Raw genomic sequence first — 144179 nt, forward strand, 5'->3', positions numbered from 1 at the left:
TCACGATCCTTAGCTGCTCAGCAGTACTCAACAATAGTAATTGTTATCTTCTGGACACTCTTCCTTGACTTCAAAAAATGTTTTATCAACTAGACTCTAGTCTTATTCCCACCTAGTGTGCCCTCCCTGCTTGTCACTATGAACTTTCTTTTTTTTTTTGTCTTCGAGACGGAGTCTCGCTCTGTCGCCCAGACTGAAGTGCAGTGGCCCGATCTCGGCTCACTACGAGCTCCACCTCCTGGGTTCACGCCATTCTCCTGCCTCAGCCTCCCGAGTAGCTGGGACTGCAGGCACCCACCATCACGCCTGGCTAAAAAACAGTTCAGCATGGTACTTTCTACGATATTGAGAAGGTCCTATACCTTTAAGGTCCAATATAGTAGCAACTAGAAACACGTGACCACTGAGGACATACTATGTGGTTAGTGCAACAAAGAAACTGAAGTGTTAACTGTATTTAATTTCAATTAATGCTAATTTAAATGGCCACATGTAGCTAGTGGCTACAATATTAGACAAGCTAGTTCTAAAATATATGTTACTTTTTTATGGCTGCCCATTGCCAAAAAGTTCTCAAACTTTAACATGCCTAAGGATTATGTGAATAACTTGTTTAAAATGTCTATTTCAGGGTGTTAGCCTATCTATCTATCTATCTATCTATCTATCTATCTATCTATCTAATCTATCATCTTTCTATCATCTATCATCCATCTATTTACTTTAAAAGCCAACAGCCTATTGAACTAATAGTCATTTTTCTCCCCAGATACTGAAGGTGAGAGGGATAGATGAGGTGATCGTTATTCTTCTTTAGATATGGACAGAGTCAATATAAAATTGTAATAGCCTTGACCTAGGCTCAGATGACTGGTTGATACATGACATACCCAGCTCCAATCACCCTCAAATTTAAAAATTTATTGACATTATGCTTTAAACACTGTTCTAAGCACTATCCTTTTCCCAAGTTTCAAGGTATTAAAACCCAGATCTAGGAATGAAACAACTTCCCTACTATTAATTTCAAGGGCAGAAGTCAACATGACACAAATTAGAAACATAATCAACTTTATTGCATTAGAAAAATTAATGTAAACCAGATGAGTACATCACATCTCTATGGTTAGGGTCCCGGAGTATAAATTCTCAATCTCAGGTGAATCTAATGAATACTGTAGCCTAAAATTTAAAATACAAATTCCCTACCAAGTTCTAGGAAAACCTTTCATGACTTTCCAGCTTCATCTTATTTATTACCACCACATTTTTCCTACCATCCTTTATCATTTTCACCAAGTCATGGTATATGTGTGTGTGTGTATATATAGCATATAGTGTGTATATATATGTGTATATGTATACACACATACACATACTACTTTATATATATATAATATTGCTATTAATTTAAAGTATTGCTATTAATTGAAAATTAACTATGTGTTAAGTATCCATCATACATTTGATCATTTAATTTTTATACAGTTTCATGAAGTGGACACATCATCCATGATTTTATTAATAAGTTGAGCCTTTCTTTAAGTAACTTATCCCTCATTATATAATCAACAATTAGTATGCCAGTAGAAATTGTATGCAGGAGCAATGGATTAGATATGTATAAAGCAGCATAGGTAGATCTAACTCTTTTTTTTTTTTTTTTTGACACAGAGCCTTGCTCTGTCACCCAGACTGGAGTGCAGAGGTATGATCTCAGCTCACTGCAATCTCTGCCTCCCAGGTTCAAGCAATTATCTTGCCTCAGTCTTCACAGTAACTGGGATTACAGGCATGCATCATCATGCCTGGCTAATTTTTGTATTTTCAGTGGAGACAGGGTTTCACCATGTTGGCCAGGCTGGTCTAGAACTCCTGACCTCCAGTGATCTGCCTGCCTAGGCCTCCCAAAGTGCTGGGATTAGAGGCGTGAGCCACTGCGTTCAGCCAGATTGATCTAAAATATTGTTCTGAGTAGAAAAAATAGGTGATTCAATATGCAATATCATTGACCAAAATTTAAAACTATATGCAAAAATTCAATAAGATATTTGATAAAATGTATCCAAAGATGATTGAGTGAGAAAGAATGGGAATATGGTGTGTGGATAAAAGAAAATAAATGAATAGAAAAAACAAGAGAGGGGCTTTGTTTAAACCAAGTATAATATACTACAACCTGGAGAGAGAAAGAAAGAGAACTCTTACTAGCATTACAATATGTTGATAAGAGTAATTGTGAATTGCCCTCTGAGGTTTTTAAATATAAACCTACAACACTTCGTGTGCATTACTGAATGAAGGCACTAGGTGTTGAAAGCTGAGACTTTAGCAATATCCCCTTTTTACTCACAAATGTACTTATGTTTCACTAAGGAAGCTGAGAGAGCGGTTAATTTTGTCAGTTTATGGCTTGTTCAATGCTTATTTTCCAGTTGTCTTAGTCATTCACTACATGCTTGTTTTAAGCATTGTTTCTCTTAGAATCAAAATATCTTTTTGAAAAGAAAAGAAAAAGCTGTTATGTACTTCATTTGCTTGGTATATCCCTAATTTATTCATTCAACAAAAGCATATATTTATCTGTCTTCTAGATACAAGTGCCAGGAACTATGCTAAGTTCTTTAATGAATGTAAAGTGTTTGTGATGATTATGAAGTATGAAGTAGATGGCCTCCCAAAGTCGGATCATTTACCATCAAAGCTTATCACGGTTAGTATTAAATTTAATCCTTATGTCTAGAACAATCAAATTTATGCTAGCACATGCAGGTTGTTTTAATTATATAATCCCAACCCTTCATTCCAGAAAAGAAAAAACACACACACACACACAATCAAAGACACATTAAACTGTAGCCTTGAATTGCAGAAAGTGATAGTGGAAAGATCTTATATGTAAGGTATTTGATCCATATTAAGTTACTCTTCAATATATTTGTCAACAGTTTACTTTCCTTGTTGTTCATCTGTATATATATATATTTCTCACCGGAATGACTGGCATAGGGAGAATATTTAAAAAGTGTTATCTAGTCTAAAAAATGAAAAATTTAACATTCCGTGTTGTTGTTGACCGACTAAATCTGGTTCTAATACTGAGTGGAATTTCCAAACATGACCCTGGGGCAAGCAGAAAGCAAACATCAACATATTTCCCAAGGTATTAAAACTATCAGAAGGAAGTACTAGTATTTCCTTAAACATACACAACACAAAATGAATCAAGAGATGATGTCATGCTTTATCGAAGTATTTATTTTCATTACAATTCACACAGTTCTTCAAGGTCAAAGTGACACTAGTCTTACTAGAAAATATGAGATTTGAGTTGCATAAATCATTCTCTACTGTTTAGAAAACAATCCGTGAACTTTCATGAATTTGGGAAACAACTCTAGGAACTGGATGGTATCAAAATTCAAAGATAAGTGGCAATATTTCTTATTTCTTTTTTAAAGCTTTCATTGGAAAAAAAAAAAAAAAGTTAACTTTTGTGGTTATGTTGAAAAAAAAAAATGCAAAGACCAGTACAGCCTATCCTTTTTTCTTTTAGAAGTTGTGGAGGCCTTTTTTTCAGCAGTGTGATTCCCTGACATCCCCCTACCCTGCCATTCTACTAAATTTCCTCTCACATCTTCTATACAGCCCCCTCCCACATACACAGGACAGAAGTGGAACAAGTGGAGAAGAAAATGATGAGAGTAATGCCGAGGGAAGACAGCAGTGTGTTTAACATCACAAGATCAGAGGGAGCCCAGAAGCAGAACCTAGAAAAATCCTTTCACAGCATGCAATATAGAACAAAAATCCCCAGAAAACTCAAATACTACTATTATCATGTTTCAAAACAAGAAAGCTAAGAAAGGTGACAAAAGGACCCAAGAAAAGATAGCACATACTTTCAGCCACCTGTGTGTCGAGTGGAAAGTTTTCATCAGAACCCTTTAATTCTTTCTTTTGATGTATAAGCCCAATCAAGACAATAATATGTCCTTGAACCAAAATGAATCCTCTATGATAGACTATCACTCTGGGTGATAAACAAAGCTTTTAAAGACATAAACTAGCTCTGTAGGTGGCCTTCACTCACTCCAAGAAAGCCTTTGATTAAAATAAAAATGTATGTAGGAACAAACTTGAATGAAGGCATACAAAAGTTTCATTCCATTTGGGAGAAATAAACATGAAAATGAGACCTTTTCAATACCCCTACAAGGAAAGACAAATTGATCAAACCAGACAGTAAAGAAAAAGGAGAAAAAACAAATGCCCTTCAACTGCCTCGAGATTTTTAGGGAAATAAACATCAAGGGTTGAACTACCCTAAATAATTTTTTTCTACAGTATTCCTTAACTTGCTCAACAACAAATATGAACATCTGTTCAATTGGCTTACCTCAGAGTGCTGAAAAGCAAACAAAAGTTAAAGGAAGCTTGTGACTTCTGACCTAATGACAATCTGAGGCAGCCCTCTTAGATGAAGAGATGAATACTGGTGCAAACCAAGTGAAAGAAATCAAAAGGCAAGTGAGAAATGAAAGAGCAATGGGAAACAAAGGGACGAAATTGGAGCTCAGCTGGATTTTCGTATTAAGAACAGAACTCCTAATGGACAAACATTTCTTCTGATTTATAACTATGGATGGCTATAATTAATAATGGAATCCCTTTCTGCCTAGTAAAAACATGTGCAAACATAAGTTATTAGGTAATTCACGAAGAAAAGCAATTATAATTATTGTACATTTAATCACCTAGGAGAGTATCCTGTTGGATGTTGAATATAACATAAACAAAACTTTCTAAAGACAGTTCTCATAAAGTGAATTCATAGCACAATCACTAGAAGCACAACCATTTTTCAGAATCTCAAGCGGATAAGAGAAATTCAGAATTGAGGGTACTGTTAGTAAACTCACCATTCGATGTCTCAAAGAACACTGGAGTACTCAAAAATGACAGAGGTCAGTGGCAAACCATTCACTTTAAGTTCTCTAAAAGTACATCAAAAAAAAAATACCTATAAGCTTTTTGGGGAAGAGAAGTTGAATTTGGCTATTGGTTGATATGGCTAGGTATTGTTTTTCTAGGAAAACCAAAAGAAATAAAAACTGTACATGAACAGACATTTTTTAAGCTATCACAAGTTCTGCTGACAGATTTGATGGTTCATAGAGCAAAGATGTTGCAATCTGACCTTACCGTAGAGAAAATACAAAGTAGAATTTTAATTTTTTATTGCTTCATTTTAGCATATTTTAAAATTTTAAAATACATGGAAATGCTGAAATGCTATCATATAAATAAGATAGAACTTTAAATTAATTTAAATGTTCCCTTCTCATTTATTACCTCACACTGAAATAAAAGTGAATAAATAAAAACACAATAAGTTAAATACTAATTCTTCCACAATTCAAATTTTTTTGGCCAATTCCTAAAATCATGTGTGATGAGATATTAGCAATTCTTGGTTTGTCTTAATATTAGGGTACTCGTAAGACAAGAATAATTTAAATCAATATTTATTACCCAAACTTATTTAAACTAATATTTTTTTCCTTTTAGCTCATCAAATATTTCTTATTTTAAAAATCAGAATTACTAATAATCAAAGACAGTTATTAATACACTGACAACTGGGGCTCTGTGTTTTTTTTAAGTTACATATAATATATTTTTTTTTGAAAAAGTACAAAATGCTTGGAGGAAGCATCAAAAATAACTATTAATTATTGATATCCATAAGGAAACCATATATAAATGCATTTAAGCACTCTTAACTGTTTTACTGAAATAATTACAAAGATTCAGAATGACTGGTTTTTGGCTTTGCATAGTAAAGAATACTAATATAGATAAATTATCAATTTAATAATAATGTTTAAACTGCCTGAAATACTTGGTCTCAGCAATTTATTTTTTTTTTTTCTGGCATGCTGTTTAGAAATCTGGGAAACACAGATCACAGAAAGAAGAACAAAAATCACTAAAAGTATTCAAATCTCACCAATTAGAGGCAACCACTATTAAGCATTAGCATATTTTTCTAAAAGAGTGAAAGTGCTAGAAAGAAAATTTTATGAAATTAGGGATTTACTATTTTTTTTTTTTGAAAAAGCATTGTATTCTTACATGAAGGATATCAATACCTTGTGTTCCCAGTTAGCCATTTTGCCTAATAATTTTGTTTCTGTGAAATTCATGAAGTGAATCATCTTCCTGAAGTGTAATCTTTTGGAAGCAGGGACTTTGTTTCAACATTATGTCTTTTCTCCATTGCTTTCAAACCTAAAAAGTCACTAAATATTTACATAAAAGGTAATGGTGGTTTGATCAGAGCAGTTTTTTGGGGCAGCAATTTTCAAACATTTAATTTCAGGTTCCCATTACACTTGGTTATATCTGTCTATAGTTTCCATATTAGAAATTAAAACTAAGATATTTTGTGAAACTATATTTTTAAACTCATTCTATACAAATATCATGTTTTTGTGAAAAATAACAATATTTTCCAAAATGAAAATATTTATGAAGAAAAGTTTCATTGTTTTTACACACTTGCAAAACTCTTTCATGTCTGTCTTAATAGACAAGAACTGGAGTCTAATATCTGTTTTTGTATTCAGTCTATTGCAATATGGTGCTTTGGTTAAAGTAGGGGAAGAAAACTCCAGTTTCACACAGATATGTTGATATAAAAAGAAAGAATATTATGATAGTCTTTTAAAATAATTGTAGGTATTCTTCTTTGATGGTCCTTACACACAAAATATTGCATATTTAATTGCACACACACTAGTTTCTTAAAGGTTAATTGCAACTAGAAATCTGGAACCATGTCAATAAACTTTTTGTACTGTTGCATTAAAATCTATTGACCTGCGTTGCACTTTGAATGGTCTTTCACCCTCACACAATCCTATAACATCATTCATTTATCTTTGGGAAATTTGGTTCCCTTAGTTACGCAGAGCTTCCAAATACTAACTTTCATTATATTTCATTATCAAATGTTTTCAAATTGTACTTATTGTTATTATCATTGATTTTATTTAAAAAAAAAATTCTGAGTAATGGATACAAATTTTCAAAAATTCAAATTTTCACTTGAAAGTTCAAATTTTATTATTCACAATAAATGCTGACCGTTGTTTCCCTTGAGGTGACAGATTTACTTCATCCATGTTTGAGATAAGCCTGCCAAATACCATACCAGCCTGAAAAACTGTAGGTTGTCTATTAGTAATTGTTTCAAGTAAAAATGATTCACCATGAAAGTGGCTTGTTTAGCTCATGATTGAAACACACAACTGTTTTTCCTCAATATAGTCATTTGATTACAGCATGCAGAAGTATTCTTCCAATTTTATCAAGCTGAATACTTAGAAAATCTTGTGCCTAAGGGTCAAGATTGCATGCAACTAGTAGGTATTATTGCTCCATCAAAGATATTCTTAAGGGAAAATGGCAGCTTCTTTTAATATCAGCTTGTGCTGACAGAGGAGACAATGATTAATTTTGCAGTTTGGTGCCAATGTCATGCTTTGTGTTAAAGATCAGTTTTACTCACCAATGCTTTTGCACCATAAGTATACAAATCTTGACGTGATGAAAAACATCAACTAGTATCTTCCTGTTACTATGAAAATAGTTTTAATCTTGAAGACCCACTGCAAGGTTCTCATGGGCTCCCAGGAGTACGCAGACTACATTTTGAGAACCTCTACTTTGGATAATTTTTCTGACAGGATTCCTGGGGAATGCATATGATTTATCCAGTCCTATTGCTCATTTTTAGAATAATAGTTTGTCTTATTTAATATATAACATTAATCCAAAGAATCTTTAAAAATCAGATTGGCAAGCATCCTCCTCCCATCCCCAGCCAACCACCACTCCCGAATAACCTGTCTGCGACTACCCAAGATTGCCAAGGTCATAAAAAATAAGGAAAGACTGAGAAACTGTCACAGACCAGAGGAGACAGGGGAGCCAAGTCAACTTAAAGCAATGCAACACCCTGGACTGAACTGTACAACACAAGGATATTAATGGAGAAACAGATTAAATCTAAATGAAGTCTGAGATGTGGTGAATAGTAATGTAGCAATGTTGGTTGTTAATTTTGAAAAATATGATGTAAGGTATTACTAATGGGGGAAACTGGATGATAACAATATAAGAACTCTCATTGCTGTCTTTGCAACTGCTCAACAAATCAAAAGATTCTTCTAAAATTTAAAAACAATAAGTTTTTGAGGGAGAAAAATCTTAAGGCAGATCATGGACCCACACAGAGCTCAAAATTACTCCTCTGCTCAAAATTCATTTGTTAACTATTTTGTACAAAGTTAGAGCCAAAGTGCTTAGCATCCCTATATAATCTGGCCACCCACCAACTTTCTAGTATTTTTCTTAGGTGGTCTTTCCCTAGCTCACTTTGCTTCAGCCATGCAGGACGCTGGGCAGTTCCTCTAACATCTTAAGCGTGTGTCTGTCTCAGGGACTTTGCTCTTGCTTTTACCTCTGCCAGGAACATTCTTCTCCCAGATAATGGAAAGATTTATTCCCTCACTTCCTTCAGGCCTCTGCACAAATTTCACCTTATTGGAGAGGTCTCCTTCATCTATTCTATATGATGTAATAAGCACCCCATCCCACTTTGTCACTCCTTATTCCATTTACTCTGCTTTATTTTTCTCCATCTGCTATAACATCACCAGCTAACATATATTGTTTATTGTCTCTTCTTCCTGAAGTGTAATCTTTTGAAGTCAGGAACTTTATTTCAACTTGATGTCTTATTCCAACATTATATCTCTGATTAATTTTGTGTGTGTTTAAAAAGTATTTTGATCATATGAACTAAAATTAGCAGTTTTTTAAAACAATGTATTTTCGTAACAAAACAAAAGAGTTGAAAATCCTGTTTATTCTTAAAACTGTTTCTGGAATTGTTACTGGTTAAGTTTGATTTTAAATTTCTGCATACTATAAGGTTCTAGGGAGATTCAGGGGGAAATATAGACTGAATATCCAAATGAGACAACATTTTAATGGTCACCATGATTAATTTAAATATTGCTAGTATAAAATAGCAACATGAATATTATAGCTTCTAAAATCTTATAAATCTGGTAACTTCTCTAAGAAATTTCAGGTAGAAAAACCTCTCAATAAATCTTATCTTCTGAAGGGTATTACACAAAAATGAACTGGGAAACAATTTAGGTCATTTTTCTAAGATAAAGATTTAGTTGAGAGATGTGTTTTTGATATTTACCTAATTTTTCCACACTGAATATGTAGGTATGCTGTGTGTATATATATATATGTTCCTTATTTTAATTCTTATTGCTAGATAAGTGACAATCCAAGTAAAAAGTGCACAATATTAGAAAAGAAAGTCCTTCAAGGTCTGATTGCATTGTCCTTCACTAATTGTGCCTAACAATTTATTCAAACTTTGAAACCTTTTTAAAAATTATATTTTACACCATTTATAAATAACAGCAGAAAATTAAATGCTACAGTGTTGTATTTTGAGTTACCGTATTTCTTAAAAGACAAATGGTTTTCTTTCTACATTTGTAGAATTCTAAGTGATAAAAAGCTTTTGCTGAATTCTGAGCTATATTCAAATGTCATTTCTTACTTTTGGAATTTTTAGATTTGAGATACAAAGACGGTTATGATTGGCCCAAAAATAGTGTTCATTTTTAAATATTGACAAACCTTATATATTTTTAAACTGAGCATATTAATTCCTTATTACTCCTGTGCCGATACCCTCTTCTGTCCCTGCCTCCCAGGACATCTGTGTCTGGATTCTGGGTAATTATAACTTGGTAGAACTTACAGAAATATTTAATATATGGCAAATATATAAGTGTTTTAAAGTCATCAAATTATTAGGGCAGAAAGAAAGTTCTGAGATTGGAAATAAAATCAATAGTTTCAACAAAACTATAAATTTGTTCTCCAAATATCTATATAGATATATATTATCTATGTCTCTCTCTATATATAGATAGATCCTATATATAGGAAAAGAGAGAGAGATTTTATCTCAAAACAAGCTAGATGGTGGATCTGTAGAACAGACTGAAACAGGTACATGAAGTCATAAACGAAGCCGAGGCTGTGGCCCCACTGAGCTCTGGACCCACACACAGGTCAAGATAGCAGAAAGTTCTTTTACTGTGATGTAATGAAGACCCCACACAAAGTGGGGAATCTACACCGAGCTTAGTTCTTGACACAAGTATCTGGGAAGTTGTTTCCTGTTCCCTGCCTTCTGCTCCCACTGTTCTTTGAAAAGAGTATGAAAATAGGTGCTTTAAATTACTTGGGATCATAGTTTATAGGATAACATATGTTTTGAGAGGCAGGAAGAAGGGCATTCAGACTTGAAGCAAACTCAAAATCCAACTCAGATACTGGGTGTCTCACATTTCTGCGTGAATAACAAGAATGTTTGTAAAATGAACATCCTTGGGAGATAGAGTTAGCATCTCCCTCTGAAGCCCTGGTCATGTTTGCTTATTCTTCAGTGTAATAAATATAACATATTTCTCTAGGACAAAAGTAAAACACATTTGCTTTATGTGTTTTAGATTAGAAAACATGTGAGTTATCTAATCTTGGGTAACCCAGTCTTCTTCATGTACAGGCATTGCCTGTCCCTCTTTGTTTTATCCTGTGGGAATTGGAGCTCATAAACCTGGTGCAAATAATGTTATTTTGGATATTGCTACTTCTGTTAGTAATTATGCTCTTTGTCTTTAGCCCAGGAATCTCGTGTCTTCTGACAGCATCTATGAAACTGTGGCAGGCTGATTTTTAACTTGCAGATAGAGTAAGCTCTCAGACTCTTCGCAGTTGTAGGCATTGTTAAAGGATTGAGGTAAGTCTCCATCAAACGATGTGGAAAGATCTCCAAGACATATTGCTAAGGAAAAAGAATCTCAAAACTACATATGCATATATTAATACATACACATGATATATATATAATCATACGTACATATATAGATGCATGATCACATATGATATACACACACTATAAACCCATTCTTGAACTCAACACACACAAATAAGTATGTAAATATTCAAAGAAAGTTCCAGAAGAATGTGCACCAAATAATTACAGATGATTATTTATCTACCAGAAGAGAAATGTGATTGGGCATTTGGGTTGGAGGTGAGTGGGGCAATAAATCAGGTATTGAGGAGAAAAGAGTTTAAGCAGTTGGCTCAGGATATGTTCAGCCTCTTTGCCAATGGGGAGGACCTCTGGTTTCAAGAAAATAAGGAAAAGTGATTTGATCTAATCTCCTTGTCAGCTGGACTTCCATGCAAATAGACTGATAATATTAGCTAGGAGAAAGAGACCTTATTCACAGAAATCTCTTAGCAGGATGTCCCTGAGGAAAGGATTATTTATAATAATTATAATCCATATATAATAAATACATCCAAGTAAACCTATGGATTTATGAGGCATGACTTCTAAGAGAATGTCCCATAAATTATAGAATTTTCTTGGGTAAAAAAAAAAAAAAAAAGAATTGAAAAAAAAAAGGAAATGTCGTATCATTTAAATGCTTCTGACTGTATCAAGTGACGCTGCACGACCTTTCTTGGATGTCTCATATGACTCTGGGCCAAAGATAATATGCGTAATCGAAAAAGAAGGACCCAAGGAGTCACATAGAAGTCCCAGAACTTTCTGCTTCTAGATTGAGGATATCTTTAAAATTATTTGTAAAGTTTAATACTGGGTGTGATGTCAGATTTGTGTGAGACTGTTTTGATAATTCAATACTACATTCACCAACACACTACTTCCCTGACCACCTCTACACAGCCCATACATTTTGATTATTCTTGACAAAGTCATCAAAAATGCAATAAGCCCTTTTCTGTACACTTTATATATTTGCCTAATTAAAATTATATTTGCAATTTTTTCTTGAATTCTATGATACTCTTTCTTTATGGGTATTTTTCCACCTTCTAACAATTCTACATACTTTTTTTTCTTTTGAGATAGAGTCTCACTCTGTTGCCCAGGCTGGAGTGCAGTGGCGCAATCTTGGCTCACTGCAAGCTCCGTCTCCTGGGTTCACGCCATTCTCCTGCCTCAGTCTCCCAAGTAGCTGGGACTACAGCACTGCCACCATGCCCAGCTAATTTTGTTTTTGTATTTTGGTTTCACCGGGTTAGCCAGGATGGTCTCGATCCCCGGACCTTGTGATCCACTCGCCTCAGCCTCCCAAAGTGCTGGGATTACAGGCGTGAGCCACTGCACCTGGCCTAATGAGCATTTACTTTATTCTTGGTACTTAGCCTGTATTTCCTATTTTGTGCTCACAACACCCCCATAATATGTGTTATTATCTCCATTTTATCTCTCCTACAGAGGAGCATAATGAGGCTCAGAGAATGCAGTCATGTGCTCAAATGTACACAGGCAGTGGATTATAGAGCCCAGATCAAGCCCAATTCTTTATGCTTCCAAAGCCTGGGCGCTTACTTCTTTCCTTATTTTCTGTCTGACTCTTAAAAGTTTTCCTAAAATTTCTTTTCTTACACTTCTATGCCTGCTCCAAATTTGTATTCTTAAGCTATTCTGGATCAACAGCCACTTTGAAAGCTTGAAGAAAATGATGGACTTATTTCCCAGAAAAGTGCATCTAGAAATAAATACAAACCCATTTCATACTTTCTATGACTTTCCAGTGAAATCTGGCCATGACAAGAGGTGCCCATCTATGTATTTATTCTAGTGATCTTAAGCCTAGTAGCTTCAACAAGCACCTGTTTGTGGTTGCCTTTTATAGCAAACGCATCTAATGCCGTGACTCACCATTAAGCACTCTAAGTGTGCTACCTCTGTTTCAGCTGTGGATAGCATCAATAGTCCCCTGAGGGCTTGCCAATAAAATCTAGCATCAAGTAACCCCTTACTAATGTTCTGCCTCAAGAGTTCTAGCTCAGACCACCGTGGAATCCAGTCTGGCCAGAGTAAGTGCAGCTTGGCAATGTGGGATCTTGCCACTGGGAGCAATGTCAGACAATGGAGTAGGAGTTTCCAGATTAATGTCCCTACTTCCTATCCTTTAGGTGCACATTTCTGGGAAACATTGTGTGTCTTCTCAGCGGTGGAATGGAGCCCCACTACCCACAGTGACAACCTCAGTGACACTCAACCTGGCTTTTCCTCCTTATCTGTCTCACTCTTCCTGCTCTCTCATTCCTGCTCTTGGGATCACCTCCCAAATAAACTAAATATAAATTCTTGCTTCAGACTCCTCTTTCAGGCCAACCCTATCCAAGCTAAAACAACTCTCAAATTCTCAAATTCACTTTTCTACTACTGACCTCTCTTTTGAGGTATCATCCAACATGTCAAACTGCATGAATAATTTAACTTTCGTGTTGTATGAGGCCTTCATTCTTAGCACATTCCATTTCATCTAATGTCCCTTATCTTGGTTAGTGACATCATTATAAGGAAGTTCTTCAAGACTAAAACAAAACAAAACAAAACAAAAAACAACTTTGGTGTCATCCTTGACTCTTTCTCATTCTGTTTGACCATCAATTATCTCCCAAATGTCTCATTTCACCCACCTTCCTCCTTTCCCCACTGCCCTAGTCTTAGCGTTGAGTTCGAGACAACCACTTACCTGTCTATACTAACAGCCTCAAAATCTGGTCTCACTTTCTCCCTTGCCTCTCCCTCATTTCCAGTATCTTGCACTCTATTTGCCTAATGATCTCTCTAAAACACAAATCTGAAACTGCACTTCTGGCTTTAAATTATTGCAGAGAGAACAAAATATGAGTTACTTGGCATTGTATAAAAATTTTAAAACCTTCACAATGTAGCCACAGTTTATTTTCAGTTTCATCTTCCACTTTGTCCTTACTGTAGAAGTTGTTTTTCAGTCACATTGAACATACCCTGGTCTTAAAACAAGTCTGTGCTCTTCACTACTTCATCTATTCGTTGTAGCTGCTATTCCTTCTGCCTGAACAATCCTCTCTCGTGTCTGCCTGAAATCATTTTTCAAGAACTAACTCAAATAACATTTCCATCAAAATTCTTGCTCCTCCCAAGCTTTGGTCTTCTGCAATCCCATATGATTTTCACATTTCTCTGTCTTCTCACAATGTATTTGAACATTTGTTCACTTCGTTATTTTCCTGAGTCTACTGTGTGCTCCATAAATGCTGCAATGTTGATTATCTTGTCTTCTCAGTACCTAGAAGAAAATGACTGCTTAAAAACTATGTGCCAAACTCAATTGAAAGGTATGGAGAATGTCAAGAGGGAAGTCGATGTTGAAGAAAGGCACAGGGAAAGAATGATCAACTGAGGAGACCTTATTTATGAACAGACAGCTTGGGAGGAGTAAAGAGTTGTGAATGCAAATGGAGCTCAAATATAAAAGGAAAGCCAGAAGTCATACGAAAAATGTCCACACCCGGAATGCAAAGAGTAATATACATGGCACAGACAAATGCTCAGGTCCAGAGGTGTTGCCGTAATTTAAAAACAAAACTTGTCCTGCAGGTGATTAATGCTAAATTTCTAAAGTATTGCTGCTATTTATACAAACTGCTATATTCTTAGGGTTAATCTAGCCTAATACTTCAAATTATTCTTTTTTTTTTTTCTTTTTTTTTTTTGAGACGGAGTCTGGCTCTGTCGCCCAGGCTGGAGTGCAGTGGCCGGATCTCAGCTCACTGCAAGCTCCGCCTCCCGGGTTCACGCCATTCTCCTGCCTCAGCCTCCCGAGTAGGTGGGACTACAAGCGTCCGCCACCTCGCCCGGCTAGTTTTTTGTATTTTTTAGTAGAGACGGGGTTTCACCGTGTTAGCCAGGATGGTCTTGATCTCCTGACCTCGTGATCCGCCCGTCTCGGCCTCCCAAAGTGCTGGGATTACAGGCTTGAGCCACCGCACCCGGCCCAAATTATTCTTTAAAAATTATTGTGCACATAAAGGCATTATATTTGCAATAATATTAAGTGATTGGAATGTTATTTCCTATTTTGAAATGTTTTATAAATTGCAATTTCTCTTTTAGGAAACTTGGTGCTCCAGGCTTGTGTGTCAGAAAGAATGTTGAACATCAGTTTCTGAGCTTCTCATATTTTACCTGATTTAAAAGCCAGAGGTGGAACTCCAGGAGTAGTGGTATTAGGCTACAAAAAGTCTCTGAAACTTTCACAAATAAAAAACTCAACATGCTTTATTGTGTAAGTAACTTTAGAAGAAACCGTTTTGGTTTTGATTTATGGGGTTAATTCTCCTTGCCAGACTATAGTACGCAAATAGATAAGATCTGAAATCTTTTTTTGATTTCAATATAGAAGATATGTTGGAGAGATGCCAAATTTATTGTGATGTCCCTACATTCTGAATTCATATGAAAAAGGATTTTCCAGAGTTCCAATAAAAGTAATATTTCCCTAAGAGTGCAGTGATCCTTTTCTGTTGTTCTGCAGTGACGCGATAGTCTATTGTGTCACAATTTGATGTTCTACAAATCCTTTGGCTTAAACACTGTCAATCGTCTCTGTTAATGTTTTCTTAGTATGTTATAATTGTATTTATCTGTTCTCTACCTGTCCATGTTTTCTGTTAATCTGGGCTATTTTTCCATGGGTTCCCCCTCTTGGGAGGAGACAACTTTATTCCTCATGCCTATATTATATTCAGATTTTGCTACAGTAGTGTCAACGAATTTCCTCCGTATCAGATATTCAGAATGTTCTTCCAGGATATAGGTGGTTACATCATACAGGGAGGTGAGCTAGATAGATGACAGATGATAGATAGATAGGTAGATAGATAGGTAGATAGATAGATAGATAGATAGATAGATAGATAGATAGATAGATCTCCTGTATCCTAATTATGTGTGCATGTATGTCTTTGTATCAGTACACCATTAAAAGTTTATTATTTTCTGGAATCTCTTTATATTTAGCTCACCAGAATATAACAAAAATCAGTACTTCTAGCTGAGTTGGAAGCAACCAGAAGATACAAAAGGCAAACTGGAAAATGACATAAACCTAATTTTTAGACCAAGAGAATATTGTTGACGTCTTGTACATATAAACACAAAAAGTGATTGTATGATTTTTTATTATTCTCCTTTGATGAGGTTCAATATAGGATATTAATTTTTCTTTTGCTAGAGTTTTTCTACATACGTATATATACACCAGTTTCTCCCATTACCTTGTAAGAGTTCCTGGACCATAAACTATCCCTGAGAATTGATTCCACACTCCCCCAGATACGACTTTTCATAAGCCAAGTCCTTTAAAAATACATTTCATATATTTCTCAGACTACATGTCAAATCAGTATCATGCAAACATAATACTTTTACTACTTTCTTAGAGCATGGTGTTGAGAGGAAAGAATTTAATATATCTGTGCGACATCTACATTAATGCAATGGTGCAATATTGAAACTGCTTTTATCTGCCACATTTCTCAAATGAAAGTGGCAGCTAAATGTTATGGTAGTTAAACTGTGAACCTTGCTCACAATCTTGCCTATGTGGATGTGGCCCTTTGGTATTATTAAGGCAGTAGTCTTTATTCTGCATCTTAGACTTTAAAAGTTTCTATGGATATAAGAAGTCTATCATGTGGTCATGTCTACACCGTAAAATCTTTCCAAAGTGTGCAGCAAATTCTTGATAGAATTCACAGGTCTTTCAAGAAATTAGAGTAAAATTTCATCTGGCATTGCCACAGTGCGCTGCAGAGGAGACTGTGATCTAGCAAGGCTCCCAGGGACCCTGGAAATGAATGTGTCACTACTTCCTGTTTGAGTTTGGACCGATCTGCCTGTTGTTTGCCTCTCCTGCTGTGTCCCTTGTAATAACCTTGTACTTCACACACGGAAAGTGTACCTTCCACTATTTGAACAAAAAAAAAGGTTGTAATTTGGTATTTTGAGGTAAATATATCCTTTAGTAGTTATGAAGCTAATTCTTTCAGAGAAGTATACCATTAGCAGAAAAATGGGCTACAGACAAGCAACTTCCCATGCGAATATGTTTAAGTGGCTTGGAAAGGGATTATGTTTTAAATATCCTTATACGTTTATGCAAATTGAGTATGCTAGAATCCTTGCTGTGATGCTGATAAACTCCTTGCCTCACCCACAGTCAACAATATCTTTTCTTTAGCTGTTCTGATTAAATGAGTGACATTCACTGTTGGTAAATCCCCCACAGAGTAACTGGAGCTCGCATGTGCCTAGCCACAATACCAGTAATGACATGATTCTGAGGGGATTTGAAACCCTACCTCAACAAATTTATTTCTGTTTTTCAACATATATTCAAAGCAATACTTTGGCATTGTAATGTGATTCTTGACAGGGCTAAGGTAAATTCATCATGCTAAACTGAAATGTTTCTGGCAGATGTCTACTCCATAACAATCAAATTGTGTGTACTGTAATATATGACAACCACAGAGTTACTTCTGCTTGTAAAACTTACAAGTATAATACTTTGTTAATGCAAACCTGGAATGTAATTATGCAATACGTTATCACGCCACATTTTCTCATTTGGAAAAAACTTCTTGAAGACAGTCTGCCAACTTATAAATAATGTGAATTTTTAAATGAATATAGAAAGGATATAACTTTTTTATCACAAAGATATTCTGGCATTTTGATACTTTTCAAAATTGTATATTTGTTGAAATTTAAGAGAGTGGAAAAGTGAAATGTTTTCTCTTATTAAATATTAACTTTGGTCCCCCTGGAAATGGTTATTTGTCAGAGATGGATGCTCTTCTTTGAAGAAGAAATAATTAAAATGCTGGCACTAAGTATTGAAATATTTTAAAAATAGATAGATTTTGTGATAACCTCTGCCTAAATATCTGCATTATCTATGTATTTAGTACAATTCATCATATTTTAGGACTAAGGGCCTAAAAATATTTGCTTGAGAGAAAATCTAATCCAAATAAATGGCAACCTTTTGACTTCACTACAAATGGAAAGCCTCAACCCATTATTCCTTTTAGTCTATGTCATTCACTCAACACAAAAACACTCATGGAATCAGAATATAAAACCTTTCAAGATTCTGGTAAATTTAAGATTTTATATTATGGTTAGGATTCCCATTGCCTTGTCTCCCATGCTTTCAACAATTACTTCAAAATAAATATTTGCAAGAACAGATAAAAGCTCTTTATTCCTATTTGATGATCTAATTGCCAGATGAAAATTGAACATCTGCCTGGGAAGCTGCCTTGTGATTTCCTTTAAGTATCATCCTCTACCACTAGAGACAAAAATAATCCACGTGGCTTGCTTTTGCCCTGGTGGTGCCTCTTCTCTCTTGTTTTTCTTAGTAAGCACCTGTATTTTAAAGACCTTGAAATTTCACTTGTATTTCCAATGCAAATTTAAATATTTACATTTTAGCATAATTATTTTTGAAAAAAAAAAACACAAATTTTCATTCCATGACCCTTTTGTAATTTATTGTGAAAATAAAATTGTTAAAGCAAGTTTGGATTATTTTATTCGGACCAAGAAAACAAAATGTGTGATGCACATAAATTATGACAAATTAGGCAATCTCTTGGGGCCAGTAAACACCTCCCAGACTAACAAAATTGAGAACATGCCCATCTGAGAATTTGAATCAGGTGGTGTAAAAAGACAAAGGCTGGCAAAAATATAATTTTGGATTTACTCACTAATTGCAGGGCTGCTAGAGGCCAACCAAAGAGATTTGGACCATACAATACCTAAGACTTATGACGGGAACTGAACTTCATTAAGCAAGTTAAAAATCAGTTAGCAACCAGTTGATTTAGTTAAAAATGGTCAAGTCAGTGTGTGCATATAGGTTGGTGGAAAATTTTTCTCTTTCAATTATTATGCTTGCAATTGTCATGCAGTATGCATCTTAGGGCTACATATTCAATTGTTCACATTATTTAGGTTATTCATACTATAATATGCATATATATTTACCCATTCATTCACTTAAAAAACAACAAATATATAATTGTACATCTCTTATATGCCAGGTACTCTGGATATGCCTTGTCCATCTCTCCTTGGCTTCTTGTGTTTCTCCCACTTCTGCCTACCACACCCTCTGGCTAATATACAACATTGGCATACTAGGGAACTGGAAGATTTTACTCTGGCACTTATTTTACTAGTTCACCCACCTGAGTACCACATATGCTACCATTGCCATCATGTAAACCCTAATAGGAATTATGATGAAAGTTCCTAATGTTGGTGAAACTGCCTATGAATCACTTTCAAATCCATTGCGTTGCTTAAGGAAAATATAACATTTGTGACCTGAAACATGAATGTACTTTATAACTTCTATGAACTTGACTTTTATTTAACATTCATATAGTCAGTTTGTATGCAAACACTGGGCATGTTTAATATGTTTATTCACCTAGGGATAGTCTTTCAATATCTTTCCAGAAAGATATTACTTCAGTTCCCTCTCACCCATCCGTCCCTACAGCCAATGGGTTAGTTCAGGTCCTCACCATCTTTTGTGTTTGTAAATGAATGGAAAACCTTTCAACTGCCTATCCAAGTTCATTCTTCATCTCCCTGAGTTCATCATCCATACTGCTTCCCCCATAAAAATGTGATCAAAATATAAATTTGATCTCACCATTTCCTTGATTCAAATCTTCAGAAAGCTTCGTATCACCTACAAGACAAAATTGGGAGCCTTCAGCAAGACATTTAAGGTGCTGCCTCGCTGGACTCAGTTCTGCTTCTTCCTATGGCTCCCTACTCTCCATCCTGCTGCAACATAACTGTAAATGCACAATGTATGGATAAATAATGCATGGATGAAAACTTCTCCAAATCCAAGTATGAATGCTTCCTCTTCTGAGAAAATTTACTGATTCTCCTAAGGAGACTTAGTCACTCTCACTTCTCAATTCTCATTGCAATTATACTTGCTTCTATTCCAGTCATGTAATGCTATTGAATTAACATGCATTGTCTCTCTTTAGGCCAGGCACAGTGGCTCACACCTGTAATCCCAGCACTTTGGGAAGTCGAGGTGGGCGGATCACTTGAGGTCAGGAGTTCGAGACAAGTCTGGTCAACATACTGAAACCCTGTCTCTACTAAAAGTACAAAAAATAGCCAGATGTGGTGGCACACACCTGTAATTCCAGCTACCCAGGAGGCTGAGGCAGGAGAATCGCTTGAACCCGGGAGATGGAGGCTGCAGTAAGCTGAGATTGCACCACTGCACTCCAGTCTGGTGACAAAGCGAGACTCCATCGCAAAAAAAAAAAAAAAAAAGAAGAAGAAAAAAGAGAAAGTAGCAAGTTTTCTAACTTAAGATTGAACCAGGTGTTTAAGATCTGATAACAGACCTACCTTAGTTTACAAATGTTTGGTGCCAAAGGCATATAGATACCATATTAACTTGTAACCATTGGGTACATTTATATAGAATCCCTAAATATGGCATTTCTGGGTGGATCTGTAATCTGTAAGCTAAGATTTCTCCAATGGGTATGTTTATGCTGATAATGATACTGAGCCATTTTAGGTTGTGGGGAATAAAGGAAAATTTCATCACCTTTGGGGATCCTAAAGGCTTATAATTCAACCATAAGCTTTGTATCATTCATGGTATCAATACCCTCTTTCTTTCCCTGTCCCCCATCCCCAGATTGTTACAGTGTCAAAAGTTAGCAGGGAGGATATGTAGGCATTGAACCAAAACTGTTGAGTAAGTTTCTGGAGTGTCTAGTGCAGTTCTTGTATTATTGTATTATTATATTTGAGTAACTGTCAATGTTAAATAGACACAAACATCCAAGATACCCCAGGATTTATATTTTCTTAAATCTTAGAAATACATGATAACGAGATTGAACTCAGACATGTGCATCTGCACACAAACAAGCTCACTTTTTCTTACTACCTCATTATTCAGAGTACTGGCAGGAAACAGATGGCTCTCTCATAGGGTTTAATTGAAGGGAGATTAATAAAAGGGACTGTTAGCAGAGAAACAATCAGTTGTAAGAAGACCAACAAAGGAGTTTGAAGTTCCAGGAACTAACAGCATTGGGAAACCTCTACTTCTCCGAGCCTGCAGAGGTACCAGGAGAGAGCTATAGCTATGGGAGAGGGGCCGTTGCACGGGAACCCGTAATGTGGTTCCTACTATCAAACCACTGTCTGGAAGGAACAGGGGTAAGGGTGGGGTGGGAATTGATACTTTGACTTCTCTCCCATCTTTTGATTTCCCACCAGTGCCTACCATCAGTCAAAGCCAACTGGAAACCAGAAAGCAAGATATCCTGGCACAAAATCAGGCAGAAAGAAAAAACTGATCTGACGGTGGTAAATGGAAAATGACTGACACCTAATATTATGAAGAACATCTAACTCTTGAGTCTTCATCCACCTAAAAACAATGGACATCACTGATAAGTAGGCACAGAACAGTAACGCATTGTGAGTTCATTGACTTTTGGGTCAAGGTATGCCATGAAAGATAAGTAGTACAGTAGCTATGAATTTTATTCGCCCTTAGAGCCCAAGTCACGAAACCCACTCAAGGTAGGAAAGATGGGAGACAAGAAACAAGACAGGCAAGACTTCAGATCCGCATGTTTCCATCCTAGCTTCAAGCAAAGCTGTTTTGATTGAATCTATTTATTATATGTGGTAATATGCAAAATTACATAAGAAATATACCCGTCTAATGGAAAGATCCAGAAATAGAAATTAGGTTTCCTAGGTCTATCAGTAACTGACAATGTTACTTTAAAAAGTAAACTTAAGCAATCTGTCCCAGTTTTTTCATCTGTAAAATGGAAGTTATAACGTCTATCCTAAAAGAATCATAGTTTTATGAAGATCAAATGAGAAAACGGATACGGTTTTCTTCTGAAAAGTTAAACAAGTTCTACAAATGTCAGCCCTATCACTTTTGCTATCTCCTAAAGCTGTCCCTGAGTATAAGCTGCCAATCACCATATCCTCTTTTTTGGGCTATCTTTCCTCTACACATGGAGCACTTCACTCAACTCCAACTTAAACATCACACACAAAGGAAAGATAAGCAGCAAGAAAATCCAAATGCATTGGCAATACCACTGCATGTTAAAAAGAAAGAACTAGATTCACGTTGAACTTCGTTTTCGTGGTGCATAACTCTCCTTTCCATAGGTCCTATTAACTTCAAAGGGAGCTCCGTGCATGTAAATGATTATATTTATTGGATGCGCCAACTCTTTCTTATCCTCCGGGCACAATTAGAAATATCATAGAAAAATGAACGTCAGAGACTTGGATCCATATTTGATATTCTATGGGAAATTCCCCATAGTTACAGATGTTAAAAATCCTGCCCAATGGTCCAGTTATAAATTTATAGTATTTCCTTTTCTATATCCTTGGAATTATTTTTCTCTGATTTCCTTTTTACATTAAAGGAAAAATATTCCCTTTAGGTCCAGATAAATTAGTGATAAAACCTTGGCTTGTTGTACAGCTTGATATAGTAATACAAATTTAGACTGTGTAACCCCTCTCTTTCAAGGAACTGTTAATGCTTCCTTGAGATTATCCCGTTAATAGTTACAGGAACTCTTCCTACTTCAAGTTCACTCTGGGAACTGCTCTTAGAGTCAGTGTCTAGGAACTCAATTCATGGATGTTCAGCTTAATATCATATCCACTAAACCACACTGTAATTTCAGTGTTCCTTGTAAATTCAGGCCATTATCAATATTTTTGTTAGGTGGCTAATAAACTTAGCGTTCTGTAGCTGAAGTCGCCACAATAAATTAAATTTGCATGGAGCCCTGTGCTTTTCACACCACTTTGGTGTTTGTTCACTTTAAATTTAGTAGTTTCATGGCTCACAGTGGAAGCGTCCCTAGTACTGACTCTGACAAAATAATGCCCTCATTCGGTGCTATCAGTGAATATAAAGACCTTGAAAATGTTATAGACATGGCTCCTCAGCCATATTACGTATTATATATTTTATATATAATCTAAGGGTAGGTTAACTCTTTAGCTGCATATTTTTTAAAGTGACAAAAAAGGAGAAAAATAGAAGAAATCTTTCAAATTAAATATTTAGAGCTACTATAAAAGAGAACATGCTACTATTAAATGATGAAAAACATTGCTGGAAATGTACCCACATCTGATGATGATTGGCAAAGATACAAAGGCTTTTTAAAATAATGTTTTGATAAGCAATAGGACTTATGAAAGATTCATTTTAACTAGCCTTAGAGACAAATAAACCGTATCATATTAATTTGAACCCATTTTTAATTATTTGTAAAAAATAAGTAAGCAAGGGCAGTCTAATTGTTGTAAATATTTATAGAGCAAAACAATCCAAACTAAATATAACAATCAACTTTCTAGTGAAAATGTGTGTAAGTAGGTTTATTTTGAAAGGAAAAGTCCTACTCCCAGTGTCATAACCAATTAAATTCTCCAGGTAATGACCCCATTTGCATAGCGAGCGGAACCCACAAGTGGGAATTTTAATGGGTACACCACCTGAGTACAGTAATTGAGAGTGACACAACTTGAACTAGTTTTGTGCTTACCCCACTGAAAATTCTACTCATATTATTTTTAATGTCAAGCTACAAGTCAAATTTCAAGATGATGGATTTGTTCTTTTTTAAGCACTGAGTTTGAATAAAAGAAATGCTTTAATTCTGTTATGCACTGCATATCTTTGCTTTAACTAATCTGTACTTCTGATTCTCACCATTGCTTCATTTTCTTCAGTGATTGGAATTTAATTTTATTCATTAATTTGTGAATAATTAGATAAAAAAATAATGTCCTCAGCAGCTAAATTGCTTTTGGATTGCGATTTAATGTACTTTTACCAGAATATGTATTATAGTTAAGCTGGCCTAACAGTTTACTAAAATGTAATTGTGTAAATATGCCCAGTTATTCTTTTTGATGATCTAACAAAATCTAATATAATATGTATTCATGGGTATTTTACTCCTCCTTCACCTCAGCACCAATAAAACACAGTTTCTGCAGAGCTGATCAGAGACACCTTGTCATCTAAAGATGTTACTTTTAAAAGATAGTCTCCTTATCTCTCAGGCACTATTCATGTCCTTGAAAGAATTGTGCATTCTGATTGAGGGATCATATGACGTCCACATGAAATTATATAATAAAGGTGATTTCAAGACTCTAAAAGTCAAACACACACGATGAACTAGGTTTTGAGGTGACATTCTAAAACTTCTTTTGTTTCACTCTAAGATTGCTTGCGATCTAACTATTTGTAGGTGTTTGACACCACTCTGCCACATCTGTAATTGGCATAGCATCCAGCAGACAGGCTCTGTACATCTTTACACTGCAACCTACCAAGTTAAGAAATGTATTGGTTCAATATAAAACAGCAGGCTGTTTTTAGACATAGTTACTAGTGCACAAGCTTTAATATGGCTTGGCTTCATCCTATAATGAGATCTTTTGGTTCCCTGCTCAACAGGCTTTTATTCCTTTGCAAAAGGCTATGAACTATGTCAAGTGGATCAGCTGCTTTTGTACACCCTCTTTCTTGGCTTTGGAGCATAATTCCTTTGCTTCTACCCCTTTATGCATCAGACAGAACTTAAGAACCTTTTCCATTTTTCAAGCTAAACTTAGAATTTGTTTGAATTTGCTTTTCACCATTTTCCTAATAATTACATTCTCAACTAAACCTCACACAAAGACCTGCCTGGAAGTGAACACCTAATTGCAGAGCTATACTTTGTCTTTAACACACATATCTATACCCCATGTTGGTAATGTGTCAAAGGATGGTTATCTGAAATGATTTCTTCACGGTCACCTCACAGCTAAATTAATGCTTCCTTTTCAGTGAGCACTAAATGGGATGTGGTAAGGAATTGAGCGCATAAATAGACAAACAAACAATGGAAGTAGAACTACTAGCCACAGTTCAGTCAGAAGGCAGGAAGCTACTTAACTTGACATCTGGCTGCTTAAGAGTTATAGTTGAGGCTCTAGTGGAAAGTGTCATGCTATTGTGACAGTTTGGTGAAGAATGGGTGGTGCAGATTCTGTTTGCATAGAGACACTGCTTTCCAGGTGGGGCTCGGCTGTGGTTTTATTTCATTTCCAGATTGTCTATTGTCTTCATTAAAATTTGGTCATAAATATGATATTTTGAGTTATAGTGCTTTAAAAGGAGCAGTCGTGGTCCACCGAGAATTTTGCAAAGTATGTAGAAGATTTAGTCATCAATGATAGCTTTTGTAACACCCACCCTCCATGTTAGGGCTGCATTACAATAGTATCCCCTCTCCACAACTTCTTCCATTTTAAGCAAACTCTAAAAGCAATCTTAAATAAGGAAGTAAACACTGGCAGGTTCACTGTTGAAACTGTTTTCTCACGGGAGGTGCCAAACTTCTTCCCGGGGTTGAAACTTCTTAAGGGTTATGTGACTTTCTTGAGGTGCCTAGTACCAATCCAAGCACAAAGAAAACACTCATCGCAGTTTATTGTGTGGGCATATTGGAGATGAAGGGTTGAAAGGATTTTGTTTTAATACCCAATGCTTGATTACAAAAACTATAAATAGTAAGTGTGGAACAAACCCTATTAATATATTACCCATTGTTTAAAACAAAAATGATATGTTCTGCTGTATTAGTGTAAAAGAAAACAAACTGGATATTATGGTATTTGATGAAATTTTCTGTCACCAGTCAGATTAGATATAACAATCCTACAGACCTACAAATCACAAGTAATTGGAAGGGGCATAAAGGTCTTGAATAATTTGAAAAATAGTCTTATGAATAAATAACTTGGTTAATTAGGCAGTTAGGTAAATCTAAACATTTAAGTATCATTCAAGAAGGCAAGATATAGAGTCTCTGGGCTCAAGTCTTATTTATGTTAGGCAGTGATGTTTGACTCTTATAACATTAGAATCTAGGGCACTGACAGAGTTTGTATGGATAAAGAATGGAAAGTTATTACATAAGGTTGCCTTGGTTACTCCTTGAACTGCTCAGATAACATTGACTACCCAGGTGAGGAAAATGGATACAGTTGATACACTGTAAAAATGAAAAAATAACTTTCTAAATAAAAAGTCTTCTCCTAAATAAAGTCATACTGTACTGTTTTAGTTAGATGCTAACTGCAAAGCATTTACAAAAATTGTGCCACTATATGCCCTACATGGAAATTCTTCTGATTTATTTTTGAGTGAAATTCATTAAATCTAAGACTCAATTTCATAGATGTTCGAGCATTTTTGCATTGGTTTTTAATCTCGGCACATATTGTAAAATTACCTTAGTTTTTCTAAGTGGAAATATAGTTCCAAAGTAAATAAATGAAATTAATTTACTAAAACGATGTAAAAAACTTGTATTTTGACATATTATAAAATTTTAAAAGAACACTATGTTTTGAAATCACATGTCAATGATCATTTACACCATAAACTGATCGATATTTTTCATAGTTCATTTATGGACACGAGTCATGTGATTTACATAAGAAGACTCGGAAATCTTCAGACAGGGATGAAACAGGATAAAGACAACCTACAGGTTTTAACTTATGGTTGAATTCTTTCAAATATTAGTCAATATGTCAATTAGATATAAACATATGGTAAAGCAAAATAAAGAACTCATTTTAAAAAATTTTCGAAATAGTGTATTCAGGATAATACAAGTCCAGTTTTAAAACATTTTAAAAGCCTTTCCACATTGAAAAGGACACTGCCTATAACTATAAATTCTAGCACTTAGTCATGATAGCCATACAGTTCAACAAAACATTTTACATTAAGAAATCATAAGATATATTGAAACTATTTTCACATTTGCCTACTTTTCCTTTTTCTGTCTTCCTTTTAATTATACAAGATACTTTATGGAATGACTGTCTGGACTAGACAAGAGGAAACGTACTATGAACATAAATACAAAAATAAAATTCTGGTATCCATTAACATTCTCTGTTATGGAGAAACAGTATTTCAAATGTGCTAATATTTTCATCACAAATTGTAGCAGTATATGTTTAAATATTAGACTAATCACTTGTTGAAAAACTGCATATAAAAAGCCAAATATTCTAACAATTCCAGGTAATTAGGAGGTTTCATGTGTCCATAAACAGATGATATTCTCACATCCTAACATATAAGCATAAGTTAATTTTGGGTATATGTAAATATTTAGATTGTGGCTACTGTAAAATAGTACAAAGATTTCCTTATATTTTATGTAACAAATGAATTAAGTTCTTTAGAGGAGAAAAATGAAGACAGTTATTTACCAGAATTATATTCAGATCCCCAAATTTAAAGGTTTTGTATGTGTGTATGTACGTATAAGTAGCAATAAAAGAAAGATTCAAAAGTTTGCTAAGTTTTTTCTTTTTTAAGCCCTTTAAGTAATGAGATAACTAGAAACTAGGTTTCATCTCAAAGGAAAAACCACAGGTGATATTCTCATACTTCAGGTTAAAAACCTCTCTTAAAAGGCTAGGTTTGCGAAAGGCTTCCTAAAATTATGCTTCTGTTGTTACTATCAATGTGATATTCAGCCAGAAAAATTAAAAATAATTATTAATCCCAAAGCATACTTTCAAAATTTCTACAAAGAAGTATATTAAATCAAACCAAACTACAATTTTAGAGAGATCAAACTGAGTAGGAGAGTGCATGGTACGAAAATTTACTCTCCCTTTCATCTAAGCCACACAGTCTCTACGTCTCAATAACTATATAATTAGTCTTGTAATTGACTGATTTCTTTGCACTTAAGGATCATTATAACCTGCCATATTAGTTTAATTTAACATAAAGTTGTAATACAGGAATTTGGTCACAGTAGTGGATGTCTAGATTTCTTCTGCTTTGAAAAGAATGGTTTCCATTTATCTGTGTTTACAAAAAATAGCAATGCTTAAGAAACAAACCAAAGTAAACAACTAAAATGCTTTCATCCCAAAAAGACCTAAAGCTCTCAAATAAAAGAGAGCCTTTGAATAACTCAGAACACTGGGATTTTAATATTAAAAATTTCCCAATTTAAATGAAATGTGTCAGAGTACTCAATCTTCTTTATTAAATAGAGCTATTTTACTAAGGCATTATGTTTTCATCAAAAAAAGTATGATAACATTTAAATTATGTGTAAGAAAATGCATACTTTTATTAATTTAAACTTTATAGCTTTTTTAAAAAGCTGTATTACTGCAACTAATAACAAAGGATGCTGAAGGCACTGTTCTTTTAACTGGTTAAGTGCTGACACGATTTAGGGTGTCCATCTAAAACTTTGTCAAAAATTGAAATAATTCATTTAAATACCAGATGAATCACTCATTCTAAGAGCGTCTTCAAATGCCACATTCTCCCTGAAGCCTTCCTGAATATTCTGGTAGCAATTTTCTGCGTATTCCAACAGCCTTTTGAGTATATGTCTCTTATAATCCTCACTTCAGTATGCCTTGTGGTATGGTTCATTCTTTACACACCTGCTTAGTCTGCTAAATCTCATGTTCCTGTGGACAGGAGTGGAACTGTATCTATCTCCACAGTCTGAGGAAAAGAGTCTACACAGTAGGCATTCAGCATCTGTTAAACAAGCGGAGAAGGTAAGGGAGAGAGATCAGCACTGGTTCCCAACTATTATGTGGATTTGTTTCCTAAAGTTTCTTTTAAAATAAAGGCTGGTTTATTTATTTACATATTTATTTATTTATTTAGAGATGAAGTCTCGCTCTGTCACCCAGGCTGGAGTACAGTGGCACAATCTCAGCTCACTGCAACCTTCAACTCTTGGTTCAAGCAATTCTCCTGCCTCAGCCTCCCAAGTAGCTGGGATTACAGGCACCTGCCACCACACCTGGCTAATTTTTTGTATTTTAGTAGAGACGGGGTTTCACCATGTTGCCCTCGCTAGTCTCGAACTCTGAGCTCAGGCAGTCTGCACACCTTGGCCTCCCAAAGTGCCAGGATTACAGGCGTGAGCCACTATGCCTGGCCAAGACTGCTTTCTTTTAATCACGAATAGATACATATCAAATAAACTGCCAGGTTTAAATACTCACTGAAAAATAATATATTTGGAGCAAAGGGCTCCTGAGAATGGTTAGAAATAGAAATACCAGTAAAAAGGAGAAGACATTTAACATTTGGGGAGGGGGGTGTCAAAATGTCCCTAAGTTATTGTAACATATTAAGAAGTTTATAAAACTAGTTAAAGTAGTTAAAATTTCACATATTAAACCATGTAGATTCAGTTAAAGTAAAAAGGCTTTCAGAGATTATTACAATAATGAGTTAACAGTGCAAATTCCATGTTGTTTCATGAGAATCTTACAATGTGCTTTTCTTCCCCCTAAAAGTAAATTTTTAAACACTCTCCAGTTTTAACACAAACAAAAGATAAATATTTATGAAGGAAAACAAATTCCACAGCATTCCATACAGATTTCCAAGCAGTCTGATGATTCACAACAGGCATCCATGATGCCACAGTCCATATCACAAGGGCAGTTACAGTCATCCCCCATCTCATCTCCACAGCAACAGCAGCAGGCTTCTGAGGTGCAGATGCCACAAGACGCTTGTCCCAGGACAATATTGCAAAGGGTCAGGAATTCGCAGAACAAGCAAGCCAGGATACAGTGGACGCAACAATCTTCATTTTCAGTGGTAAGGAGACCATGTAGTGAGAAAAAGGAGGAACACAACATGGTTATCAATAGATTCAGTAAGAATTGAGCAAAATAGTTAAGTCATCCACAACCCAAATGAAGTTTGCTTTGTGAGCTGGAAGCTCAAAAAGGAGCTTAAGTTAAACTCTAGATGAGTGATCTTTAGAAGTAGATACTTAGTTCGAAAAAAAAAAAAAAAAAAAGTATTGTGTGTATGCACATGTGTTCACATGTGTTAATTACTCTCACAAACTGTGCAATGGCTCTTGGTCCTAGATACCACTTCTCTATGCTTCTTATCCATCTTTCTATATGCTATTGCTCTTTATAACACTGGGCTAAAACAATTGCATTTTAGTTATTAAAGTCCTTCAGAAATAGAAATTTCCTTCAATTGCTCCACCCCACCTGCTCTAAAATTGAAAAAGAACAAATTTACATATGAAATATTTGATGTATTATTGAAAAATTAATTCAATAGTTAAACCAGAATCCATTAAGACTTCACTTTCCAATACAAATGATTCAATTTCATGGTTTTAGGCCTTTTATTTCACAAATATTAAATAAAAACAGTGAGACTCTCTGGTTGGGTCCAACTATTGTTTCTAGAAGGGTTCTTCTGCCTACTTCTAACAAAGGAATTTATACCTTAGCAAATGTGAATAATGACACAGTAACATTGCTTTCCCACTTCCTTTGGTGGCAAAGAACTTTAACATCTCTGTTACCTCCTGACACATCTCTAATAATGCCTCTCTAAACAACAATGTTCACTAAACTTCATAAACTGATAAAGTTGAGAAATCAAACAGATTACAATTTAATAAATTTACATTCTAATGTTCTAATGTCCATTTCTTTATAATTCTGGGGCAAGTGAAAGGAGTAATGGAAGGAAATTTCTATTTCTAGATAACTTTAACACATGTAATAACATCATTTAAAACCAATGTTATAAGACAATTGCCTCATATCAGAAATAGTTGTGAATTTTTACCAGAATTAATTCTGGGTTATTTTGTGTGGGTTCCTTGTTTTTTGTTTTTGTATTTTGTATAATATAAGTTTTAATAAGAAGATTCCACTTCCTACAATAGCGATAAGGCACAACCACCCCACCCTCTTCCCATTGTCACATGTCCTTTGTGTTTCTGTATTTGGCATTAAAATTAAGTGCCTTTGATGGAGTGTCAGCAAACTGTGAAAACCAAAGATGAAGGAAAGAAAACCAGCTTGTTGCATGGCATCCATGCTATAATACAAAATCATGCACTTCCCTATAGAATGCCATATAACTGCAAGTAGATGTGAATTGACAGAATTCCTCTACTACAGATTCCTCGGCTACAAATGCTTCAGGTAAGGAAAAACAAACACCGGCGTACCTACGGCAGTCTCTTAACTCTACAGGCCTATACCTAAGCATCCCATCATAAACTCCCTAACTCCTTGAACACCCCTCTGTTTCTCTGCAGATTCTAAATTTGTAGAGAATTCAGAGGATGAAAGGAGAAAATGTGGAAACACAGTCATACACTCCACCTGCCAGATGGTGAAAAGGAGGAAGGGGCAGAGAGAACTCAAAAGGGAATTTCCAGAGTTGTGTTTGCAGAATTAAAGGCTAAAAGGACACACTGTTCTTTCCTTTTTTTTTAGTGCCAAGCCCACTTTTACATATGATGGTCCATGCAGCAATTGGAAAAACAAAAACAGAGTTGTGAGAGTTTTCAGGTTTCTCCATCTTCCCCTAATATTGATTTCTGGTAGTAACAAATCATTTCAGGGGAACTCTAAAATCAACCTACATGAATAAAGGCCCACGACCTTACAATGTTCTGGATTTCTAGACAGTGTCCGTGGTTTCCCTTTATCAACACTATTTCCATACTTTCATCTCAGCATCTGTCTTATATGACTCAATTCAGTTGAGTTTTTCCAGAATTACATTATCATCATGATTTGTAAAATATTTGAAATGTTATAAACAGCTAGCTTCATTATGACTTAGAAGATATTGTTTAACTGGCATCAAGCCAGTTTTATTCAATGTACCTTCAAGTGAATATCCATATTATCTAATTCCAATAATACCTCACTGAGACCTTAACTTTCTATTCCACCATGCAATGCTTAAATATCAAGATTGAGAGAGGGACTCAACAAAAACCCACTTGACATTGAAGAACCTTTAACAGAATGTTTTTAAAAGCCTAAGAGTCGTTATTGATTATGTAAATTATTTATATACTAGTCATAAAATTTATCAGACATAGAACTACATATAATGGGTCTATCCATTTTAAAGGGGAAAGAATGTCTTGTCCAGTCTTAGAAATAGATGGTTACAATATTTTTGAAGCCTCCTTTAGTCCCTTCCTGAATCCATTTTCCTCTCCATAGAAGTAACCACTGTCTTAAATATTAAATATTAAATGATCTTTCCCTTGCTCTTTATTGTATTTTTCACAGCAGTACATGTGTACACACCCCTAAAAAATATACCAGAATGGAAAGTATACTTTACAAATTGCTGTGAGTAGCATCTTCTGCTCAACATCCTGCATATGAGATTTATCTATGTTGATTCGTGTAGCTGTAGTTCACTCATTTTCCAGGTGCATAGTATTCCACTGAATTAATAGCCAATGATTGATTTATCCATTCTATTATTTTTTATTTTTATTTTTTGAGACAGAGTCTCACTGTGTCACCCAGGCTGGAGTACAGTGGCACAATCTTGGCTCATTGCAACCTCTGCCTCCCAGATTCAAGCGATTTTCCTGCCTCAGTCTCCCCAGTAGCTGGGACTACAGGTGCCCACCACTATGCCTGGTTAATTTTTTGTATTTTTAGTACAGACAGGGTTTTACCATGTTGGACAGGCTTGTCTCAGACTCTTGACCTCAGGTGATCCACCCGCCTTGGCCTCCCAAAGTGTTGGGATTACAGGCGTGAGCCATTGTGCCCAGCCTCATTCTACTATTTATGGATATTTTGGTCATCACCAGTGTTGTTGCTGTTCCTAACATGGCTGTTCTTAACATTGCTGTTTGAAACAATCTTATCCAGGTCTCCTAACATACATGTTACGTAGCCAGCAGTAGGATGGTTGGGTCACAGGCTTGCTCATCTTTAATCTTATTAGATAATGCCAAATTTGTTCCCAAGATTGTTGCTCCAAAATTTAGTCCCACAAACTAAGTATGAGAGTGCTGATTCTCCACATTCTCACCAATCTTTGAAACCATCACAATTTAACATGTGCAAGTTGTGTGTGAAATGGTATCTCATGGTGGTTTTATTTTGCCTTTCCTTGTTTCCTAATAGGTTTGGACATTTTTTCATGTTCATCGGCCATTCATGTTTTCTCTTCTTTGAAGTGGGTGTTCAGCATGTTCATGTTTTTCCCTAACTTTTATATTGGGTTGCCTCCTTTTTCTTACTAATTTGTAAAGGTTTTTCAGATATTCAAGATACTGGTCCTTTGTTAAATATGACTGTCTTCTATCAGAATGTGACTTAATTACAATAAACTAACAAAAGGGAGATAAGTTAACTTTTGAACTCAGAGAGTTTAAGGTGAGGAAGGGAAAGCCAAATTAAATCTTGTTTGATAACACTGGATATGGGATTACATGGCTGAGGAAGTTAAGTGGCAAAGAGAAAAATCTGATAGCTGATCAGCAAAAAGGAGGAGAGGTGTTAGTAAGATTTGATAGCAGAATGAAACAAAAAAGTTTTAGTGTCTGATTCAAAACAAGGAACTCAGCTATGCCAATGACAGAAAGTGGGAAGAAACCAATAAGCAATCAGAAGAGAGAGATTGGATGTGATTGGTGTGAGATCAATAGCCTTGAGGATGAAGAGAGATGGGCGTGACATTCCAAACTAAACCACTAGTTGCCTCCCATAGGATATATTCATTTGAGAATTAATATTTCTTCCAGATTTTACACTATAATGACACGTCATGAAGATTTTAAAAGTCTTAAGCCAAGAAATGAATCTCTTATAACTCCTACTTTAGTAAACAAGATTTACAAATTAATTTGCCTGTTAAAATATCATTTTATTTTTAGTAGACAAAGAATTTTTTTTAAGTTCTTAGGTCTAAATAGATCAAACACTCCTTTGCTAACTTCTCTTCTTCAACAAAACCTGTTTTCTATAACTGATTGGTGTAAGTGGTTACTTTACTAGAATGGGAGCTCTAGCTTTAATGCAGGAGAAGTATTTACTTGCTGTTTTCAAAATTGAGAAACATATTATCTTAAAAGTAGAGATGTTTTCATCAATTTTTCATTTTTTTTTAAAAAAATGGAAACTTACTTTGTACTAAAGTCCCTTTTAAGGTCTTTATAAATATTGATTAATTTTACTCTAATAATACTCCTAAGAAGTCATACCAGTATTATGCGTATTTTACCAACACAGAGACTGATTCACAGAAAATTTAGGAAATTTTCCCAAGGTCATAGAGGGAGTGAGTAGCAGAAACAGGATCAGGACCCAGACAGTTAACCTCCTGAGACCATGCTCTCAGTCAGCAAGCTATGCTGCTGTTACAGGAGTGGGTCACTTCTGACACTTGGATAATGCTCCTTGGAGGAAGATCAGTTACAAATCCAAAATTTTCTGCTGATTTGTTTTGTTCATCTATCTGTTTTTAGCCTTGGTTCATGTTCCTTTTCTTTTTTAAAAATTATTCTGAATTTTAGTTTTAACAAAAAGTTGAAAGTAAATGTTACCCTTCAATATGTAAGAACAAAGTCATCACTAAGTTGAAGAATTAATAAACTGCCAGTTGCATTGTTAAAATAGACATAAGAGAGAAGGCAGTGTGGAGAGAGATGATGTCTCAATCAAAAGAAACAAATCTATAAATTTAAAACATAAATTTAAGGACTGTAGCTACATGATCAAGAGCTCCATATGCAGTAGCTCTTCATGTAAATATTAAAACTTACAAAATGGAGACACTGTTTTAAAACATAAGTCCTTTATAATTTACTAGAAAAGTACTCTGGGTTACTCTGAAAAACCAAATCTATTAACAGGCATCTAAAGAAGCCGCAAACCAAAATGCATTTACAAGCTCATAGAGATGTTAAACAAGATGTAGCTACAGAAGTATCTACCAGAAACACATTCATATTCTTATTTTTTAAATAGAGAAATATCTAGAAATTACAACAAAAATTAGCCAAAAAAAGTTCCTTAAATCCTACCAAATCTTTAAATGATCTGATTGTTATTCCTTGCCAAAAATCTTTTTTTTTTTTTTTTTTTTTTTTTTTTTTTTTGGTCTTTTTTTTATACCCTTTTTTTTTTTTTTTTTTTTTTTTTTTTTTTTCTCCAAAAAATTATTTTCCAGTTTTTTTTTTCTTTTTTTTTTTGGTGGGTCTCTTTATAAAACCCTTCTATTTGTAACCTTCTATTTCTGTCATAGTTTGACTGTGACTCAGGGTAATGAAAAGGTTAAAATAAACTAAGAAAAAACAGTTGTTATAGTTTCTATCCCTGCCACTGCCAACAGGAATCAAGAATCATAAAAGGCATGATAATGATGGTTTTATTTGAGGCAAAGAGAAGATCATAAGAATGATCAAACTTAAGAAGGCTTGAATAGAGAAACAAACTTTTTTAAAAAAAAATGGGTCCTCTGCATCCATGTGGCTTGCAGTCAGGAATCATCTTTTCCCCGTTCTTGAGATTTCAGTTTTTATGGTTTTATTCAGTCAGTATTTACAGTTTTTGCCAAAACTGTTTAACCTCTGAGAAGTCCACTGGGTTCTGGGAAAGGTGCCTGTCCAAAACTGGGCCAAGCAAGAATTGCACAATTCAGTGTACTTAGAGGAGAACTCAGCACAAGACTGGCAGCTACTGTAAATTTAGGAAAACAAAGTAACACTTCAGAAGCCAAGTAGCTAAAAGGAGAGCATAAAAGGAAATCTTTACCATGTTTGATTTAAAAAGCAAAACAAAACCACAAAAGCTGTGATGAATTACTGAAGACACAACCCCAAACAAAATCTTTGAGTGCTACAAAAGGTCATCAGTGTTATGCTCAGGCAGCTGGCCTATTATCTGGAGAGCTCCTAGCTCCTCAACAGCATTAAAGTAACAATTGGAACTGACTTCAACAGCATCTTAGAAGTCTGGTGACAATGTCTGTGACTGATCCCAGGAACTCTGTGCTGCTTAAAATGAGAGTGAAGACTAGCTTTTGTAAAAAACAAGTAAGTTGATAATGAAATTATCCCAATTGATACTGATACCTGATCAATATGTGGCCAAATTACACCAGGGAATATGAAGAATGCAGTTTATCAAAGTGAAAGGAACCCTGATTGAGTCACCAGAAAACTACACAATAAACTCAGCTCTCCTCTAAACAAGCCTCTTTTATCTCTTTCATTTCCTCCTTTTAAGATGTGGTATGACAGGTGCTCTGAATTTCTTGGAACAGAGATACCAAACAGCTACAGTGGAGTACAGGAAAGGACAGACAGCAGAGAATTCGGAGAATAACCCACAACCCATTTTTAAGAGAATACAGATTGAATGGGTCTTATCTTATTTCTAATAAAGTTTCCTATGAAGTAAGATGCTTGAAAGTACTTTCTTAATCAAATCCCCATCATGTAAGTTACATGCTGAGAAACAATGGTTTATTAGCATTTATCAGGCCAATAATATGCCAAACAAAGACCGCGGATTAGAACATGAGCAATAAGAGTTACGTGTATTTAATAATTTAGGAAATTGCTTTGAGGTCAAACCTGACTCTGTAGCTTTAAGATCAATGCCACAGAGCACCCCCAGTTGTTCCCCATTCTTTAGCTGCTATGACTATCATCTGCCCAGTGGTGGTATAACAGGACTCTGTGCAAAAGTCTGACTAGGTGAAGGCTTTCCTCTTCCTAGATACTGCTTTACTGCGACTGTTCTTTCCCAATAGGAAAATCAAAAAGCAAGCTAGAAGCGGGCTGTGGTTATCCTGAATCACAGCCGAGATGGCTAAGTGAGCATCTAGCCTCTGTAAAAACCCAGCTGCGAGGGACCAGACACAGACATCTCTGGGGAGTTCTGCTCCTCAAGTGTGTGTGGGGGTGGGAAATGTTTACTAATACCACACGGTAGCTCAGCTCCAAGTAGCTCTGTGTCTCCAAGACAGAGGACGCACAGCACTTCTGGCCAACAGCCCTAGCCTGACCTGCTGCCTGAATAAATTGGCCTAAAGTGAGCCTCCTACACAGAACGCTCTGGCACAAAACTCTCCCGAGAGGCCACACATCTTAGCCAGAATCCAGTCAACATTTTCCTAGTGGGGAACAAAGTGAGCTGGGTCAGGAGGTAAAAAGAAAGTTAGAGAAAAGCTACGTTTTCCACTGCAGGACAAAGAAAACCATACTTTGGGAAATTGAACAATAATCTTTACTATTATCTTTCCTCTCAACAAAGTCAAAAAGAAACTAGGAAAAAACACAGCACTGCTCTCCCACACCCCACAAAGTGACTCCTCAATTAGTTACCTACCACATGTGCAAATCCTAGAATCCATCTCCATCCTATGGGAGGTGCTTTTGTATTTTAAATGACAGCAAGTGGATAGCACAGATTTTTTTCCTTCTATATGTTTACCTTGTTGCCTGATCTGTGGTTGATTCCTTAAATATTCCAAACTCTCAGAGAGATCGAATCCAGTAATTGTTGGTCATGACTTAACTCTAGCACTGGTTAAGTAGTCCTTTCTAAAGAGATGCATTTTACAAAGTCTAGGAAGCTAGACTGGGGGGAGGTAGTTCACGCCTGGAATCCCGAGGTGGGCAGAATCCCAAGGCGGGCAGATCCCTTGAGCCCAGGAGTTTGACTACCCTGGGCAACAAGACAAAACTGTTTCTACCAAAAAAAAAGAAAAAAAAATAGCTGAGTATGGTGGCGAGTATCTGTAGTCTCAGCTATTTTGGGGAGCGGGTAGGGATGGCGGGGGGTGGGGTGCTAAGGTAGGAAGATCACCTGAGCCCCAGGAGGTCGAGGCTGTAGTGAGTCATAATCATGCCACTGCACTCCAGCCTGGTGTCAGAATGAGACCCTATCTCAAAAGCAAAACAAAGTCCAGGAAATATGTATATACACACATACACTAGATAGATAGGTAGATCTCAGAAAATATTTTAATTCTTAGAAGCTTAACACAGAAATCTGAAGAGAGGTAAAAGTTTAGTTATTGGAAGTGCTTATTTAAATTCTTTTACCTAGAAAGTCAGTTTTTGGGCAGAAAGGAGGGAAACAAAGACTAGAAAATATCAATGGTGCAAATAATATTTACATTCACTTACTGAATCTCTACATTTTAAGATCACAAGGTTAATAGCTGGTAATAACATTACTGTCCTCATAGGGTTATGATGAAGATTAAAAGAGATAATGCACATTAAGTACTTAATAAAGGATTTAACATGCAAGTGCTTACTAAATATTATTACTGTGACAGCTGTGAAGTTGATAGCAAAATATTTATTCCAGGAAAACCACACCTCTCCACCTACCTATGTTCCATTTACTCTGGTTACAACACTGACATAGGGCCATTCTATTTTAACCTAAGGAGGTTTGTAAAAGACTCTGACCACAGCTCAAACACTTGAAAGAATGAACCAAGAAGGCAACTCTAAGAAACAGAATTTGCAGAGGAGTGAAGCATCAACCTACCCAGAGAGACTTAGTAACCTTGTGTTTGGCTACAGCAGAAGATTTAAAAATAATAACCTATTTTTTCCATATTTCAATTATTATCTATTTATTTTTTCCAGAGACTAGAAAGCAAAAACAGTAAAACTATACTTTACTGGAACCTATTCGGTGCTGGCTATTTTCAGTTGGCCAGTTGAAATACTTCTAATATAACAAGTTTAAATAATAACAAAGTTGAATATAATTTCTGGATAATAAAATATACTTTAGATCTTAAACACATTTTCCTAGAAAGGATCAATGTGCAACAGTTCACTCAAGTTGGTAACAATACCATTTATGGCTACGACAAAAATACATGCAAGTACATCCTCTAGTTTTAATGAAAATGCATATTGGGGTCACAATAATCCAAAATATCTCTCCCAAATGCTTAATATATTTTCCAATTTTATTTTCCCAACTGTGTTTATTGCACAGTTCACATTTCAGCTTCATCTCTTTTTCATTTGTCCTTGGCATATACATTGTGCAAGTTACAAATGAAAATAAACCAGTTTTGTCTTGTTAACAAAACTTAAACCATAATGTACCCACTGGGTGATTCTGTAAAACGTGATGATGATGATGATGATGATGATGGTGATGATGATGATGAGTAAAATAACACCCTGGTCATATCCAATGTTTTCCGTCACTGATATTAGCCTATTACAGAGATGCACAGGGTTGGCCAGGCCACCTAGGACATAAGGTCTTTATGGCAGCATGGGAGGAAACAAATACACTAAAAGAAGGCTGACTGATGCTGACAATATTCACAGGACTGGGATCATACACAACAATTCTCCAGGCACTTGACCAGCCAGGGCTCAGCAAGAGTCCAAAGGGCACTTTTGCAATCCAAAGGGCTGAGAGGTCCCCAGCAGTGACTGTTCCTGTAGGACCCCTGGAGGCAGGGGCAGCATCCCCAGCAGGAGGTGCAGACCTCACACAGGCAGGAGGAGCCTCGCCTGAGAAGACCCAGGATGCACTCCCCAGCCCCTACAGAAGAGACAGGCCCCAACCAAAGAAGCACAGCGGTCTAACAGACAGGCCAGGCAAGATGAAGCGAAGCAAGCAGAGTGAAATGTTACAGCGAAATGAGACACCAAAGCACGTTTCAAAGCAGTGCACAGGAGGTAAATCCTATTATTTATGGAATTAATTTGTGAATCAACGATGGCATTGTTACTCTTTGCACATCCCTCCCTCTCCACCCATGTTATCTACTAATACCATTTGATTTTTTTAAGGCACTATTGCAAGCCTCAGATGAACAGGACAGCATGACATTGAAATTATAAGGTATAAATACCTCCGCCTTCATTTAGTGTACAAACAATTTCAGAGCCAAAAACAATCTATGAACATGTTGTTTGCAAGTATACTCTAAAATTGCTGAAAACAGATAAACCTAGTTTTCTCATGCAATAAAAATTTTGTGGCCTGGTGTATTATTACTTTAAACTGGGGAAAATAAGATAAAAATTAAAACCCTCTTCCTGAGGTGCTTCCAAATTCCCTGCGTTTCATCTGAGCCACCCCCTAACTGAGTTATTCCTGTCACAGCTCATTACCTCCTATTACCATTTGGGCAAGCTAATTCCAGAACTACAAAAAGAAAGGGTTGTAAGTGTCTGTGGTTGTTACTGCTGTTTGTTTGGTTTAAATAAGGCTATTAGCAACAGGGACACAACATAATGGGGGCACAAAAACAAAGGTATTTCAATTAATGATCACCCTTCCATCTTCATAAGTGGCAAAGACAGCCAAGTATTAGTGTATGTATAGGGACTGTGATGCTGGAAACTTAAAACCAGCTTTTTGGTCTTGGCTCTGTCACTACTCGGCTGAGTGAGTATCTTGAACAGGTCATTTCACTTGGTGTCGACACACATACAAGGAAAGGGAAAATGCTCTCTAAGTCTGTGTCAAGCTCTAAAGTTCTAGGAATCTATTTTCTATAACCAACAGATAGTTAAATCTAGCACAGGGTATTTTCTTGGCCTTGGACAGGACCATTACTGGGTTTAATGCAATATTCAAAACAGAACGGAAAGTTAATTAATGCTGAATACAAGTTGACTGTAAGTTGGCTAAGCCCCAGGAGCAAATAGCCATACTGTGCAGAAACCCCACAAAGACAGGGCCTTGCCTGCCTTGTCGTAGATACTGAATGTGGGCCTGGAAAGTAGGCGTCAGATAAATGATGGCTAATGGTCAAAGTGTAAACTGTGTACTCTGGTCCATTAAAGATATTAGAGGCACATGGAATTAGCCACAGAAGACTCTCTAAGAGTGCTGAGTTTATAGGAAGTGGAAAAAAAATGGAATAAATACAGTCTTCATTCCTAACCAGCACAGGAGCCTGAAGACAATGCCTTCATAGTCAAATGTTCATTCAACAAGTCTTCATTGAGCATTTGACTACAAGTCAGATTCTGCTCAAACTTCAGAGACAAAGATTAAGGAATGTAAAGTGTAGGTAAATAAAAATATAGTTACGATACAGTGTGATAACTGTTGTGATTTGGACAAACACATCGTGCTGGTGGAGTAAGTAATGAGTACATTTATTTCGTTTTTTTGTCCTTTTTTTCTTTTCTCTTTGTGGAGAACAGCTTCTCACTACATTGCCCAGACAGGTCTTCAACTCCTTGGGTTCAGGCTATCCTTTTGCCTCTGCCTCCCTAAGTGCTGGGATTACAGGCATGAGCTACTAGGAGTATAGGCGTGAGCCACCATGCCCAACTGGAGTAAATAATGAGCAAGGAGTGTTACATAGTAAGTGCCTCTCAGGCATTACCTCTGCATCACAGACACTCTCATAAGGTGAACATTTGGCTCATTTTATAGGTGAGAAACCTGAGGTTCAAAATCCTTATATAGTGGCTTGAGGTGCAAAGCTACTAAGGGGAGTTCTGGGATTCAAATTTAGATCTATGTGATTCCAAAGGTTGTTCTCATCACCAATATATAGTTTCCCATATTTTATTGTATTTTTAAAATTTTTATTTAGCAACATTTTATATAGTGCTTACTATATTTCAGGCACTGCTATAAGTAGTTTATAAATATTTACTCACTAAACTCTTAGAATAATTGTATGAGATAAATGCTATTATTAACCCCATTTTACAGATGAAAGACTGAGGCACAAATGGATGGAATATCCAATATCCAATTCAGATCTGTAAGATGGACCTCTGAAAGGGGAGAGGAGAGAGCATAGGGTAGAAGGAGAAAGTAAGGGTGATTCCTGGGCTATGTCTTAAAGAAGAAGACTATGTTAGATGAAATAAAAGCAAAGATTGTTCCAGTCAGTGGGGAAGTTATGCAAAGACACAGAGGCAAGCAGACAGTTTTAGAGATGCCAGTGGCTCCATATTTTTGTTGGATCTAAAGACACCAGGTAAACATCTTCAACTTTCCGTGTCAGAAATGAGGAAGCAGGAATGGCATGCAGCGATAATACAGTACCAATGGGGTCAGGCAGGAGGACTCTGAGGAAATACCAAGAAAGTGGGATTAGCATGCGTTGGTAAGACCTCAGATGAAGCAGTGATGAGAAGAGTGAAGCTTGACTCCCCTGGTTTCTGAAGCCATTTACTAAGGAAGAAATCCAGGAGGAAAAAGAGTTTGGTTTAAAATACATTGAGTGTGAGACTTGCTAAGTCTGGGGATACTCAAATGGAAATGTTCAAGAGGCAGCCAGAGACCATGATCTGGAGTTTGGAGGGTAGTTAGTCCAGGGCTAGGGGATGAAACATGGCTGAAACTGTCATAGTGAATGGGCTTATTCAGCCTCCCAGGGAGAATGTACTCAGTGATGAGGGATTCAAGGTAACAAAAGCATCTAAGGAAGGGAGGAGCTGGCAGAGGAGATAGAGGAGTAAACATGGAAGTAGAAACTCTAGGAAAGGGAGATCCCATGGAAGTGAAAGATAACAATATTTCAAGGTGGTTGTGTCAGATACTGTGTTTGGCCAGATAAATTATAGTGATGTGTTCGGGCTAGAAATGAATAGCAGTGACGTGAAGAGTACTGAAAAGTGAGGGAACAGGGACCACACATGCAGCTATCTTTCCAAGACATCTATTTGTAAACAGAAAGAGAAAACTGAGGATGCAGAGTCCATGAAGAGATACACTCCCACCTATACACACTCTCTACACATACATTTTTAGACAGGAAAGACTTACATATGCTCACTGTTCTCCAGAAGAAAGTTCAAACTGAATGCAGAAAGGGCCACTCAATGGAGTGAGTGTATGAAAAGATGGGCAGTGATGGGGTGTGTACTACAACAGGAAGAGCTGTATCTCCTCCTTTGAATGGAAGGTAAAAACAGGCTCAGAATTAGGTAAGTTTGTGGGTAGGGCCCAGGGTGGAGAGACCCTGAGGAAAAGCTGGATGGCCTCTTCTCCCCCTGGAGAGGGAGGGAAAGTTGCCAAGTGCTTCTTTAAAGAAAACAGCACCAAAATGAGATGGCTGCTGTGGAAAATGGGAGAGGGCAGGTCTGCTTGTCTTTGTAGTTCTCTGCTGTGTCCCCAAACTGTACCTAGAAGATTGTGGCACTTATCTGCCACAGAGTAAGTGCTCGAGAATGATTTGTTGCAGGAATGTGGGACATATTGAAGTTCTGTGGAGGGATTCTGAGGCTCTGTTGAGACCCAAGACCACACATGTGTAGTGATAGTGATTTTTACGGTTATCAAGGTTTTTTCAGGAATGTTTAGCTCCCTAGTATAGACAGGAGTTGAAAAGACAGATAATCCAGATTTTTGGTTCTGAAAGGATGGTATGCAGAATGACAGGGTCATAAGTAAGTTTGATGTTTCACCAGGAAATCCAATGCTGGATAACGGGAAAAAAAAAATAACATATAGGAGGCCAGTTTTTTCTGATTTTTTTTTTTTTTTTTTTTTTTTTTTTTTGTAATTTTTTTTGGAGTGCAGTGGCACAATCTCGGCTCACTGCAACCTCCGCCTCCTGGGCTCAAGTGATTCTCCTGCCTCAGCCTCCCAAGTATCTGGGATTACAGGCATGTGCCACCACACCTGGTTAATTTTTGTATTTTTAGTAGAGACAGGGTTTCGCCATGTTGGCCAGGTTGGTCTCAAACTCCCGACCTCAGGTGATCTGCCCACCTTGGCCTCCCAAAGTGCTGGGGTTACAGGCGTAAGTCAGTGTGCCGGGCTGGGAGGCCAGTTTTAAACATATTTATACACATACATATATATATTTTTTCATGATTGATTAGAGTTCAAGAGCCAGTAGCTTCATACTTATTTCTAACTAAGGGTATAATTTTTAAAAGCAACAGGAACAAAAAAACCAAAGGCACTTGATTAAGAAACAAAACAGGACTTCTCTACAAACTCCAGCACACTGGCCTGGGCATACAGCAGACCCTTAATAAACACCTGTTGACTCCATGCAATTCAGTTTTATGGCCTAAGGTAATGATGGCTTTTGGTTTTAGCTTCTCCTGTCACTCCACAGTACACATTTCCTAGGAGATATCTACCACAGATGTTAAAATGTTCTTTCTAAAATAACTACTTTTCTGTCATTCCAAAAATGCAATTTCTGCATCCTTCCCTGAGCATAATTATTAGGAAAAAAATAAACTTCAACTTCTAGTGTCAACTTCAAATTATGTTATGTTATGGTGATATTATTCCCCAAGAGGTCCAGTTCCTCCAGTTTTATTTCCCAAGAGAAGTTATAGTGGAAATTTGGGCAGGTTTAATATTTCTTTGGAAAACTAGTATATTAATCCATTTTGCTCTTTTCTTTCAATTATCTTCACATTTGCCCCAAACTCCTGGATTTCTCAGTCTTCTAAGAGACAACTACTATTTATTTGTATGAATATTTTTTCTCCTTCAAAGTGAGCAGAATGATTAATATCCTTGAGCAAACTACTTAATAATTATTCAATTTTATTCTTCTAATTGCCTCCTGCATCCACTTGAGAGGATGTCTACCATCTTCAATTTTTCCCTTCAGTCAAGTATATGAGAGGAAGGAAAGCTGGTACAAATTACCAGAGTCCTATGTTTGGATGGGGGCCTGAGGCCATACTATGTTGCATATCAATTAAAATCCCATGGGAAGATTTGCCTGAAAACCCTGAAAAATATGTGTCACCAGGTTGTTGACTTCGAAGTACTTCCTCTGTTTTCTCTTGTACTTATTTATGGAAATTTAAATTAAGACTATCTAAATTGTGGCATATAAAACCCAATAAGTTCATTTTCTCCGTTCTTCTGCATCCTGGCATTGCTGGCTATGCACTGGTAAAAGCATGACATTAAAATGCAAACATGAAAACAAGTTACTTAGGGATTTAATATTTAACACAGTTTTTTAAGGTGAGAAATTGAATATGTCCTTTATTATCATTTCAATTTAATGTAAGCAAAAAGAAGCTGTTCAAAAAAAAAAAATCTGTGTTCTCTGCATTGTGAAAATTACATACAGAAATGCAAATTTATAAAATGTGTATGTTACAAAATAAATTACTTTTACTATAAAGAATGCTTTGGCTTCTGAGGGGCAAGAGCAGGTATTTTTAGTTTTCTGCGGTGTGCCACGGAGATAAAGTATTTTTAAATCCATAAAATAGAATACATAGGATTTTGAAGGAAACCAATTATGTTTAAATACAGGGACACATTCTGAGGAAGGAATCATTAGGTGATTTCATCATTGTATGAACATCAGAGAGTGCACTTACACAAATCTGGATGGTATAGTCAATGACATACTTAGGCTATATGGTATGGCCTATCATTCCTAGGCTACAAAGTTGTTCAGCATGTTACTGTACTGAGTACTGTAGGTACCTGTAACACAATGGTATTTGTATATGTAAACATAGAAAAGGTACGGTAAAAATACAGTGTTCTAATTTTATGGGACCACCATGCTATATGTGGTTCATAATTGAATGAAATGTTATGTGGCCCTATGACTATAGTTGACAATATTAAAGTTGAGGTAGAATAAACATGTGCTTCTTTCTAAACACATTAATAACCAGTTCTAGTGGTGATCTGATAAGTACTATTTTAAAAGTAGCAATTGGTATAAATGATACTTCATGATTTCTGCAACAACTTTAATACATGAAAATGTCATCAACAAAGCCACAGGTACTATTAATACCACTGAAGTTTATTGCCTATGTGTATAATTGAGAGAAATACTAAATTTAATTTAAAGTTTAGAAATTAGTGAAATTAAGTTGGTTATCTTTTCTCAGACTTAGCATTGGACCCTCCCCCAGTGCTAAGGCCCCGGAGCTGGAGGTTCATAAGTGAATCTTCCTAATACCTTCCTGGTGTATTCAACTTAAACCATCCATATTTTTAAAAATTCCCCTTACAAGAGTTTTTAAGAAATATGTCAACTTTAAACTATGAGGTTCCTTCTATACTATTTTACAATATATTAGTCGAGAATTATACCTATTAATTATAAAAGATTCTCAAAACTATAATAGTTTTAACACTATATGTAAGTAATTTAAATAGCAAAAGCATTTCTAAGAGAATTTAGTATTTCTAACTTGCTTCAGTTAGTTTTGGGAGTCAGGATGGGTCATCTTGGAATGTAATTTAAAAAACAGCAAATAGCTAAATAAGTATGTATTTTGAAAGAATAATAATCAATTCAAATACCATGAGAATCTAATTGAATCTGGAAAGAAAAAATCATTGTTGAAAAATTCCGGGTGTTTATGGAGATTTTTGGAGCTATTTCTTTTAAGCTATGTACTTATAACTCACAAACATATAAGCTAAGAATAAAACTAAAAAAAAAATTAAAATATTATTATGGAAAATGTCATTAATCACTGCCATAGGGTTTCCATAAATGGTAGTTAATAATTGAATGAAATCATGTAAAATTTGCAAGTGAAACAGGTAAGGGGAGGAGAGGGAAAGTATGAAATAGAGAAATGAGAGAAAAGAGGAAGGGGAGATGAAGAAGAGACATGGGGAACAGAGACAGTCAGACAGAGATATGGAAGGTGTACTTTGGAGTAACAACCAAAATGAGATAACCAAAACTCTGGAGGTGGCAGGCTTGATCTGCAAAGGTAGATGCTCCTCCTACTAGAGCATAAAACAGTCACGCCCCTAGACATGAGTGGTACCCTTCTGTTCTTATTCCTTCGAAATCTTCTTTTTTAAAAACTTCATGTTCAAAATTAATTTTCCCCCAATATTAGAATACTCTATTCTTAAACATTTTGGTGTCAATTCAGCCAGGCAAACAACAGATATTTTAAGTATATATAGAGATGGAAGCACACAAAAAGAAATGGAAAGAATATAGTAACAAAACGTTGGGGGGAAAACAGGTAATTTATAAAGGCACCAAAGGCAATAATGAAAAATACAGAATATAGTATCGTAAGAAGTAGTTTCAGTTAATGACAAAGAATATAAATATAATCCATCTAAGCTTGAAATTTAGAATGTTCTCCATTCTGCAGATTTCCAAAAGATCATGCGGCATTTGGACATGAATTAAGGCATGCATTACCCATAAGTATATTTCTTTAGTCCAGCTGATTTAAATATACTCACTCTTCCACCCTCAACAATGCAACTCATTTTTCTAAAAGGTAAAATATTTTAGCTAAAGTAAAATTCAGGCTAAAGCAAAATGCAAAATATAAAGAAAATATTTTTATTTAACATGAGCATCTGAGATAAGGTTTTACTATAGGTGGTTATCTCAAATAACTGAAGTTGAAAGCTATATTCAATGAATAATACTCTAATACTATTTTTCTCTATGAATACCCTTTATAAACTACAAGACACTCATGAGTCATTAGACAGTTTTTGTCAGAAAATTCAAACATCCGGCACAACCTGTATTTTTCCCCAAAACTTCCTCCTCTGAATTGTAGTATTATGCAGTGTCTAGTGCTATTATTGTAACTAAGAAATAATTTTTTGAAATGGTTCTAAAATGAAATGGAAACTTTTAGTGTATTTTCCTCATCCCAAATGATAAAATATTTTCTTAGGTGGAAAGTCTCCAAAACTTGTAAAACTACTATGCCATATTCTACTGGTCATTTGAAAGAGCTCCATTTAAACAAATTGAAAGTGCCTCATGTGTGTAAGACACAGAAATGAAGGAGTCACTGTAAAAAACAGTGCTCTGCAGGCACGGGCCCTTTCTTTTCTCTTTTCCTTTCCTTTTCTTTTCTTTTCTTTCTTCCATCCTTCTTTCCTTCCTTCCTTCCTTCCTTTCTTTTCTTTCTTTCTTTTTTTTTTTTTTTTTTCTATTTAGATGCAGGGTCATGCTTTCCCACTCTGTTGCCCAGCCTGGAGTGCAGTGGCACAACCATAACTCACCACAGCCTCAGGCTCCTGGATTCAAGGGATGCTCCTGTCTCAGCCTCCTAAGTAAAGTAGCTAGGACCACAGGCATGCAGCACCATGTCTGGATAATTTTCTTTTTTTTTTTTTTCCTGTAGAGATGAGGTCCAGACTGGTCTCAAATTCCTAACCTCAAGCCATTCTCCCACCTTGGCCCCCCAAAGTGTCAGGATTACAGATGTGAGCCACTGCCCTGGGTGACCCTTTCTTTAAAATCTGAGAGAGATAAAACACACATACACACACACACACACACACACACACACACACACTCCCCTACAACACCACAGGGTACTTTGTAATGAATTTCCTCCCCTCTCACCTTCTCAAAAACATCATGCTCCTGCATCGTCAGTGTCTCCTCTACTAGTTCATTACCAATAGCACTCAACCATGTACCCCATTTCTAAAAAAATTCACTTTTATATCCTAGCCTTTTTACTTACTCCCCTTTTGGAAAACTCCTTGATAGAGTAATCCAGATTTGCAACTTTCAATTTTTCTTTTCTTATTTTCTCTGGAATCCATCTCAATCAGACTCTATCCCCATCACAACAGCAAAAGTATGAAGGTCACCAATGACTTCTACATGACAATTTCAATAGTCACTTCTCATTCATCTTACTGGATTTCTCAGTTGCTTTTGAAACATGATCACTCCATCTGTTTTAAAATACTTCCTTCATTTGGTTTCCAAGCTGCCCCTCTTTATCCCTGCTCCGTTACTAGTTACTCATCCTCACTTTTTTGATGGTTTCTCTTTGTTTTCTACTGTCTGCATAATGGCCCAGGGCTCAGGTTTTGGAGTACCTTTGCACTTTATCTATGTTCTGGGCAAGAGTTCTTAATCCTGCATTCAAATTAGAATCATATAGGGAGCTTCTAAAGGATGCTGACACCTTGGATCTACTCCATTGCAAATGAATCATAATTGTTGATTTGTATTTTACTTCCTATTCCCTTTGCCCTAAAGCTTTTTCTCCAAATATCCAGAGGCCAGGGTTGAGAACCCCAGTTGCCAGTGGTCTCATCCACTGTACATTCTGTACCTTGAAAACTCACAAAACATATCTCAAGCTGCAGGCCTTTCCTTTGAACTCCAGACTCCCTTATCCAAACACCTTGTCCACATCACCACTTGTACAGATAATGGGTATCTCAAATTCGATGTATTCAAAACCAAACATGACCTTCCTCCATGAACCAAACCCCATGCTTCCTATAGTCTTCTCATCTCAGTTAACGGCCACTCCATACTTTCAACTGCTCAGGCCCATAAACTTGGAGTCATCCTTAATCCCTGTCTTTCACACCAAAATCTCATTCTTCAGCAAATCTTGTTCTGCCTTCAAAATACAGCCAAATGCAACATCTCGTCACCTCCATCACTGTCACCCCGATCCAATCCTATTACCTCCCACGTGAATCACAGCAATAGTATCACGGCAGGTCTCCCTTTTTTGGACCTTGTGTACCTGTAGTCCACTCTCAGCACAAAAGGCAAAGTGATGTTTAAAAATGGTAAGTCAGATCGTGTCGGCCATCTGCTCATAGCCTTATGCAGTTTTCCTACCTCAAAATTAAAAACATTACAATGGCTCATTAGGCACCTCATCTTAGAGATGTTTGATTTTAGATCTGAAATTATCCAATCTCTTCAGTTACCTTCAAGAATAACACAGTGCTAACAGGATCTTGTTGTCTGTCTTTAAAACTTTGCAGGGGGAAATAATAACTCTTGTCAGATTCTCAAAGAAGCCCGTATGATCAAAAATGATCAGAATCATTGTGTAAAAGATTATCACAATTAATCAAAACTTCCTTTTTATTACAGATTAAGCTTTAACCTTTTTAAGCCTTTGTTTGTGATAGTAATTCAATGATGAGTAGGGCATACTAAAGCATAAATTTACTTTAAATATATTTTAAAATTAACCTACTGTTTCCCATTTGTACGGATTTTGCAGTGGTTTCTTTACTTATCTTTTCTTCTCTTTAACTGTTTGCTTAGCTATGTTTGTTTTACTTCTTATACTATACTATGTGTAAAAGCTATGACTAAATTCAATTAAGAGCCTCATGAACATAAAGTATAAGATGCTATTGATTTTCATCAATTTGTGATCCAAAACACAAAAGTCAGAGATTTGGAACTCAGAATCATAAGGCCCTATCCATCCCCTCCATTCAAACTCGATGAATGCTCATGGAATGAGGTAGGAGTAGGGACTTGAGAAAGGCTTTTTAATCACCAAAGGTTACATGTCCTCATACCAAATCATTCCATAGAGGTTACTCAGAAGTCTTCTAAAATTAATCAACCACATAACCCCTACACAGCAGAGCCATCGAGGTTAACAATTTGGTAAATGCTTCTCTGGTTGCTCAATTCTCTTGCTTTGACAATGTAAATGCATTCATTTAGTTCAGTGTATTAAACTATAGATCTAAAGTCTAAAGACACTATATGCTGGCTTGTCAAGAAGGTATCATTATTGCCTTCTCATAATTTCAAATGTTTCTTCTCTCCTGGATCTTTTCCAGCTGAATGTAAACATACTGAAATCATTCCTATCTTAAAACAAAATAATACACACCAAACAAACAACCCTTCTGGACTTGCACTTCTGCCCTGAATTTTGGCCTTTCTAGAACTGTTTTCATATTCCACAACCCACATCATTGTGGCTTCTCCATGAAAATGACTCTTAATAAGGTCACTAAATGATGTCCACGTTGTGGACTCTTATTAAGAGTCGACAACCAACAGAAATATTTCAGTGCTCATCTTACTGAACCTGTCATCAATATCTGGTACACCTTGATATAGTTCTCTTCCTCTTTTTAAAACATTCTTTCCCTGCCTCATGATATCATTCTCTCCAGTCTGTCTCTCCTCTCACATTTCTTGTTTCCTCTCAGCCAGATAATCATCCTCTTCTCTTTGCACTGTGACCTCTCCTCTAAGCTATCTTATCAGTATGGTCTTACTCTGACTTACTGTCTATCTGATATTACCTCTGGAGAAAAATCTGAACTTTCCATGGGATTGCCTCCCAAGCACACAAGCTGAACCCACACTCCCATCCCACCAAACTGGCTGGCCTCCAGTGATTGCTGAGTCACTCAGTTCTCAGCCATCTGACCTTTTCTCTGAAATCTCTACTTTAAAAAAACTCATCCAGATTTATAGTGAAATGTCTCCTCTATGAGAACAAATATAAATAAGTATATTTGCCTCTAATTCCTTCTCTCCAGCTCCAATTGTATATTTCCAAGTGCATTTTGGAATTCTCCTCTTGAATTATGCATAATCATACACAACTAAACAGATCTAAAACTCAACTCATGATCATCTCCAAACCACATTCAGCTATTCCTCCTAATTTCCTAATTTCTATTCAATTTCCAAACTAATTGAACTAAAATGTTAATGACAGTCCTGCTCAGAATAATACATACCTGACTGCTCTTTCAAGTCTACCCAGATTTAGCTCTGGACCTCATTTAATCCTGAAACTCTAAAGCAAGTCTTCAATTCCTCTATTGCCTGCCCTTGACACAGCTCTAGGGGTTGAATCTCTCACAAACAAACTTCCATCTCCAGCCTGGCTGCTGCACCTACATATTATGTTTGACCTAAAAAAATCACCTAACATTTCATCACTGTACTAAAAAACAAAACAAAACAAAACAAAACTTTGGTGCATTAATAGAGTCATAGGATTTATTCAATTCTTTCCATTATTCTGAAGCCTGGTTTCTAAATAGTCTCCTCATCCAACTACCCCACACCCCAAAGCTTCCTGGCCAATCTATCTGTATCTCCATTGTTTTATTTCCTCTCCACCCATCTCCTGAGTGAATGCTGAGCTAATTTAGTTTGCTAGAGCAGTGACCTAAGATAGCTTGTCTACAAACCCAAAAAACCAACAGTGAAGTCCATACATAGCTGGTAGCTTCTAGCTCTTCTTTAAGATGGCCGATAAATTGTTGGTTATTACAAAAGAAGAGCTCTGGGGCTTGAGGCATATTTTGAGTTATCTCTATGTTTCAATATTAAGTTATATATTTTTCAGAACCTTGAAAATATTTTATTTGCTCCTCACCAAATACATAGGTATGAGAACAAACTAGTTAACTTATTTTCCTAAACTCTAAAGATAAGGTACTTAAATGTTTACTTTTGACCCTACAGAAACACTTACTATTTATAAATACTTCTGATGGATAATTGCTTTAATTTTTTTTTAAAAAAAACAGCTAATTAAAATATTTCAAGTAAACAAAAATTAATGATTTGTATGTGCAGAATAATTTATACTTCGATATAGTCAACTTTGATCATGCCTACTCTCCACACACACACTCCTCATTGTATTACTATTTTTCCATTTAATGTGTTGGCTGAGCAGTGACATTTCTTCAAGTCCTATTTTCCAAAGAACTAGCAAATATTGCATTGGAAAGGAGAATTCTAAACCTTTCGCCCACACCATTATTGTGACATGGGATGGAAGGCACTGTGCCTGAGAAAACAGAACATAACAAAACAAAACATCATCCAAGCAAATTAAATATTTTGAGGAATGTAGTGACATATCTTGCCAAAGTCACAAAAATTTGTTTCTGGAAGCCCTGATTATAACTTTATGGTCATATCATGAGCTCCTATTATTATCGTTCCACTAAAATACTACTGTAGTACTTCTACAATTACAGGCAAAACGGAAAAGCTTTTTATGGGAAAAAATGAATATAAGACTTTACAATACTGTAGAAACTAACAGCAAACAACTCAATTTCTTTTCTTTTTCCTATTATTATTATTTTTTGTATTTTTAGTAGAGACAGGATCTTACCATGTTGGCCAAGCTGGTCTCGAACTCTTGACCTCAGGTGATCCACCTGCCTCAGCCTCCCAAAGTGCTGGGATCACAGGTGTGAGCCACCACACCTGGCTCAAACAACTCAATTTCAATTTTACCTTTCTAATTTCTTTTCACAGCTTCAGGATTCAAGAACATATAGTTGTTTGAAACCCATATGGAATAGTGAGAAAAGGTGATGAGCTGGGAGGTAGGAGCTCTGAGTTACAGTCCTCCCTCTGCTGGGTCTCTTTTTGTATTTCTTTTAGCTCAAATATTTGCCCTTCCTTTCATTCCTTCACATTCTCTCCCTTAAGGATTACAGCCATTCCTGTCCTTTCAACCACAATGTCTATGGAGTGATAAAGAAAAAGTCTAGTTCTCCAGTTGACACTCCTAACTCACTTTTTACTGAACTTGTATAAGCCAGGCACTAGGCTGTATGCGAAACATTAAAAGATAAGTAAGATGGAATCTTGCTTTCAATGAGATTACATTTTAATACAGAAAGGAAGATTAATAGATCAACTTCAGTACAATTTTGTGCCCCAAGCATGCTGTGGAGACCAAAAAAAAGGGGCAATTCGCCTAAAATGGGGCATCAGGAGATGATGACTAAGAGGAGTTCTGAAAAAAATATGTAGAGATCAAGAATGCAAAGAGTTATGAGACCATTCCAGGCTGAGGGGAGAGGAGAAACAAAGGCACTCAGCAGTTTCACCTGACCATGTGTACAGACATATCTATGCATTACAGTGGAGGCACAATTCCAAGTGCAAGGAGTTAGACCTGGAGTTTGCAAACGGTGAAAGGAAGGGGAAATAGTGAGGTCAAGGAAAGATATTTTTACCATTTTACCAGTGATTCACAAGGAAGGAGGGGAAATCACTTTATGAGCTTTTCTAATTGTCCTGCCCAGTTCTGGTTAATCTCTTTTTAACGCTGTGTACCCTACACAGACTGTCTCCTGGAGAATCTTGGCTATACTCTTACTGGTGGGGAGTACACACTATCCCTCTGGTATATTCTGAAAAACTGCTCTGCTATAAATGCAAGAGAAAATGCACCAAAAAGACAAAGAAGCGAAGCCTAAAAAGAAAACAAAGAAAGGTCATAGACCTCAGAAACCACAAAATAGCTTTAAAAAAAAGAAAGCAGATAAAGCCTGTAAAATACAAACTGGGTTTCAGTCCTTCCATAGGTCCAAATGTCTCCTGTATAGCTCATTAGCATCCCAAGCTCAACACCTCTAAAACCAATTAATCATTTCCTTTTTGATAACAGTTCATTATTAACGTACAAAAAAAACTGCAAAGATAATCAGGGTGCAGATGGTAGGGCACATTAATACATAGCAGTATTGGCTACAGGTGAGAAAGCACCCTGATTCTATATAATTCCAACCATGGAATTTTTGTATTACAGAGAGAAAAGAAAACATAATTTTTCAAAAAAGTATATATGGGATATGATGTCCTTTAGATAAATCATACAGATCTGTGTGGTATTAATAGCTGCAGAAGAATGGGGCATCACAGACTCCATAGAATGGTTCATTCCTACTCATCTAGTATCTTCTCTACTAATTTAGCTTTTCAGCAACAGCAAATTGTTTGTGGTTCTCTGAATAAAACACATGAATTCAGGAATTTACATAGAGGGGAGCAACACACACTGGGAACTTTCAGAGAAGGGGGTGGTGAGAGGATGAAGAGGGTCGGAAAAAAATAACCAGTGGGCACTAGGCTTAATACCTAGGGGATGAATAATCTGTACAACAAACCCCCATAACACATGTTTACTTATCTAACAAACCTTACTTATCAAACAAACAAAAAGAGGAGCGTGCACGCGCGCACACACACACACACACAAAAAAAAAAAAAAAAAAAGAAAAGAAAAAGAAAAACAAAATCCTTTGGCTTTGAATGCTTCCCTCTATTCTCAACTCCCTAAACTATCTTTGTCTTGTCTTTCAGGTCCCCAGCCAGGCACTGACTTTTCCAAGAAGCTAACATTCCTGACCCCTCTATGAACCTTAATACTAATGATCATAACAGCAGCTAACACATATTGAACACTTCATCTGAGCCAGTCTGTATTCTAAGCACTAAGCAGTACCAATTCAAGTCTTCTTCATAACAATCCTATGAAGTAGGTACTAATAATATCCCCATTTTAGAGATGAGACACTGATGCAAAAAGAGGCTAAGTAACCTGCCTAAAGACACATCACTGGTGAGTAGCAAAGCCAATATTTGATCCCAATCAGGCTAGTTTCAGAGTCTGTCCTCTAATTACTACACCACACTGCTTCTATGTTATTAAAAATGAGATGACTGTAGTTACTTCCATCCACATAATGCTCTTCACTGTCTTGTTCAGCATTTAGGTTCAATGATATACTAGGACTGGATACATATTTCTCTATGCATACTAAATGTAGAATATCAAGTATGGAGTGTAAATTATCAAAAATTCCTAAAAAGCATAAAATCTCTTTAAAAGTATTTTGCTAGAACTTATTTTTTACAGAACTATATAGATGTAACTGGCACATGTAAAACATATTAGGATTTACCATTCCTATGATAAGAAAAGTGTCTTTGAGTCTAATGAAAACCCTTGGCAATTTGAATATTATATGATACTAAATTATACTATAATTATTTCAAAGGTCAAGAATCTTAAACATTTAGTCTTAAACTCTCCACCTGAGTGATGCAATCAGAAAATTAAAGTATGTATGAAAATATTTAATTATACAAAACAAGTAGAAATCTACAAATTTAATAACCTTTAAATAAAATGTGCAATTTTTTTCCCACATGGATTTTTTTCCTCCATTGCAAAAATGGAACTTTTTAAAAGAACATTTTTTTGTGTGTGACCATGAGCAAACATTTTATTTTCCAGGGCTGGTTTCAAGGAAGGGTAGGATAAAATGATTTGGAATAGAGTATTGTATCACTTACTAACTCATGAGAAACTCTATGATGCTTTTATGCTGGGCACCACTGTACAATAAAAAAAAAAAAAAATGGACTCAGATTCAATCCAGCCTTTTCAGGAATTCACAGTCTAGTAGGAAAAGGAAAACAGACAGCACAGGTGTGAGTTGTTTTTAAAACTGTGGTAAGAAGGGCTTTAAGAGGCAAATGTATACTAAGAAGAAGATCCCTGCTTGGTCCACAGCTGTAACTTTAGTCACACAAAATAGCACAGAGGTTAGGAACATGGACTGTGGAACCAGAATTTTGAGTTTGAGTCTCAATTTTACCATGTACCAGTTGCCTTTGGTGGTTTCCTTTAACTTCTCTGTGCCTCAGTTTCCTCATTCATAATTAGATACTTTCATAGAATTCATAGAATTGCAGTGTCGTTGCAAGGACTAGATAAGTTCATGTGAGAGAAGCAAGTAGCACATAGAAGGCACTCTAATAATATGAATCAACATCGCTTAAAAAGTACCTGATGGGGAGGCTGAGGTGGGTGGATCACCTGAGGTCAGGAGTTCAAGACCAGCCTGGCCAACAGGGTGAAATCCCATCTCTACTAAAAATACAAAAAAGTTAGCTAGGCGTGATGGTGGGCACCTGTAATTCCAGCTACTCAGGAGGCTGGGGCAGGAGAATCGCCTGAATCTGGGCGGCAGAGGTTTCAGTGAGCTGAGATCACACCATTGCACTTCAGCCTGGGCAACAGAGTAAGACGCCGCCTCAAAAAAAAAAAAAAAAAAAAAAGGACCTGATGAAGTGCAGCCTTCTTTGTTCTCAGGCTTTGGGACATTGGGACATTCACAGTTAAAGACATGTTAAAACATCTTGCCAACCCCCTACAGACTCAATTATGGCTGGTTCAAACCTTACCTCTGTATAAGCAATGGATCATGTCTTAGCAGTGTTTTTGGTATCCTGCTTAGAAAATAAGCCCTTAGTGTTCTTAATCAAACACTAGAAAATTTGTAAATATTTTATTCCATTATCTGAACCAAAAACAAAGTTATTCCAGTTGTTGATATAATTTGTACGCAGTACAAAAATCACAACCACAAGCACCATGTACCCAGACAAACAAAACATTGTCGAAGTGGGCATGATTAGCTGCTTTGAGAATTTCAGTTAATATTATTTTGCTACTTGTTTGCTCATTTGCCCTTGGAAGAACAGGCATAGAAGATGACGATTTAACAAAAATGTGAACCAGAACAGTCATAAAACTGAGAAAAGCCTTGTGCTATGGTTTGAATGTCACCTCTCCAAAACTCAGATGTTGAAACGTCATGGCCAGTGTGATGGTATTAAGAGGTCAATCCTTTAAGAGGTGATTTGGCCATAAGGGCTTCTCCCTCATTAATGAGATTAAGGCCATTATAAAGAGGCTTCATGCAGTTTTTGATCTCTTGCCCTTCTGCTTTCTGCCATGTGAGAACACAGCGCTCCTCCCTTTCCAAGGATGTAGCAACAAGGCATCATCTTAGAAGCAGAGAATGGTCATCACCAGAAAACCTAACCTGCCAGCATTTTGATCTTGCTCTTCCCGGCCTCCAGAACTGAGAGAAAATAAACTTCTGATCTTTATCAAATACCCAGTCTCAGGTGTTTTATTTATTTATTTACTTTAGAGATGGGGTCTCACTCTGTCACCCAGACTGGAATATAGTGGCACAATCACAGTTCACTGTAATCTCAAACTCCTGGGCTCAAATGATCCTCCCACTTCAGTCTCCTGAGTAGTTAAGACCACAGATGCATGCCACTGTGCCCAGCTATATATTTTTTTCTTTTTTGTAGAGATGAGATCTTGCTATGTAGCCAGGCTGGTCTTGAACTCCTGGTCTCATACGATCCTCCGCAATGGCCCTTTCAAAGTGCTGGGATTACAGGTATGAGCCAACCTGACCAACCTTTAGTCTCAGGTATTTTGTTACAGCAGCACAAATAGACTAAGCTACCTAGCCACTAAATCTCCTCATTCTTATTGCTTTATAAAAAATCATTTCCATCCACTTTTATTTGCACAATAAATCATGCCGCCTATTCAAGGCCTACTGTTCTGACATATGTGCCTCCTGAAATTCAGGTGCTATTTCTGTTCACCACAACTGTTTCTGCCACTGCCCCACTCTGCACATCAGGTTTTAGGTGTTTCCTCAACAAGAGATCACATATTCTATATAGCAAGAGATCTATCCTGAGAGTAAAGCAAGTGCTGTAAAAAGAGACTCATAGAATCTTGGAACCAAACTTAATTTTTAAAATTATCTAATCCAAATCTTTCATTTCACAGAAAAAGCAGGCCCATAGAAACTCAAGTACCCCAGCAAGCTGGTGGCAGAATTGAGAATGTTTTTCCTTTTAATTTGCCATCTACCACTTCTGTGGATTTTTTGTTTTGGTTTGGTTTTGATTTTTATTACAGCACATTGCCAGAGAATAAACATAACTTCAAAACTGATAGAAGAAACACAAAATTTTAGGGCACAACCTTAAATAGTGACAAATCATGAAGACATCGAACTTTGAGAAAAATATGGACAATGGAATTTTAATCTAGACTCAAGCAATCACAATAAAACAAACCTACACTTGTCTAAATTCTACGGTCTTACAATGAAGATATGGATAAGACTTTGCAAAATATATTTATACATTTAAATTTGTATTTTATGTTCCTCTTTTCCCCAATCCAATCTGGAACATATTTTGTGATAAAAGCAGATTACACAGATTACAAGGGACTTCCCTTATCCAGAGCTCTGTGGTAGGCCATAAGTGTGAATGTGAGTACGAGAGGAGAAGAGAAAGAAAAAGAAAAAGAGGGAGGGAAGAGGGAGAAGGAAGGAGAAGGGAGAGAAAGAGGAAGAGTAAAACTATATCTCATTCATATACTGATGATTTTCTTCCTCCTTCATATGTTACTTATGAAGCTGCATTCCTACATTACAAATAAATTCAGACATGGTATTAAAGGCAAGCAATAATAAAAAATTTTATAAACAATCCATAAGCTATTTCAAGTTAGGATTGATATGCAAATGTTACCATTCTTTAATACAAAAATAAGTAAATACCAAATGCAAAATAAGAGGTTAGGGACATAATAAGTAAATTCAAATGTATAAAACAAGTAGATTTCAATTGCATTCAATTATTTCACCCAATCACCTAGAAGCGAAGATCCTCTAAAGAAAATTGCATTGCCTTCCCAACTCCTTGGAGAGCCAGTTTAGTTAACAGCCTACCTATGCTTCAGAGATGACCATGCAGCTTACATGTCAAACTCATTTTAAAGTGTCAATCAAGTCCCTTTCAATCTAATTAGTTTGGAAAGTAGTGTCACTGACCTGGAACTATGCAGACCATTTATTATCATATCATTTGATCAACCTAACACTTTATCTCAGTTGAGTTTGAGACACCTGTAGCCAAAATGTAATATCCTTTCTCCCACTCATTACTGGTAATTCTCAATACAATTTCCTATTTACAACTCAATTTGTCTCTATGAATAAGCATGACCAACTTCAGAAGCATTCCACAGAATTTCTCTTACTTAAGATTTCATAGCAAAATAGAAAGGAAAAGGGAATAAGGAGAAATATATGTATATTAGATACATATAACAGATTCAAGACTTTAGACATCCAATAACTGCTAAAAGGAGAAAGGAGGAAAACCAGAGGACCGTGGATACATGGAAAGAAATTCAGATCCTTAAATATAGGAGGAGATTTTTATTTGTTAAATGTAATACAATGAATTATATAAAGGGAGTCTGTTTTAATTATCACCATGTGCAATTTGTTTAATAAAGAAAAACTTTCTCAGGTTCATAGTATTTAACCTGTTTTTAACCCAGCCAAGGGCAGGATGAGATATAACTGAAGAGGTAATAACTAGTTCCTCAGGGGACAGAGAACACAGCCAAGTGCCTCTAAAGGAGGAGCTGAAGACCAGACCAGTGAGGCTGGAATGGGATGGGAATGAAGATGGTTGAGGTGCTGACCAACATGGCGGCTGGAAGATGCTGGTCAATCAAGCAACAGAAATCACCTGGCCTATTCCCTGGCAGGAGCATGAAAGTTACCTAATCTTTCTCTCATTTTAGCTTTGTCTATTTAAGAACTGATTTGCAAGACAAAAATACAAGCAGGTAATCTTATCTCTGAACTATAGAATAACATATTGCATCAGGGAGAGATAAAAATACACACATACACTCATGTATGCCATCAAAATGTTGTATTTATATTTTTAAATGTGGCATTAAAAAAAGAAGTATAGCAGTTATATTTAAAGTAATGACTATTCACTCTAGAAGACGATCATCTAAAAGCAGGATGTCAGCTGCCACTGCTTCCTTTTCTATCTTATGCTTTCCTTTGGGGAAGTTAATCTGCATTTTACCAAAATTCCTGTTTGTCTGAAGGATAAGCAAGATTCTTCAATTATATTTGCTTGATCAAATAATTACCAGGAAATATTATTTTACATCTGGTCAAATAAAATCTACATATATCTCAAACTTACCTTCAGGTGAAGAGCCTGTCTTTTGGGAAAAGACAGCATTTACTTTGCTCTTCTTACTGATATCGCTGTTTACAGACAAGCTGGACTGAATTTTTCTATGCATTTTTTGCGAAACAGGTGCTGAAAGTTTGCGATTATCTGCAGATCCGTGTTTGGCCCCATGGTGAATTCCATTTCCATTGCTCAGACCTGTGTGGCCATTCTTTATCTTGCCTATTTCCTCATCACTCGACACCTGTGCTGAAGTCTGAAGCTGAGGCAAGCGCTGAGGTTGGGCTAAATTAAAAACAGGAAAAAGTCAGCCAGTTAAAGAAAAAGAAATTAATATTTTAAAATAATGAAAATACATTCAGTAGCAGAGATTTGGGGTTTTACCCATGATATTAACACTGAAGAGGCAACAAAGAAAAGAAAGAAAAATACTAACATAGACATAGAGAAAGTATAATTTACTAAAACAGAAAATGGGAACAGGGTCGTCAAAAGTGGGTTTGTGCAAGGATATAAAAAGTAGACCAGAGACATACTGTTTTGGGAGGTTTTAAAGAAAATTTAAGTTAGAAATCTGAAAAGGTAATTTAAGACTCATTCAGAGAATGCTGATTGTTTTCTATGTGCTGAGCCCTCTTTGTGCATAGACACAACAGTGTTATTTCAATACTACTACTAATAACAAACTACTCAATTGTCTTTTCAAATAAAAGGAAAGAAATGATAAGTTCTGGTATTCAAAGCTGAACAATACAAAGAAAAATACGGTGTTTTAAAAAAAAAATCCCATTGTGAATCCTGCAGAAAAAAATCTTTTCTATATTTATTCTTTAATTTGATTTTGAAATAAACCAGTTATGAAAAGTTAGGAATACAAGATAATTTCTTTAATAAAACATATCTACCAAAATTAAATGTCAGGACTTTAGAAGTACATCAAATGCCCATTCTTACGTGACTTATGTAACATTATGCAGGAGATCATAGTACAAGCAATAAACAAGACAAAGAAATGTAATAGGTCTGACTTCTAGAAGGAATATACAAAATTTTTGAGCTGTGCACAGAGTTGAATGTTCTGGGGAACATTCAAATATATAGTATACATATAATCTAAGTTTAAGACTATAAATACTGAAAGTCTAAAAATGTAGCAAGATTGATACACAACCATACAAAATCAACAATGCTCCTGTAAGCAGACAGTAAAACCAATTAAAAAATATACAAGAAAAACAACTCTTCACAATAACAAAAAAAGAAAAGAACAAGCCAACAAACAAAAAAAGACGCTATACGTATCTTGGAATTAAACTAGAAAAAAAGGGACAGAGGTTTTATGGCAAAAATTACAAAACACTACTGAAATGCATAGAAGAAACCCAAATAGGTGGAGAGAACATAAATATATTAATTATGTTAATTCTCCCCAATTTATTATTTAATGCCATTTCCATAACATTTCCAACAGGCTTGTTTATGGAACTTGACAAGCTGATCCAAAAATGTATATGGAAGAGTAATCAAGAAGGAACAAGGAAATTTTAAGAAGAAAAAGAGGGTTGTAGGATTTGACGTATGAGCCATTTCTATCACAGTACCTAAAGCAGTATGGCATTGGACCAGGCATAGACATACAAGCCAATGAAGCTTATGAAATTATTAAGCCCCAAATATGGGACTCATATATTAATATAAGGTAGACATGCACACACCTACATATTTGGGTACAATAAATTAACATGCATAATTACATTATTATATAAATTAATATAATTATATCAATATAAATATTAATGTTTTTAATCAATATAATCTAAGTAATTATGTTGATTATATATATTTATATAACATATAAAATATATAAATAAAATATAATTAATTATATAAATATTAATATTTATACAATTAATATTTGGGTATCGTATGCTTAATATAATTAGTACATGTAAATTCCAAATTTATTAAATGCCCATATATAAAAAAACAAAACTTTTTATTTAAAGAGTAAATAGAGGATACTGTTTTAATAGCATAACCACAAACAAATATGATTTTTTAGACAATGAATCATAAAACAAATGTGAATATTCACCTGTTGTGTTGTGTTGTCCAACATTTCCGGTTACACTCATGGAGTTACGTAAATTCCTCTACAACATCCCTAGGCTACTCTGGAGCTAGAGGACAAGGATGTGACCTATGTTCTGCCAAACAGAAGTGTGGCTTGCATTTGGAAGTGATCAATGCAAGCTGTTAGCCACACCAGGGTGGTGGAGCCTCTCAACACAGGGAGTGAAGAGGTATTTGTTGATTTTAGCAGTGAGGGAAAACTTACGGTGTCCACCTCCTAGCAAAGAGTGGCCTAGTGCTACAGCAGTGGGGTTTTCAATAGAAAAGTCCTACTGAATGGATGGACATGATCCTTGGCTGTATAACTCTGGGATTATCTATGTGCTGCTAATAAATTTATTTTCTATTTAAATTAGCCAAGATTTTTGCAGCTAAAAGCCCTCATGCCCCTCAAAAGTTATCTGTTTACATTGATTAAGTATTAAAATCATCATTTACCTTCATTATATAAATTTTAAGCAAAGTTATATATCACAGCTTTTCAGCAAAAAACACGAGCAACAACAAAAAACATTCATGTGAAAATTGTACTGTTATACTTTCCTGGAATTTAAAAATCTAAAACTCACTGTTTTAATTAGTCTTTTTTTCTGTTCATGATTATGAGCAGTTATGAAATGTAAATTACAAAAGACTATGAAGAACTGTTCCACTTGGAAAAGTATTGCATGTAAGGATGTAACAGTTATACATTGGGTTGATAAATGTGCTAAAGAGGACTTATTATCGTTGGGGTCTACATAAGACTTGAAGCATTTTTCAGAAAAAAAAGACAGTTTGCCTCTGAGTAAGTCTTTAGTAAGCCATTGTTTACTTCAATTCTTTTTCATACATCCTATGTATTGTGAAGAAAAACACCTTAACATGTCAAAATATTCTACTCATTTACTAGCATATTTTAAGAAAAATGATGGATTTTTTTACCTAAATGCATACTTTCATACCAAGTCTATTAACATTAATATCTGATTTACAAAAACTAATATAGGACATCCTGTTATAGTTTTTCAGTTCTTTACTGATAAAGAGGAATAATAGTCTAAAAGTAAACATCTGTTCAGCAGTTATATATGCCCTTTTCATAACTAAAATCTACACAGCATCTGTAAAAGGATTTCTTACGGGTGTGCAATGGTTTGATTTAGAGATGAATTTGCTGCTTCTGTAACTTCTTGTATCAACTAGAATGACATGCTAATGACTGCTATTGAACATAAACCTAGTTATGCATATGTACTTTAAAAGATGCCAAAAAAGACAGTTAAACCTAATTTGGTGTTATTTTCAGAGCACTTTCCAGTAATCTCACCAAATAAATGGAATGTTTTCGGCCACTTTTTCCTCTGGAAAGAATATTTCAAGCAATATGAGAGCTTGATTGAGTTGAAATGGCATTGACCAAAGCTGGAGAGACTCCTTGTCAATCAAAAACGTCCTGTCATATTTCATAATTCAAAATAAATTTAGAATTACTATGCAATAAATATTTTTCATACATAAAAATAAGAGTGGTAAAAGACACTTGTATGCTGGCTACCAAATTCTAAAATTGACATATGTGACCTTTCTCTGCTATCAAAATTGACTATTTGCAAATTACTAGGTATGGCTGGAGTGATATTCTCACGCATGCTTAATGATTTATCTATATTTCAATCTTCAAAATGATATCCATTTCTGTTGGCAGATAAACAGCAGTACATTATTTTTGTTTCACTGTCACCTAATTATTTTCACTATAGTTTGGATTACGATCAGATAACCAAGCATTATCCCTTTACACCAGTTTTTCTAACATTAAAATATTTCTTAGTTGAATGATTTTGCCAGATGTGTGTATTGTGTAAGTCAAATCAAAACTGGACAAGCCTTAAATACATTAGCTATCTCAACAGAAATTAAATTTAACTTTATTGATAATTATTTATGGATGTGACTTGAATCTTATGGTAAAATTGCAGTTAAAACCAAGTAGGAAACATGATTTTATTTTCAAATAAAGAACAAAAACGCCTGACTGATTAAACCACAACAACTTGGCTTTAAACAGATTTCCTTCCTTATTGTGTCAAAGTTGTGTATGGCTTTAAAAAAAAAAAAAAAAACACGCTAATATGGAAACGACACAATGCTTCTTAAAACACAAGTGATGCCTAGGGACCCTCGCTCTCCCTTTAATGATCCACTGCTCTCATTCAGCTGTCTTTCTTTTTTCAAATCTTTACATATGTGACAGCTCTCAAAAGTAGACCATAGACCATCTGGCATTTTTCAGAGGTGTAACTTGTGCAAATTCAGCTCTATTGGGAGCGCACTGCTATCTTCTGCCTGCGTTATAAAGGGACAATAGAATGTAGAACTTATGAGTTGTTTTGAATTATTCATTTTTTTGCCTGTATATTCAAGAAATTTTACAAACTCTGCATTTTGTACTACATAATCACATGCGTTAAAGGTACAAAGAAACTTTTTGACACCTCTTTTCTACAGAAAGCTGGCATTTTGTTTGATATGTGAACATTCAGCATCTGTTATATCATTCTAAACAGGATGGGTACTTCTACAAAAGACCCCATTTTAAATTTACTCCATAATACTAGCAAAAAAAAAAAAGTACTCTTGATATTCAGTAATGAATGCAATACACATCAAAATTTCAAATACCACTTATAAGAACATTCAGCGTCTTCAAACCTGGATAGCATTGGTCATCCGCTTAGCATATGTGTAAAGATGTTTTTTAAAAAAATCATTGCTGACACAATACAGCATGATTGTAATTTTAATATCCATGATGAATAGTTACAAATGTCTTAAGAAATACTGCGCTTTGTGGGTTCAAATGTTTTCAATCAGGAAGGAAACCAATAAAATTAGGTCTAGTGATTTTCAATAAGAATAATAAATATGGGAGTAAATGAGTCAATAGCATGAACTTCTTTTGATAATTTAAAAAAAAATGGTGATATTGTAGCTAGTAATAACTATACTGGAAACCACAGCTGCTGGAGTGGCAATATAAAGCAACATTTTGCTATAGCGTATAATCTATTAGTATGTGCAAATCATCTTCAGCCACTGGTCTCTTTACACAAGTCAGATTTAATAAAATTAAAAAGAATTCTCATGCTATTCAGCTTAAATGGTTGTTGTACACATTAAAAAAATCAAAATTAAATGCTCAGGATGTAAAATTGTTAATAACAAAATGGTCAATGTAGAATATGGAGGGAGAAAATGACTTGGTGTAAATCTAAATGATTTTTCCCAGAGATGGCAACAAAGCTTTTACTGGTACCCACGACTTTGCTACTCCATAGTCACAATGGGACAAATACATACACAGATAGTAGAAGATATATATATATATAATATATGATATGCACAGATATACAACAGCTTTAAAAGGAAGATGAAAAGTTACTTCTATATGCACTAATATGATAAAAACTATTTTACATTTTTATTGCAATATAGTGTCAATTTAGGCTAAAATCAACTAAAACGAACATCCTAATGCCCAGTTCTTTTCATCAACTTGATCCAAATCTTCCTCAATATGGAAACCCTACATGGACCCTATATCCCAACACTGACATAGTCTAGACGTCTCTGGCACTTTCTGTATCTGTTTCTTTATTTCCCCTTCAAGGGTCTTCTAATTTTGTTTTTGTATTTACCTCTTGAGCTTCTGGACTCTTTTTTGACATAATATTTTCCATCTTTACTTTATTTGATGTGGATATTTAACATGCTGAAATACACTTTGGAATCCTGACATTTTTTGGAACACTCATCAATTTAAGGATTCCAGTCAAATTCTGTAACTACCTGGCTGGGAACTCTCAAAGGAGGCAATTGTTTTATGATTACATCACATCTTACAGAATTTTTAACATGAGTTCGGTTTTAATGATTCAAAATAAATCTCCAGATGACAACAGGAAGTACAACTACCCCCATCCCCAAAGAAAGGATAAAACTTTAGAAGTTGTTTAGAGAGGCAGTAATTTTTCTGTATTTCATAAAGAACATTTAGAGAGTACTGAGATTTAAATAATGCCTGGAGTAAGAGACTCTTCTCCAAATTAATTTTCCCAATTGTCCTTAGTACGTGGTTAGTCCCATTTTTCTGCAACCCTAACCTTGCAGTTAGGTTTAGCTATGTATCTATGGTCTCTCTAAAGGAATGAGAGCAGGAATTATTTCTGCCACTTTTAGGACTGGGTCTTAAAACCTGGGTGTGCCCGCTCTATACTTTCTGTTTTGCAGTTGGCAGCAAACCAGTTTTGACCACAGCTGAGTGAAATACGTTAAGAGATGTTCCAGATACCAAACAAAAGGAATCTGTATCGCAGCAGGGAGGGGCACTTCTTGCTGACCTGGAATGCTCATTTCCTACTGTTCCATAAGGAATTAATTTTTATCCTATTTAAGCTACAGAATTAATGCTGAGACTCCATAAAACATTAATGGCTTCTATAAAGGCCTATTAACAACTATGTACTATGAATATATACATACATATATACACACACATATATTCGTGTGTGTGTGTGTGTGTATACATATGATACATAAACTGCCCTTAGCCCAAATGACTCAAAATATGCCAAATTTCACAGGAAAGAAATGCTTAAATGATGATTGGCTAAAAATATACACAATCTATTAACAACATATAAACAATCTCTTAATAATAGTAGGAAGAATGCTACTAAATCTACAGCTACAGTGGATCTTAGAAAGTAGACAATCTGAGCCAGGCGCAGAGCCCAGTGCTTTGAGAGGCTGAGGTCGGAGGATCACTTGAGCCCAGGAGTTCGAGACCAGCCAGAACAACATAGTAAAACTCTGTTTCTACAAAAAAATAAAAAATTAGCTGGGTGTGACGGCACACGCCTGTATCCCAGCTACGTGGGAGGCTACGGTAGGAGGATGGCTTGAGCCCAGGAGGGCAAGGTTATAGTGAACCATGATCAGGCCACTGCACTCCACCCTGAGTGACAGACAGAGATCCTATCTCAAGGAAGAAAAAAAAAAGAGAGAAGAAGAGAGAGAAAAAGAAAAAGTTGACAATCTTTACAATGCAAGGTCTAATTATTAATGAGGTATAATAATGATATCATGTAGTTTTGTAGAAAAAGTATCCATCCCACCTTACTTTGCCATTTGAAGACCAGTATATAAAATTTTCTTAAATTTCCATCCTAATCATGGCTAGGAGGATATCAGATAGGGTGACCCAACAATCCCAGTTTACTCAGGACTAACGGGGTGGTGGAGTGTGGTGGGGCTTCCTGGGATGAAGAATTTTTAGTTTCAAAACCAGGTCTGTCCCTGACAATCTGGGATGAGTTGATCACCTTTGTATCAGGAGTAATTTATGTGTAACTGCTAATGACTTTCCTCAAACAAGATATTCGCAACAATAGTGGTAAGCCTATAGATTTTGAACAAGACAAACCAGGGTTTGAATGCTAGAGTAAGTATTTCCCATTTCTGCTGTCTTACAAAAGTTACTTCACCCTTTACCCTAAACATTCCCTCCCTCCCCAACATTAGGACTTCACTTGCAAATGAGAGAAATGACAGATCCTCCTATGTATGGGGAGGCCTAGATTTCCAGCTCCTAACCCTTGTTTTTTCCTTTCCTTATCCTCCTCTACATAATTTTCCCCATTTATTCCTGAATTACTATTTGTCTTTTTTTTTATTCTGTGTTATTAGCTTTTTTCTCTGTAAATCAGCAGAAAACCTTTTTGCAAATAAACATTTTTCAAGTTAATATACAAACATTTTCTTTCATTTTTCAGAAAACTTATGATGTGATAGAAAAGTAAATCCAAATATAAACAGTTTTAAAAAGAATAATCAGCATTTTGTTTTAAGATCTGCATGTATTACTAAAACATCCCCAGATAGTAAACCAATGAAGAAAAAAAAAAAATCCACTATATTTTATCCACGTACAGCTTTTCTCTAATGCTTGTTATCCAGAGAAATTAACTAGAAATTTTGATGTACAAAAGCTAGCCTGATGTAAAGCCAAATTTGTCATTCATTTGAGGATAAAAGCATAAAAGCAAGCAACAGAGGCCACAAAGCATGCAAGAAGACCTCCCATTAAGAAGCATGCAGCACTCTCAGGTTTCACCTCAATGAATGTATTGACAAACTTAGATAGATGCAGAACACTTTTCCAATATAGGCCCCAGACCCAGCCCTGCTTTTGGATCCCTTTACTCTCCTCCATGTGATTCAGGCTTTCTAACAAAACAAGGATATATATCAAAAAGTTTGAAACCAAGAACTCTGACCTAATGTAAACACCTGTATCAGAAGTAGATTGTTGAAATGTGAAGTTAGCTAAGTAAAGGCAAGAATGGGAACAATGAGATCCCTCCATCCTAACCTGAAAAAGCAGCAGTTACTATTAAAGAGCAGCTAACTGGTTAGTTAATACAAGTCTCATCAGTTCTTGGAATGTGTATACTAAGACTGGATCCTCACAGTATTCTGCAGAAAATTGCCCACGTGTTTGTATATTAGATTTTTTATGGCCTTGAGAAGTTCCTACAACAAAACAATAAACTACATTCTAACTAGTTGAAGTAAAAACCAACTAGAAAAAGTAGACAGCTTTATTAAAAGCTGTTTTTTTACCTACAGGTGATACAGCCATAGCCAGCAACGTGCAAATAAATTTATTATTGTGTAAACTCAAAAAGGTCCTCTCCTCTGTATAGACACATTTCAAAAAGTCATGCTTGCTGTGGTTCAAGCGCTGGTGAGTAGAGGAAGAACTGAAGTTCAGCTCCCACTTGCCTTTATGCAATTCACACATATACAAACTAAGGAACAGCCTTGGTAGCCAGGGATCTGGGACCAGTAAAGTTAAGATAATCATATACATGTTAGCTGAATTTAACAGCCACATTACTTGTTACAATTTGAATTTAGTGTGCTGACTGAAGTGCTGGAAATACTAGGGAGGAGATTGAACTGTTGAAGACTGAACTCCAGGCTCATCCAAGTGCCTCCCCTACTCATTGCCTTTAAGTCATTCAGATCATTCATTCACAAGGAGTAAATCCTGGGGGAGGCACAGCAACGCAGGTCAAACCTCATCACTTGCAGAAGTAGAGCTAGTGACAGGAAGCTATTAAATTGATACAAAAGGAGATATGGAGAGCCCAGAGCCCAAAAACTGAAGTGGTAAAGCAAGGGACCAGAGTCAGAGATCATTACTTGACACAAATTTGGAGCCAGTGACCAGAAAATGAAATCTTCTACTGCCACCTCCAAAAAATAAGATAGATAAAGCAATCAACAAAAATCATAAAGACACTGTATTGCTAGAAACATCCCCAGCCTAGCAAATAAAGGCTTATGACTGTCCCACCCTAAGGGAATCTGAATCCAAGGCCTTGTTGCTAACAAGGAAAGAACTGCTAAGGCGTCTCCAAGGAAATCCCTCCTGAACCCCTCCTCAGAGATGGCTATGAAGGAGCCCAAACAAGGGGAATCTTCTTAATAGATAATCCTGCAGTAAACAAATTCACTAGGACAGAACCCAGACCAAGGTCAGGGAAGAAACTCAACAACAAGATGGTCATGATAGTCCCTGGCCATATTATCTTCTGCACGACCCTAACCAGGGAAATATGGTGCATTCCCTAGACCAGCACTGTACTTCAGAGTACACTGTGACTATCCTACATTCTGTCTATCCAGATGTGTTTTAAGCCATATGTTGCAGGATCATGAAGGGCTACTTCCAAATTTGATGTAGGTCAGGTTTCTGAATTACTTCAGAGGAGGAACAAACATCACCTAGAGGTCTGTGGAATAACATGACGCTAGCTCTAGATGCTTCATCTGGATGTGACTTTGATTTGTCTCCCATTAGGGAGAGAGGTACATATACATTTGTGTGAGGGATCATTGGATCTCATTAAGTAAAAACATTGTGGCATTATCTGCATGTTTATACACCCATAAGTGTGTGCTGATCAGCCAAAAACAAGACATAGTAGATAACTGCTCATGGTCTATCCAATATCACCCCTTTCTTCTGATAGCAGTATAGATACTGAGTCTGGGACCTCAATTTACTGACATGAACCCTTCACAAAAATAAAGTATTTTTAGTAATATACATTTTGTGCACAGAGTTTGACAATACTGGACATTTGCTGACTTGCCTTGATTATATAGAGTTCCTTAAGTACAAGATCCTATATTCTTAGAATTCCATCACCCTTATCAGACACATATATGCTGATAAAGAGCCTTGTACGATGTTCAGCACCCAGTGGACACCCAGTGAAAATTAACTGATGATGATGAATTATACTAGCTTTTAAGCTGTCACTTGATCCCAGCATATAACAACCTTCCTGAATAAATCAAGCAACAGTTTGGCATTCAATACCATTATAAACTTCATCCTTCACCTTCCTGAGTCTAGGGAATTGCTGTAAAAGCATAATATAAGGATGGTGGAACTGTAGCAAGGATTCAAGAAATTCACTCTGTTGTAACAAGGGAATTAAAGATTCAGTTACAGATATCATACTATGTGTAGAGAAATGCATCAAAAATACTGGTTAAGTAACCTTTTTGAAAACAGCATCAGACAAGTCAAAGTCAAATTATGTATCTAAAAGTTTCTTCCTCCTTGTAATAAAAGCAAACCCAACTTAATATACAAGTGAAACTGGTATCTCCTTGAGATTAGGGCAGTGGGAATGCAAATGAAGTTCCAGTTATGAGATATGGAATTAGGTAGAAGAGCATACAGATTGCTAACTGAACGCTTACAAAATTAAACTTATTTCTGGTGGTTTACACAAGGTAAATCAGAAGAAAATCAATTCTATTGTTATACATTTACAAAGCTTTAATAGTAGTGCTCATAGCCCTCAAAGTTCATTGGTGAGTAGTTGTTACTAGGAGGGCTTCATAAATTCCCTTAAAATGTAGACTGAGAAAAGGAAATCTTTGTGCTTGAATTCTAATAACAGTTTTCATTATAGATGGCCCTCTGTCTGACATAATTTGGTAATTTAGCACTGCAAGCAAAGTTCTAGGAATTGACTTAGGAAAAAACTGGGATGGTGCTAATTATCTTGTCCAACCCATATAGAAGATCCTGGTGAGTTTCTTCCATAAAGAAATAATGAACAAGCTGCTTATCTCACATAAACGAACAACAATATTCAGATAAATCATGCAACAAAAGTTTCCAAACTTGTAGAAGTAGATTCACATATACGAATTTTAAATTCTTTTTTATATGTGAAAGATAGCTTAAACATAATGAAAATTTCTAGCACATAAATGAATAAGTAAAAATGACACTATTTTCTCATTATTCTCATTTGCTTTCTCCTGAGGTTAAAATCTTGCCCATGTTTTGATTTTTAAGAGCATGATTTGGGGGGTATGAATTTTAGATTTTGTCTTCATCAAAGTAGCAAGACAATTTTAAACTCCTGGGAATAAAATGTTACTTAACATATAAGCATCTGTAAATAGCACAGAGAGACAAACTCATTAACAACATTTCGAGATTAACACAATTGAGGCTGGGCACAGTGGCTCACGCCTGTAATCCCAGCACTTTGGGAGGCTGAGGCAGGAGGATCCCTTGAGCCCACAACTTTGACACCAGCCTGGGCAACATAGCGAGACTCTGTCTTTTTAAAAAGAACGGGGCATGGTGGCATGTGCCTGTGGTCTCAGCAACTCGAGAGGCTAAGGTGTTAGAATTGCTTGACACCGGGAAGTCTAGGCTACAGTAAGCTGAGATTGCACCACTCCAGCCTGGGCAACAAAAAGAGACTCCATCAAAAAAAAAAAAAGAAAAGAAATAAAAGATTAACATGATTGAGACCATTTACACAGATGTTTTTCCTCTAATTGTGCCATTAAAACCCACTAAATCTCTCAAGGTAACTTTGGCTGCAAACTGACTTAAATACATTATTATATAATATTTGTTTTATATACTATGGTGCCAGGCACCATTCTAGAATAAGGGATGTTACAAAGAATAAACATGTAAAGACCTGGCCCTCATAGAGCTTACAATTATTTATCATCTCACATAACAGAAAATCCAAAAATAGGGCAGCTGTACTATTATTCATTTCATAGCTTTATATCATGAAAGACAAAGGTTCCATATGTTTACAGTAATCTCCAGCATGTCAACTTTCTCATCTGACTGTTGCCCTCAGAGTTATGAGTCTATGATGCAGCTTCAGGCATTTCATCAAAGAATGACATCAAGCCTTGAAAAAAGGAGGCATTCTCCCTTAATGTCTTTTTCTAAAAATATTTAAAAACCCTTTTCCAGAAACCCTCCAGGAGATGTCTTCTCACATCTCACTGGTCAGCACTGAGTCACAGCCTGACCCCCAAACCAGTCACTTGCAAGGGAAACAGGATGACCGTGACTGGCTGAAACTAATCAGAATCTTTTCACCTGACTTTGGTACATCTGAACAAAATCTGTAATCTCTTAAGAAAGAAGCAAATGTTCAGAGAGTAACAAGCAATTTCAACTGCATCAACACTTTTTAAAAAATTTAAACACAGAAAAGTATTGGGAATAATATATAACACCCAGAAATTTACTAGAATTTTAAAAATTTGAACTTTTTACATATTTGCTTTAAGTAGGTATACTTAATTTTTTATTAAAAAAAGATCCAACGCGCTTTTTTGAATGACTGAGTATCAGCACCTTCATCCCTTAACATCACTAAGAAGCTAAATTCTGTCCATTAACAGTCTCTTAGAATAGTCTCTCCTCCATATCGTCCTATCGCTACTAACCAGGCTTCCCAGATACAACTTCTACATACATTCTACAGGCCTAACCCTGCCCTGCCACATCAACATCTTCCAGGGAATGGAACCCAGAAAAAATATTTGAAAAAAGCTTTCATGTGATCCTGATACACAACCAGATTTCAAACTATTGCTCTAGTATAAACTGTTATTCTGTAAATATTATTTTATTCTTTTATTATAGTGTTTAGTGACACAAACAACCTGTTCTTTTTGACATATTGTTGGTGGGAGCTGTAGTCATGTGACTGAGGTTGTAAAAATCCAAGATGACTCCTTCCACTTGGACTCAACAGCCTGAAGTGCAGGTGGGTGCTTCAAAAATGTTATCTTGGTGATTTTGTCTTGAAGATAGAAAAAATAACCATATTAAAATGACATCAACCAGTTTGGTTGTGTTTTTGCTTTTCTTTTCTTTTCTTTTTTTTTTTCCTGACTAGGATATCAGAGTGAGCACAATGAGTACAGACTCTCCCAGTCATAAATCAGAAGTAACAACAGGCTCAATTTCAACACAGCCAAGCCCAGTGGCACTCACAAATCATTCTTTACCTTCGGGAATTTACTTTGATAACGTAAAACACTATTATCGTTGACATTATAAAGAACTAATTTTGCTTAAAAAAAAAAATATACCCTACTAAAACTAAATTTATTTTCTAAATTTATTTTTTATTTAAATTTATTTTTCTAAATTTGCTCAAAAGATTGCTTTCATTAATAAAATTCTGAAATTTAATCAATGCTTATCTTCAATGACAATGACATCTGGCAAATATGTGAAACACTAAAGTAACTTTAAAGAAATTTGAGTTTTAAACGTTCTCTCTAGAAATAGCATCCTTTTAGCATACTGTACATATATAGAAAAATTATAACCTGAAGCAACACTGTATGGAGGTGTGTTATTCTATTTTGCATGTGATACATTTTAACCAAAGTATCCTTCTAGGGGAAAACAAAAGCAAAACTAAGAAATAGTGTCATAATACAAGGATAAAATGTAAGAAAAAATGAAATAATAAAGTAGGGAAAGATAAAACCAAATGAGAGATAAAGAAAATATTACTTATTCTCATACAACAAACTTTTATTGAGCACCTAATAATATCCAGAAGACTCTGTGCTAGTTAATAGAGGTCAGAGAGGGAATACATCTCAAAAACTCTCCCAGATTACAAAACTGGCCCATCCCTGCCCATCCCCCACCACCTGTCACTAACTGAATCAGTAGCCTTTGCTGTGTGCCTTGCATACAAATATCTCTCAGATGTCAATTGTGTTCCATAATCCATCCTTGCCCCTCCATCTTCCTTGCCAACATCAATTTAAGTCTTCATCATCTCTTATCTAGGTTATCTTGGTCTCCTAACCTGAACTCCCGGCCTCCAGATTTTCTCTTCCAGTCCATCTTCCATTTCACTGCCAAAAATACATTTCTAAAAAATAAAACCAAAAGCAAAACTTGTTTACACTACTGTCCTAGATGAAAGCTCCAGAATTTACCTACCGCCAGGATAAAATCACAACTCAGTAGGCTCTTCCAAACCCTTCACAGTATTGCTCCAAACTCCTATGCCATTGTTTTCTCTTATTTTCCCATGCCCTAGCTACACTGAATTTCTCCTAATTCCCAAATATCATAATCTTTTCATGCCTCTAGGCCTTGCACCTACTACTCCTCTCCTTGGAATGCCCTTCACTACTTCTTACTCTCACATTAACACCTAGGTGAAATGTCATCTACTATCTGCCTTTGCTAAGTGGTTCCCCTGGGAACCTTGTGGCTCTCTCCTCTGCTTCTATAGCAAAATTTGTTTAAAGATCTGTCCTCTCCACCAAACTGTATGCTTTTCCATAACAAGAAACATTCCACTCCTTCATTCATATAGTCACTCAACAAACATTTATTAAATGACACATGGAAGTCCACACACACACAGTGCTATTCCTCTGATCCAGCACTGAGAACAGTGGCCACATAGAAAAATGACATCAAGGGTCCAGGCGTGGTGGCTCACACCTGTAATCCCAGCACTTTGGGAGGCCTAGGCAAGTGGATAACGAGGTCACGAGTTCGAGACCAGCCTGGCCAATATGGGGAAACCCTGTCTCTACTAAAAATACAAAAATTAGCTGGGCATGGTGTCAGGTGCGTGTAATCCCAGCTACTCAGGAGGCTGAGGCAGGAGAATCACTTGAACCTAGGAGGCGGAGGTTGCAGTGGGTCAAGATCGTGCCATGGCACTCCAGCCTGGGTGACAGAGTGAGACTCTGAAAAAAAGAAAAGAAAAGAAAAGAAAAGAAAGGGAGAGAGATAGAGGGAGAAAGAAAGAGAGAGAGAGAGAAAGAAAGAAAGAAAGAGAGAAAGAAAGAAAGCAAGTAAGCAAGCAAGCAGGCAGGCAGGCATCAAGGAAGAATAGAAAGAAACAATAATGTTCTTGCTCCCTATTTCAATTCTTTAAATACAATCTTAATAAGTATATATTGCTTACCTAGAAAAGCAAATTAAGAAAAATAATGCAATTGCCTTATCCCTGTAGTTCCCTGATATAACGCTTCTTCTACTTAACCCTGATGATTTTTAAAACCTGTAGCAAGAGCCTGCCTCTTTCAAACCCCGATAAACCATCCCATGCACATAATTCACAATGCCAATTATTATTTCTAATTCAAATGAGTTGGAAAAATGACAATGTCATACGTATTCATCACCACAGACCTCACATTAATTCCGTTAATAGTTAGAAAAATATAACTCTGTATTCCAACAGTAGACAAAAACCCATGAATAATACATGAAGCTAATAAAAAAATAAAACAATAAAAAGATTTCAGCACTTGAAGAAAAACAGGAAGTGGAAATACCCATTATATATAGCATTATGTTTTATTTATGTTATGCATTCTTTAACCATACATTTATCTAGTAAGAACCAGACACAGTGCTAAGATGAGTTAAATAAAGGTAAACAAAAATACACTAAACATCTAAGTAAACAAAGCCCAGCACAGTGGCTCACACCTGTAATTCCAGCACTTTAGAAGGCCAAGGTGGGACGATCAGTTGAGGCCATGAATTCAAGACCAGCTTGGGCAACATAACAAGACCCCATCTCTACAAAAACAATAAAATTAGCCAGGCATGGTGGCACGTACCTGTACTCCTAGCTACTCGGGAGGCTGAGGCTGGTAGACGGCTGGAGCCCAGGAGGTTGAGGCTGCAGTGAGCAATGATTGTGCCACTGCACTCCAGCCTGGGTGACAGGCTGACACATCTTGCCTCATAAACATACAAACAGATAATAGATACACAATTTTAAATTACGGCAACTAGTATAAAAGTACTACTGGCAGAGAGAATATCAAGGGAAATTTGTTAGTTTGGATGGCGAGGAATGGCATTTCAACAAAGATCTGAAAGGGAAGGGCCCCCACAAAGACAAGGAGCAACAGCGTCTCAGACCAGACTAACAACCTGCAAAGGTCTCAGACCAGACTAACCTGCAAAGCCCTGAAGCCGAACAAGGCTCAGCACATTTGCTGACCTGATGGGAAGCCAGTGTGGCTAGAGAATACACACACTGTCCTCTAGACTGTATATTTATTGCCTAATTCAAATTATAAACATTAACAAATATATTAGAAAAATCACAGAATGTACTTCCATAAACCATTCCCGGCAATAGTCTTCCAAATATTGTGCTTATTTACCATATAAGCCATTACCATCATAAATTATTCACTTATAAGACCACTCTCAGTATAACTGACCAGAAGTTGGCTTGAATATTTACTGCAAACTAAGACACTCTCAATAAAAGGTTCTTCGAAGTTATATAAAGGGGCCTTCGACTGTATATAAATGTAAAATGCAACCATAATTTGGAATATTAGAAAACACTTATAGAAATTTTATACTTTAATTATTTTCTAAGAAAGAAACACATACATTCATTTCTCTGAAATATACAAGCCTATTTGAAATTGAGTGAAAATTGTTCTTAGGCTAGAGAGAATAGCATGAATGATTTGATGCTCTTTAATAATGAAATGAATAGTTATGAGGGAATCATGTTGCCATTCTTATGAATCTACTCAGATTTTAGAAAGGAGACTATTACTCTGATTTGTATCTATCTTCATATTTTAGTCTAATTTCATAAATCTGGTTCCTTTACTCAATTAAAACACATAATTCTCCAGCAGTAGTTCTCAACCTTTTTCCAACTCCACAGAGTTTATCTGAGCACTGCACATCCTTTAGTAATATCCTGTGTGGTTCAAAAAACAGACTCCTCCTCCAGAGATTCTTATGTCTCCTGCCTTACGAACTTCACTGGAGAATCATAATTCTAATACTGGAAGCAGGTATGGTTAGAATGATGACCAAGGGCAGTTTTTATCATAAAGTCAAAACCTTATGGGAGAACAAAATGGGCAACTTGACAGTGAATTAAATGTCTATATATCCGGGAACTTAAAAATTCCCATTAATTTCAAGTAATTATTTTCTATTAATATAGCCTTTCAAATCCCATATCATGGTTTACAAATTGTAAGTGATTACTACATATTCTCATTGATTATCAAAGATCATTTTCAAAAGTTACAGCTCTGGCTCTGCCACTATCTGAGTATTCTTGAGCAAACTGCTTACTTCTCTGCTTCAATTTGTCAATTGAGAAACACAGAGGCTGAACACACTGATCTCTTGAACACCTTCCCTATCTTTAAATTACAAGAGTACAGATCCCTAATACATTGTCAACATGTAGAAAAACAATGTGTATATGACATGATATCAAGAAAAAAATACGGAAAGAATCAATGTAAGGACCCACTTCATTATGCCTTGCAATTCAGAATCTAAGCCATCTAAATAATATTTATCAACATAATTATTAAAATTTTCTTCTTTTTCTAGAGAAACAAGTAAGAGAAGGCAGAAGGTATATCTTCAGTAGAAACATTCAGTTACAGTGAAATTAACCTGCAGGAGTGACATGGTTTGGATTTGTGTCCCTGCCCAAAGGGAAGTAAGATTAAATCTCTTCCTTTCTTTGCTTCGAGTTAAAAAACTAGGGAATGAGATCACTTGGACTCAGGAAGGGGAACATCACACACCGGGGCCTATCACGGGGAGGGGGGAGGCGGGAGGGATTGCATTGGGAGTTATACCTGATATAAATGACGAGTTGATGGGTGCAGCACACCAACATGGCACAAGTATACATATGTAACAAACCTGCACGTTATGCACATGTACCCTACAAGTTAAAGTATAATAATAATAAATAAATTTAAAAAAAAAAACTAGGGAATAAAAGAGAATATGAAAACTAATACATTCTCTAATTCATAATCTCTGGTTCATGGCTATCACTGATCAAGAGAGAAAGAGGTTAGGAGCGTTCATGTGTTGTTGGGGAAAAGGATTGTGTCTCATCCTTTAGATAGTCGATTTCACTGAGCACCCTGTGTTTAGTACGACACTTCCAGGCTTGCTCTGCTATGCCTAGTGCCCAGAGCGGGCAGGGGTCGTGTGGAGGAAACCTGATATTCCAAATCTTGTATACTCTTCTTCTCAAGTCTAAACTTCACCCCATCTTCCAAGAGCCTTAGGTCCTCCAAATCTTGAGACTTTGGGGCTAGTACTGTGTTTTGTGTCATATTGACATTTAGGTTCCAGATTTTCACAACTACAAAATCAGTTATTATTTCTCCATCTACTTGCTGTCTTCAAGAAATGTCTTGACATATTTGATCCACTATTGTTTCCTTGTCTGTGCCTCTCCTTAAACGTATGTCTTTTTAAAATGTATTATTAATTTACTATAATTTAAGTGGAACTTCAAAAACCATAGAATATACATATTGAATCTGCATGTTGAACAAAATACGTTTTATTTCCTAAGAGGCAAACAAAAAAACTCCAGAAAATTTGACAAAACGTTAACATTTATTAAATTTGAGTGTCTGGGACATTGGTGCTTATAAATATTCTTGTGTATATTTTTCTATCTGATCAAGATCTTTCATTATATTTAAAAGTAAAAATTAACTTTGAGATAAAAGGGGTCTATTCAGTGCAGTAGCTCATTTTCTCATATGTAGAAATCCCTATTGATATGTGTTTGTGGGGTTTTTAAAGACTATATTTTTAAAAGGCCACGGTACACCTACTGGACTCTTTCCCGCTTACTCTTGGATAATCAGTGAGAGGATCCAGGGGCCAGGCTCTACTTTTCTCCCTGGTTCTCTGCTTAGCATCTCTGGATCAGCCTGAAAATGCAGTAAGGAAGAGGTTCTATGCTTTCCATGGCATAACTCACAAAGGCCCTGTACTTCTTTCTTTAACCAAGTGCTGGTTATTCTCATCACTCTGAGTAACTCATATCCATCTAGAGACTCTGAGACTTAACAAAATATTTCCATTTCGATTTTCATATTTGACCCTTCACCAACCCCATGAGGTAGTGAGGAAAGGGATTTTCTCCAAGTACATTTCACTGATGCAAAAGTTAAAGCTAAAAGACAAAGTGACTCACCCAGTGTCCCACAGTGAATAAGTTTTAGTGAGGATTAGTATCCACACTTCACCTTCTCTAGGTGCACATAGTCTTTCACTATACACTGGTGTTATGTGCTGCCTGCACCTTCACAATGTCTAACTAGGAACCTCACTCCTATTAAATAGGAAGTGGCTGATGAGAAAGGTATACTTTTAATCATTCTTTTATTTTCATTTTTCTTCCAGTCGCATTATTATTAGTAGTAGTAGTAGTAGTCTATTTAGAATGTGGGAGTCAAGATAATTAGCTTACCACAGGTGTGCCTTCCATTATTCTTTTTCAAAGCACCATTCTATGTTTCTGTCTATAGTCACTGACGCTTCCACTTATTCCAAAGTCTTCCTACATAATCATTATGTGTGTGAAATTTCAGCAGTTATTTCCCAAGGCACACTAGAGTGGAAGGCAATAGGCCTGACTGACTGGAAACTCTCTAAGTTGAAATTAAGTTATCTGAATAATGAAACTTCTTTATGGCATTTTCCAAAAGACTAGGTTTTAATGTTGTATGCCAAAACAATATCATGCAGATTTGTCAAAAGTTGAGATGCACATGATAATGAGCCTGTCTTCCAAGAGAACTTTCACAAATATTTTCACATTTGTACTAATGTAAAAAGATGTGAAAATGACACTGCACCTTCGATTAAGAGGAAGAAGAATAAAACCATCCCCAAATGATTTAATGTCTTCTCTGCTCTCTGAGAAATACTATTCTAGGACTATAAACCACCCATTTTTCAATTCACTGTAATTTAGTTTTCATACACTAAAATGGACACTAAAATCCGTCATTATTACTGACCAGGCTATGATCACACCTACTCAGTCATGCCAGAGCTGTACATTCTGACTCTGAGAGCTTAGTTATCTAATTTTGTTTTTTTAGGCTCAATAAGTAATAGTTGGTCTTGTGTTTGTTCATTTTTAGTAAAAAGAAAAATTAAATTCAGAAAATGAACACTCCCACACATTTGTACTTTTTGCACGTTAAACATGTACTCTGTGAACTGTATCATTTAAATATTTTTACTTTACACTGTAGAAGTCATAACACAAACAAATAAAATTGAAGACGTCTTCCCAGTGAGTGTTACAACAAAACCCTCATTTCCTCTAGGCTTAAAGAGGACAAGGAACTGATCATGAACCCAGTGTTTATCAAAATAAGCAAACCTGAGGAAGATGACAAACAAGGAGTGGTGAATCCTTAGCTAAGTAATGGGCTGCATATTTTAGGGAAAATCATTTTTTTGTTTGTTTGCTTGCTTGTTATTTTGTTGTTATTGTTTTTTCTTGAGACGGAGTTTCACTCTTGTCACCCAGGCTGGAGTGCAATGGCGTGATCTCAGCTCACTGCCACCTCTGCCTCCTGGGTTCAAGCAATTTTCCTGCTTCAGTCTCCCAAGTAGCTGGGATTACAGGCGTGCACCATCACGCCCGGCTGATTTTTGTATTATTAGTAGAGATGGGGTTTCGCCATGTTAGCCAGGCTGGTCTCGAACTCCTGATCTCAGGTGATCCACACACCTCTGCCTCCCAAAGTGCTGGGATTACAGGTGTGAACCACCGCGCCCAGCCAGGAAAATAGTTTTAAGCATATTTAAGGTAACGGTGATAACCTTCATCAATTTCAGAGTAAAGACTTCATAGAATTGTGCAAAAAATAAAAAGAGAGAGTATTTTGTTTGTGTGTCTCCAAAAACTCCAGAGTACATGGTAAACTGTGCTTGCATGTGGTCTTATACTACATGGACTGTGTATGTTGTATCCTAGTTTCCACAGAAACACTAAAGCCATTGAAGGAACTCCCTCCACGTTAGAGTGATTAGAATTCTACTCTGCAAGAACAGTTTAGTTTATGATATTTATTCCTGGTAGCTAAATAGTTCCTTCCACAGAGGCAGTTTCTTCACTTTTAATAAAATCAACTTATTACAAGCTGTGTTCCTTCTGCTTTTTCTCAGCACATATTTATTTCACAACAAGTAATCCTACCTTGTGAGTGTTAGTTTTTCTGGAGTAAGTCCATGACTCACTTTTTAATAAAAGAGTAACTTTTAATAATTAAATGACCAAGCCCTATTAAATGCTTAAATACTGTGATACAGATTATTCTTACACAAGCAAATAATTATTATTGGCTTATTGACCACAATGGTCCCAAAAGTTGTACAGATGCAATGTTTTCCTAGCAGGCCTATAAATATTTGCTATTATCTTTGTTTTGGTAACTACTTCTAAACGAGCAAACTATGAACTTTTATACAGTAAGAATGGCTTAAAGCTGCCCCTAATAAATCTTCTTAGTCTTATGCTATATTTCCATACCATTGAAAGAAAAAGCTGATATTGCGCAGTTTTGAAATACACTGTTCTCCAAAGTATTTGCTTCATCAGCGATTTATTTTAACATCCACATCTCCCTCTCAAAGGGAATTGAAACTAATTATGTATTGTCCCAAATGCCTAGATACCACTGATACCATACGAATTCATATATTATTCAAAAAGCTGATTTTTTTTTTACTTATTAATATGACTCTTAGGTAAACTGTATCTCTATTATAAGAGACTTTGCTTTACACCAAGAACAAACTCTAGCTATAATAGTTAAGGAGACATTATTTCCAATATATCTACAAATACTTCATTGGAAGGCTGCTTATTTCAGAAATTTTTAACTAAAAAACACAGCTTACTCCAATTCAGGAACAGAGTGTCAAAGGAAGATGAAAGAAGCAGGTGTCTGTAATTCTTCAGAAAAATAGGCAAAATCGTCTTCATCCTTAAAAACTTCACTCATATATAACATAAACCTTGATTTCAATTTAATATATCAAGAATTCTAAGATAATCAAATAATTTCTTATGACTACATCTGAAGGATTTTGAAGTCCTTTCACTGTACCATTTAGCCAGACTACTTGTGCAAATTATAATCATTCTTTTGTAATATTATAAAACTTAGGTAAAAGTGTTACAGAGTAAAACTAAAAGTAAGAAGCACATTCTGAACAATGTTGACATCTCTTGAAAAAACAACTTCCCAAAAGAGCCAAGGGTTAAGCCAAGGAGCCAATACATGGACTATCCCAAACAGAGAGCCATACCTATCAGTTCCTGTGGGCCATCAGTCATAACTGTAAGAAACCACTTTCTGAAACAAGGTCTTTAAGTATTTAAATAAGTGACTAATACTCAATTTATTTTTCAAGCTTTGTTTTAGGGCAATATTTTCAGTCAAAAACCTTAATACTCTATCTGTGCTGCACTTCAGAATTACCTGGGGGCTTACAAATGCCCAAGCCCTACCCCTAATGATTCTAAGTTCATGGGCCTATGGTGGGTTCTGCACATCAGTATGTATTTTAATCCAAGATAAAGAGTTGAGAACCATTATTTCACACAAAAGGATACGACTATAGAATCATAATGCCTACCCCACCTCATATCATCAGCTTCAGTTAACAAGATTTTGCCTTACTGCAGAAGGAAAATGCGTATTTATCACACATTAAAAATGGCGTATGCTAAGATTCTCTACCTGTCCATTGGAATGAGACCAAGTTCTCCAGGAGGCAATAAGTAAATGCTATTAAAGAATAAAAAAGCCTTCTTTCTAAGATGTTAAATATTTATATATATATATTTATGTATTAAGCCCAAGAACTGTTTTGAATTTAGCACAACAAAGATGGTTTTCTGAAGGAGTACGGTATACTGCAATTTTTCCAACTTTGCTCTTGCCAACACAAGGGCAGAATGCAGTCTTATTAATATTAGTGGTAAAAGAGCAGTAAGTTTCAACTAGGTAAGTGTACTAGAATTGGGAGCTTGGAATAAGGTTATAACTTGGAAAAACTGTCCCCTCTCCTATGATTCCAACACTCTCTAGAGGACCATATACATCATAAAGTCCTTCCCCTACCCTTATCTCTACCCCACTGTCTATTTGAGAATCACTCTAGGGTTAAAGCTGTATGCTGAAAAAACAAGATATTAGCTGCATGGCCCTAGGCCAGTTGCTTGACTTTTCTGAGCTCAGTCTTATCGATAAATAATAATGACACTTATCCCATATGCTTGAGCTGCTGATAGGCCAGGTTAGATCAATATATGAAAAACTTCATTAACTGTAAAAAGCTATGGTAATAACATTGTTAATATTACTAATAAAAACATCCTTTAATATGCATAAACTGTGGACTGAGAAAATTAGCTCCTTAAGAGAAGCAAAGATAGTCAATCCACATTTTAAACAAATTACCATAGCTTAACTAATTGAAAGCTGTCAGTCTCCTACAGAGACGCTAAATGTAGTCAAAAGGTAAAGACTTTCATTTATTCAACAATTAGCATAAATGTATTGGGGGAAAACTATGTGCATGGCCCTGGGCTGAGGGATGTGGGGGCTACAGAGCTAAATGAGACACCAATCTTACCCTTAAGGAGCCTTCAGTCCAGTAATGGAGAAGAGGGTCATAAACACCTTTATTACAATTTTGAAATTAATGAGTCCTTTAGGAGAGATACAGTTAAACACTGCAAGTCCCAGGTGAGGCGGAAATCCCACGGGCCTTGCTTGTTGGGCAAGAGACGTGGAGAGACAGGTAACGTGAGTGAAGCCTGGGAAAAGAAAAATACTAGACAAGTGGACAGAGGCGCAAGTAACATATTTTGGCTACGGCAAAAGTTCATGAAAGGAAGTAGTAGAGAAAAAAATCAATTTATTTTAATTTTTAAAATCAGTCATCCAAATTTGTTTAATGAAAGTTTACTGTCGTCCTGGAATTATGCTGATTGCTTGGGGTACAACTTAGAGCCAGCAGACATTAGACATGTGAATTGCACAAATAAATTACGAATTGTGGCAACAGCTAAAAAGGAAAGGGTGTTGTGAGAAATAGGAAAAGCCATTGTAGATGGGGGTCTGGGAAGGCCTTTCTGAAGGGACAAACCTGAAGGAATATCTGGTATGCAAAAGACAAGAGGCAGAAAGGAACCCAGTGGCATCTGAGAGACTGAAAGGAAGTCAACATGAACTACAGAGGCAGAAAGTGGTGAGGGGAGTGGCAGGATAGGGAGGGAAATTTCAAGCAGAAAACATGGCCTGTCAAATGCTACAGATAGAATAAGGACTGAGAAGAGCCCACTGCACTAAATGAGAAACACGACCTATCAGTCTCAAACCACTATTGTAGTAGTATTTACTAATTCTTCCAGGATACAGACCAAGATGGCTTAAGGTATCAGGCATGTAGACAAGAACTGGATTTGACTACTAAGACCTATGCTTAAATATAAACTACAATGACCCAGAAATGAGAGGACTAGAATATAATCTGAATTCTTACAGAACAGTAAGTGTCATAAAATCAAAAGGCAAGAATGAATCAAAAACGGAAACCAACTAAAAACTGAGAAGCAGAGACATTTCAATTGAGATTAGAGAACACATATTTATTCTATAATTAATCCTTCCACTACATAACACTCTTCCTCTATGCCCCACAGGCTCGGAACCTGAAGTGAGAAGACCGATGAGTGGTCTGTTACCATAGTTTCAGCATAAGCATGGCAGAAATGCCATAAGATTATGGAATTTAGGGAGATCATGAAAGATCATTTGCAGATTCCAGCTGACCATGAAAACAGTCAGGTGAGGTTGAGAAGGGGATAAGATACCACAAAGGGAAAGAACATAATTAGCAGATTAGGCACAATTATTATTAAGGAAAAGGACAGGGAGAAATGAGAATGTGAATTTCTGGTTTCAAAACCTTAGAATGGAGCAGATCTCCATAATAAAAAATTTCAAGATATATCAATATGTTGTGTAGGGTGGAATGAGTGAAAATAGGTATAGCTGTTAGACTTGAAGTCAAGAATCAATGCGATTTCAAAGAAATGAAATAAATCTCTACATCAGTCTGAGACTGGAAAGTCCTGACCTACAAGGGCAAATAAGACACTAAAATCAACTCCCTGTGTCTATGGGTTCCAAATCTGTGGATTCAGTCAATCACAAATCAAAAATATCCAGCAGTGGGGGAAAGGTGCTTGTAACTATCCTGAACATGTGCAAACTTTTTTAAAAAATTATTCCCTAGACAATACAGTACAACAACTATTTACATAGCATTTACATTGTATTAGGTATTATAAGTAATCTAGAGATGATTTAAAGTACATTAGAAGATATGCATAAGTTATATGCAAATACCATGCCATTTTATATAAGGCACCTGAGCATCCGAATATTAGGGTATGCTCAGGGGCCCTGGAACCAAATCTCCATGGATACTGAAGGAACAACTATAGAAGAGATCACGTAGCTAGAAAGTGGAGCCGAAGGCATAAAAAGTCACAGCCATATCACACTCAACACCGTTTCACACAATGACTGATTGACCAAGGTACTGCTATTTGATTGTCTGTGACACCTGGGAATTAATATAATATCAACATCCCTTCACATCAACTACCCAGGACCCAGATTGGTAACTAGCTTCAAATTTAATGTTGAAATAATCAGAAGTTCTTGTAGCCTGAAATTGTTCAATCTACTATGAATTAGTCCAAACACATGTAGCCTTTACGGCAAAAATCAGTATCATTCCAATCCTCTTTTTAAAAAATATTTTATTATACATACCTATTTTTTTATTTCATTGGGGTAAAATCTTTGAAATTTAATAAATTTAAAAGACAACCTTTTATTTAGAAATCAAAAAACAACTTATATGTATTTGAATAAAAAATGCTGAATGACTCGTTCTTGTTCTTGTTCTTTAAAATACGTAAGCTAGACTAAAAATCAAATATCACAAATTGGCTAAAATACTGAAAACTTAAATATATAAGAATATGTGTTTAATCTTCCATGTTCAGTAGTAAATATTTTTACACAAAACCATTTGATAAGACTTAAAAATCTACTGAATATGGGAGAAGCGTAATAATAAGAACTCAACTCACAAAGAATAGGAAGAAAATGGTAATTATTAATAATCACACCATTCGTTGGGTGTGTTGTTGTTGCCACTGCTGCCTACATTATCAGTCTCCTTTGTAATTATGACAGCGCCTTTGCAATGCTGAAGGAATATCGTGAAGATAACCTGCAAAGACAGGCCTACACATAAATGATACATTAATATCTTTTTCATAGACAGGGAATGATGGGCAGCATCCGAAATATGATCTTATTATGATCACACTGGCATGAATCAATTATTCATGACAATTTCAGATGGTGGGAATCTTTTTTTTCTCTTAAATTTTCTAATAGGAGTTCTCACAAGTTCTCATGAACCATGGAAAATATACTTAATTAAAGAATGTTCCAAAGCAGAACAAATTTCTCTACCCACTCTCTTCTATGGTTAACTTTAATGTAATTTTCACCCTCTAAGACAGCATCTGTGTGTTTTAGAAGAGATTTCCCTTGACTTCTGGGTATCTTGCTGCAGAACTCAGGGACCTGGAAAAAATCCAGCCTTTGGTGGAAAACTGTGGAGCATGGATTTGTCACTAACTCCTTAAAGACTAGCTAAAAAAAAAAAAAAAAAAAAAAAAGAGCAGGGCAAATCAGGTACCGATTCTCAGCTTGCTAGAGAAGGATTTCCACCAGCCGCTCTCATTCTGATAGACCGCTACATGCTGTACTGAGCCTTGGATAAAACTGGAAGCAGGTCTTCCTGCCTTCTGCTGGCTGTGGCCAGCTAAGAGCTGAGAACCACTGCCTTCCGGAGCTTGCTCATGGCAATTGTTTCACATAGCTATACAAGTTACTCATGTTTGTGACTAGCATAGCAACTGATTTGCCCAAGCCTAGAAAAACTCCTTCTTTCCTGAATTCACTGATAAAACAATTATAAAATAGATACAGAATATTACTTTATGTTTACCAGAAATGGAGTCCCACTCCTTCAATGCCTACAGCCAGGCCCAGCATCTTGGGTGTGAAACTATGCAGTTGCGGAAAGCCCTGTACTTATAAGGACTCCCATGCCTGGCTTAATGTTTTGCTGTTGTTCTCTTGAAATTCGTAATAATGTTTTAACAAGAGACCCTGCGTTCTCATTCTGCACTGCCCTCCATCTTCCGAATCATGTAGCTGGTCCTGTCTCCTACAGAACCTGAAAGAAGCTGAATGTCCTGGTCTACCCATAACCTGAAGCATCTTCTACAGGTGACTGGGCTCTAATGCTACTTTGAAGAGCTGGTACCCCATCCTGATATTTTGCCATATCATGAGATAATTTTCTTTTAAAAATATTTTTGTTTTAATATAATAAAATAATTCACTTCATGGGGAAAAAAACACAGAAAAGAGAATACAGAATATTAAGTGGGAGTCCTCTTCACCCATATGCTTTCACTCAACTTCATATAAATCCCTAAAGGTAACTATTGTGAGGAAATGGATCTATATTTTGCATTAAGAAAAAAATAAACACACATGTATAATTTGATGTCAATCTTTCCTTCCTATACATATGTGCCTATATGTACACACACACACATATACTCACATGTCTTTTTTTAATTATAATTTTGTATATCTACTAGACTAAATGGAGAAGACTCTTTAGAATCTTACAATAATGAAGACTGGTTCAAAAAAATCTGTATTTTTTTTCCCAGTTATTTCAGGGACCTCACCTTAGAGAATATCAAATTACTATTCCATTCATCCCTATCAGGTGACTGACCTTAGGCCAAAGCAGCAAAGAACCAGAGATGACCAGACCAACTGGCTATTCTTCCTAAACCATTTGTCTTTCTTTTCTTTTCTTCTTTTTTTTTTTTTTAGACAGGGTCTCCCTCTGTCACCCATGCTGGAATACAGTGATGCAATCACAGTTCACTGCAGTCTCGACCTCCTAGGCTCAAGCTATCTTCCCACCTCAGCCTCTCAAGTAACCGGGACTACAGGCAGGCACCACCATGTCTAGCTAATGATTGTTTTGTGTGTTTGTTTTGTTTTATGGAGTCAGGATTTCACTATATTGCCCTGGCTTGTCTCAAACTCCTGAAATCAAGCAATCCTCATGCCTTGGCTTCCTGAAGTGCTGGGATTATAGGTGTGAGCCACTGTGCCAGGTCCCTCTCCTGAAAATGGCCATGTCCTGTCTTACCTCTAGAACTGTAGGTGTGCTGTGCTTTGGGCTTTAACACCCCATCCTCAGCCCCTCCCATGAACGGCTTCAGTTGGTGGACGCCCTTTAGGTATCACAGACAACAGTTTCACTAGAAAGCTCTCTCTGGCCCCCTCTCCACATTAGGGTTTGTGTTATCCCATGAGAACCTACCACAACCTACACTTCCCCACTGGAGCACTCACAATACACATTATCATATCACAATAAATTGTCTCTCCCACAAGACTGTAAACTTTGAATGAAGAACCCACACCCGTCACTGTATCTCCAATATAATGCAGTTGGTAAACCATTAACATTCAGTCTTCATGTAATCAATTTTTAATTTTGTTTTTAAAATTATACTTTAATTCCTAATTCACAAATTTCAATATAACAACACAATCTGCAAAAACATAATTTATCTTTAAGTTCACAGAGTGTTCAGATGCAGGAAGTCTGAGGTTTGAGAACTAAAATTATCTAGACCACAGCATTTGTGGTCTTGATCATTAAATGTTATTTATTTCTTCAGTGGTTAGTATTTTTGGGATGATCTCTAAGCCAGTTCCCAAGCCTCAGCTCCTTCCTGAGGCTCAGAAACACTCTCAAATAGGAGAGGAATAACTCTACCTCCTCACTGAGCCCTTGCCCACCACTTACACTTTAATGCCATCTCATTTCCCCCAATAATGACCCAAATAATTTAGGAATAACAGGAAGAGATTAAAAACCTTTAACCAAAGAAGTAGGATATAGATTACAAATCAAATGTCGTTGAATATAATAAAAGTGAAAGGTAAAGTACTAGATTAGAATAATGATATTAATGATAATAAGACAACAGTAACAACACACATTGTGCTTTATGGTATACAAAGCACTTTAAAAATATTCTTATCCAATCTTCATGAAGACAAATCCGATCACTTAAGCATAATGGAAAGCATCTAGAAAAACACAAAAAGGAGCTTTGTTTGGAGGAAACACAGAGAAGTGTACATAGAAACATCCATAAATTGCAAACCAGTCTCTTTTTTTCTTACTTCCATAAATTGCAAAGCAGTCTCTTTCTTTCTTACACTCTGCAGATTCATTTGTATATAACTTGTTATTTCACAACTCATTAAAATCTATGAGAAAATTCCAATTTACAAAATCAGAGAAGTAGAGGTAAATATGAGAACGAATTTATTACCAATTACAATCTTTAAATAGTAATGGCCTTCATTATATATACCTTTATACTGATGAACAATATCTACATATGCAGTAGGACTACACATATGTGTTAGAAAGGCAGAGAATAATATGAGAAAGAAGAAGAAAACAGGAAAAGAAGAAAAGAGGAAGAAAAGGAAGACAAAAGAACGGGAGGGAGAGAATGAAGGATGGAAGGAAAGTCCATCCAAGCTGGAGGGAGGGACACAAAAGGCAGGGAGGGAACTAAGGTTGTCTCAAAATTTTTTTCTTATGAGTAGGCATGAAAACTAAGGAACATGGGATGCAAAAAAGGCCATAAGGAAAGTGTCATTCCTACTCACCTCCTCAGAAAATGAATGTTATACAGAGCACTACCATAAGAACTTCACTGAAAACTCTTCAAAGTAGACTTATCAGTAAATGATAGCCAAATTTAGAACTTGATTGCTTTAATATCATAAAAGTCATCTATACATACTTCAAACTTGACATGAATAAACCATGTGCAGCTTGGGAGTAAGAAGGGAGTTAGAAAGAATAAATGGAATACTGTAGTGATTTAGAATCTTCATCTCAGGACCTTAACATCTGAAATAATACAGGCAAGGTAGGTAAAGCATCTCTTCCCTCCCCCTCATTAATTCAATACACTTAAGTCATCATGCATTTATTAAGCATAAACCATGCAGCAATCAATGTACTAGTTATTGTTGTAGACAATATCAAGGGTGTCGGAAAGACATGATCTTTTGGATCCAGCCTATCTGGACATGTAACCCAATGGAGCCATGATGAAAAAATAAAAAAAAACAAGCCTTAGAACTAATAGTTGGACTCAAGGGTAATAATAATGAAAACCAATAAATTCAGCGCGTGCCTACTCATTTGGCTCTGTGCTAAGGAAGCATACAATATGCATTTTCTTGTATAATCATCAAAATGACAATGAGGCATAAAGTGTTAGCACCTCCCTTTTTAAAATGAGATGTTAGAGCTCACAGAGGGTAGAGAACTGGCCTAGCATTAGTAGTAATGATGCAGCCACAGTCTGACTCCTGGAAGTCAGTTTCCATTGACCTCTCAGCCCCTGAACATTAAATGCTCAAAACAAAAATCGGCTCAAAATGAAATGGTTCTCCCCAACTTCTGGGCAGAAGCCAGATGAGGATAGAGTAGTGCAACCTGAGAAGAAGTTTGTCAGGTAACTTGACCTCCATTCTAGAATACAGCCTAATGGTTGCCATTGACCAATGAGATAAATACAGGAGCCCATCAAAAATGACTTAGGATTATCCACCCAACCTTGAACCCAAACAATTAATTTGATTTTGGAATAATTGACCATAAACATGCTCCTCTAAAACAATAATCAAAGCATGTGTACTACAGTCACATAACTGTTTGTCCAACATATTGAATAAACAGAGAATCTTTCTGAGAGCCAAATGGAGGAGGAAAAGACATTGAGCAAGGCAAAAGTCAGAATTACTTGCTTCCAATATGTGCTCCCAAAAATGAATGAGCATGAAATATTAGGGAAAAACTCCTAGATTACCCAAGAAACATAATGCGATAGCTGTATCTTCCAGTCTTAACTAGGCCATAGTCATCTAAGGGCTGGTTGATGGCCTTTTCCATATAAAGTGAATTCTAAAGAAATCCAAATTAACACTTACTGAAATGTGCCTTCAAAGGAGAGCTGTGAAATAAACTTAATACAAACCTCTCAATGCTCTTTCCTTACCAACAAAGTAAAAATGCTCTAAGGATATAAATAGAACACCTGAGTATCTGCTTTTCTTTCAGTATTTTACATAAAGGAGGCATTCCCTAAAGTGATTAAATGGTATGCATTAAAGGGTGATCCGCATTAAGTTGGCAAAGGCTAGGAAAAGAAATAATAGAGCTCCTAATAACAGAGCCTGTTGATGTTGAGAGGAAATGCAGATGATGCCAAGAGAAAGGTTTCAAGTAGCAGGATGAGTGAAAAGGCATGATACAGCAGCTCCATAAGGGTGAGCAACTGTGAGATGGAGAAGAGCTTGCATTCTACTGCCAATTAAGTGCTTACTATTATGAGAGCTAAAAACTCTTCAAAATGAATAAATGGGTTAAATAGAATGGGGATTACCATTTAAGTAGAGCATTCTAACTTTGCTTCAGATCATGGGAATTCTATAAAATCACAAAGGAGAGAATTAGCTGAACAAAATAGTTTAATTTAATGGGAAATTTATTTCAGAAGAGAAGCTAAGGAAAATTTCTGGAGTTAAGTAATGACATTTAGAATTAGGAGACGTTTATGTAAAAGCAATGTCCAAGGATAAAGTTAACTAATAAGAATTTTCAGAAAGACCTAGAAAAACCTGAGATAGAGACCTGAGGCACTTTATAAAGAGGAACAAAGAAAAATGTAAGCTCTCTATTGGAAATAATTAGAATAGTAGAATTTGACCTAAATTAAAGGAAAATATTACACATGCCTGAGAGTAAGCACAGTAACACACACACACACACACACACACACACACTTCTCCCTACCTTAGAAATCCCCCCAAAGACTGAGATCGAAATGTTGCTTCTGTTGCTTCTGTTCCTTTTCTTGTCTAATTAAAACATGAAATGTTGCCTATTGCCTGTTATCAGTTTATGCATATTATGGGTTAAACAGAAAAATTAATATTAATTGATGGTGTCGCTTCACTGTAACATTTATTTTAGTAAGTCAGAGGAATAGTTTCAAATTATACTTGAAACTATTATATTTATTGTTCAAAATATATTTCAAAACTATTTGAAACTATTATATTATATTTATTGTTCAAATAATTATATTTGAACAAGGCATAGCTTCAAATTATATACGATACCATATATCCTAATCTGAGGGGAAAAGCCAAAGGCTTAGTTGGTGCTCTTATAAATTCCAAAATTTAAGCCACCTTTCAGAAATTAAATTATACACCAAAATATGTTCTAAGAATATAAAAGCCTTTTGAACTGTAAAAAGGATAAAAAGTCATAAAATAAAAAAAGAATATCCAATTATAAACTTTTTTTTCATAAAACCTTTATTGTTTTTAATTCTCTACTAATTTGGTTTAGAAATTTTTAAACAAATTTAAGTGGCTGGAATTGTCTTTTTAAATTTAAATTTCGTAAGAAACAGAACCAAAATGTGCATTCTCTGACCAGATAGTATGGGGCCTATTTATTCGAAATGTTTGATTCCACATGAGTTTCTTCTTTTTATTTATTACTTCCATAATGTATTCTCTGTAATAAGTTAGCAATTCAAGGGCAACCAATTTGAAATCCATACCCTGAAAAACCATAGTACCCCAGGCCTGCCACCTGCAATGTTTTCTAGGTGGACCAGGGAAAGCAGACTAAGTACAAACTTCTGTGTAGAGCATGAACCAAGTATAAGTTCAAGCAGGTAGTCTGCTAAGGTCAGGGTTAAAGTTCACAGAATAATCTGGAAATTATTCTCAGCTTGAATATCCCTTATGAGGCCTGAGAATACACCCTTTAATTAGAATACAATTTCCAAAGCAGCCACTCCCTTGACTTTCCAGAGCTCAGTTATTCTCAGTAAAGTAAAAACAGCCTTATTACACTGACAGCTAACAGTCCCCTATAAATTATGTCTTGAGTGTCCCGCAAAGAAGGCAGCAGCCACCCGGCACAACGGAGACACAAGCTGCCAAGCCCTCACCACTTTCAAGAATAAAGAAAAAGAAGTCACATTCGACCGAGTCTCTCTCCTTCACTTCTTGCATATGCAGCTGAGCTGCCCCATGGAAGCTTGGAAAATGTGTGGGCTGTGCATTTGAAAATGTTCCCACACCCAGCCAGCCTCATTTTTCTGATGATCCCTCTATTCAGCCAAACTCACACTACAGTGGGAACACTAACATCAATTCCGTGAGAGCCAGCTGTCTGCCTCTTCCACGGTGCTCAGAGAGCCACACAGGACTCCTGGAATGGGAGCCAGCCCGGGCCTGACTCAACACAGATGTTCCCCTCCTCCCATGAAGCTCTGAGCCAGAGTCTCCTTTTCCAGGGCCTATTGTTATTACAAAAGAGTTTCTGGGCCCCCAAAATGTGCGAGATGCTTAAGCAAGAGGAAAATACACATTTTCCTAACTTCAGAGTTAAGACAGACAGACATTAAATTACACAGAGATGGCCAATGACTCTGTGGGGAAGGCCAAAGAAGGAAAGTCAGGCAGTTCTGAGAGTTTAGTATCAAAGGAGTTGGAATAGCAGAAGCTACCACAATACAAAACTTTCAAATGCTATCCAGAATTGAGTCAGTTTTAAAGATGATATAAAATGTTCCACTTCTGCAAATCCAGATATCAATTTTTTTCTGTTGATCCAACAAAGTAGACTTTGTCTAGAAAAGTATGACTGGGAAAATAACAAAAATGGAGTTTTTGAAATTTATAATCAAAATTCAGAGTCAGATTTCACCCACCAATATTTGGAAATGCTTGCCAGCTTATGTTTCAGGCAGGAGTGGCATTGCTATCTTTGGCCGGTATCTTTTGTGTATCCATTTATCTGTCAGTTTCCCCAGCAGCCCTTTCAGAGGGGGGTTTAAATTTCTGTATCGCTTCATTCCTTCAGTGAATATTAGTATGAAACTAGACAGTTGTTTCCTAATGTTCCAAAGTCCCATGGGACAGGGTACATCATTATCTCAATAAAGAAACTCATGCAATTTACAATATATTTGATTTGATACCCACTTAACCAATTAAACCATAGAGTAAATCATTTTAATTCATTCTTTTTAATCGTATGGATTCTATGACTAATGTGAGCTTAACCAAATAATATAAACACATTTAACACATTAGCATGACTCTCCATATTCTTATTTAATAGTGTTTTTTGTTTGTTTGTTTGTTTTTTCTGAGACACAGTTCGCTCTGTTGCCCAGGCTGGAGTGCAGTGTGGCGATCTTGGCTCACAGCAAATTCCGCCCCCCGCCGCCCCCAGGTTCATGCTATTCTCCTGCCTCAGCCTCCCAAGTAGCTGAGACCATAGGCGCCCACCACCACGCCCAGCTAATTTTTTTGTATTTTTAGTAGAGACGGGGTTTCACAGTGTTCACCAGGAAGGTCTCAATCTCCTAACCTCATGATCCACCCGCCTCGGCCTCCCAAAGTGCTGGGATTACAGGTGTGAGCCACCGCACCCGGCCTAGTGTTTGTGTATTTTATTGTTGTTGTTCGAAGAAATCTTACTCACATTTTCCTATTGTGTGCCCTAGGAAAAGAGATTAAGGAAATAAACCAATTAAATGAAGCACACACTTAAAATTGTAACAACTGAAAAAACAAAGTGAGAAAACCATTTTGCTTCCCAACAGACAGAGGTAAAATTGTCTCTAGAACTTCTTCTAGTGCTCACTAACTCTGGTTGCTAGGAAGTCGGAGATAAAATGGGCCAGTTATTCCACAAAATCATGTGTTTCACAATAGCAGAGTCAATATTAGATAAAAGCTAATCAATATATGTTTTTGAGATAAATGTTTACTTGAAATCATGTTTATTTGATTCTTTGGATAAAGCTATATAAATCTTCCTCCTCACTAATTTCTGAGCCTCATTTCCTTCCTTCCTACTCCCTTCTCCAAGACGAACGTCTATAAAAGCCAAAATGGTCCTAAAATTAATATAAAACATACTCATTTTTACAGTTTTTGTTTGAAACCTGGAAATTTCCTTCAATAGTGTTTTTATTGTTGTTGTTTATTTTCCCCTAAGTTGGACACTTCCTTCTTTTTTTCTAATTTATTTTGTTTAGTTTTCAGTTAGAGACAGGTAGTGGCATTCTAGAGAGGAAAGAAATGTTCTAAGTTTCAAAGTAAGTGTAATGTGGAAGACAGTAAAGGGTCAATAGTATGAAGTTATTTAAACTAAAGAAATAAGTTTTAAAAATAAAATAAACATTTGATCCCAGAAGTAAATTCTCCTTTACCCACTCTGAAAACCTGAGAAGGAAACATGGTACTTTGGTTACTCTAAAGGGGAATATCAAAAGATTTACTCTCTGTGCTCTTCCAGGTGTGGCCTAGCAGCAATATTTACACCTACGTGTTTGCTATGTCCAATAATTCATTGTATGGCAAATTCACCTTGAACACACCTAGGGGAACTTAGTGACCAGAACGTGAGCTCCAGGAGCTCGAGAGCAGAACCTCACATGGAATCAGCATTCTGATCAGCACCCAAAAGACATGGTATTGCAGGGCATTCAAAGAGTAACATGAAAATAGACCAAAGCTTTTGTATGCAATTTTAGGAAGAAGACTATCACAAAAAAATTTTAACCAACAGTGATAAAATATTAATCAAAAAAAAATTTAGAGTCAGTTAGCTAGGAAAACAGAGACCACAGTAGCATTAATCTTTTAGCTCCACCATCTTTCTCTTGTTAGTTTCTCCATCCGCATATACTTAGAGTTGTTTGACTTCCGCTTAGTTGCTACTCAAAAAGGAACTGAATTTTGACTAAATCTCTCTGAGAATAGAGTCCAACATTTACGGGTCAATTCTTCTTTTCTGAAGAAAGACAACACTGACAGCATTATGTATACCCTAGCTTTAGCTCTGTAATTTAAAATATGAATGAAACCACTTTTAGATAAACTCTGTCGATTTACGGATTTGTAGCAGAATTATCTGGGACAATTTAATGAAGAATATATTATCATAGTCATATCCCAAAATCACTCAAAGTTTTTTCTAAAAATACTTACTTCTGATGAGTTCACCATCTGAAGGATTTCCCCAAATGGACTGGTCTTGCATCTCTCCATGTGTGAAGTGGCTGTTGGTAGCTTGAGTTATATCTTGCTCAGTATTGTCTTTATCACATTTTCCTGAATTAAAAAAGATACATTTAATATAATTGAATTTATATATTTTTCTCTTTTTTTAGTATATACATTTTTCTAAATGCTTCCAAGTCTGCCATAATGTAAGGATATAGAACAGATCTACCTCTATTGACTGCTGTCTATGTTATTGACTCAGTAACAGGTATTTACTGAGCACCTACTATCAGCCTGACATTAAAGAACCAGAGATGTTCATGGTAAAAATAATCTGTTAAGTTTACAGTAAACAAGTAATTTTAATACAGCAAGTGATGTGCCATGATAGAGAAATGTGGGAACGTTACAGGAAGGATGAAAGTGAGTGAGTCCATGCATGTAGAGGGTTGAGCAGCGGGGAAAGGAGTGAAAGAGAAGAAGCTCTGATGAGTGGTAGAGATGAAAGTCAGCCCGCAGCTGAATGAGGAGAGACTGAGTAGTGAGGAGGTATAGAAAGCAACTATAGCATTCTCTCTCTAGAAAGTGAAGAAAAAGTCAAGGACTGTGTAATGTATCCTCCGAGAAGGGGGTGTTTAGGAGGAGAGAATCGCAGGTGGGTTTATGGGTTCTCAGGGAGAAAACCAACATGTATGGAAACGTAAAGTCTTTGGGAAGCATAAGCCAAGCCAAAAGCAAACTGGCAATAAGGTAAAATGCATGCTATGAGAGGTCCAGATCACCAAAGAGGTTCAAAGGAAGCAAAAATACTCATCAGGATTCAGAGATCAAGAAAAGCACTGAGAAAAGGGTACATGTTGGATGGTCTTTAAAAGATTATTTGGATTTCCAAAAGTCCAGATGGGAGAAAGGCGGAAGAACAGCACAGGCAAACTCCAAAAGCAGACATTGGGGCAAGAGTTCCAACTCTGGACTGTGAAAGACTATGAGTAGAAAATTAGGAGAGAAGACTGTGAAGGTTTGATTAGAGACATTGTGTGAATATTATAATGCTAAGGTGAGAAATGTGGATGAAATTCAAAAGCAAAAAAAATAAGTCAAACTAGCCACTGAAGCTTTATGAAATGCCTTATCAGAGCCACGCCTTAGTAAGATTAACAAACTTGTGCACACTTGTGATTCTCAGTTCTGGATGCACTTTAATTCACTTGGAGAGTTTTTTGTTCTGGTTTTTTTTTGTTTGTTTGTTTGTTTTGTTTTGTTTTGAGACAGAGTCTCGGTCTGTCGCCCAGGCTGGAGTGCAGTGGCACGATCTCCGCTCACTGCAAGCTCCGCCTGCCGGGTTCACGCCATTCTCCTGCCTCAGCCTCGCCAGCAGCTGGGACTACAGGTGCCCGCCACCATGCCCGGCTAATTTTTTTGTATTTTTAGTAGGGACGGAGTTTCACCGTGTTAGCCAGGATGGTCTCGATCTCCTGGCCTCGTGATCTGCCCTTCTCGGCCTCCCAAAGTGCTGGGATTACAGATGTGAGCCACTGCGCCAGGCCGCTTAACATGTTCCTGGGTACCAGAATCAAAGATTCTATTTCAACTGAGGGAGAAGAGGTTGAACTCAGATGATTCCATTGGAGTATGGATACATCTAAGAGGGAGAATACAGTAAGGGAAACTAAAGGAGAGACTTCGCAAAGCCCATCTTGAAGTTGATAAGAGTATAATTAACTGGATAACAAGATGGAATAGGGAGTAAATGTGAGAAACTAACTAGAGGTTTGTAGAGATAATCAAGGAAGGTGGGGCTGGATATGACCAAGTTCTCAGTCTGGATTTGACTGGGAAAGCCTAAAAATCGGAAGACCAATTTATTCTTTCAGTAATATATATTTTTGCATAGTAGATGTTTAAGCATTTTGCTAGTTGATGAGGACACAATGAATTATGAAATGCTGCCCAGGCCTTCTTGGAGTTTACAGTCTAGTGGATGAATTAAGTATTGGACATTTGAATTTGCAAGTCAGAAAAAAGGTGATAGCTAGAAATAGTCATCTTTCTAAACTTGATTTCCAAAGCCATTCAAATTAATGACTCACTAAAAGAGCGAATATATTAAGAAATATCAAGAAGAGTACCAAGTACCAAGAAGAGTCCGTACAATTAGGAAGGAGTTAGAGAAGTAAGAAAAACTGCATGATGTTAAGCCATGGAAGCAAAGAAAGGAAAGAGATTCAAACAGAAGTTGTTAGTCAACCATGTTAACATTTCCAGTGGAAGGAAAAAATTTCTGCACATGCAAAAATTTTTCATGTACCATGGGGATTTCACAACAATTAAAAAGTTCTGCCATGAAACAAATTTCAACACATAAAAATAGATGGACACCCACTTGGGACCAAGTCCAGAGGCTAAGGTCTCTGAAGCAAATGGGGTCTTAAATTCCAAGGATTTTTATAAACAAAACCATATTCAAATAGCAGTAAAATATAAATTGAAAATATACTAAACCAATATGTTCTAGATTTATGTAACATTTACTCAGCATTATCATAGAGAAATGTAATCTTCATGAGATATGTTAGTTTCAATTAAAATCTTTACTTTTTTAAACAACTCCAGAAATCTTTCCACTGCTACAGTCAACTCAAGGACATTCTGAGATTATCAATAAAAGAGATTTTTCATAGAAACTCACTAGTAGACATGAACTAGCTCATCAGCAGAGTCCTAAATACTTGCTGCCATTGTTATGTAGCTGACTGCCGCCAGGTGTCATGCTAGTAGGCTTGATTTAATTAGTAACTTTAATTGAAGCTGAATGAAATTAATTATATAATTTTGAGCTGTTCAAGTTTAATTCCATTAAAATTAATTCATGGAACCAAGGCATTATGAAGCATTGCTGACTAAAAGAAAATAGGTATGAATAAAGCCTCTAGACACACTTAACTCATATTTGAATCATGTCCAATATTCGAGTGCTAAACACAGACCCTCTCAATTCTCCATTGAATAAATGAAAATGCCATGTGGTCCATATACACATAGATGTGCAACTATATAACCCACTCTAGGTAAAAAATAAAGTTCTTCCTGCTCTAAACTGTTATTAATGGACAATTTATCACATTTTTTAAAAAGTTTCCTTATCTGTGAAATTCTAGAATTAGGTGATTCCCAGTGTCCATCTCAGGTCAAAAAAGAAAAAAACTATCATTCTCTGTCTGATTCTATTCAATAAATAGTAAATAATATGCAGTTACTATTAATTCACTATTCTCAATCTATTCAACTTTACTTCTCTTGAAAACTAAATGTCTTGGCTCAAAAGCTGGTCTCAGGGTTTTGCTGTGATCTGCAGCACCCAGCCCAAAGCAAGATTCAGAAAAGGTTCCCAACAAAAATAATTGAAATTGACTGTTGCCAATTGTCCACTTGTACAAACTAAACTTCACTTGACTGTTCTGTGACTTTCAAATGTATGCATGTCATTTTATTAATATATTCTTACTACTTACTCATTTCAGTGAGCTACCCATATGGCAGTCTCATAAATGGTGGGCAGTTACATATAACACTGAAGAAATGCTCTGAAGAGAGATCAGGATTTATTGATAGATAATTGTAAGATGGCGACCATGATATCCAAACATGAAACCAACCTTACTAAAGCTTTCAATTGGTTGAGTCAGCCACTACTCATTACAATAACAAACTGGAAGTTTCTAGTAACCAATTTCTATTATCAGAGTAGATTTTTTGTGTTATTTCTGAAATGAGAAACAGAGAACTCAGCCCTGGTTTAATAAATTTCACTCTGTATAATGGAGGTTTGTAGTTGCAACTCAACTAGTAGGTAGGCCTGAAAGATAACCCATAGGTAGTCAGGTGATTTTGGTCACGTATGAAATCAATCTGTACTTTCTACAAGATTTCTATTTACATGTCCAACAGGCATACATCTCCCCCACCCAAAGTAGCAATTTTCTCTTAAAAGGAGGCCTTCATTATCTCAACAATGCTGTCCTTCTAAGCCAATGGTCCTTTACTTTGGCTTGGGATCAGAACCGCTGTACAGTCCTTGAAACATAAACATGCACAGGCCCAAGCTAAGAGATTTCAACTCAGGTGTGTGTGGGGCTGGGGGAGTGATGTCATCATGATATATGGCCCCGCTTGAGGGGCACTATTCTAAGTGAACTCTTATCTTGTACTACACAACTATTTATATCAAGAAAAAAAAACTTAGGTATATCAAATATTGAGATACAGACTTTGATACTCATCCCCTTGTCACAGTATTCTAAGTACTAGAAAATAGATTTGTATCTAATCATTGAATTAATATAGAGGTATTTATTTCTGTCTCCATGTAAGGATAACTATTAAGAATACAAAATCTGGCTGGGCATGGTGGCTCACGCCTATAATCTCAGCATTTTGGGAGGCTGGGAAGGGTAGATCACCTGAGGTCAGGAGTTCGAGACTAGCCTGACCAACACGGTAAAACCCCGTCTCCACTAAATACAAAAAATTAGCTGGGCATGGTGGCGCATTCCTGTAATCTCAGCTACTTGGGGCCTGAGGCAGGAGAATCGCTTGAATCCAAGAAGACAGAGGTTGCAGTGAGCCAAGATCATGCCACTGCACTCCAGCCTGGGCAACAAGACTGAAACCCCATCTCAAAAAATAAAAAAGAATGCGAAATCTGAATTATATATCATGCTAATCAATTCTACTAATAATGGGATAAAAGAAATACGTTTTAGATTTCAAAATAAAAATTGAAGATGCATTAAAAATAGTACTAGATCAAAGGATAGTTGAACACCACTGGCATCTACTTCCAAAGGCTAGCTCCTGAGCATCCTAGTATGTCTACTCTGGACAAACAAGTGACGAAGAACTACTTTTCTCTGGATGAGGAAAAAGGCTAGTTCCCTGGCAACAAATCTTCTCACTGGGGAGACCAAACACACACACATAAACAATCAAGCAACTGCAAAACAGAAGGTAGTGACAACTGCTCCAACATAATTCTGGCTCAAAGGCTGACCAGCTGTGTGACTGGGACTCATTGTCTTCATCCTCTTCATCAGGAAATTAGAGCGTTGAACTGGATGAACGCAGAGGCCTTTCTGGCTCTAAAATTCTGCAAATCTGATTCTGCACAAGAACTAAACAATAGAGCCAAAAGCTCATACACACGCAGAAGAGTGTTTAAAATGGAGTCGAGGAAATCATAGAAAAGCCATTGTAGGGCATTGGATTTGAATTAATTCTCAAAGAAAGTGACGAACATGAATTGAGTGAGAGTAAATGGAAAAAGTAAGGGTTCCAAATGATCAATTTAAATACAATATGTCCTACTCAGAAATGACTGTCTATCTTACAGAATCAATACCCTTTATCTTCCTGTTTCTAAAGAAGGGCATGAATGGTAAGAAACAATCTTCTCCAATCTCAATTCTTCCTGTTGAAGGAGAATGAAAAATATTCAGGTAAATAGAATTTCTGTCTAATTTAAAATTCTATAACATTTTACCTAGTTGGCATTATCTAAATTTAAAACTTGGTAGTTCTACTTGTCTACAACAGTTGGAGGATAAAATAATAAGATGGTAATTAGCAAGAGAGAAAAATCTAAGAACATTAATAATAAATTAGAAAATAACATATAAAATATGATATATGCCACATAACAGCCACTCAACTAATATGTGTTTGTTACATAAGTTTCAAAAAAAAAATGTTTTATTTGTTGAAAGAATAATCAATGTTTGGAATTATAGTACTAATGGTTTTCAAAGGACTTAAATATATAATATTTATTTGATCTTCAGAACCATCAACAGTGTAATAAAGAGAAAAACTTAGCCCAGTTTTACTGATAAGAAAAACAGAATCTCAGAGATAGATATACAGTTGGAAACAGGAGGATAAAATCCAGAGTTGGAAAAGATCTGCAGCTCAGCTAGTTTCATATCCCACTCAGTGTAGAAAGGTCTACCGTAATATTCAGCCCTTCTCCAAAATTTCAATGATTGCTACTTCACAAGGGGACACCTTGTATTCTTGGTCAGATTGGTGCATTAACAAGTTATTCTTTTTTTTTTTTAACATAAATCTGCTATTAAGTCATTTATAACTATTCTTAGTTCTGCCCTTTGTAGGTAGAAATAGTAAACTTTACCTTTTCTACAAGACAATTGTTCAAACTATTGAAGAGGGATATTTTTCCAACAATTTATGATCAAGCAATAATATTATCTCCATAAATGAATGCTTTTAACAAATAATATTATAGTAACAGAAGAACCTGAGAATGTTGTTCAAATTTCTGTACATGCCACAGTTTTCAAAAAAATGGGGGCAATATTGCCATTTAAAAGTCCAAATACTTGAAGTCTTCCTGATGAATAAAAGGATTCTCATTAGTGTCTCTGGGACAGAAGGACTCTCTCCTAATTTTACGCTGCACTAGAGAAGCGACTAAAAGCAAAGGATCTAAAATCAGGGTGCCTGCGTCCACCACTAAAGATGTGGATCTTGGACAAGTTAATCTTTGCCAGTTTCTTCATCTTTAAATGGGAATAAAAACAGTCTCTACCTCGTAAGGTGGATGTGGAAATAAATGAAATCAAGCCAGGAAAGCACAGTGTCTGATATAGAATAAGAGCTCATTCACACTGGCTATTGTTATTACATTAAGTGTTATTGCAATAAGCACCTTTTTAAAACATGCTATAAATAAATCATAAGGAGGCTGGTAAGGGCAGTATCCATTCAGTAATCTCTATATGAAAAACCAGACAATAAGTATGTTTCCAGACTGAATACAAGGAAAAGTATTGTTTCCTTTGAGTAGCTGTATGTTATTTTTTTCCTTATAGACAATGAAAAGTATATCCTCCAAAAGTTTTCTTTTGAACGCACATCTATATACAAAATTGAATAACTGTGTTTGACCCCACAGCCTATACCTATACATTCTGATTTCCCCAGGCTTGGGTTTCCTAGTCTACTTATATTTACCGTCATTCTGTTTTAATCCTTTTTTTTTTTTTTTTTTTTTTTTTGAGACAGAGTGTCGCTCTGTCACCCAGGCTGGAGTGCAGTGGCCAGATCTCAGCTCACTGCAAGCTCCGCCTCCCGGGTTCACGCCATTCTCCTGCCTCAGCCTCCCGAGTAGCTGGGACTACAGGCGCCTGCCACCTCGCCCGGCTAGTTTTTTTTATTTTTTAGTAGAGACGGGGTTTCACCGTGTTAGCCAGGATGGTCTCGATCTCCTGACCTCGTGATCCGCCCGCCTCGGCCTCCCAAAGTGCTGGGATTACAGGCTTGAGCCACCGCGCCCGGCCTGTTTTAATCCTTTTTAAAAAGTATTCCTATAAGCCACCTCAAATATTCTACTGAACCAGGCAGAAGTGTGTGTAAACTCACAAACCAAAAAAACAAAAACAAAAAAGAAAAATACATTTTCTACTTGTTACTCATACTTTATTTGCTTACTTCAAGAAAGACTAATATAAATTATGTTCCTTGGCAGGAATCTTTATAAAACCTCATAAAACTTAATCAGTGTAAAATATACTTCTATTCTTATAAAAAGGAGTATAACTAGCTCTCTTTGTGTTTAAATTTTGAGACTTTTGCATGTGAGCTCTCATACACTTCCATTAAATATTTGATGATAATCTATGACAGAGCATTTGTAATCTGCATATTATATATATTATTATTGTTGATATGCAATTTATAGTCATACCTCCCTTATCTATAACAAACTTGCTTTAAACAATTTCATATTTACTCTTCCATTAAAACACCAGCATTATTACAGATGATCGATATGTATTCTAGTTTATGAAATTTCAAGTAATCTGAGACTAAAATCTCTGGGAAAAGTAACCAAAAAAAAAACTAGGTCTGTATTTTCCCCGCAGCTCAGAATAATGTGGAAATTCTGCAAATGTTTCCCAACTGTAACCTTTAAAAAACCAAAGATAAGGCAGCTTTCAGGAAGACCTGAGGCTCTGGAATTTTACTTCTTCACTGATCCAAAAAAAAAAAAAAAAAAAAAAAAAAAAACCCTCAAGCTTAATGACCTTTAAGGAACATTGCAAAACCAACCTGCTTTGCCTAACATTCTAAAATGGATTAAAATCGCATTGTCCAAAAATACACGTTAAGATAACCAAAGCATTTAAACAGATGAGTGAATGAACATATGCATAAATTTCAAGATTTTGCAAACACAAGGAAGTTATATAATCATACACTATAACTGTTTGTTGAGTAAGTCAAATGCTTAAATCAATGTAATTTAATTAATTCATTGCTATCAGTATTTTGAAAAAAATAAGACTTCTGAGCAAGATCTAAAATATATTCCTTTGAAGGGCTTCTTATGTATTTAGAAGCATACGGTATGTTTAGACCCAAAAGAATGGCGGGCAAATTATACTGACTCAATCACTTTATAGGTTTGGGGTAGGTAAAAGGAATGGAATATGCACAAACAAAATTGGAAAACAAATTACAAAATTATATGAAAATCCAATTGAGTATAAATATGCAAAGAAATAGGTACAAAGTGCAGCAATCATTTAACATACATCTCAATAAATCAGGGCTCTAAATTCATGAAGGGAGAAGGAAGAATTGTGCGCTTTCCACTTAAGAAAATAAGCGCTTGGGACTGCGCGCGTTGACTCACGCCTGTAATCCCAGCACTTTAGGAGGCCGAGGCGGGTGGATCACGAGGTCAGGAAAACGAAACCATCCCTGGCTAACATGGTGAAACCCCGTTTCTACTAAAAATACAAAAATAATAGCCCGGCGTGGTTGCGGGCGCCTGTAGTTCCAGCTACTTGAGAGGCTGAGGCCGGAGAATGGTGTGAACCCGGGAGGCGGAGCTTGCAGTGAGTGGAGATCGCGCCACCGCACTCCAGCCTGGGCGACAGAGGGAGACTCGCTCTGAGAAAAAAATAAAAAGAAAAGAAAAGAATCCCTTGGATAACAGCAATCTGATATGAAGACCCAGGACACATCTCAGTCATCTTAGTCTCTTGCACCTTTTACATCTAAACCTACTTTTCCTTACCCTAAGAATAAATTTTTAGGATGATTGACCTTGAGGCACAGCAAACTCCTTCCTTCTTACATACAGGTTCAGTTATGTTTATTCAGCCAAACAATATGTTCATACTAAAGCCAAACATTCACGGGCTTATGAAATCTGGAGTTAAATGGGCTCTCAGAGGCCCCTCTGACAACCTGATAAAATAAATTCAGATGAAAACATTCGACATTCAAGAATAGGCCAAGGACTGTAGGTATGAATACTTACAGGGATAGAGAAATGGCCTCAGAAAATAGCTTACTCCACTTCTGGTGTTTAAATTATTCGGACCTTCCTCACATTTGGCTAAAATCTACTTCCCTAAAATTTTCACTGATTCATCGTATTTTGCTTTTTGCAAAATCAAACAAAGTAAAAAAATCAAAGTCTAATCTTCTCTCCATTTGACAGTGCCATATTAGAAAGTATCTTATGTTCCTCTGTTTTCTCTGTGCTAAATATGCCCAGTTCATTCAATGGTTTTTCAGAGGCATCACATTCTAATCACTCTTATAGGCACAATAGCTTTCTTAATCTTGTCTAGAAAACTATCATGAAAGAGGTTGTCTGATTGCCAAAATCCAGAGACACCATATCTATAGCAGGTCCCTTAATTGGCAGTCTATTAACTGCATTATAAAAAGGAATGGAGGCTGGGCACAGTGGCTCACGCTTGTAATCCCAGCACTTTGGGAGGCCGAGGTGGGAGGATCACAAGGTCAGGAGTTCAAGACCAGCCTGACTAACATGGTGAAACCCTGTCTCTACTGAAAATACAAAAATTAGCTGGGCACAGTGGTGCACACCTGTAATCCCAGCTACTCAAGAGGCTGAGGAAAGAGAATTGCTTGAACCTGGGAGGCGGAGGTTGCAGTGAGCCAAGATCACGCCATTGCACTCCAGCCTGGGTGACAGAGTGACACTGCATCTCAAAAGAAAAAAGAAGGAATGGAAGATTCACATCCATCTTTAGTCTTTCAGCATGGTAACTTGCATATGCACCACAGTTTAAAAACCTTTCTGTTACCTCTCAGTTACACAGAGTTATTTTATCAAGAACACTTTTAGTCTCAAGCTCTCTAGTTAAGCAATGAACCCTTACTTGGCACTATTACAAGAATGAAGGCTAGTGGAAATGAAAAGTGAATCAAAGGAGGTTGTTTAATCTGTAAGAGCATTTCAGAGTTATGATTTGAGTCTGATCTTGAAATAAATAGAGGACAGGGAAGAGTTTTTCAAATAGTGGTGAAGGCACAAATAAGATAATTTAAGTGAATTTGAAGTATATTGAAATTAATTTCTGGGACTTCAGAATGGTAGATATAGAATTGAAATCAGAAGGTGTGTCCTCTGTCAATTTTCATAAAGGCCCAAATTAGGAACTTCTTATAAACTTCACTAACTCAGCCTCTCAATTTCTGGGCCCTCCCCACCCTTCCTGTGGAGGAATTAGTTCTTTGGATTCTCCTCTAAGACCACAACCTATATTCTTCTGGCTCTACCATCTTTGCAGTCTCATCAGCTTCTACAGTTTCAGTAAATTTCAGGAAGATAACTTGTAGATCCATTATCCTAGTCCTGACACTTATCCTGAGCTACAGATTTGAAGTTTTAACTCTACATAAATATATCTTTAGCAACTCAGACTCAAAATTTCCCAAAATTCATCAACACTTTTCTTCTCTTCCTGCCTGTTTCCATAACTGTTGCCTGTGTCTTAGTTAATAGTAGTCACAGAATCTCCTTCAACTCTTTATTTTCTTTTTATGTCGCCTATTCCAAAATAATCAATTACCAGATCCTGCTAGTAATAACACCCCAATTTCTCGCAAATCTATACTTTCTTTTCCACACCCACTACCAGTGCCTCAGTCTCTTTACCCTCCAATCAAAAATACTTTCCTAACACCAAGATTAAATATGTTACTCCTTAGCTGATGTACGAATTATATCCATTTTGCATATTGATGAAAAACTGATATAGTTATTTGAACACTGTATATATTTTATGTTGTAAACTCCCATACTTTCTCATGCCTAATAATTTTCTCTTGTATCCCCATGAGAAATAAATAGTACAACCCGTCAGATCTTATGTATTGCTTGGATAATGAAAGAAATAAGAACTATGTTTATAGAGACCCAAAAGCAGTGTCTACGTTTACAAACACCAGAAAGATCAGGCTGATTTGCCATGAAAAAGAGTAGGAGGACAATGCCTCGGAGTGGCAAAAGTAAAGAGAGGAAGCTGGTTCCTTCATACTCTGCCAGCTAGTTTCAGAGAGCCTGTCACCCGCTCGACCACAAGGTACCTTAGTTTCAAGGCTCAACCCAGCATAATTCTCACCAAAAAACCCTACAAACTGTGTATTCTTTAACTATGGTCACTAGCAGTCCAAATTAGACACAACTGATTCCTTCTCGCCATCCTGAAATCCTCTCTCAAACTCTAAATTTACCTGCTCCAAGATGATACCAGTAGTTGGCATCTGGCCATAAATTAATCTGTCACATGGCTGTTATTCTAATCTTGAATCGATATTTCAGTAAGAGGTTGCAATTTAATTTAGTAAACATTTGTGTCTCATCCTCTCTCATCCTGTTGAGAAATTCCTTGTGGACAAAACTATACATTCTTAATTTTCACAGGACCTTGTAGGCACACCGAAAAGTATTTGTGGGCAGGGTTTTCCCATTCAGATCTCTCAATAGTAAAATATATGTGCTAGCATAAAAATTAATTTCAGACTTTGTTCCTGAAACTAATTGGGCATAAAAGCACGTGTATATGAATCATCTCACTTGAGATCATGTGGGTGTGAATCTGAAAACAGAAGTAGACTGTAAGTAAAAACCACAAACGAAATTAAATTCATGTTAAAATAACTCTTCTCATAGTTTCTACTTAGCAAACCCTAAGTGATTAGAAGAAGAATCTATAAAATATAACTAGACTTCAAAAACTTAAGGTTAAAAAGCTTTCCTCCTACAGGACATGTACGCTAATGTAAAAAGAAGATATTAAAAGTTTAAGTAACTTCAGTAAAGTTACTGGAAAGACAAAGAGAGAGGGAGAGGGAGGAGGAAAAGGGGAGGGAGGGAGAGAGATCAAGTATCCAAAACACTGGTGCATACACATAGCACTGTTTAAGACAGAAGGGCTGCAGCATCTTTCTTTGATCTACTCTAATGAATCACTGTAGTTAAACTGTCCAAAATCTAGAATCTAGTCAGTACATAATATATTCTCTTAATAAAAACCGAATACTTTGAGAAGTAGAAACATAGAAATCACTTGATTTATCCTCTGCCTTTGTACAAGAGAATACTTACATTGTCTCAGAAGGATAATCTGGTTGAATTGTTTTTATCTGTTTCATGTGTTGTTGTTCTAAATAACTTTGTATTTGCAAATGGCCTAACTTTAGATTGTGTCAATTGAAGTTTCCTTGTTATCCCCAAACCTTTTATTATTATAGAAATATAATCCAGTAAAATAATCGTACACTGTTATTAGGCCTTCTTTCCATGAAATCATCTCAACAAGATCCAGGAAACGAGGTTCAAAGAAACAGGAAAAGCCTTTACACACCCAAAAATTCCACAGCTTCCCTCATAGCCCTGTAAAGGTCACTCAATCATATATATTAAATCCTTGTATGTGAACTGACCAAACAAAGCAACAGCCATAATTTTTTATCGCCAGAAGTCTTAGTCTGTCAATCGCATTTCTGGTCTCTGGATTATCTTCCCAGCCTGGAATACAAGACGAGTTAACATAAACACACTCTTCCCACACATGCGTGATACACATCCCTTGTCGTCCTCTCATGACTCCCACCCTGCCAACCTCTAACCCTGTGCTAACTGCAAAATCCATTCTATCTGTTTCCCTTCCCAAGCTCCTACATGCTCCTTGGCTGAGAAAGACAATCAACCATGCTGATCACTTCCACTAAGAATTCATGCCATTCAGTCCTAGTTAATCTCTTCGTGTTACCCAGCAGACACTTTATTTGCCGCAGATTGACTACCTCTTTAATTCTTCCCTCTTCCAAATCTTTTCCAGACATCTCAAATTTCTTGATTCATCATAACCTCCTTTTCTCTCAGAAATTGTTACTATTTACTTTGCTGGGATATAGGCCCTCAATATTTATTTTCATATCAAATTTTGTCTAGATTATCACCTATCCTTTTCTCCCACCTCCATCTCAAAGAGGAACATTCCCAACTTTCCAAACACTGGTCTCTTCATCCCATTCCTTCCCAGAATTTTTATCTTTCCCTTACAAATACCTACTGCACCACTTCCTCCTTCCTCCATCTCCTTTCTTCTTCAATTTCTCTCTATCTTCTGCTTTCTTCTCATTAGTGCACAGTGAGTGTACTCAATCCACTCATCCAAGCAAGAGAAGACTTCCATGCACCCTGTTTCTCCTTAAACAAACCAAAACTCTTTTCATCTTTTGTATCCACCAAATATCCAATGCTCCTGTGACTAAGAAGACTCAACAGCTCTTCCTAGGTTTCCACTCAGGCTCCAAAGCAAACTTATGAATTACCTTAAATTTCTACTTTTCCACCATCTCCCATATAAAATATTTTGCCCAACCACCGGCCAGGAACGGTGGCTCATGCCTGTAATTCAGCACTTTGGGAGGCTGGGGCAGGCGGATCACAAGGTCAGGAGTTTGAGACCAACCTGGCCAATATAGTGAAACCCATCTCTACTAAAAAATACAACAAATTAGCCAGGTGTGGTGGCACACACCTGTAGTCCCAGCTACCCAGGAGGCCGAGGCAGAAGAATCGTTTGAACCTGGGAGATGGAGGTTGCAGTGAGTCGAGATCACGCCACTACACTCCAGCCTGGGCGACAGGGTAAGACTCCATCTCAAGACAGATAGATAGATAGATAGATAGATAGATAGATAGATAGATAGATAGACAGACAGACATCTATATCTATATCTTTTACCCAATCATATCAATTCATCAGAATGTGGACACTGTGCTTGGTCTCAGGAGTTTCAAAGATGAATAAGTAAAAATCTTTTCCCTCAGGGATTCTCACAGCTAACTAAAGCTCTATCCTACTTTTGCTATTGTTCTTAAATCAATTTCCTCAATTTTACTCCTGCTAATGCTGCCGTAAGTCCTCTAATCTTTTGTCAGCCTATTATAATCACTGCCTCCACTCTTGCTTCTTCCTCCAAAACCATTCAATGAACCGTCACCAGAACAGTTTTCCTAAAAACACCAGTGGGTCCTGTCCTTTTCTTCTTAAGAAAAATCAGTGGTCACCAACTCCTACAGAAGAGATATGCAAGCTCCTCAGCAAGAGAATCAGGGCCCTCCTGAACTGACTTTAGCCTACCTTGTTCTGTGCCCCTTCATACAGCCCATACAATGGTCTTGGTGAAGTACCCAATATTCTGTAATCATCTCCCCCAAGCCTTCTTTGCTACCAGGTATCTCCACAGAGCTCAGTCCTACAACCATGCTATGCTTCCTGGTCCAACTCAAATGAAAACTTTTCTTGAGGCTTTTCCGAATCCCCTACTAGAGACATTTTCTCTTACCCATGTTCTGCCATCACACTTTCTTTGTGCCTCTACTATGGCACTGATTTCCTTAATATGCCAGCCACAGGCTCAGCATGTACCATGCTATTCCTTAGAACTTTTTTTTTTTCACAGTTCTCAACTAAAACAGGTCAACCTCTCCAAATGCTTTCTTAAATTTACAGATATATCTTCTTTAACCACTTCCTTCCTCCCTTTTTAGTTTTTTTCCCAGTTACATCCTTCTCTTACTCATTTAGTTCTTTTTTTAACAAAGGGAAAATGAATATGCCCAGCTGATAAGCCCTCCACTTGTATAACTAAAATCATAAAATGTACATTAGGTCCTTTAGACATAAAAAATTAGAAGTATAAGTTAAAAGACTCATTTTCTAAATTGAAAATGTTCCCAAATCCTCTTTCAAATCTACATGTCTTTCTATATTCTTCTGATTAAGCCTGTCCTTCCTCAAGCAACTGTATTCAAAAAGTGTTTTAAACCAATTTGTATTCAGTTTAATTTTATTCTTGGTTATTTGTATTTGCTGCCAGTTTTATAATAGTATGTTTTCTGTGAGTTATTATAGGCACACACAATTTAATAAAACTTAATTCTAACAATCTTATGACATTTATTAGGGAACTAAATATAATTTATCACTCTGTTTCTATGAGAAAGTAGAATCCAGGTTCCAAAAGTCCAATTTACAATGGAACACAACTCATGCGAAAACTGGAGACTTCTTTCCTTGTTTTGCCATATGTTGGAGTCTCCAAAGTATAGGATAGCAAGAATATCTGCTGAGATAGTAAAATAAATATTAAAATTCTATTTATTTAGTCTGTTGCCCTTTTTAAATTTTACTTTTGCATTTCTTTTATAATGTTCAAAATCTATTTGTATTATACTGCATATAATTATGAAAATAAATAAGCTTTTTTGAGGATGACTATGCAGCAGTATTTTGAGGATGAATTGAAGCATACGATAAAAATCTTGGAGAGGATCATTAGAGAGTTTACATGGAGTGATAACAATTTAAACTTTGGAACTTGAAAAGCTGAACTTTTAAAAAGCTTTCTGAAGCCTTTCCCTCCAAAAAAAAAAAGAAAAAAAGAAAAAAAAAAGACTTTTTAAAAGTCTTTCAATATAACACATCTTTTCAGAGATTAAGGCCTATAAAACAATGGTTCTCAACTGGAGTTAAGAAGCACCTGAAGCTTGATTAAAATGCAAATTCTTGGCTCTTACATCCAGAGATCCTAATTCTGTAAGTCTGGGATGAAGCCAAAAACGTCAGTTGCCTCAAGGATAGCAGGGTTTCTCAATCTCAACATTACTGGTGATTCTTTCTTGTAAAGCCTGTCCTATCCTATGCATTACAGAATGTTCAGAAGTGCCCCTGACCTCCACTTACTAGATGCTAGTAGCACCCCCATTATGACCATCAAACATGCCTCCAGATATTGCCAAATGTTTCCTGAAGAACAAAATTGTCCCCAGTAGAGAACCAGGATTAGAAGCTGTTCAAAGATGACACATTTTGTGAAATGCCATCCTTAATCAAAAGGATAAAATAATATGATAAAAATAGAAGACTACAGATATGTACAAGTATACATTATGTACATTGAAATAAACTGGCTTCCCAAAAAGAAAATCTGATTAGCCTCTATAAGCTACTGACAACTCAGCTAAGCTTCTAAGTCAAAGCTCTTCTTATGTAATTTCAACTTGATTTTCTCCCCAGCTTCTATTTTAGATTATTTTTAATTAACTTCACTGGCATTTTGCATCCTGCTAAGAGAAGTCCGCCTAATAGTCTCAGAGGACTCTCCCATGAGAGAAGAGTGCATTAAATCACACATTATCACATTAAAGTATATTCCAGCACTCAGAGTCCAACGGTCTACATCTTGGCAAATGTAATGTGGCGGGGGTTGGGGGAAAGATACAGGGATGGGAACAAGCTCAAGTGATTCATGATATCCCAAGCCTGTTGTCAATGAATCCAGCCCTATAAAAAAGTTGAACTGACTCTCTACTTCAACTGCATTTATCACAATGGCATACAATTTATGTTATAATTTGTGCTTCCACCCTGATTTCTTGCTAGTGACTGAGTATAAGACCTTGGGCAAGGCACTTAAATTCTTTGGACATCCTTTCCCTTATCTAAAAAATCAGCAGGCTGGATTAAATTATTTCTAAAGACCTCTCCAGTTACAAATCTCAAACTTATGAAAGAAGCAATTAATTCAAAGGCTCTTTGGATTATAGGAGTTCTAGTAACTATTGCACCAAAGGTCAAATACCTACATTTTCAATGTTGTTTTATAACACAAATTTTAAAATACTTAATCAAAACAGGACAAATGGCAATTAGAGGGACCACATAAACAAGATCCATTCTCTCTTAAAATAAAATTAAGTATAATTCAAACGGCTTTTCTCCTATCAAGACATGTATACAAGTACTTTGCATGAGAAAGTAAATCAACATTTCACAAGGTAGTCACAAATAAGAATATAGCTTTAAATTGCATGTTTACTTTCTATTTTCTGTAAGAGAGATCACAAATCAGCTGCTCAGAGGCCACATCCAGCCTACAGTGGTGGTTGTTTTGTTTGGCCTGGACAAAATTTGCGTTTAATTAGTTGCAAACCCTTAAAAATGGAGAGATAACACATACAGATCTGGATTTCCAGTATCACTTGAAATATCTGAAGATACTAACCCACATGGCAACAATTAGCTAAAACTGAGGAATGTTGTTTCCTGGTCCATGAGCTCTCCAGTTCCCTAAACTCCCCATTGCTCCATACTGTTTGACATCTATCCTGGTTCTCTCTTACAGCCTGGAGCATGTAAGCTTGTGTCCCTGCTCTGGAACTATTTTCAAAACACATGGGAAAGATTTGTAATGCTTTTTAATGCTTTCAAAACAATAGAAAAGCTTGCAGAACCACAGCAAAAAGGCAGAAATTTTAAGGAGGGAGAGTATGCGCTTAATATGGACAACCTTTCTAATTCTTAATGTTAATACTAGAATGGGCTGCACTACAGGTTTTTTTAACAAAACACCTAAAAGGATGTAGAACTGAATTTTAGACTTGATGTGGAGTTCAGATTAGAGAATCCCTAAAATTACTTTCAACTGCAATGTTCCATGCCTTTGGTTAACAGTATGGATAGCTCATCACAATATAGTACAGTAATAAATGTAGAGCTTGTAAATGTCATTATTAACCTATATATGTATATTTAACTTTGCAGAGATAGACTTGATCATATCCTTCATGTTCCTGAAATAATTTTTTTTCTGTTAATTTGTATTTAAAATTCCACTTTTCTTACTGACTTTAATATAAAGAATTTAAAAATTGGGTTTCTATTAACTAAGCAGCCATATCCTACTGAAGAATTATTAAGCTATTCTTCAGAAAGGATGACAAAGAATCCAAGAACAGAAGCAAGAGGATAAAAGAACTTGAGAAAGGGCTTAAGAGTAGAGTGGCCTTCGAGCAAAGCTTCTTCACAAATGTCTTTATCAATAAAACCAACCTAACCAAGCTTCCCTTGAAGCGTTCCTCTACCCATTTGCTCCAAGAATTTCTTTCTCTAAATACACCTTATGACATCGCCTGTTTAAAATACAGTATTTTAACAAGATTCTGCAGATTCTCTTTTTAAAAATCAACTTTATGTTTAAATTACATTGATTCCCATTTAAAGAAAGTTTTCAATCAAAGTTAAACTAATAATAATTTTTAAAAATGTCTAACTATGTTGCTAAAGCTAAGGCAATTTTCAGGTAAAACCCAAGAGTTTCAGGTAGAAACCCAAGAGTTTCTACACTGATAATGTGTGTTGTACCCAACAAATGTGCTACTTCAGGCCATTCTAGATGCTCTGGTTCTTAAGGTCAGATCACATGACACAATCCAGCATTCTAATGCACAGATACAAGTACCACTGCACATTCTCCCAGATGATTTTAAAAATGCAAACTATTAAAGTTGGATATTGTAGATATTAGCTATTTCCAAATCAAATTATTTTCCTCGGGTGTTTGATGTTGATTTTTGACATAAGCCTAGTTTACCAATAGTGATTAGCAGCTCAAGTGTGAGCATAAATAGCCCATCAATGAGTCGATATGACTACTAACAGCATGCCTAATGACGGGAAAATGATTGTGCTGACAATACAATGTGGAGAACATGGGCTGCTTCTGAGAAAACATATGTTTATCATTCTAGTTCTCTGATTTTCTGCAGTTCATCATTTTTATTTTCTCTGTTTAGAAAACGGAGTCACTCATTTAGAGGCAAAAATTAATGATAAATATAATTCAGTTTAACAGCCCTGGGTACCAGAACATTTTAATTTAACCACAGACATTTTCTGCTTTTACCTATTGTGACTTGAAAGTTAACTCCTTTCCCAATTTTGCTGCCTTAAAAAAGTCTCCCTAAGATTCACTACATTAGTACTAGAAGTGGGAAACAAAGCTATCAGATATGCCTAAAATCAAGGGTATATGGTAGGTTTTTGAGCACTGGAAAAATTACTTAGTTCTGATATATCAGTGACAGAATTATGTAGCTCAAAACCATCCTTAGAGTAAAATGCATTAGAAGTTTAAGAACTTTCCTCTCTGTCACCAATGGAAACCTGAAGTATATGGCCTTCAAGAGAAGAAAAGTTCAACTCGTTTAGAAGCTTGTTATGGAAGTTCCCCAGACGCAAGAGTATTTTATAGGCTGTGTGTGTTTACACTTTGGAAGAACACAAAGAAGCTAATTCATTCTTGGAAAGTGTTTCTTATAAACCTTGTTTATTTCAAAACAAACCAGTTATTGAAAACATGCATAAGCCATTCCAAAGCCATTGGTCACAGAAAACAGAACTATCAACTGGGTCGTAGAGGAGCCAACAAGAAACAGAAAGATGAAACGGAGTGAGCGCATGCTTGTTCAGAGAGCTAGGGCAGTCCTGGATCTGCTGAAGTGACCTAGAGGAGAAGCGCTTCAGAACCTACACATTGAGTCTTAGGCCCAAACATGCATATGCTTAAGAAAGAAGCAATGCTGTCATCCTGTTTCTTCGCAACCAAACGAAGGGGGAGTGGAGGGACCAACGGATCCCGCCCTCTTACCCGGTTGTTGATCTAGGGCAAGGATCCTGAAGAACTTGCCTGAGTAACGCGAACTGTGCAAAAGTTCTCAACTATGAGGCGGGAGCCCCTCCTCACAGCACTCCACCTACCCCCATCTGTACACGTGTGAGCAAACTGAAAAAGGCAACAATGACAAAGAAGCTTGCCACTGGCAAGCGCGCACTCACCCTGGGCTGTGGAGCCCAGCCGGCCGCCGCCCGCCTCGGCCGCGCGCTGCGGCCCCGCGGGCCCGGGAGCGAGGGTTTCGCCCGCGCCGGACATGGGCCGCTCCGCCAAGCCCGAGCCGCGCCGCGCTGCGCCGCTGCTGCCTAGCTCGCCGCCCCGCAGGGCGCCCGGAGGAAGGGCTGTGAGGTGCTGGGTGCAGGGAACTGACTGCTTCTGGCGGAAAAATATACAAAAATTTTAAAAAAAATGTTTTTAGAGAAGAGCACACCACCCCTGCGGGACGTTCCCTCCGCCTCCACTTCCCTCCCTCAAACTCCACCCCGGGGAAGTTTTGATTTGAAACCAGCGAGGAAAACTGTTACAACGCAAGTTGACAGCGGCGGGGTCCCGGGGGTCCGAGGTGGACCCAGCGGGGAGGGGCTGGGAAGAGAGATCGGGTTTGGGAGAAGCCCGGGGATAAGGATCAAACCCCTCCTCTTCCCGGCCCGGAGACGACCACCTACCTCCGCATCCCCCCGAGTCGCTCCAAGCCCCTTCCTCCTCCTCCTCCTCTTCCGCCTCAGAAAGTTAGCGAGGCTCCGGCAGCGGCCGCATTTTCGCCCCGGTGGCCTGACGACGGCAGCGGCCGCCCCTGCGCGTCCCTCCCGCCTCCCTCAGGCTCAGCCCAGACGCCGCAGTGGCGGCAACTGCGGCAGCGGTGGCGGCTGTGACTCCGCGCACTCCGCCCCCTCTTTCCAGCCAGCTCACTCCAGCCGGCTCCCCTGCAAGGGGGCCTTCCCCCTCTCTGCCTCTCTTTCCCCCCTTCCACTCCTACACTCCTGAAACACTTCTCCCTCTGTTGCTCCTTTTCATCACATCCGGATCGGGGAGGCCTCGAACTCTCGGCTGGTGGCCCCGAGGCTGAGGGCGGCGCGACCCGAGCTCGGCCGAGCGATCCCTAGCGCCCTGCGCTGTCTGGGTCAGGAGGCCAGAGCCGGCCTGGGCTGGCGCGGGCTCCCCACCCGGGCGCTGCGCCCTCCCGGGGCTGGGAAAGAGGAGTGAATGGGCAGGTCCCTGGCTGCCCAGACGTCCCCCTACCCCGTCCAAAAAGTCACCTCATCCCTTCTCCTTATTCCTGCCCCCAGACCGACGGAGGCTTTGGGACTATCCTGAGGAAAACCTTTAGGGGGGACAAGGAGAAACGAAAACACTATTACAGTATCGAACTTTTCTGGTGGGATAGACAAAGTGTGCGTTTGAAACCTTTACCAGTGGGTTGAACGTTTACTCACTTCATCTCTGGCTTCTAAATTACTCTTCGGTCAAACAGGATTCCTGATCAGGTAAAACCAGTTGCAGCTGCACGAATCCGCTGGAGGAATCCAGGCAAACAAGGTTGGCACCCTTGTGGATGCCCTGGTACTGGCCCCAGCCTGGCCTATGGCAAGCTGAATACCTCAATGGATCAGTGGTATCTGAGGGGAGATAAACTTGTGGTCGGAAGTAAAAAGCTGATCAACTTTCCGTTTATAAATGACACATTCTGATTGTAGCTTAATCTGATGAGCTGAGAATAGCAAGTGTAAAGTAATTTACAGATATATAGTACTTTAATGGTATACTCAGATAATTTTGCTCTTTATTTCATTTTGAGTGAAATGCAGAATTCATTTGTAGAAAGCTAGAACGAACTGATTCTTCGATTCTCTTGGACAAGCGAGGAATCACAGTAACGTTATCAAAATTGAAGAAAATGTACATTGGATTCACTGTCTTTCTAGGTGCATCGTTAATAATATCCCAGAAATTTCATCTCTTCAGAAAGCGCATTGGAATTGATTCCAATTGTTGACAATGATTTGTTACCTATGAAGAGACAGTGCACACTAACTTGATTTCAATGATCATAAAAAAGCCAGCCTTCGCCGGGCGCGGTGGTTCACGCCTGTAATCCCCGCATTTTGGGAGGGTGAGGCGGGTGGATCACCTGAGGTCAAGAGTTCGAGACCAGCCTGGCCAACATGATGAAACCCCATCTCTACTAAAAATAGAAAAAATAGCTGGGCATTGTGGCGGGCACTGGTAATTCTAGCTACTGGGAGGCTGAAGCAGGAGAATCGCTTGAACCCAGGAGGCAAAGGTTGCAGTGAGCTGAAATCGTGCCATTGCACTCCAGCCTGGGCAATAAGAGCAAGACTCCACCACAGGAAAAAAAAAAAAAAAAAAAAAACCTTCAAAGTTGCTGATGACAGTCATTCAGACCATACTCCCCAAAAAGACAAATGACACTTTGCCCCATGACCCATAACTAACATTTTCTTTTTTCATGTGGAGATTTCCGAAATGGTATGAATTAAAGTGCATTAACTCTCTTGAAAACTTGTCTAGGAGCCTGGACTATTTGGAATTTGTTTGATGGAAGCAGATCAATTCTGAAGATGACTTCATCACCACCAGAGAACAAACATTTAGGACGTCTCAGAGCCAACTGTAGCATCATTTGCACTCAAAATTTACCTGCTCTGGAAAATTCTGTTTTATCCCTGTACCATTCCTTGCACTATTTTTAAAATTCTCTCACAAAGATGTTAAGGTGCAATAATATAAAGAAGTTATAGCTTTCTTCTAGAAAGTCATAATCAATGATAAATATTTGTTCACTTAATTTCACACAGTCCTTAATATTGCACACGTGGTGATTGATTCCATAGATATTCCTTAAATTAAATTTTAAAATCTTACTCTTTAATGGAGAAGACACAAAATTAAAATAACATTAGGAGCAAATGAGAAGCTGTAGGGTAGAATCACCAAGGTTGTCAAATACTGTACCTCGTTCAGCTGTGTAACTTCGGACAGTTAGTCACCCACTCTATACCTTGCTTGCCTCATAATATGAGAATGAAATTCTTCATAGAGTTTCTTTTTGAGCACTAAGTAAGGTAGTTTTCCTATAGAATTTGGAAGACTGTCAAATAAGGGAAAAAGTGTTCAAAAGTATCAACTATTATTACTATTTACACAGAAGCATCTTGAGGGGTAAAGCTTAGCATGGCATAATGACTGTATCAAAAGGGTCATATCAAAATACCAGGTTGTCACGCCATGCACCCGACGCAAATGAGCTCAATGAATTCTTTTATCTGTCCATCTGCCCTATAAGTAAATTGCCAAGATTGTACCTTCAGGATTAGAACTCAGATCTGTCTCTCTTGCAGGCTATCCTGCATCCCTAGGTAACTCAGGTCTTCCTTCTGGAGGATCTAGAAGTGGTCTTAATGCCATTATCCTGGTGTCTGATATGCCAGGAGTTAAGTGTGGGCTCCTGAGTGTCCCTTACACCTCCCATTTCCCACATCCCTGGCTGCACTTGCTTGTTCTGATTGCTTAGTTTGTTTCCTGACAAGCACTCCCGTACGTTCATCTCTCATTCTTTCACTCAGTGTCATGAACTAAGTTTGTGTTTCCCCAAAATTCATATGCTGAAATCTTAGCCCATGATGTCACGGTGTTAGTAAGTGGGGCCTTTGGGAGGTAGCTAGGTCATAAGAGTGGAGCCCTCATGAATGGAATTAATGTCCTAACAAAAAGACACAAGAGGCCAGGTGTGGTGGCTCACACTAAGGCAGGGAGATCTTTTGAGGCAAGCACTCTAGGACCAGCCTGGGCAACATACAAAGACCCCATCTCTACAAAATTGTTTTTAAAAAATTAGCAGGGCATAGTGGCATACTCCTGTAGCCAGTCACTCTAGAGGCTGAAGCGGGAGGATCACTCAATCCCAAGAGTTGGAAGTTACTGTGAGCTATATGGGATACTGCACTCCAGTTTGGCAACAAAGCAAGATCCTGTCTCAAAAAAAACAGACACACAAGAGTTTCCCAAGGCCCCACCTTCTAATACTATCACCTTGATGATTAGGATTCAACATATGAATGTTGGGGGACTACAAACATTCAGACTCTAGAAGGGGGAGACATATTTTCTAAGTTACTATTTATAAAAGCCACTCTGGTATTATGCATAAAATTGTTTGGAGGACTGAGAGTGGATCTAGGGAGTCCAATTTGGAGGCAAGGGCTGATGCTGGCAGAGGGAATGGAGCCAAGTAGATAGGGATAAAGGATGAGGAAGCTAGAGGAATCGAGAGCAACTGCCAACTTTCTGCATCTAGGTCAATGACGGTGGTACGACCTACAGAGATGAAAACATTCAGGAGAGACAGTTTTTGGGGAAAGCTCCTGAGCTAACCATGTAAATGATGCAGCACGTGTGAGACACCTAATTGGAACTGTCCTACACAGGCTGCTGGACATGGGACTGGATTATAAGCATGTAAATGGTACTTCACTAACTAGCAGGTTATCAGAGTGCAAAAGGCAACTGTGCACAGTAAAAGGTGCCCTGGAACTCAATCCACATGTATCCTTAGTTGCCTCTCTCACTTTCTCCACATCCTTCCCAGTGACATAATACCATTATCTGCTTGGTTTGGAGAACCACTACTGTTTAAGTACTACTACTGTCAGTGTCCCACTTGCTACCCCAGATCCCCCTGGGTTGTCTTTATTAAGCTAGATTTTTCCATGTCTTACGCTATCTTAATCTGGGTGGGTGGAAATTCTCCAGGGGTATCAGCTTGCTGGTGAAACTCAATGCCCTACCCTGGATCAATCCCCCTGCCTTTGAAATTCTTGTGTGCCTTACAACCATTCCTGCCTAGTGATGTGCACACTAATGATTATATAATAGTATGTGAACACATTGTGAAAGAGGTCTGACATGAGCTAAGCAAATGAAATAAAGGACTAATTAAAAGAGTTTATAAAGCATCCTTATGGACTACTTAATCTTCATCATTCATTCATTAAACATTCATCAAACATTTATTGTGCATCTACTATATAGTAGGCCACATATTAGGCTCTGGAGATAAAGAAATTTGATATGATGTCTTGAAAAGCAGCTAAATTAGCTTTCACTTGGGCAGAGGCTTATTTGCCTAATAAAGTCAAAATTAATCTCCTTACATAGGTATCTAAACCAGAGGTCTACAACTGGGGTGTGTAATTGTAAGGGCATTCCAAGGGATGCATAAGACAATCTACTGAAATGTGGGCAGAAAATATTAGAGTGAGCATTTATATATGTTTTTATGTTATAATCTTTAATTTCTATTTTTGAGTATCTTTTTATACAGTGTATTGCACATTTGTACAAAAGTACTTGGGTATGATTTATAAGCAAACATACATTAAGAGTTTACATTCAAATACCCTCTTTGTTTAAAAAAAAAAAAATTTCACCTTTAAAGAGTCATTCCCAGATTATATCAAGGGTAGTTTTTCTGGAAAATATATTTACCTCATTTATGTTAGAAGCAGGACTTTAGCAATCTCCAAACCCAATGACCTAGAAACCAGGAAATAACAGCAACATACTAAATACCTAAAATAACCTTCACGATGTTCAGAAAGTGCCAACACAAAAGACATAATCCTTCTCAAATCTTACTTGTTCTTTTGTGAATACACACCTCTAATCAAACTTTATTTTCTGTTGTTTCAGCTCACAGTGTTTTAGAAGAAGAAAACTTAGGGCGCAGGGACATGGAGGGGAAGGGATTAGCTAAGGGAGCTATTAGGTCAGAAAAACTGACAGCAGGAGAGATGACAGCTGACAGACAACGAAGGTACAGGAAAATAAACATGTTGTAACAACGCCTTTGTGAATTCAGCTTCGTGAAATAGTCTATGCTCCTAATGAGAGCCTGAGTCATTAAGGAAAGAGTCAGTTAGTTATATGAGTGCTATATTCTGTTTTTAGGGGATCAGGTCAATCTTTTTACATTCCAGGAAAAACTCTTTCAAACATGTTCAAAAATTCCTTTAAAAAAAGGTTGCTACTTGAAAGAGTAAATTCCACAGAAAGACAATTTTACAGCTGCAAGGGGAATTAGCAATCATATATTCAGGCCAAGCTGTCTTGATCGCATTGCTCCACCTCCTAGTACTGTATCAGGTGCAATCAGGTGCAGGGGAGGTCAGGTGTACAGGTTTCTGGAAGCCTGCTCTTAGAGTAGAGCACTTTCTTCCTTTTCTCCATAATGTATTAGTCCTTCTCTTAAATTTTAACTGAAACAACTGGTTCTTCTGCTTTTTAAAAGTTTAAAAATCACCAGTTTTGCCCAACTCCTTCATTTAATGTATTAAAAAAAATACAAAGACATAAAGTTTACTCACTAGGATCAACAAACATATATTGAATGTTTACTATATGTCAAACCACATGCCAGACACTAGAGTTTCAAGTGTAGAAGAAATACTGTTTTAGTCTTTTGAGAATTCATGGTCTGTAAGGCCAGAGGCAGAAGAAGGCAGCAATGTAGCAGCAGAACAGTCACCCAAATACTTACCATACTGCAGGAGCAAAAAGGAAGTAGCACCTACCTAACTCAGCTCAGGCGTAGGTGGGGAGAGTCAGGGTACATTTTAGAAAGAAGATAATACCAAATTGAGTATTGTGGATGAGTAAGTTTGCCTGTCAAAGAAGTTAGGGAATTCCAGATAGAAGTAACACTTACAAAGACAAAGAAATATGAAAGCCCCAGAGAAGTTAAATGACTTGGCAAAGGTCAGTTCCTGGATTAATTACAGAGCCAGTCTTGGGAGCCTAAATTTCTTGTCATCGAGGCTTCTTGCTCCAGCTATCTGGATAATGCATGTAAATGAATCCATCATTTCTAAGTGATGGCAAAGTAAGGTCATGCCTGTTGTTGTATTTTTAAGTTCCAAAGATTTTCTGTTATGAATGGGTAACCGAAGAACCCGGCATAAAGTCTCTTGTTGCTGAATTAGTCCTCTCCAAGGTCTCAGTTAGTGTCCCTTTCAGTTGGCTGACTTCTCTGGCCTGGGGCACTGGCTTTCAGGGTCTCTCCTTGCTGTCACTGTACTTTCCTTCTTGTGTTTTAAAGGAAGGGAGGGAGATGTTAAAGCATACAGTGGCACTTGTCAGATAAAAGCAACATGACTGAAGACAGAAATGAAAATGGTCATAACATACGCAGTAGACAGTAAGTAGACATTTGTTTCCTACTTAGAAACTGAACCTAGATATACCAGGAGAATAAAAATTGTGAAAAGTTTTTAATACAAGGAGCTCCTGAAAATAATGACCTATCTGCTGAAACTGCAGTTGAAAATAATGTCAGCATGATGATCATGACAAAAATGTTTAAAATGGTGTAGAAGATGAGGATTCTTTTGTTACTATAACCCCTAAATTCATTTAAATTCTCAAGTAAAGAAAGAAAATACCATCTCTGACATTTGAATCAGTGCCCCTATTTCTCCAAGTTTTTAAAAAGCAGGATTGCAACAAAACTACAGTCATGAGCAACATAACAATGTTTCAGTCAACAATGGATGGCATATATGACAGCGGTCCCATAAGATTGTAACAGAACTGCTTTATGCAGGTATACCAGTTTTTATCTTTTATGCCATATTTTTACTCTACCTTTTTGTTGTTGTTGTTTAGATATATGGATACTGACCATTGTGTTACAATAGCCCACAGTTCTCAGTAGAGTAGCATGTTGTACAGGTTTTTTTTCTTTCCTTGCCTTTTCCTTCCCTTTTCCTTCCTTCCTTCCTTCCTCTTTCTTTCTTTCTTTCTTTCTTTCTTTCTTTCTTTCTTTCTTTCTTTCTTTCTTTCTTTCTTTCTTTCTTTCTTCCTTTCTTCCTTTCTTTCTTTCTTTTCATATGGAGTCTTGCTCAGTCCCCCAGGTTGGAGTGCAGTGGCATGATCTCGGCTCACTGCAACCTCTGCCTCCCAGGTTCAAGCAATTCCCTGCCTCAACCTTCCAAGTAGCTAAGAATATAGGTGTCTGCCACCACGCCTAGCAAATTTTTGTATTTTTTAGTAGAGACGGGATTTTACCATCTTGGCCAGGCTGGTCTTGAACTCCTGACCTCGTGATCCACTTGCCTCAGCCTCCCAAAGTGCTGGGATTACAGGCGTGAGCCACCATGCCTGGCCTGTCATACAGGTGTATAGCCTAGGATCAGTAGAGTATACCATACCACATAAAGGTGTAGCAGGCTATATCATCTAGGTTTGTGGAAGTACACTCTCTAATGTTCACACAACAATGAAATCAACCAGTGACACATTTCTCAGGACATACCCCCATCAATTAAGCTATGCATGACTGTATATTGTTCACCCAAGCATGGGACCTATAATGAACTCTAGGAAAAAGTCAAGGTTTCCTAAATATCCTTCCACCTCCCATCCTTCTTCTCTCTCCTACTTCGAACAGCCCCTGTCTGTCACCCCGGCACCTGCAGCTCTATATTCTTTTCTTGCTACCATAGGTTCTCAACTTTAGACAGTGTGCAAATCTGGGCCAAGTATTATAAGGAATAAATTTGATTCTACATGTTAAATACAAATGTATGAATAACTCATGATCTTCTTAATTCTACCAGCAACAGTTATGTCTCTATTTTCATAGACCCTCAAAAATGAACTTAGGCCCACAAGCAGACATGGAGAGGTTATTTATTGCCACACTACTTGTGTGGCAGGGAATCGAAGTCAACCTAGGCAGCCATCCTTGGGAAAGCAGGAAGTTGATTATGTAGATGAAGAGCATGGGGTATTGTGTAGCTATTAGAAGGAACAGATGATAAACACATGTAGAAACAAAGTAGATCTAAAAATGATACTTAGTGAAATGTGCAAGAAGCAGAATGTAATTTTTGTTCAGCACCAATTAATAACTAAAAATGTGTGCAGGGAAAACAGAGCACATTTTATAAGAACACACACAAACAAGGATGTGCATAAACATCTGAGAATGCTAACCTATGAGGAGACAAAGAAGAGAGTGGAGACTGGAAATTAGAGAGAGCAAATAAATACATGCAGACAAACATAGGTATAAAAAGGGAGGCCTTGCACAGACCAGTGAAGATAATGTACCATATACAAAGGTGCTGATTAACTCAACTGTGCTCTAGGGGTTCAAAATAATGACTATGACCATCATTATGACAACTTTTACTACTACTGCTACCACCATCACCACTAAAAATAATCATCATCATAATAAAAGTATTACATCAATGTGTGTTGATAGATTATCAGGTAATGTAATAAAATTATCAGAATAAATGAAGATGTTGTAGGGATATATATTGGGGGAGGAGTACTTTACACATATCCCTAAAATACCTAAAATTAGGTAGAAGCAACTACTTAGTTTGGCTTTGTTTCAGATCAGCAGCACTAGCAAATTTTGGTTGAAACAGCAAATCCATACAAAGGTTTTGTTTGTTTGTTTGTTTGTATTTGTTTTTGTTTTTGTTTTTGTTTTTTACCGAAGCTCCCCCAAGTTGAGCATCCCTAATCCAAAAATTTGAAATCTAAAATGCTCCAAAATCCAAAGAACTGACATGACACCACAGTGGAAAATTTCACACCTGACCTCATGTGACAGGTCACATATATTATTAAAACTATTACATAAAATTCTCTTCAGGCTACATGTATGAGGTCTTTATAAAATATAAATGAATTTCATATTAAGACTCAGGTCCCAGCCCCAAGATATCCATGATGTATATGCAAATATTCCAATATCTGAAAACATCCAAAATTCAAACTGTTTTTGGTCCCATACGTTTTGAATAAGGGATACTCAACCTGTTTAGACTGTGGTAGTGAGCTGAATGGTGGCTTATTAAAAGATATGTCCATGTCCTCAGAACCTGTGAATGTTACCTGTTTGGGTAAAGAGTCTTTGCAGATGTAATTAAGTTAAATATTGTGAGATGAAGAGATACTCCTGGATTATCCAGGTAGGCCCTAATTTCAGTGGCAAATATCGTTATAGGGGACACACAGAGGAGAAGACAGACATAGAGGAGAAGGTGATATAAAGATGGACACAGAGGTTAAAGTTAAATGGCCACAAGCAGAAGAAGCTGTCTCACCATTAGAAATCAGAAGAGTCATGGAGTGGATTCTCCCCTAGGACCTCAAGATGGAGGATGGACTTACAACACCTCAATTTCAGGCTTCTGGTCTCTATGATTGTGAGAATAATTTTTTGTTCTTTTAAGCTACAAATTTAGGGGTAATTTGGTACAGTGGCCACAGGAAACCAGTACAACTTGTCTTCAGGAATAGTGAAATTGAGACTATTTAGACTCAATGTGCTAATGTTAAGTATTCAAATTTTTCTGTTCTTTCCCTATCGAGAAGAAAAGTCATCTTACTCTTGAATTCCTGAAGGAACGCAGTCCTTTCATCAAAAAAAAACTTTTTTTGAGGCTGACATATGTCTGTCCCAATACCTCTGCAGCTCCAGCCCATCTCTTAGCATTCATTGTAATCACTCCCATGTACAAAGTCCCTTAAAATGTACACTTTTTTAAACCACACATCATTCAATTTTATCCTTGGGATAACTCTATGTAACTGGTATTAATGTATTGTCATCTCCACTCTATAAGTTAAAAAGTTTGGACTTTAATTGAAATTCACATCTAATTATTCATCAGATATTATATATTGAGTGCATACTGTACAGCAGACTTCCTGTTAGGTCCTAGCAATACAGAATTCATTTGGTCAACAACAGAGATTCGTTGCTTTGCAAACACTGGAATAAAGTGGGAAAGAAAGCTGATGTTTTCTGGCTCTATAAAGTTTAGTCATGAGGCAGATAGACATTAATCAAGTAATCACACATGTAAATATATAAGCACGAATAGTGTTCAGTGATGAAAATGATGAAATGCTATGAGAGTGTGTAGGAGGCACATAGAATTAGAGACAAAGGACCAGGCACTGTAGCTCATGCCTGTAATCCCAGCACTTTGGGAGGCTGAGGTGGATGGATCACTTGGGGTCAGGAGTTTGAGACGAGCCTGGCCAACATGGTGAAACCCCGTCTCTACTAAAAATACAAAAATTAGCCAGGTGTGCTGGCACGTGCCTGTAATCCCAGCTACTCAGGAGGCAGAGTCAGCAGAATCATTTGAACCTGGGAGGCAGAGGTTGCAGTGAGCCGAGATCGCACCACCGCACTCTGACCTGGGTGAGAATGAGACTCTGTCTCAAACATACATACATAGATACATACATACATACATACATACATACATACATACATACATACATAAAGAGACAAAGTCCCTGCTCTAACAGAACTTAAAAGTAGAGTAGGGGAAAGGGCCAAGTAAAGAGAAGATTAAGATATAAAGAGAAGATTAAAATAAGATTTTCATCTTAAAAAAGATCTTCATGGAAGATTCATACGATGAGGTAGGAGTCAGTTTCTGTGGAAGGAAGGAAGAGACAGCACGAAATCCAACCTGAAGACAAAGGAATTTGAGAAATAAAATGGGTTTGGAGAAGACATCGTGGTTGAGTGGGAGTTAATCATGGAAAGAAGGAAAGGAAGGGAAAAGAATGCAGTGTGTGCAAAGATACAGGAGAAGACAGAACTAAGACATTCAGAGAACAAATCTCATGCCTGCTCTGTTGTATTTCTTAAAACGCATATCAAAATAAGGCATTTATACATTCCAGAAGTTTTAAGTTCATCTCAGAATTTTATTATAGGCCTTTACTCTCTAACAATGAGACCATTCATGCAATTTCCCCCTAAGTGATCAGACAAAAACCCATTTGAAGTATGTCCAAGATACCCTTGGCTGCATGTTGCTGGCAAAAATTCACATGACAGAAAAAAACAAACAAAAAAAACCTAGTTTTCTTAGAAAGCTTACATGCATTAACATCATAAACTGAACCACCAATAATAGAATAGTGTTGCTTCACTTCATAGGTTCCATAGTGTTGTTAAACTGTGACCTCGGCTAGAGGCCCTTGGTCCATCTCTTTTTGTCCTATACTTTTATCTTTTAGTTTCTGAAGAACAGACAAATCTCTCCTGGGTCTCTCAGTAACCAGGAAGCTGGTATTTTGAAAGCCCACCAGTGAGTAAGAGATAATTTTTTTAACAAAAGAAGGAGAGTGGTGCTTATAAAGGTATAATTATTAAACTACGTCAAAAGAAATATATAAGCCATGTAAAACATAAACATAAATGCCAAAGATTATAAAAAGGCAAGGTTAAAACTAACCATTACAAAATGAAACCATTTGATTTACAGTTGCTGGAATGACTTTAGAATATCTCATTTGGTATGCACTCAGACCCACAGTACTCTTCTCTTAGATACTGACCGACGGACATTGTCTATGATTGCTCAGTGTTACAGAGACTAAATCTCTTTCATACAAAGGAGCGGATGCCTTCCACATCAGACAGAAGCAACTTCTTAGAGCCACCCAGATTTTTGCCTTCTGATAAATCAGTCCTTGTAGAGGGTCTGAGATTTTCTCAATTTCACTTTTGTAAAGGCATTTTAAAAATTAAGTGTAATTTTCAAAAGTAAGCATAACTACCTTCAAAACAAGGCTATTGAGGATTCTTCAACTCAAATTATGATTCTGATTTTTAGGTCAGCATAAGGAACATAAATCACTTTCTTTCTTCAGCTTTGCTAAAGTCATGCTTTCCAAGACTCAATGGTTCTTATATCAAGGAGCCACATCCCTCTCCCAGTCCCACTCCTCACTCTGTATAAACAATGGGACAACAGGGAAAGACAAGACTTTTGATTAATTAGAGAATCCTAAACCTTAATCCAAGGGTAAACTGAAATATTATAGCAAAACAACCAGCAGTTTGAGATACTTCCTTAGTGGCATTGGACCCAAAGCAACAGATCTATGAAAAGTAGCACATATTTAACTGAGATAAAATGAAGAAAATTCATCTTTTCATCTTGGTGAATATAATGTCATTCTTTTGATTTCTTAAAATTCTTCCAAAAATGATAAACTCTACTTAAAAGAATCTTGCTTTCAGGATTATGGATAATATGAAAGCTTAACTCATACAATATATTAACAAAAACGTTTACCTATCTATGAACATGTAGTTTCATGATTTCAATAGAAGACAAATGGAAATTTCCAAATATTGTGTAAAATATATATATTTTTTAAATTAGAAAAATTTTTCAAATTATTTTGTTATCCTACATGTTTTAAGTGCATAATAATGGTAGTGTAATTAATAAATTCCTTAAAATCAATACCTTTTAAAAATCTTCTTTAAATTAAATAATTCTTTTCGGTGTTCTGAGATGAGCTCTTTCATTGACATATCATGCCAATAAGTAATTAATTTTTCATACAATCAAATTATATCTATACAAACTATTAAAATACACAATACACATATTTATATTTCTGAAAATGATACCATCAACTTAAAAAATCTAGTTAATTCACAGTAGCCAAGATTTAAAAGCAACCTAAGTGTCCAACAGACAAATAGATAAAAGATAATTTAGTACTCCATATACAAAATGGAGTACTAATGAGTCATAAGGAACATGAGATGCAGTCACTTGCAACAACATGGATGAAACTGGGAGATTATGTTAAGTGAAATAAGTCAGGCACAGAAACTCAAACTTCACATGTACTCACTTATTTATGGGAGCTAAAAATTAAAACTATTGAACTCATGAAGATAGAGAGTAGAAGGATGGTTACCAGAGGCTGGGAAAGGTAGTGGTGGGGGTGAAGGGATAGGGCATGGTTAATAGATATGAAAATATAGATAAAATGAATAAGATCTAGTATTTGATTGCACAGCAAGATGACTACAGTCAACAATAATTTATTGCATGTTTATAAATAACTAAGAGTAAATTGGATTTGTTTATAACACAAAGAAAGAACAAATGCTTGAGATAATGAATGCCCCATTTATCTTGATGTGCTTATTACACATTGTATGCCTGTTTCAGAATATTTCATGTACTCCATGAATATACATCCCCACTATGTACCTACAAAAATTAAAAATTAAATAAATAAAATGCACTGTATTCCTTCTTAAGTAAAAAAAAAAAAAAAAAATCAAGTTAAATTACTTTATGGAGGTCATATTACCTTTAGTACTTAATTTTACAAATTTCAGTGGAAATGTAGTAATTTATGACTCTGAAAGATTTTCTTCCCATATCAATGTTTGTATTATACAACTATCTGAGATATATATATATATATATATATAAAACAACTATGTAATATGAAGATATATTTAAAGATTGCTGTATTTTCTCTATAGCATCATACAAATTTCTCAACATTAAGGTAAAATAACTCATACTGAAGTCCAGAAAATATAATTCTCCTTGAAACGGTATATTACACTTAGTATCTCCTTACCTAGACACATTATTAAGTATCTTACCAGGTAGCATTCCAAGACAATCTTTAATGATCCTCACCTCCTATGTAGCTAAACCCAGTGACTTACTTCTAATGAGTACAATAAGGCAAAATCATGAAATATTTCTTCTAGGATTAGGTTACAAAAGCCTGAATGTTTCGTCTTGTATGCTTGTGCTCTCTTGCACTCTCTTGCTCTCCCTCTATCTCTCTCTCTATCTCTCTCCCCCTCATGTTGGCACTTACTCTCTGTCTTCTTTACAGCAAGGAACTGAGGGTGACTTTCAGCCAATAGCCCTTGAAGAAGTGAATCCTGTTGAAAACCCTATGAGTAAGTTTAGAAGAAAATCCTTCCCTAGTTGAGCCTTCAAATGAGACCACAGCCTGCTGACAACTTGATTTTGGCCTGTGAGAAACCCTGAAGTAGAGAACCTAGCTAAACCTTGCTTAGATTCCAGACCCACTGAATCTATGGAATATCAAATGGGTGTTGTTTTAAGCCACAAAATTTTGGAGTAATTTGTAATGCAACAATAGATAACCAATATAATCATTTAGTCACTTGTCTCTATCTAAATCTGCAGTGTACGATAGAACACCATTCAGAACTATAAGGAGAGAGTTTTAGCCTTGGCAACTGTCTTATTGCCCAGCACTTATGCTGACATTTCCAAAGCAGAGGACCATTGTTCCTTTACTTCTAAATCCAAATAAATACAGGAGTTATCTTTCAGTCTATTTCACGATAAATGTGTACCTACTTTACTAGGGTCTGAATATTTTCCATCATACCTATGAATAAATAAGTGAATTTTTCAACCCCCATAAAACATCAGATATTCTGATATTTTAACTGAGATATGAGTAATATGTAAGAAAATGAACAGAGCATAAATGTTTAGTTTGATAAGTTTTGAACAATTGTATATATCTATTTAACCACCACCCAAAATGCCATGGAATATTTCCATTACCCTAGAAAATTTATTCTTGCATTTTTTTGTCTGTCACTATTTCTTTCCACTCAACTCTCTAACTATAAATTATCTAATTTCTATCAACATATATTAGCTTGCCTTAAGTAGATTTTATATGAATGCATTTAAACACACTGTGTAGTGTTTTGTGTCTGGATCACTGAGCTTAACATTATAATTTTTATATTTATTCATGTTGCTGCATGTATTAGTAGTTTCGTTTTTTATTGCTGAGATTATTTCATTTAAGTGGATATACTACTATTTGTTTATTCATTCATCTGCTGTTGGGCATTTGGGTTATTTACAGTTTTGCTTATTATGAATAAATCTACTATAAATATTTGAGTACAAGTCTTTGTGTAAATATATGTTTTTATTTGTGCTTGGTAAGTACCTGGGGGCTGATTTCTTTGTAAGCATATAGATAACTTTTTGAAAAATTGTCAGTTGTTTTCCATTTTATAACCACATTAGAAATTTCGGAGAGTTCCAGTTGCTTGACATCCTTGGTAACATTGCATCTTTTCAGTATTATTTATCTTAGCCATCATAGTAGGTAAAAGTGATGTCTCGCTGTGGTATTAATTTGAATTTCTTTGATAGATAATGAAGTTACGCACTTTTTCATGTGTTTATTGACCATTCATATGTATCTTGCTGATTTTTAAGTTCAGTTGCTTGGAGTTTTATTGCCATATATGTATGTGTGTATTATATATGAAATATTGGATATAATATTGTAATTATATAGTGTATGTCTTTTATTTCGATGTATATGCTGTGAATATTTTTCCCACATAGTAGCTTGCTTATTGATTTCTTGACAAAGTCTTTTGATGAGCCAAAATGTTAAGTTTTGATAATGTCCAATTATCTCTTTTTTTTTTTTTTTTTTTTTTGAGACGGAGTCTCGCTCTGTCGCCCAGGCTGGAGTGCAGTGGCGCGATCTCGGCTCACTGCAAGCTCCACCTCCCGGGCTCACGCCATTCTCCCGCCTCAGCCTCCGAGTAGCTGGGACTACAGGTGCCCGCCACCACGCCCGGCTAGTTTTTTGTATTTTTAGTAGAGACGGGGTTTCACCATGTTAGCCAGGATGGTCTCGATCTCCTGACCTCGTGATCCACCCGCCTCGGCCTCCCAAAGTGCTGGGATTACAGGCTTGAGCCACCGCGCCCGGCCAATTATCTCTTTTTTAATGTTATGGTTTATGCTTATCTTAGCCTGTCCAAGAAATTTTTGTCAGCTTTGAGGTTGTGAATTTTCTTTGAGAACTTCATGGTTCTGATTTTTAAATTTAGGTTTATGATCTATCTCAATTGTTCTTTCTGGGCATGTTAATTGAGATAGGAGTGTCGATTAACTTTTTTTATATATATAGACATTCAGTGGTTCCAGCAAAATGTGTTAAATACATCTCTTTCCCTCATCCAGTGAATTTGCCAGTTTTGTCAAACCTCAGCTATAAATCCATGGGTCTGTTTCTGGACTCTAGTCTGTTCCATCAATTATTTTTCATTACATGAATTCATTACGTGTGGAATTCATTACATGAATACCACACCATATCTCTAGTTTTACTGTAAGCATTAAAGTCATATAGTTCAAGTCTCCCAGTATTTTTTTTCCAAAATTGATTTAATTGTTTTAAGTGCTCTACCTTTTCATATGAACTTTAGAATGATTTTGTGTATTATGTATTTCTTGAAAACAGACTTTAGAATGATCTTGCGTATTATGTATTTCTTGAAAACAGCCTTGTGTATTAACTTACACAATTGCAAGGTGGTGACAAAGAAATTTGGGGAAGAGATATATATGGATGGATCTCTCTGAGTGGCCAAAAACTGTGAAGATATTTATATCCTATGTGAGTGCTCACCAACGGGTGACCTCAGCAGAGGAGAATTTTAATAATCAAGTGGATAGAATGACTTGTTCTGTAGACATCAGTTGCCCTCTTTCCCCAGCCACCCCTGTCATTGCCCAGTGGGCCCATGAAAAAAGTGGTCATGATGGCAGGGATGGAGGTTACACATGGGCTTAGCAACATGGGCTTCCACTCACCAAAGCTGATCTGGCTACAGCCACTGCTGAGTGCCCAATTTCCCAGCAGCAGAGACCAACACTGAGCCCTCGATATGGCACCATTCCTCGGGGTGATCAGCCAGCTACCTGGTGGCAGGTTGATTTTATTGGACCTCTTCTAACATGGAAAGGGCAGAAGTTTGTCTTTACTTGAATAGACAATTACTACTCCAGATGTGGGTTTGCCTATCCTGAACACAATGCTTCTGCCAAGACTACCATCCATGGACTCACGAAATGTCTTATCCACCATCATGGTATTCCACACAGCATTGGCTCTGACCAAGGCACTCATTTTATGACTAAAGAAGTGCAGCAGTGGGCTCATGCTTATGGAATTCACTGGTCTTACCATGTTCCCCATCATCCTGAAGCAGCCAGATTGCTAGAACAGTGGAATGGCCTTTTGAACTCACAATTACAATACCAACTAGGTGACAATACTTTGCAGGACTGGGGCAAAGTTATCTAGAAGGCCATGTATGCTCTAAATCAGCGTCCAATATATGGTACTGTTACTCTCATAGCCAGGATTAATGGATCCAGGAATCAAGGGGTGGAAGTGGAAGTGGCAGCACTCACCATCGCCCCTAGTGATCTACTAACAAAATTGTGTGCTTCCTGCTCCCACAACATTACGTTCTGCTGGCCTAGAGGTCTTAGTTCCAGAGGGAGGAATGCTGCCACCAGGAGATACAACAATGATTCCATTAAACTGGAAGTTAAGATTGCCACCTGGACACTTTGGGCTCCTCCTACGTTTAAGTCAACAGACTGAGAAGGGAGTTACAGTGTTGGCTGGGGTGATTGACCCGGACTATCAAGATGAAATCAGTCTACTACTCCATAACAAAGGTAAGGAAGAGTATTCATGGAATACAGAAGATCCATTAAGGCATCTCTTAGTATTACCATGTCCTATGGTTAAGGTCAATGGGAAACTACAACAGCCCAATCCAGGAAGGACTACAGACGGTCCAGACCCCTCAGGATTGAAGGTTTGGGTCACTCCACCAGGAAAAAAACCATGACCTGCTGAGGTGCTTGTTGAGGGCAAAGGGAATACAGAATGGGTAGTAAAAGAAGGTAGTCATCAATACCAACTATGATCACGTGACCAGCTGCAGAACCGAGGACTGTAACTGTCATGAGTATTTCCACCTTCTTTTGTTAAAAACATGTTTGTGCATGTATACACTTGTACTAAGAAAACATCTTTATTTCATTTCCTTTTCCTTTATCATGTGACATAAGATTTATTGACTTCATAAAAGCATTTAAGTATTGTTAACTTTATGTAATAGCATTTGGGTTGGGGATTGGTCCATTTCTGGCTGTACGAAGGATACTTGTACTTTGTTAGGCGTAATTATGACCTTATTATTGTCTTTATTTGAAGATTATGTATTATCTAAGGAGTTGTGTATGGGTTCAAGTTGAAGAGGGTGGACTTGGCAGGGCACGGTGACTTATGCCTGTAATCGCAGCATTTTGGGAGGCCGAGGTAGAAGGATCACCTGAGGTCAAGAGTTCAAGGCTAGTGTGGCCAACGTGGGGAAACCCTGTCTCTGCTAAAAATACAAAAATCAGCTCGGTGTGGTGTCTGATGCCTGTAATCCTAGCTACTCAAGGGGCTGAGGCAGGAGAATCGCTTGAACCTGGGAGGCAGAGGTTGCAGTGAGCCGAGAACATGCTATGGCACTCCAACCTGGATGACAAGAGTGAGAATCCATCTCAAAAAAAAAAAAAAAAAAAAAAAAAAAAAAAGAAAAAGAAAAGAAAGAAAGAAAGAAAAAGAAAAGGGGTGGACTTGTTATAGTTAATACTGAGTGTCAACTTGATTGGATTGAAGGATGCAAAGTATTGATCTAGGGTGTGTCTGTGAGGGTGTTGATTAACCGGAGATTAACATTTGAGTCAGTGGACTGGGGAAGGCAGACCCCCCCCTTAATCTTGTGGGCACAGTCTAATCAGCTGCCAGTGAATATAAAGCTGGCAGAAAAATGTGAAAAGGTTAGACTGGCCTAGCCTCCCAGCATATATCTTTCTCCCATGCTGGATGCTTCCTGCCCTCAAACATCGGACTCCAAGTCCTTCAGTTTTGAAACTCAGACTGGCTCTCCTTGCTCTTCAAGTTTGCAGACAGCCTATTGTGGAACCTTGTGATAGTGTAAGTTAATAATAAACTCCCCTTTTTATATATATATATCATATATATGATATATATACACTCAACAGTACGATATATACATGTATACAACAATAGGATATATATATATCCTATTAGTTCTGTCCCTCTAGGGAATCCTTACTAATACACTCACCTATGAGACTGTTGACATAATTATGTTTCTTATGCATAGTTTGACTAAGGTGCCAGTTTTTCATAAGTTATTGATCACAGGCCTCATGCCATTTCTTGCTATATGTACCTCTCTATAAAATATCACAATGTGGCACCTAGCTTCATCAGAGCAAGTGAGAAAGTGGGCAAGAGAGTGCCAGAAATAATGTGAGCAAGGGAGAAGACACCTGATGACACAAGTGATATCTCATCACTTTTGTCATATTTGTTGGTTTGAAGAATGTGTAGCATACCCTAAAGAAGAGTAGATCGATGAGTGGGTAAATAGTAACTGGTGGGGATCACTGGGAACCATGTCAGAAGCTTCCTACCACAGTGGGTTTAATCATCATAACCTTTCTATGATATTCTCTAGTGTTTTCCTAATGCATATATTTAAAGCCCTATGGTTAGAAAACAAATATAATACCAAGAATCTACTTCCCAAGTCTGCATTTTATTCAACAACTCTATTGAATTGTTACTGTATTTTTTTTTGTCCTTTCTAAGAAATCTTTGCCTGTACTGAGATCACAGATTTTCTGTTTTGTCTGGTGTCAGTTCTGGTAAACTGTATTTCAAGAAGTTAAAATTTTTGGCACAATGTTATTGTTCACATTCTCCTGTTATTCTTTTAATATGTACAGGATATGACATGAAAATCCATCATTTGTTCTTGATGTTATCCACATTCTCTCTTTCTGTATTTTCTTATTCTGTCTGGTAGAAGCTTATCAATTTTATTGGTCCTTTCAAATAATCCACTTTTTAACTCTAAAATTTTCTTGGTTGCTTGTCTATATCATTGATTTATACTCTATTTATTTCTCTTTTTTTTCTATGCAAAATGGATTTAATTTGCTCTACGTTTTCTAGGTTCTTAAAGTGCATCATTGATTTGGAACTTTCTTCTTTTCACACAGAAATATTTAAAGCCATTACTTTCCCTCTAAATACTGCTTTAGCTCTGTATCACCAAGTTTGACATATTGTATTTTCAATATCACTGTTAAAAATGTTATCTAATTTTCATGGCAATGTCTTCTAAGACCCATGAATTATTTATCAGTGAGTTGTTATTTTACAAATGTTTTCCTGGATATCTGTGATGGCTAATATTGAGTTCCAACTCCATTAGATTGAAGAATGCAAAGTATTGTTCCTAGGTGTGTCTGTGAGGGTGTTGCCAAAGGGGATTAACATTTGAGTCACTGGATTGAGAGAGGCAGACCCACCCTCAATCTGGATGGGCACCATCTAATCAGCTGCCAGCACAGCTAAGATAAAAGCAGACAGAGGAACGTGGAAGAACTAGACTGGCTGAATCTTCTGGCCTCAATCTTTCTCCCTCACTGGATGATTCATGCCTTGAACATCAGTCTCCAAGTTCCTCAGCTTTTTGAATCTTGGACTTACACCAGTGGTTTTCCAGTGGCTCTCAAGCCTTTGGACACAGACTGAAGGCTGCACTGTTGGTTTTCCTACTTTTGAGGTTTTGGGACTCAGACTGTCTTCCTTGCTCCTCAGCTTGCAAATGGCCTATTGTGGGACTTCACCTTATGACTATGTGAGTCAATATTCCTTAATAAACTCCCTTTCGTATCTATATCTATTCTATTAGTTCTGTCCCTCTAGAGAACCCTGACTAAAAATGTCTTATTTTTACAAATTTCTAACTTGATTTTACTCTGGTCAGAGAATATACCTTGCATAATTTAATTTCTTTTAAATATATTGTGATTTGCTTAATTGCCCTGCAAATGCTTTCTCTTAGTAAATATACCATGAATGTTATACTTAATATTTTGTACTGTAAATATCAGTTGGTTCAAATTTTATAATATTTTTCAGATCTTCTATGTGTTTACTGATATTTTGTCTAGTTTTTTCTATAAATTGCTGAGAAGGTGGTGCTAAAAATATCTTTTGTGAGATACAGTTCTCCTTGGACCTCTTGCCTTCCTATGTATTTTGCTGGGTGTGCCAATAGTGCAAAGCTCTGATCCCTCTTTCACTTGGGCCATTTTTTGGGGTTGTTAATGTCACTGATAGCATTGAGAGAAAAAGTGGCATCCCCCAGCCTTCAGAAAAACTGTGTACTCACTTACTGCTTGTAATAAAAGCAGTAGCTTCCCCAGTCTGAATTTCTTAGATACATTATGTACCCATCTGAGCTCATCTTGTTTGCCCCATGAGACTTGGGGGCAAAGAGAACTGATGTACGTATGCTAATGCTTATGCGGCTTGCCATGAAAAATAATACCTTTCATTCCGACCCAAGAGCCTTGTATTTTCAGTCAGCATCCATGAAACTGTAGTTGGCTAATTTAATGTCTCATAAGTACAGTAAATTCAAATACCAGGTCTAATATTCTACTCTGAATATAGATTTATTTCTCCTTATAATTCTATACATTCTTGATGAAGTAAAAAGCTATACTGTATAAGCCCATGTGGCGAGGAGTGGCAGGTGGCCTCCAAGAACTATTAGAAGCCTCTAGGAATTGAGAGTAGCCTCCTGTTGATAGTTAGTACAAAGCTGGAGCCTTCTGATATAGTTTGGATATTTGTTCCCCCAAATCTCATGTTAAAATGTAATTGCCAATGTTGGAGGTGGGTTCTGGTGGGAGGTGTTTGGGTTATGGGACAGATCTCTCATATCTTGTTGCTGTTCTTTGATAGTGAGTTCTTATAAGATCTGGTTATTAAAGTGTGTGGCACCCTCCCCACCACTCTCACTCTTGCTCTTGCTACCTCCATGTGATATGCCTGCTCCCCCTTTATCTTCTACCATGATTGGGAGCTTCCTGAGGCCCTCACTAGAAGCAGATGCCAGCACCATGCTTCTTGCACAGCCTGCAGAACTGTAAGCCAGTTAAACCTCTTTTCTTTATAAATTACCCAGTCTTAGGTATAGCAACACAAGAACAGCTTAACAGGCCCACAGTCATACAGATAAATTCTGCAAACAATTGGAAGGAAGTAGAGAAACAGGTTCTTCCCCAGTAAAGCTTCTAGATGAGAACTTGGCACAGCTGAACACCTTGATTATATCCTTTTAACTCTGAACAGAGGGATTTAGTTAAGCTGTGCCTAGTTTCCTGGGCATGGGAACTAAGAAATAATGAAAATATGTTGTTTTACGCTGTTAGATTTGTATAATATGTTATGCAGCAATAGGAAACTAATACAGTCTCTGTTGATTGTCTTTCTCTTGAGAATATCACAGTTTCCAGGTTCTTTGTATGTCAAGTAATTTTAGATTATATTCGGGATATCGTGAATGTTATGTTGTGGAAACTCCAGATTCTATCATATTCCTTTGAATAGTGTTGATATTTTTGTTTTGGTAGGCAATTAACATGATTTGATTTTGAAACTGCAAGCACTGCCTCACCTGTGGCATTCCAAATCTTAGTTCAGCTTTTATTTATTTTATTTTTTTGGTCCTGATGCATGGTTCAGAAACGTGGGCAGAATTAATACCCCTGCAAGGTGTATCAGTTTTGTGAGGAATTGGTCTTTCACTTCTCTGGTTCTTTCATTTTCAGGATTATCCCTCGTTTTCTTATGGCAGTGACCACTTGAGCTCTGCGTTTTTATTTTTTAGTCCAGAAAGACCACGAGCTTTTTCTTGGGGTTTCAACTTCCCACCTTCAGTCCAAAGTTTGTAAAATCCAGGAACTCATACCATGCCCTTTTCTTAATTCAACTTTTGACTCACTTCCAAAATCTCTCAGCCTTTGTCCATAGTTTTTATTCATATCCTTCAGGTAGTTGTTCTGTATTTTCTCTAAAATTTTTGGCTATAATCTCTGGAATGATCGGTCTCTTAGAGGTTTATTCCTCTATAACAGAAACAGACTTACCAAGCCTATGCATCGATCAATAGATTACAGGTGTACATATTTTTTAAGTATTTCATTTTATTAAAAAGTGAGTTATATTATTCAATCTATATAACTTCTATGTTTATAGACTAGTTAAGCATCTGTAATAAAATACTACTCATCGCATTACTGTGCAGTATTGATGAAGTCAAGAAGACTTGCTAAGTTTGTGCTGTATATTCAATATGTATTCAGACTTATACCATAATGTATCTCTTTTTGTTGTTTCAGTATTTTTAGTGAATGAGGATTAACAACCATGTATTCTGCCTTTGGACCATTACTATATATTGAACCCATAACATGTGTGTATTATTCTTCATACATATTCAGAGCATATCTTATAACAGTTCCTTTGGAACCATTATCCACATATGCTGTGAATACATATTAACAGCAGAATACATTTACATATTATGAGTTCATCATATTGAATGCATAGTAAAAATCTTTATAAGAATATAGTTATAATATTAAAAAGCTATTTACTTAAACATGTTACTTACCATTCTACCATTCATTAAATGTTATTTTTAAATTTTTAGTGGATATTTGCAGAAATCCCATGTTTCCAGAGGACTACATTATCAAATAAAAGTTTGTCTCTCTTTTTTCTAACAGGAAGCTTCCTGCTCATCTTCTCAACAACAGAATATAGTCTACATAGGTAAAAGAATTAGCAACTTTAGTTGTAATGAACACATTTTCATAATGAGTTCATTGCAGAGCTCTTATTTTTAATGGCCCTGTAATACAAGCAAAAGTTTTGATAAACTTCTGAAAGTCTCCAAATTCTATAAGATGTAAATGAAATGAAATTTGGAGCCATTTGACAAATTATGTTATTATATCTAGCTAGTTGTACATCAACCAAATAACCTAAACTCCTAATATGAACCCAACATGACTTTGTTTTCTGAGGAATCTTTGAGGTTCAACTGGTTGCTACAAGAGCTGTGAATTTTTGTGTGATTTTTAAGTGCCTTGGATAGTGTTATAGGGTTATAGGCTGAAGTCTGAGTGACTTTAAGCAGCCAAAAAATGCTCTCTAGAAGATCAGGATATTTATGTCTCAGTACTACAATGAAATCAACTTTTGCAATAGCAGAAAACAAAAGAGACAGACCTCTGTATTTAGGTAGCATTAATAACATGACCATTAAATCTAAGCTATCTAGTCAGAAGACTCCAACTGAGTACTGTGCTCTAAAGTCACGTCATAATCTAGAACATATTGCTCCAGCCAGTAGTCATTCATTCCACTCACTTGATTAATTCAAAATGCCAAATAGCAAATGTTTAATTTTGTAAGTAAATATAATATTGTATCAACTGCAAAATAAAATTATCACATCACTCCAAGAATAAACATTTTTTAAAGGCAAAACCTTCATATTTATAATGAAGTAGCTCTTTTTCAACATGATGATCAGGTTAGTATCAAAATTATTAAAATTATAAAAAATATATGTGGGGATAAACACTGAAAATGGGAACAGATAAAGAAATAAGAAATTTGTTTACAATACATTTACATTTTGGAGAAAACAATATTTATTATAGCAGATGCATGATGATATATTCCCTTTTTATCCCAAATACAGTTTTTCTGTTTTCTGTGCATTAGTCAATTCAACTGGGCTAGATTTAGAACTCTTTCTTCAAGTGAAATTCTCCCTAAGACCATGTGTGAAACAGATAAATGTCAATAAATGAATCACTTTAAATTTTTTTTATGGGTCTGTGGAAACTTCTTCAGTTTTAGGCATGATCCTTGATGCATTTCCATGGAGCTAGAGGGTGTAAAAACAGTGCACAAGCTTCTCAGCTCTTAGAGGTCAGGGCCATGTCTGTCTTACATTTCAGGATACTTTCTGTATCTTTCATGGTGCCTGGCCCAGAGTAGGTGTTCTGAATGTCTCTGAATGAATGAAATAAATGACTATCTTAAAATGTTGTTCCTTTTTGTAACCTCAACTAGTGCAGGTAGACAAAGCTGTATTTATCCAATTGTGTTAAAATTGCTGTGACAATAAAGATATACGGCATATACAATGAAATAGTAAAATACATTACACAGCATGTTTAGAAGCATAGCACAATACAAAGATCCCCAGACTAGATGAGAGTCATGAATTTGGGGTTCTGTTCAAAGTTCTTCTTTCACCTCACAAATGATCTTTGTTATCACTGGGGCTTGTGCCAGTGTTACCTCATCTGTAACATGGTACTATCTGACCAGAATCTGTTAGCTTTTAACATCTTTACAATAGTAAAATTCATAGAGTAATACAACCTCAAATGTGATGAGATATTTCTTAATTGATGACAAAGTAGATATTCCAAATTGTTTCTTCAAACTGTTAATAATGTTAGGTACAGAAATGGCGCAAACCCACACAACAAACATTCTTGGATGTTCACATTTTAGGCAGGTATTAGGGATTGTCATATCCTCCATCTCTTCTTCTGAATTTTTTTCATTCTACTTTTCATGTTAGTGTTTAAAGATATAATTTAATTGCATCTTTATTTTAAATAGAGAGAGATTAAGTAAAGAATGAAAGTAGAAATGACAGATGGAGGCAAATGTTTCAATTCTGACAAAAAAAAATTGTCAGATTTCTATTCTTTATAGAGAATGAAATTACTGTGAAAAACTAGATATAGACAAATAATCTTTCTAAGTAGAAACCCACCAGGCAAATAAAATTGAGATAGGGTTGACATTATGTGACATGAAAGTTATTTTTTTAAACTGGTACCAGCCACTGCAAAAACACACCGAACTATAAAGACCAATGAAACTATGAAGAAACTGCATCAACTAACAAGCAAAATAACCAGCTAGCATCATGATGACAGGATCAAATTCACACATAACAATATTAACCTTAAATGTAAATGGGCTAAAGGTTCCAATTAAAAGACACAGAATGGCAAATTGGATAAAATGACAAGACCTGTCAGTGTGCTGTATTCAGGAGACCCCTCTCACATGCAAAGACACACACAGGCTCAAAATAAAGGGAAAATTTACCATACAAATAGAAAGCAGACAAAAGTGGGGGTTGTGATCCTAGTCTCTGACATAACATCCTTTAAACCAACAAAGATCAAAAAAGACAACAGGCATTACATAATGGAAAAGGGATCAATTCAACAAGAAGAGCTAGCTATCCTAAATATATATACAACAAATACAGGAGCACTCACATTCATAAAACAAGTTCTTAGAGACCTACAAAGAGACTTAAACTCCCAAAGAATAGTAGTGGGAGACCATAACGCCCCATTGTCAATATTAGATCAATGAGACAGAAAATTAACAAGGATGTTCAGGACTTGAACTCAGCTCTGGATCAAGTGGACCTAACAGATATCTACAGAGCTCTCCACCCCAAATCAATAGAATATATATTCTTCTCAGTCCCACATGGCACTTAAAATAGCCTTAAAATCGACC

At 36.7% G+C, this 144179-nt stretch overlaps 1 protein-coding gene across 4 annotated transcripts; it reads right to left on the reverse strand.

The window, feature by feature from the left end:
• Positions 1–4923: 4923 nt before the first annotated feature.
• On the reverse strand, positions 4924–118389 carry MDFIC (MyoD family inhibitor domain containing). 4 transcript variants are annotated; one of them, XM_021935102.2, is made up of 6 exons: positions 117608–118389; positions 117107–117317; positions 97056–97178; positions 60366–60641; positions 19731–19769; positions 4924–4997 (listed from the first exon to the last, which is right to left on the reverse strand). In XM_021935102.2, the coding sequence occupies exons 2-6, from the start codon at positions 117198–117200 to the stop codon at positions 4984–4986; spliced, it is 546 nt and encodes a 181-aa protein (XP_021790794.1). In that variant the 5' UTR covers positions 117201–117317; positions 117608–118389; the 3' UTR covers positions 4924–4983.
• Positions 118390–144179: the final 25790 nt, after the last annotated feature.

This window comes from Papio anubis, chromosome 4 (assembly GCF_008728515.1).
Source record: "Papio anubis isolate 15944 chromosome 4, Panubis1.0, whole genome shotgun sequence".
Lineage (NCBI taxonomy): Eukaryota > Metazoa > Chordata > Mammalia > Primates > Cercopithecidae > Papio > Papio anubis.

What these genes read in the sequence shown, in the direction of transcription:
- MDFIC (XM_009203724.4), bottom strand. Translation starts at nt 117,200, where the DNA reads ATGTCCGGCGCGGGCGAAACCCTCGCTCCCGGGCCCGCGGGGCCGCAG. An exon ending in GCTGGGCTCCACAGCCCAGG is followed by an intron (nt 97,179 to 117,106) that starts GTGAGTGCGCGC and finishes TTTTTAATTCAG; the next exon opens with GAAAATGTGATAAAGACAAT. An exon ending in GACAGGCTCTTCACCTGAAG is followed by an intron (nt 29,794 to 60,365) that starts GTAAGTTTGAGA and finishes CTGAAAATGAAG; the next exon opens with ATTGTTGCGTCCACTGTATC.